Source organism: Haemaphysalis longicornis, unplaced genomic scaffold, assembly GCF_048455015.1.
Source record: "Haemaphysalis longicornis isolate Haplotype H1 unplaced genomic scaffold, Haemaphysalis longicornis Haplotype H1 scaffold_11, whole genome shotgun sequence".
Classification (NCBI taxonomy): Eukaryota; Metazoa; Arthropoda; class Arachnida; order Ixodida; family Ixodidae; genus Haemaphysalis; species Haemaphysalis longicornis.
In genome coordinates, this window is record NW_027526214.1 from 46,189,035 (window position 1) to 46,333,213 (window position 144,179).

Below are 144,179 nucleotides of genomic sequence, written 5' to 3' on the forward strand. Positions count from 1 at the left end.
GACATCACGCTGTGGGTGTCCGGCGGCAGTGACGGCGAGATCGAGGCGTCCCTGCAAGAGGCCATCGACGCAGTCGAAGATCACCTAAAAGACAAGGGTCTGACGTGCTCCCCGACCAAGTCGGAGCTGCTGGTACTAACACCAAAGAGAAGAGGAAGCCACAAGAGAGGAGAAGAAGAAAGAAACAATAACATCCACCTGAAGACGCGGGACGGGACGGCCATTCCGAGGGTGAAGACGCTACGAGTCCTCGTACTACACATCGACGCCCACGGACACAACGGCTTCACCGTTGCCAAGTTGGAATCAAAAGTCTCAATGGCCTTGAGGTTGATCAAAAGAGTGGCGTCCAGACACGGAGGCATGAGAGAGGCGAATATCCTGAGGCTGGTCCAGTCGTTCGCCGTCAGCCACGTTGCATATGTAGCTGCATTCCACAATTCGACGGTGGTGGAGCGAGGGAAAGTGGACGCTCTGCTACGCAAAGCTTATAAGACGTCCCTGGGCCTATACGCACATACCAACACAGAAAGGCTTCTCGAACTGGGGGTGCACAACACCCTCAGCGAGATAGCCGAGGCCCAGGGCACCGCGCCTCGAGAACTGGTAGGACTATTCTACGTAGGGTAGGCTACCGGTCGGAATTACCGCGAGAAGGTGAAAGCGAGAGCGGCGGGTGCGGCGGCGGGAGCGGTGGCGGTGGCGGTGGTCGCGGTGGTAAAGGCGGAGGGTGGCCGGCGAGCCGGCCGCCGATGCCGAAGCCGGCGCGGTCGCGGCCGCGCGGGCTGCTCGCCCTCATGCCCGTGCCGCCGCTGCCGAAGCACATGGACCCAGAAGAGAACCGAGAGCGGCGAGCGGCCAGAGCGAAAGCCTTGACGGACGGGCACGCGGCGGACTCCAACGCCTTCTACGTGGACGCGGCGGAATACCCAGGCCGCCGGGGCAAGTACGCCGTGGCCGTGATTGCAGCGACCTCCGGGAAGCTGTGCTCGGCGGGCAGCGTAAGGGCCCGGGACTCAACGCAAGCGGAGGAGCTGGCGATCGCGCTGGCCCTAGTGGACCCACGTTGCGCGACAGTTATCAGTGACTCGCGAAACGCGATACTGAGCTACGCTCGGAACTCGGTGTCGGAGTGCGCGAACAGGGTGTGCGGGGCCCTGCCCCGACGCACGCTACCGGTGGTCCTCAAGTGGTTCCCGGCACACGTGGGACAGGTGGGGACCGGGACCAACCGCAACGAGGAGGCGGACCGAGCTGCGCGCGTGCTAACGAGACACGATGGCGCCGCCGTCGCTGCTGCGGCCGCTGCCGCGGCTGCTGCTTCTGCGCCCACGGAGGGTGCGGCGGCGGCTCGGGCGGCGGCTGCGGCCGAGGCGAGTCTGCCACCTCCTCCTACTCTATCGAACGCGGAAGACTACTACAGGGAAGAAGAGGAGGCAACCCCGGTCAGCTCCTACGAACATGTGCTTGCGTGGTACAGAGAGACTAGGCGCGCCTTCCCGCCGCCACACCGTACACTAACCAGGAGGGAAGGGGTGCTCGTGCGACAGCTCCAAACGCGGGCGGTATGGACACCCGTGGTCGCCAAGCACGTGTGCCCCGAACTATACCCAACGGACGAGTGTGCGCTGTGCGGGAGCGCTCGTGCGACCATGCAGCACATGCTGTGGGGTTGCCTCAATCAACCACCGACAACAACAACGGAGGAAGACGATGATCCGCTCTTACCAAGCGTGAGGGACGCGGTCACAAGCGTCAACTACGAACTCCAAAAGATGGCTGCCGAGCTCGCGCTCGCGGCCATCGAACGCCAGCGGCCGAAAGTGCGACTTTCCACCACCGCCTGCACGGGGTCCGGCGAGTAGCGCCAGTAGGTAAACCACCGGGTTTACGCAGGCCTGAATAAATGTTGTTTCTCTCTCTCTCTCTCTCTTATTTATGATATTTGCATTGTTTATGGGAATTGCTATTATAGCAGCGCATAGACGTGTGGTTAAAATTTTAAGAATCAACTTTTTCCTTCGCTTCTTCCGTCCAAAGATTGACCATTTTCTCTCCATGCTGCTGCTATTTTGTCCTTTGGCAATGTGTTTTGAAGCGTCGCAGAACAGTAATATAGCTTTTGTTGTGTGCGAGGTATACGGTTCTATACTTTTCATTCTTTCTCCAAATAGTTCCGCAGTCTTGGCAGTACGTGCCGTTTTCAATTCTCCCAAGTGACTCATCAATATGCATGTCAAATGGAGGAGCAGCAGCTACAGAATCTTCATCTGCTTTCCTATTTCCGACTACGCAACAGTCTCCTGGTAGCAAGGAGATATTGTGAAAGAGATATTGTGACTCCTGCTTGCGTGCTAAGCACAGTTGTATTCAGAGTTTAGAGCCTAGATGTTTCGTACCCTTTATCAAACACATTCTGGACTGATGAATATTACTGATGTTTCGATCATTGCTCTTAGTTTTCCGTTCTAAAGCAATGACGAGGCCATGGGTTTCGACACTGGAAGTTGAAGCAGCTTTAGATATTGAATTGGAAAAAACAAGGTTGAAACATGTGAAGCTTAGGATACACCAAAACTTGCTTGGATGCATTTGTGCAGAACTCAACCGGTCGGCATTCGTTTTGAAGGTACATTACATGCGGGATAATATTTTCCTGGAATATTTCCTTAGTGCACCTCAGTGTTCCACCTGGCTGATATGCATGCTATATTACGCCATTTTGTTATCTTCTTAGGATATCTTGAATGCCTTGCGAGAAACCGTGGTCCTAGGGGGCATTGTTTGGAACTAGCAAAAGCTGCAACACGCTCGTAAGGCGGGTGCCATAACGAAGAGGTCGGTTTTTATACGTGTCTGCTTGGGTGACCACGACACAAGAACTAGGCTGGATGTCGGAGTATTTATGCGTTTAAGGCGGAGCAGAAGCCCTAGTGCAAGCTGCGGTTCTCGCTTTGCCTTCAGGAGTATTGTACTAAAACAAGCTTCTTTTGTAGCAAGTGCTGTTTCTTTCACTTCTGGCACCGAGGGGGCGTGTGGTGGTACGGCTTCGTTGAGAGGGTGAGAAAGAGCACGCTATTCTAATGTATTATTGTCCCAGGTCATGCCACATCGACATGTCTTGTGCGTGTTAGAAAGAGCATTACACGTGCTAAAGAGTATGTAATATACTTGGTGATTTTCAGAGCAATATGAATGAATGAATGAATGAATGATTTTATTACTCGTAAAGTTTACAAAAACAGTACGACGGACGATTTGGGAAAAAGTTGCTCGCAGGCAACTTGACCAGCCCGAAAGCCCGGTAGACTCACAGGGCAGCAAGACAGCGAGACGAGAAAAAAAAAGAAGAGAAGAGAAGAGAAACTGAAATAATAATAATAATAATACAAAAATACAACCAAATACCACCCGTACCACGTAATCAGAAGAAATTGACATCTTTGTCATCAAAGAAATAAAATACAAACAAGAATCACCAGTGTAATATAGTTAAAAAAGTTACACTTTTGTCACCACATAGCGCAGGAAAAACTCGGGAGAACTAGGATTACAAAGTCAATAGGTACTCCATACTTTGTTACGAATTAGAGTTTGCGGAGTTTTCGTCTGTACTCTTGACACCACAGAGGACAACCTCACAGTTTTCTGAGGTGTCTTCGGGAAGCCTGCAATTTCTGCACGCCGCCTGGCCTTGGAACATTGAAAAGAGAAGACCAAATTTTTGCGGGTTATAACACAGGGGATGGTTTGGGATATATGGGCGTACTCGGATCTTGACTTCCCGCTTTGACAGTATAAAGCAATACGATGGGTTTAGGACTGACAATGACGTGCCTTGTTTCGACTTCATGCTTTACAATTTGACAGCACTTCAAAATTCTGTTTTCTCTAATTTTTTATACCCAATTTGACATACCCCTGCTGTATTAGGCTTTTGTATCAGCGATTGTCTGATCATTTTTATTGCACGCCCACCGCAAATCACATAAAACAAAGCCTAACCTCCGCGAAAAAAGCACCATTGTTGAAATTTTTGGCATAACGATAATGGGGCAGAATCGGGCTAGGGTATTTTGTTCCTAAAGATAAAAAATTGGTTGTACCAACAATTTATAAAAAATATAAACCAGGCTATTTTGAATCCTCCTGGATTAAAAAATGTGCGCACAATAAAAGGCGCGGCCCAAAATGATTCGCCCATACAGAAGGCACAAGAACCATGGATCACGAAAGAACTGCTACAAAAATTCCAACAAAAAAATACCAAAAGTTACCCAAATAAACTAAGTAAATTAGGAACGCTCCGAAAAAAGCGCTCCAAGACTACGAAAATATGATGAGGCAACTAATAATTGGAGGTTTTGTTGCTTCCAGTGTATAAACAAGTGAAGTCCTTGTGAAAAAACTAGTGAACTGTTTACTAGAGACACAATAGAAACTACCCCAGAAAGCCTCCAATTTCTGACTTTAAAATGTGCAGATGAAAATTCGTTAATGGTTTAAACGATTTTTCGGTTGAAGTGGCACGCATACATTTCTAACGTTGTTACAAGATTGGGCAACATTACAGTACTACAAATAACAGAGGGTGGACGTCGTTGATGTACAAATGAGGCCAAAAAAGTATGTGCTAGATATCTTTCCGCCGACACGTAAAAGTTTTTACATCGCTTTATTGACGCCGTATTTTCTACCATCACAAAGGCTCCCAAAATAGAAGTAATGGATGATTACGGTGAGAAAGCTTATTTAAAAGTCGCCTCATAATCTATACACTGTTTTTCTTTATTGGTTAACAAAAGGTATTTACCTCCTGTATTCAGACATTTCCGCAGAAATATATATATTGTTATCAGCTTACTTCGCTTTGACTGACACTCGAACTTGAGGGAACGTTGATTGACCGCACCGCATTGGAATGACGCCTCGTAGGCGACGGGACTAATAGTGCTCGACTGGATCAGTTTGAGCAGCCTGCCCTCCCTCATTCCATATCTTCTGTTCGCGACTTATTTTATCAGCTGGGTTGAGGGCGCTACCGTGCCTACCAGTCGGTTGACCGTGTCGTTGTTGCAGCGGTTCCACTGGGTCTGTAGCCCCAGCACTCTGATCCTGGCTACTTTCGGGATCATCTGCTCGTTGCTCGGCGACAGGCTTATGCCGCTTTCCTGCTTAGGTCTGCTTTCGGCAGGTAGCAGATCAGGCCCGTGCATCTCGAGTGGTCTTCTACGGCGTCCACCGCCGGTTGCAGGGAAGACTCAATGTGGCCGTCGCATTCGCCCGGCACATACAGCGTGTTGTCGTCCGCGTATATGGTCTAACAGACCTCGGGTATGGCTTCCAAGCGTCTTCCAATTCCGATCATGATTACGTTGAATAGCATGGCAGTATCACCGAGCCCCGGGCCGTGCGCACGTTTGCTATCTTCCGCTCGTCCAGAGGTCTCGCGCTTGGATCTTGTGTGTGCGTCTTGATAGGAAGTCGCGCACGTAGTTGCACTTGCGCTTCCCCATACGCAGGGCGGCGATTTTGGACAGTATTGCCGAGTGCTTCAGCATGACGATAGCACTCTCTGTTCAGTCCTACTATCGCCTGGTTGTCCATCAACGCGTTGTCTTGATCTATAAAATGGCGTCTTAGGGGTTCAGCTTGCCACTAAAGCAGATCATAGAGTAGGGTACAGATCGTTTTTCTCCAGGTACGCCTGCCACTGGTTCATGAAGTTGTGTTTCAGAACATTCCCCACGCCGACGTAAGGGAGATCGTGGGTAGATTCTTGATGCCCGGGGGCTTGCCCGGCTTGGGTATGAAGATCGTCTTCGCTGTCTTTCAGCACTGGGGTAGCTTGCCCTCCTACCAGCACCGCTTGAACAGGGTCATCAGGATGTCGAACCACGGTTGGTTCCACTGCTTGAGTGTATTTTACATCATGCGATCCAAGCCCGCTGCCGACCTGCAGTTCAGGTCCTGGAGCGCAGCGCGAACCTCCCAGAGTTCGATGGCTCTGTCCAGCCTCTTGTTGGCCGGACCCCGTAGCCGGGATGGCCTCCTCGGGTATGTCGTGTAGGTACTGGTCACCGATTTGTTAAAACGTCTCTTCGTGCCCGAGCTCTCGGATCGACTTGTTTACGATCTTAATAAGGTTATCGCACTGGAGGGACTTGGTCGTGGTCTCGTCCAGCAGGTGGCGTAGTAACAACCACGTCCTCCCACCGTGGAGATTGCCGTTGTCCGCGCTGCAAACCTGAGCCCATTGCTGGTTGCAGAGCGCACTGCAGTGTTTTTGATTATTTAGATCTGCGACCGTCTGCCGTAGCTTCCTGTTATGCCGCTGCTGCTTCCTTCGCATGTTGGTGGAACGCTTCGCCTCGAGCACTTGATCCCCTCTGCTGTCTACAGCTTCGACGTCGTGTTCGGCCTTCGTCTCCTTGGTGGCTGCTGCCACGCATTCCGCGATATTGGTCGTCCACGTCTATACGCCTTGGATGTCCCCCTCGTCCTAGGGTAACAGGGTGAGATACAAGTCCCTGTCCGTGAGCTTTTGGACTCGTTTCTGCAGCGGCTACACGTTCAGGGGCATATAAATTTCTAGGATGAAGTGCTAGCTGCCGAAGGTAATACCCGTGGTTGTCCACGTCGGGAGATTCCCGCGCGTTCTGACGAACGATGTACCTGGAGTGATATCTCGATCGTTCTTGGAGCCGGTGCGCTTGGTGAGTGCAGCGTACGTGATCAGGGTAAGATTTTGTTCCTGGGTGGGTTCCATTGGGGACTTTCTCTTGGCCAGATTCTCGGCGTACACCTACCTTTTGTGGTGAGCGTTGAAATTGCCGCACAACACTCTACCCGCCTTGTAAACTGCCGTCTTGCCGATATTGCCCATGAGCGTTTTGAAACGCGCTATTGGGTAGGTCATCCTGCCAGATGTTTGCCACGTAAACTCTTTGCTTCATTTTCTTGCGTATCACTAGTTTCGTGCTGGTGTGCTCGGCCATGGACTTCTTTAGGCCTTCAGTCTCCTCGTGATATATGACCTTTGCTAGGGTGGCTGGCCTCGGCTTTGTGACCCGGCAAACCAGCACTCCCGCTCACCGTTCCCTGTTGGAGGAGGTCATCCGCCTTCCTATTTGCTTTCTCGGCGAGGAATTAGAGTATGGCGTTTTTTCTGTGATAATCGTGACAGTTCCATTGCAAGATAACGACAGACTCGTCCTTACTGCTCTTCTGCGGTCTGGTTCATTGTGGTACGATCCGACTGAACTATCCGACTGAACTATGGCTGGCATGACAGTCTCTTGTATGCATGCCGCCAAGCTTTGTTGAATTATGGTTGCCATGTCCCGCGGATCTCGCCATTGAAACTGTTCAAGACATCTTCTAGTCGGTTCTACCCTTCCGACGAGCTTACGCTCCTTCAGATTTGCGATGGCCGTGCTCTTAGGTGACGGTTCGGATGTGGCCTCTCAGGGAGGCTGCACCGGCATGGCCTGGTTTTGAGCTCTTGTCCTATCCCATCGGCTCCACCTGTTGTTCGTCTCTCCGTGGCTGCAGCTGTTGCTGCTGCTGCTGTTGTGGCACCTGGCGAACCGTCGTCATCTGTCTCGTTGGCCCGCTCGTCTGTTGTGCTTCACAGTCCTGCAGCTGTTGGCACACTGCTTTCATATGCCCGGCCATTCTCTCTATCGCTTTCGGCAGCTGCATGTTCTCCCTGCGAGGCGTTTCCATCTGGCGGAAATTCCTTGTAGTGGCTCCCCTTGCTTTGCTCTACGTGGGGGAACTTGTTAAAGGCTCCTTCCTTCCTGCGCTCTCTTCTATGATCCAGTACAAGCTAACTCTCTCTCTGGATTTCATCTGCTTCTGCCCTGGTCAATCCTGTTACTCGCGCTGGGGCTGGGTCACCGGCTCCTCGTGGAGCGCGGTCGTCTTCCTTTGGTGCGATCCCGTCGTGCGTGCTCTAACTCCGGGAAGATGTCGTGCGCGAATTTCTCCCCCTCCAGTCTTCGCCGTTCCTTTTTCCACTTTCTTACTGGCCCACCTTCGCATGGTAACCAAATACGGGGTCTTAAATTTGTTACTGCAAACGTTGGCCCACTTGGAGTGGAGACCGTTGTAGAGCCCACATCTTGGTTTACAGAACTCATCCAACCACAGTCACCGCGCACGCGCACATTTGGCGTGGCGCACACGTCTCTTCTGTGACCGAACCCTGCGCATGTCTTGCAAATGTGGGACTGCTTCCTGTACAGGCTGCACTCCAGAATGCTAGAACCTTTGAACACTTGCCTGTGCACGTTGTTTCCTGAGAAGGCCAAGATGACGATGGTAGTGATGCCGATCCTCCGCGCACCGATGCCGTTCGATATCCTGGGCGTAATAACCCTGGCTATGATCGTTTCTTGCATATGTTCGCAGGCGTGTGTCAAATCACGCCATTCGCCGTTCCCTCCGGCACCTTCGCATAATCGCCCACTTTGTGTTTCCTGCCGTTGATGTGTAGCTCCTTGATCTTCCAGTGCCGGCGCTCCCGGTTAGCGTCGGGAGTTCTGATCACGATTATGTTTGCTCTCTGTTGGCCACGACCGTGTCGGTTGTCGCTCCCCTCAGTTGTATTCCTGCAGCCTTTGTGATGGCCGCGTCGAGTCGGGTCCTCAACACGCAGAGTCCTTCGCGCGGTCACACGAGAACCATGCTGCACTCGCTTGATAGCTGGTGTTCAGCCTTGCCGCCATGGTTGCCGCTTCTGCCGCTCGTCTCGCGAACGTCTTCGTTGCCTTTATCACTGGGAGTAAGAACCGCTGCGCGGGCTCTCCTCTCGCCCTCTTCTTTCGTTCGACCGTCATCCAGCAGTCATTTATTTCTGGTGCTATTGACGTCATTTCCTCTTCAAAACCTGCCATTTCTACTCACATTTGGCCTGTGTCGTCAGTCGTAAGGAGCCCTGACGCCACGAATTCTGTCTGCATGTTCCTTCAGCCACCACTAGGCTTAGCGGTAGGCCTGACGGCCTATACCCGCCACATATTTTGATTCCCGACGGCTACACTTAGGTTCGGACAGGAAGTCGGCTGAGAAAAATCCCCAAAAAGTTCCGAAAAAACATGAACATTTGGAAATATTTGGTATCTGCGTGTGCGCGATGCCCTTCCAAATACACTGGTAACAGTGCTCTTGGAAGGTCCTTAATATTACATTTAAAACTAATAATATAATTATCGCCTCGTTTAACTGCAATAAAGCCCGAGACGATAGTGACACGTCTTCCTTCTATTGGGAGCATTTTGAATATGACTAGAAAGCTGAAATCCACTGTAATGCCGGGAGAGCTCTTCTTGATTAAGTTAGGCCGCGCCAACTTGGCCACGTTAACCTCCTTTTGCATATGAACGTTACGCTACACTGGCAAAATAGTGGGAACCTGTCATTTTGGAAACTCGTAAGGTCAATAACATTTGCGCTTTGACAAGCTCACGACCCTCAATTTCCAGAGTGAAATGTGGTAGGGTATGACCTACGGCAGTTTCCAATGTTTTGGCAGGTGAATAAAGTCGACGATCTGGTTGGTTTCAGCGCCTGGCTGCATTTCGCAGCGGGTAAGGAAGGGAGAACTCCCACTGAGCTAACAGGTGTTGGAACACTGCTAAGTTGGACCGCTCAAAAAATAGTAGTGTGTTTCACATGAAGGTTCGCTGGTGCCAGTAGGGAAAAGAGAGCATTTGACTCGTGATGAACCTATTACATGGTGTTGAACATTTATTTTATTCATGAAAACGAATACGACAAATATTTTTAATGCGCAAAAGAGGTTATGCATTACGGGAGAGTTAGTTAAAATTGAAAACAGAAACATCGAGGGAACGTTAACCGGAAGCTGAAACCAGGCGAACACTAAAGGCACCCCACCAAGAAGATAGATTCATTGAAATCCGAACTGCGAAACTAAAACAGAACAACTGCAGTAATATGTAAGTGTGAGCGTGTGAACCGAGACAATCCTCATCGAAGAGCACTTCAAGATAGAAAGAGCCATATCAATAACTCCCCTTGCAATTCAGCCAACGAAATGTGGCCAGAGGACATCTTTCATGAATCGTGACAGAATATCGGCCTGCTACTCCTACGCCAAACAAAGGTGCAGAATCTAAGACATGACTTCAAAGGCGAGCCTGAGATTATTCAGTATTGTGATCAGCCCCCATACGCCGTATGGCATTGCGCAATAGAGCTAAGTTAATCAACAAAGCAAGCTACAGTACCACATGTAGTCTCGCTAGCATCAAGACGAGTACCGAGAACACAAATCTCTTTGCATCAGTAGCTAGGCTAACAGTGTGTGTGCTAGCCCCAGAAACAAAAACCTAACATCTACAAGGAAACAACACAATCAGCAATCCTTGACTCAGTCCCGAATTCAAGCAAGGGAGTAGGTGTAATCCAACACCACAAAATCTAATGGCTTCGAGGTAGCACAAACACTGGCAGTTCATGTAGTGGAGCAGGTAGAAGTGAATAGCACACGGCAGAAGTAGATTTCAGATGCAAAGTTGCAATGGAGTAGATATAGTAACCATCCCCACGAGAGCACCAGGAACTTGAATATGTATTTTATTTGTGAAGCAAATTTTATTTAATTCGGCTCATAAACTCAACACAACTGGAATAACTCATTTGATAGACACGGCAAGAAACAATACATCGAACACAGCGTTTGAGACAGGCAAAATCGAAATCGTGGACCGCGACATGGCGCTGATAATGCAGGGTGACATGGAAGGTGTCAGTCCTGCACCTTGGCGCCTCGGTAACGGTAGAACGTGTTTCTGGTTAGCTAGTTTCAGGTTAAGAGTAAATGGGGCATGGCGAAAAACAAAACAAATATTTCGCCACTCCACCACCCTGGTCAGGCAGACAGAATTTGATAAGTGCGAAACCGAAGAAGTTTTTGTTGTAAATTTTTTATTCCTAAAGGGGAAGCCAAGAGCCTTCGAGAGGGAGTCAGGATAGAGGATTCAAGGATTAAAGTGGTTTGTAATGAGCTCTTGCTGGCCAGGAGGTGGCATAATGTTTTCACCGGAGGCTTCTTCAGCTTTCAATTGCCTATTCACTCGTGTAGACTATCGGTATATAACTCGAGCAATAATATTCCTTTTGGCAATGTCAGAGTGAGGTTGAGTGTGGGTTCATCGAATAGGAGGGGATCGATACGAGTTGAGGGATGTAGGTGTGGGCGAAGTGAAATTCCGGTAGTTAGAGAAATCAGGCGCATTATTACCCGGTGGGGCAAATCAGTCGTGATGGCTTCCTGACAGTTTGCACATTTGAAGTTGATGTTGGGGTTGTACTGTTGGCGGCATTGTTTTGGTGAAAATGATGCACCTGCCTATAACTTGTTTTTACAAATTTCATGCGTTGTTGTGAGGGAAGATTCTTGAGAATCATGATTCCTCAGCGTACGTTTCTTGAGTCGGAGTTTATTTTCATGTTTCTACCTTGGGTTGATGAAAGGAAGTGTTGTTTGAAAATTTGATGCTTCCGCGTAAGTTGCTTGAGTCGGAGTTTCCTTTCATGTTTTGTCCTGTGTAGGCGGATGGCGGGTGGTATGGTAGAAATATTTTGATTGTTGAAGGAGTCAGGAAGGCCTGAAGCCTATGAGACTGCGGGGGCTCAGAGGAGACAAGAAAATCTCCTTGGGCTGTAAGTTTTCTGGCTGCCATTGTTTGATGGCCAGGAGTACAGTCTATGTGGTCTAAAAGGCCATAGAGTTGCAGGCCCATAGCTTGCGTGGTGATTGGGTTTACTGAAAGGTGCCTTGAACATGGTTGTCCAATTTCTTGACACCCTTCGTAGGAATCAGGTAATATTCAGTTCTTTTTGGAATGGGTTGATGGTGGTCAAACGTCAAGTAGTGAAGAGTGCGCCCATAGTTCTGCTTGTGCTCGTGTAAGAGTCTTTTGGTGTGCTGGGCTTCAATAATTGTCGGGTCATGTGCGGAAACTCAAGCACGTCCCACATTTTTTTGGTGTAAAGGTAGCATCAGTATAAGTATCAACTTTGTTGGATTCCTTTGCTATGAACCCCTATGACAATGTTTGTTAACTGAGGCGTTTGTTGCGCGGGCGATGCGGAGGGTAGTCGCTGGTTCGGTCAGGAGAAGTCGCTGCCAAGGAGTATAGGATGTCGGATAGTTAATGCGATCCTGGTTATGCAATTGTTCGACTGTTGCACCTTTTAGGTTCCATGTGAAATTATATGGATGAGATAGCTCTTCATAAACATTTTTCAACTGATAGAGGGGCAGCCGTAGATTGGAGTTTAGGTTTTTTGTATTGCGTGTAAAGGGACTAATTGTACGAGGTGTCCCAACATGAATAACATTACGATGGCGTCGTTCGGTTGTAACAGACCCCTCCCGCGGATAATTGCGTACGCTAGCAGAAAGCAAAGAACGGCGCGAGACAATAGTTATTTATTTGCAGGGCGCCCGGGTGCCCGGCCCGTCACTTTTCACGTGTGCCGAGATTGCTAGAGGTAACAAAAATAAAACGGAGATGCTCGACTACTTTTTAAGTATATGTGTTTACTGCACGAACAAGAGATTACAAGGCAACGCCCGACATAAGAAAAAGAAAAAAACCTTCACACTCACATCGGCCTTGCGCCCGACGGCACTAATATGCCATACAAAAGGCCAACGAGTGCTTTGGGCGGCTATCGCACGGCTCTAACTAGATAAGAAACACAACGAAGGAAAACCAAATACACAAGGTGGCCAATACGGAGACACTCTATCCGCCTTGGGTGGCGCCTTAGCCTTCGACCACAAAAACATCGAAACTGCAAAAAAATACTAACAAGTGCGCAACACGCAAATCACTGTTGGGGAGAAACATCGTTACCTCTGATACAGTACTTACTATATACCCCTAGCTTCTCTGCAGCTGTACACGACACGCGAAATGCCCTCAAACATAGTTATTCTTCACAACGACAATTAGTACATAGAAAAGAAACAAGAAAACTATCAATTCGTCAGCTACAAGTCACGCCGAAAGAAACCCGGAGAAGGCGGATATCTTAATCCCAGGCAACAAACAAATTACGAAAGCGGGGCGCTTAAAAAGAATGTCTCTACGAGGCAAGGAGAACCCGCAGGTTCAACGAAGGAAAGTCACGGCTAGGTTGAGACGGCCTCGGCGGGCATCCGCTTACGTGTTTCAGGGCTCCGGGGGGCGGAAGCTGGTCGGCCATTGGGCTCGCGGCGACGGGCAAGCTCGAGCGCGAAGCCGAGGCGTTGGTCGTTTCGTCGCGAGCCTGCTGACGTACTTCCGCTAAATCTTGTCACCCCTGAACCCTTTCCAGCGTCTTGCACATGGTTAAATCTCAAACTGACTGCCCCAAGATACCGCTTGCGCTCGCCTAAATAACCTCCGCCGGCAGGCGGCCGTCCCGTAGAGCCGTTACGACGTCTTCCCCTTGTTTCTCTGTTCCCCCTCCCGGGGCCATCGGCCACTATCGCCCGCGCGCGTCCGAGCTAGTTATTGTGACGTCACCCCTCGCACTTGACGCTCGAATGTCGCAGCCCACTTTTTTCCTGGTAGCAGGCACGGCGAAACAAAGGATGCGAGAACAAAGCCAAATGGGAGACCCCGGATACCGCAGCGCGATCAAAATGGCTGGCCCTCGTCCGGGAGACCGTAATGTCGGCTGCACGAATGTAAAAAATGGAGGGCATCGCAAACAGTTTGTGACACTTTCTTTCTACTAAAGAATATTCTCCCAGAATATTATAACCTGCATAAACCATAGGCCACCACGCATACACACTGCTCTAGACAGGCAATAATGGAAAGCAACAAAAAAATTCGTGACGTGTCAGTGCCTCTCCTGGTCGCAAAGCTCCGATGAATCGTTGAAAGGCGCACTCACGGACTAGAGCATGCTCGCACCTACGAGTATTTTCGGTAACTGCACTGCGCAAGTTTACGCGCCGCCACATCGCGCACGCAACTCTTCAAGTTTTTCGTGCACCGTGAGCGCTCTTCACTGGCGCAGTCTTGGTCCACTTACGCGAAAATATGCAAAACGGGAAACATCGCACACGTTGTTCTCATAAAAATAAAAAAACACTTCATATAATAAAGCACATTTAACGTACGCAGAAGACACATGTGCGGTACAATCTAAAAAGTCATCTCCGTACACACACAAAAAAACAATTTACCCTACACAGAAAATTCATTTTCGTGCTTCGAGGACGCAAGCAGAAGTACGCTGACAAAAAAAACCGACAGCATCACTAAACATGCACCACGTCTTCAACCATTCAAAACACTCAAGATACGGCAAGCCGCCCCGACAAGCCTAGGCAGAATACACACCGTCCCGGCGGCTCATGTAATCCGCCCCCATGCTACCGAAGCAGGCTGTCCCTTTCCTATAAGATCAAAATGGGAAATGGTCGCGTGGGAACAGTTTGGTACGAACTCCCTGTAGTACCATGGCAAATCGGAGAATATCTCTCTGAACTCCAGCATTGTGTTCTGTCTCACCCTGGCTGTCCTTCAGTAAGGACGGCACCAACCTCCACTTACCGAACAGACTGCGACTGGTGTGGTTGCGGGAGCTCCATATCACACGAGTCTCCATCTTCCCATGTAGTGGCCGTTCCTTCCCCTGCCACGCTGGCCTCTGCTTCCTTCACTTGCGGTTGACCACTTGACTGACGTGTTCATGCAGGTCCTCAAGATTTGATCCTGCACGACCTCGCTGCGACTAACTTTTGGAATGTAGCCAGTCATCTTCAGTTTTCGGAGCGCCGCTGATACGCTTATTTGGGCACGGGTTGTCACAGATTTTGCCGTCGCGTCGCCAGACTGCTGTGTATAGGCGGTGCCCCTCTCCGGTGGCTGCGGTCCCTTGGCCTATTTTTTAAAGTGCCTCTCAAGCTCGTTGCTGGTGCCGATGCTTGGAGTTTGGCCTCCTTGTCCCAGTGTGAATCCGGGCAATTTGCGGGTCGGGCACCCTCACCGTTCCCCTAAACCAAGTGGTACATCGAGTTTTCTAGGCACTTAGCCTTCAGGCGTGTGGAAAACTAGGGGGTGGCAACCGTTATGGAAGCCTCTGGTAGCATTGTCACAGAGCGGTCCAGAAGGCGGACAGGCGATCTTGCCCCGGTTAGGTTCTTGCCGAAACTGGGCACCGCTTCACGATGACCGTATTGCATCTCCTATCCTTAAGAACATGGACTTTCTTCTCGCCGACGAACCCCTGCACGAATGGCAGACCTCGGTTCTCGGCTGGAAACTCTACAACATACCCGCGCCGACGATTGGGTGCTGCGCTCGGTTCTTGAGCTCGTCCAACCCGTCCTCCACACCTGCTGAGGCGGATTCTTTCAGAGGTGCCGGCGGTTTCTGTGGCGCCTACACCTTGCACCTCCAGCCATGGTGGCCCGTTTTGCAACACTTGAAAATTTTCGTCTGATGGGCCCCCCGACCGGGCTAAATGCTGCGGCAATATTTCGCAAAGTGCCCCATGCGGGAGCGCAGGTAGCACTGCCTCGCCTCCGAACCCTTGCTCGTGAGAGACGCAAGGGAAGGGCCGGTTTTCCCGCCGGCCCCTGTCGCATCAGTGGCGCCCTTGTGCTTCGGTGTGGCGCGTCTCGCAAAATTGCTTCATTCGTGAAAGTCGATGCACTGCTCCGCCCTAGCCACAAGGTCCGCTAACACGGCATCCTTCTTCTCTTTCAAAAAGAGTTCCAGACCCGGGCCCCCACAGACAAATGCTGCTCCTTCCTGAACAACTCGTAAACGGCCTCATTGGTCTTTTCTGCTACCGCGAGGTCTATCCACCGATCCAGGAAGTTGCGCAGCCAAGTCAAAAACTGAGATCACGTTTCCTCGTTCAGGAGCGTGTTTCCCCGAAACCTTTCGTGGACACCCTCCTCGGTCAACCGAAATGTCGCCACCAGGGCGTACCGCAACTTACCATAATCCGCACACTCCGCTACGGGCACGCGCGCGAACAGACACAATGCCTCGCCACTCAGACAGAGGCTCAGGACGGTCGCATACTGATGCCTGGGCCAGTTCTGGCCCTCGGTCAGGCGTTCGAACCGTAAGAGGTACACGTATAAATCGTCGCGTTGTTCAATAAAGGGGAAAATAGATTTGTGCGGTCTTATCTAGCTCGTTCCCGAAACACAGCCTCATCGGACCCGGGACTGGACGTTTCGCTCTCACATTCGCGAAGCTGCAAAGCCAGCTCATGTTCTCTTTCCATTTCTTGTATTCGTAATTGGGGTTCATGCTTTTTCTTCCCGAGCTCCCCTTCAAACTCCTTTTGCCTTCTCTCCCCCTCACGTTCCTCCTCATCTTTCTTTCTCTGCAACTCACTACTTTCCTCCTCCTCCTTCTATCTATACCGGTCACATTCCTTCTCTGTCTGCTCGACATGCGTTCGCATTCCGCGCGTTCCGCCACCATTCCGTCTCCTTCTTCACATCCTACTGCAGGTCCTTTCCCTCAAGCCGAGGCCTCGTCCCAGTTCAATTACTTTGCAGTCTCCGCCCTTATTCCCATGAGATGCAGGCTACAATTACCTTAAAAACAAGCGCGCCAGCCAGCGGCTCGCTTTCCAACAAGTGAGCCTCTCCGATTCCAGCAACCACAACACGTGGCTGACCGGTCCTCCGTGGACGTCACTTATTGACACAGACCCCTCCCCCGGATAATTGGGTAGGTTACCACAACCAAAGAAGAAGAGCGCAAGACAATAGTTAATTATATTGTAGTAGGGTGGCCAGCTACTAAGTTTTCACGTGTGGCGAGATTGCAGGAGTGAATAAAATTATAGCGGAGGTGCTCGACTGAGTTTTTAACTATATAGGTTTATTGCACGAACGAAAGAATACAAGGCAACGCCCGACACGAGAAAAAAAAAGCCTTCACACTGACATCGGCCTTGTGCCCGCAGGCACTAATCTCCCAGCCCTAATCTCCCAGCACTAATCCCTATCGCACAGCGCTAACTACAGAAGAAACACAACAAAGGAAAACCAAACACACAAGGTGGCCAATACTGAGACACTCTATCTGCCTTTGCCTATGCCTTAACTTTCGACCACAAAAAAATCGTAACTACAAAAAAATTACACCATCTCCACGAAGGGAACTATGTGGTCATAAAAAGCAGAATTGTTGGTGTCCATTCAGCTTATCGGAATGCGCAGCGTGTCTCAACCGAAGCAGCAACTGAGGAAGCGGTGCGCGGTTCGTACTTTGTAGCGCTGTGGGAAGACCGCCGCGTACTTCCCGTTGTAACCAGAGAATCGTGAGATCAAAAATGGGCACCGCTAACTATTTGTTTCTCATACAGTGTAGGTGTGTCGGTGCGGGAAACGGACGGACGCCGCAAGAGATGCTTTGCATCTAAAAATACTAACAAGTGCGCCACACACAAACCAATCTAGGGGACAAACAAGTTTACCCCCGACAGAGCACTAACAATATACCCCTAGCAGCTCTGTAAGCTGTACACGACACACAAAATGCCCTGAAATATTGTTACCCTCCACAAAGACAATTACCACAGACAAAACAACCAACAAAACTCTGAACTCGTTAGCTACAAGTGACGCACGAAAAAAACCGGAGGAGGCGGATACCTTAATCCGAGGCAACAAACAAATAACGAAGGCGAAGCGCGGCAAAAGAGAGTCTCTTCGAGGCAAGGAGAACCCGCAGGTTCAGCGACGAAAAGTCACGGCGAGGTAGAGACGGCATCGCTGGAAGCTGCTTCCCGTTTCGAGGCTCCGGGGTGTGTAAGCTGGTCGACCATGGGACTCGCGGTGACGGGCGAATTCGAGCGCAAAGCAGAAGCGTTGGTCGTTCCGTCGTGAGCCTGCCGACGCACTTGCGCTCAAGCGAGTCACCCTGGACCCTTCCCAGCGTCTTCACCTGCTGAAATATCAAGCCGACTGCCCCCAGCGACCGCTTGCGCTCGCTTAAATTACCTCCGCCGGCCGGCAGCCATCCTGTAGAACTGGTGCGACGTCTTTCCAATTGTTCCCATGTTCCCCCCTCACGGGGCCCTCGGCCACTAACCGCGTGCGCGTCCAAGTTAGCAATAGTGACTTCGTCCCTCGCACCTGCACGCTGAAAGGTCGTGGCCACTTTTTTTCTCGTAGCAGGCACGGCGAAACAAAGAATCCGAGAACAAAGCCGAAGGGCGACCCATGATTCCGCAGCGCTACTCAAAATTGCTGACCCTCGTCCAGGAGGCTGTGTAGTCGGCCACCCCAATGTAAAAAAATTGTTGCGGGGAGTACTTTCACAGCACGCGCCCGGGTAACCATGAACGCACACCACGCCGGTAACGGGCAACTAACCCCAAGGCTTTATTCACCTTTGGATACATACAGATGGGCAACCGTGGAAGTGGTGCCCTCTCTCGATCGGTAGCACACACACCAATGGTCGCCGTGGTGCCATCTCTCTATACGAGAACACACTACATTCCCTCCTGTTTAGTGATGAACCCCACTGCACGCACAATAACACTTCACTACACTTCACCACACAATCACAAGTCCAGTCTTCTGGGCCTCCGGATCACTCTCCCAAGCCTAGACACACGAATAGACGAACTAGGAGACCGGGACCGGGGTGAAGTCACAGAAGGCTAACTCTGATCCTCATGCATTCGTGTCTCTGACGGATGGCTCAATCTCTGGTTGTTCATCGGAGGCAGGCTCGACTGGACCCTTCCGCACTGGGGTGCTGGACGCTGGGACGAGTTGTAGCCGATTACGTTGGATAACTTCCTTCGGGGTCTCCACGACGTAAGAATGGGGACGTTTCTATGGCCCCGAAACCAACGCAGGGCTGTTTATGTCTCGAACCCAGACTTGCTCACCAGACCTGAGAGAGCGTTGAGGGTGATCCCCATGCCTTCGGTTGAAGTCCTGGGCTTGCTTCCTTCGATTGGCTTGATCACCCAGGTTGAAGGACCGAGATGACGGCCACTGTGGCTCAAGCTGCTTCGAAGTCTTGGGAACTCTTGTTTGCAGACGTCTGCTCATGAGAAGTTGTGCAGGGCTTACCCCATTAACGCCTGGAGTGTCCCTGTAGGCGAGCAGTGTCAAGTAAGGATCATCCGACTTGAGCAGCAGGTCCTTGACGGTCCGCACCATCCTCTCCACTTCACCGTTGGACTGTGGGAACCGGGGGCTGCTGGTGACATGCTCGAAGCCGTAATCCTGTGTGAATGTAGAAAAGTATTTGGATGATAACTGTGGCCCGTTGTCGCTGCGGACCACCCGTGGGATGCCATGTCATGCAAACACGCTCTTGACGGCTGCAATGACAGCCGGTGCTGTGGTCGAGCACAGACTGATGACTTCAGGAAAGCGCGACCTGTAGTCGACAAGCAAAATATAATCTTGACCTTCCAGGTGGAAAAGGTCTACTCCAACCTCCTCCCAGGGAAGACTTGGAGTTTGAGAAGGCATCATTCGCTCTGCACGTTGAACGCGGATTTCAGCACATTTGGCACAGTTAGACACCCGTGTCTCGATTTGGGTGTTGACTCCCGGCCACCATAAAGACTCCCGAGCAATGGCTTTGCATCGGTTGATACCCTGGTGCCCGTCACGAATGAGATCAAGCATAAAACGCTATGAAGAGTTGACGGCACCACAATGCGGACACCTTTCAAAAGTAGCCCCTCACAAACACTGAAGTCTCCCCGATACTGCCAGTACTTCTTGACGTGAAGTGGCAGCTTCGACTGCCGTGGCCAGCCCTTGGTGCAGTACTCAAGCAAGAGATTGCACTCACCATCGCTGGCTTGGGCATGGCGCAGCTCGTCTTTCCATGAGGAGATGAAGTCTGGGAAGGAGCGAAGAAGCTCTCCAACAAAGAGCTCCACCTGATCAGTCTGCCGTGGTGGAGGACCATCCAGTGGTGCACGTGAGAATGTGTCCGCTATGGCTAGAAGCTTGCCAGGTACGTAGAGGACCTGGTACGTAAACCGCATCAGCTTCAGCCGGAACCGTTGAATCCGAGGAGGCAGCAAGTCGACATCCATGGTCCCCATGAGCGCTAGGAGTGGCTGGTGATCTGTTTCAACAAAAAGGTTCAGACCACGGACATACTCCTCAAAACGAAGCACAGCCCAGCATGCGGCCAAAGCCTCCTTCTCGGTCTGACTGTAACAAATTTCTGTTGGCGTGCGCGACCGCGATGCAAAGGTTTCTGGTAGACGCTCCCCGGAAGGCTTCTCCTGCAGCAGGACGGCACCAAGACCGAAGAGCTGGCATCCGCTGATACTGTCGTCTTGTATGCTGTGTTGTACCGAGCCATGCACATGTCACGGCAGAGCATAGCCTTGAGCTTGTCGAAAGCAGACTGTTGCACGTGACCCCAATTCCACTCAGACTCCTTCCTCAGCAATGCTCCTATCGGTGCTGTGGTTTCTGATACATGAGGCGGAAAGCGTCTGATGAGGTTGACAAGGCCCAGGAGGCGACGAACACCGGAGACGTCTTGCGGTGCTGGCATGTCTTTTAAGGCTGCTACCTTGTCTGGATCAGGAAAGATGCCATCTGTACCAACAATGACAACGAGGAACTTGACGCTGCTGGCTCCGAAAATGCACTTGTCACAGTTGAGCGTCACCCCTGCGTTCGTTAGCCTGGTAAGAACTTCTTGCTGGCGACGGTCGTGCTCAGCGCGTGTCTTGCCGAAGACTAGAATACCGTCGATCATGTTCACCACCCCCTCTTGACCTTCCAGGTTTCTGGAAATCTGTCGCTTGAAGTACTCCGGAGCTGTCGCGATCCTAAAGGGAAGTCTGGGGAAACAGTAACGACCGAACGGGGTTATGAACGTGGTGAATTCCTGTCATTTGGGCGAAAGCTTGACCTGGTGGAAGCTTGACGTGGCGTCTAATTTGGAGAAAACTGTGGCCTGCCCCAGCAGACCAAGGCATTGCTGAACTGTGGGTAACATGTGGCGTTCCCGCAAAATAACCTTGTTGAGGCGGATTAGATCCACACAAAGCCTGTAACCTCCCGAAGTCTTGCGGACTGCGACAATTCGTGCGCACCAGGGTGTTGGTGTGTCAACGCGACCAGTCACCCCGTCCCGTTCCGGCCTGTCCAACTCCGCCTTGATCGGATCTCGAAGCGGCAGCGGCAGGCGTCTGAGTACGCTTAACGAGAATGGAGTCGCATCTGGTACGAGGCGGATTGTGTATGCCTCGGGAAGAGTTCCAAGTTCTTGAAAAAGGGTTGGGTCGAGGCGTAGCTGACCGCAGGGTTCTGGTGCCTCAGAAACGTTGTCCAAAAACTTGCAGATGGCAAGGGCTTGAATGGCCGGAAAGCCAAGCAGAGGAACCGTATCAACTGCCAATACATACAGCTGCTGCTTGACAGACTTGCCATGCCACGTCAAAGTAGCATCGTACGTGCCTAGAACTGGTAGGACGTTATTTCTCGGCACCTGCAATTCACCCTCAGGATTCTGAAGCTTGGTCGGAATGCCAGGAATTGCAATCGGAACCACAGAGACCTAGGCGCCAGAGTCCACTTTGACAGACAATCTGCGTCCGTTTACGAATACTTCAATGAACTTCGCGTTCGGGCGACGCCCCCTCGCGACAGCGTGAAGTTCCACCGAATTGGCCGAAGGCTTCCATTTTTGCTTCCCGCCCACTTTTTTTTCTTCATGCATACCACCTCGAAGTGGCCACTCCTGCCACAAACGTTGCAGACGGCACGAGGGGCGGAACACTCCATCCGCAAATGCGATGCGCGCCCGCAGAACGAGCAAAGACGGGCCGGCCTATCGCTTGACGCTAGCTTCCCTTTGTGCACTCGCGTAGCGTCGACGGCGAGCAAAGACGATTCTTCAGAGTTCCGAATTTTACGTTCGTTATCTGCGTCTTCGTGCTGACGCGCCTGAGTCAAGGCATCTTGCAACGTTAACTTTGAGCTAAGGGATAGCTGATCTGATAGCTTGCGGTCGAGCAACCCAACTACGAAGCGATCCCGAACGAGCCTATCTTTAACAGCAGGCGATGCGTAGTTACAGCGCTTTACCATGGTACGAAGAGCATTGAAAAAAGCATCGACGGTCCCACCCGGTTGCTGTGTCTGCCGGTGGAAGCGAGCACACTCGTACAACTCGTTGACGGGGTGGACGAAAAGGTCCGTGAAGTCCTTTTTGACACCCGACAAGTCGTTTGTGTCGGCTTCTAAAAGCGTTGTCGACGCAAGAACCTTTCTTTCTTGCGGCCCCATGCAGTAAAGAATGGACCGCGTTTGCACTTCCTGCTCCGCTGTATGAAGTCCCGTTGCATAGCTAAAGTCCTCGAACTGCAGCAGCCACGCCGGCCAGGTACTTGGACTGTCGAAGTCGAACGGCGGCGGTGGGCGTAGCGCAGCCCCGAGCGAGGAATGAGTGACGGCGTTGGCGGCCGCGTCCATGGCGAAGAGCGACGGATAAGTGGCGTCACGATCACAATTATGACACTATGTTGCGGGGCGTACTTCCACAGCACGCGCCCGGCTAACCACGAATGCACACCACCCCGGTAACGGGCAACTGACCCTAAGGCTTTATTCACCTTTGAATATATACACATGGGCAACAATGGAAGTGGTCCCCTCTCTCGATCGGTAGCACACACACCGATAGTCGCCGTGGTGCATCTGTCTATATGAGCACACACTACAAAAATGGAGGGCCTGGCCGGTACTTTTTGACATCGGTACGGTAGAACGTGTAAGAGTGGGCTCTGTGTCAAAGAATACCGGATGCGACGGCTCGGGCAAGTGTCTGCACAGCTTTTTGCTTTGCTCCATTGTGCTTCTTGCACATTTTGAACAAAGTGAGTCGACAAGTCTTGCGAAAAACAGGAGCTTAGATTTACGTAGACCAACTCAACAGTGAGGTTATGCTTATAGGGGGACCCATAAGAAAAAGGTAATGATTCATTTTGGAGGCTTAACTAAGTAATATTTGTAATTGAATTATTAGTGGCTACAGTAGCCAGGCATGTTTTTATTGGGAAGTAACACGCAATCATGTTTTTCCGCAGTATCAAATGGCAGAATTGTTTTAGCGCATCGGTAGTCCAGAGTATCAAATGGGAAGTTTATTTGCCAATCGTATATTACGCATAAAAACAGTCTGGACCGACGCAAAGCGCGTCCCTTGTGTGAAGTGCCTGTTGTGTATGGCGTTGAGTTTACCAATGGCCTGGAGGCATAGGCAAAAGTGATTACTGGCACCCATTTATTCTTGACTGGCGTTCACACTCTGCAGTACTCGGAACTGTTATCGAAACACCGAACAAAAGGGAGGAGCTGTGCGCCCGTCTTCTCTTTCTTGTATGCGTAATAATGCGAGCGGCAAAATTCGCAGTGTGATATCTCGGAGTACGAGTGAACTAGAACAATTCTTCCAATTGAAAATGCGTAAAAACACGATTGCGTCTAGCTTTCAAATACAGACATGCCTGGTTACATAGCCACTAAAGCTTTCTTTAGTCATCATCGTCATCACCACCAGCCTATCTACGCCCACTGCAGGGCAAAGGCCTCTCCCATTATTCTAAAATTACCCGATCCTGTGCCAACTGTTACCAATTTATCCCCGCAAACTTCTTGATCTCATCTGCCCGTCTAACTTTCTGCCGCCCCATGCAACGCTTGCCTTCTCTAGAGATCCACCCTGTTACCCTTAATGAAAAACCGCTATCTTGCCTTTGCATTAAATGACCTGCCTACGTCCATTTCTTCTTCTTAATCTCTACTAATACATCCTTAACACGTGTTTGTTCCCTGACCCACTTCGCTCTCTTCTTGTCCCATAATGTTACCCCTATCATTTTCAGCTCCATTGCCCGCTGAGTTGTCCTCAATTTAAGTTGAACCCTCTTAGTGAGCCTCCAAGTTTCTGCCCTGTAGGTGAGTACCGGTAAGATTCAGGTGTCATACACTTTTTTCTTCAGCGATAATGGTAGGCTGCTATTCATTACCGGAGTATGTCTGCTGTATGCACTCCACCCCATTCTCATCTTTCTTATTGTCTCTGCCTCATGGTTGGGACTTGTGGTCACAACTTGGCTTTAGTAGATATATTCGTTTACCACTTCCACTGCCTCGCCCCGTATCCCAAACTGCTGTGTTGTCGCGAAGTTATTGATCAATACTTTGGTTTTCTGCATGGTAATTTTCAGGCCCCCTGTTCTACTCTATTCGTCCAGTGCAGAAATCATGTATTTCAATTCGTCCCCTGAGTAACTCAGCAAAGCAACATCTTCAGTAAATCTGAGGTTACTTAGAAATTCTCCATTAACCCTTACTCCCACGTGTTCCCAATCCAACGTTCTTAATACTTCTTGTAAACATGCTGTGAATAACATTTGACAGATTGTGTCTCCTTATCTGACGCCCTTTCTTATAGGTATTTTACTGCTCTCTATATTGAGGAATATGTAGCTGTGGACCCATTGTAGATATCTTTTAGTATTCTTACATAATGCTGATGTACCCTCTGGTTCATAATGCCTGAATGACTGCTAGGGTTTCGACCGAGTCAAATTATTTCTTATAATCTATGAAGGCTATATATAGGGGTTCCATATACTCAGCGCACTTCCCCATCACCTGATTGATGGTTCAAATATGGTCCATTGTTGAATAACTTTACGGAACCCTGCTTGTTCTTTAGTTTGACTGAAATCTAAGGTTCCAAAATTTCTGTTAGCGATTCTCTTGGTAGGTATCTTGTAGACTACTGACAGTAAGCTGTTCGCACTGTAATTTCTCAAGTCCTTCATTTCACCTTTCTTATAGATTAGGATGATATTCGCGTTCTTCCAAGATTTGTTTACACTTGCGGTCATTTGGAATTGTGTATACAGGTTTGCCAGCTTTTCAAGTACAATTTATTCGCCATCTTTCAAGAGGTCCGCTGTTATCTGATCCTCACCAGGTGCTTTGCCCCCTTTCATTTCCCTCAAGGCCTTCCTTACTTCTTCGGTAGTTACTGGTGGGATGTTTATCTGCTCTGATCTGCTTTGCCGTTCGGCATTATCCCGGAAGTCGCGGCTACTGTACAGATCCCTATAGAACTCCTCGGCCACTGCGACTATCTTATCCCTATTTGTGATGACACTGCCTTGCTTATCTTTAGGTGCATACATCTATTTTTTCCCCACGCCAAGAAGCCTCTTCACTGCTTTCAGGCTACCTCGAGTCTTTACAGCGTATTAACTCCTATCCATATTATACTTCCGTATGTCGACTGTCTTATGCCTATTGAGTAACTTCGAAAGCTCCACTGGTTCTATTCTGTTAGCTGGGGTGGAGATTGCCATGGTTTGCCGTTTTCTAATTAAATCTTTCGTCTCCTTCGAAAGTTTGCCAGTATCCTGTCTAGCTGTCGTGCCCCCGACTTCTACTGCACACTCCGTGATAATGCGTGTAAGGTTGTCGCTGGCTACCTGTGTCGTAAGCCCGGCTTCCTTGTTAAGAGCTGAATATCGGTTCTGCAGCGCGATCCGGTCATGCCGCGTCACGAACCCTTTGTTTAATTTTATTTATACGAGGATTTTTTTTAATCCGGATAGAATTGTCAGGCACCGGGATTCAAACCACGGTCCTTCTGCACGCCAGGCGGATGCTCTACCTCTACGCCACCGCCACAGAGGTAGAGCCACTTTAGTCAAATGTACGTAACTAGGCCTCATACATTAATATTTACGTCCTAATAGTGTGCCCCCTGGGCGCATAACGTCATTATGGATATGGGCTTCACGTAAATTTGGGCGCCAATTAAAAAAAATCTGTCGACTTAACTTTGCTCACCCTGCATAGTCTCCAAATGACCTGTTGAGTCGAGTACCATTTCTCTTTTAGTTCGTTGAGCCGTCTAGTCTGGCTACGTAGGTTTTTACCCAATGGGGAAGGGGGTGATCGGAGATGTGCTAACTGTGAGGCAAGGAGGATAAAAATAAGGAGTTTGATTGCGGCGTTAAAGTGTGTGAAATGATGTATTTCTGGGTACTAAAGAGAAGCTGACATCTGGTAGGATAGATTCAATGCTTTCCGCTGCATTTTGGAGGGCCATAATCAGAGTTTGTTGATTCGGTTAGTCTCTTGTCTCGGTCCATATTGTGATGTCGTCCGCGAATAGTAACTTTTCTGTAAAGCCTTGTTGAAGGTACCGGGTGACCAATTTATGCAAGGGTAAAGTAGGGCTAGTGACCGCCGAGATTGGCGAAACTCCTCTTTCGAGGTAGAATGTAGGAGAGGTCCAACAGGGGAATGTTTATTAAGAATTGATGGGTCGGGCTTCTAGGAACTTTTGCATTGTTGCCCATGTACGTTGGTTGGGAAAGACCATTCCAATTTAATTGAGGATGGCGCTCTGTCGTCACAGAATAAGGTGTTTCTCGGTCAAATGCCAGTACTTATTCTCGGAGTCTGGAATCAAATGAGCGAGTAATGACATGTCAAAGCAGCCTACACTTTCACTGGTGCCGAGTTCCATCCGGAAACCAGTTTACGTTGGCTAGAGATGGGGTTGAACATACTACAGGTGCTACACTATTCGGTTACCAATCAAGAGCTTGTCGAGTTTCTGTAATATGGGTGTGGGGGATGTTTGAGGAACATTTGAAAAAATCGTTTGGAGCGGTCTCTTTCCTGGTGGGATATAATATCTGCAGCTGAAAGAAAGCATGATATATAGATGTACCTACAGACATTCCCAAGAATTCTTTGTTCCATGAGTTTGTATGCTGCTCGTTCTGGGAAGTTGCGGAGAACGGTCCACGGTATTACGTCGCGTCCAGCGGCAAACTTCCGTGTGCGTTCAAGAAGAGCTGTAGGAAGTGCGGCTTTTAAAAAGGGCTTGCCACGTCCTGGCGCGGTTCCATGATTGTGAATTAAATAGATGGGAAGGAGGGTTATGGTAACGTGTTGGCAGACGCTTTTGAGCAGCAAGTATTCGGCATCCAGAAAATTGGTGCTGCTGGATACTTAGTGCTCGAAATTGGTGTTTTACGGCAATTTTCTAACCTAGGTGGGACACATTTTCTAGAAGAATCGTAACTTGGTGTTTTATTAAGGTTGTGAAAGCGATTTACTTGTCATTTGATAGTGCTTGCTGGTATTGATAACGGCCTCGAACTGATTTTGCATACGTCGGGGTGTGTTGTGCCTACTTCCTGTAGAGTGGTACATCCGTGCGAGATACCCCATTTGCTTCCAAATGGTGGCTCATACGCCAGGTGAATTTGCATCGCAAGTAATAGTGACTGAAGTAGCAGAGATGATGTTCCATGTAATTTTGGCCAGTGTTTTAAGGATGCCTTCCGGTGTTATTCTGAAGCAGATGGTTTCGAAAGGTAGCGGAATGCGAAGGGTGCAGTGTTGCCTGTTGCGCATGTCCTGATTTCTTCACCACACAATGTGATGAGAATAAATAGGTGATCACTGCTCCACGTTGTAGCATAGGCTACCCTTGCTTTTGTAAGACTTTGCGATGGCCACGTAAGGTCTGGTGTGGTATACCTTTGACATCGATGGACAGCGAACCAAGTAGAAAATCTGTTATAGTTAACTATTTGAAGATTAGTCACGTCGTACCTTAACTATTACTTATAGTTTGATTGAAAAGATTGAAGCACGGTTGTTCGTTTTATTGCACTAGATCGAAAACAACTAGAAAGAGGTGCACTTCAGGACACCGAGGCTAAACTTATATCTCTTAGAACAAGGCTTTCCTATAGAGAACATCGGGTTGTGGTTCTGGGTCCTGGAATCAAATGCTAATTTTTTTACTAGCCTCTCGCCGCTCCAACCCTTCTACAGACCTTCATTTTAGCTAGATAATGAGCGCATGGGGTTCACCCTGTTAATTACGCCTAAATGATCTATTGTGGCACCAAATTTGAGGTCCAAGACACAGAGTTTATAACAATAATTTCAAGTTTATATTTCTGCTTCCTAACGCTTGAAATGGTAATTGATGAATAATAATGGGTAAGTGCTGCATGAATTGTATTGAATTTTGGTTTCACTGCGCCTTTTTCCGAAATTATTGTATTTGATTCCCAAAACACTACAATCATGAATTCAGCCTTGGCCAATTCGCTCGAATAATTATGTGCCAGAACCATTAAGCACACTATTATCATCATCACTCGCAACCAGTGGTAACTTCCGCAACAGCTGGTACTGGCATTGGTATTGCTTTAATATATTAACTTTTACTGGTAACTTTCCCTTGCGATGTCCGAAACAAGAAATATAAAACAAATACAGATAATTCTAATTTCAGTGCCCTAAAATAGCGTGTGCAAAACAGAAGTATTCTATAAATTCGAAACTGTCAGGACCTTACCCTACATGACATCATGGGCAGCGAATATAGAAGTATCACCGCCACTCTTTCGTCAGTGGGCAAGTTATTAGCGAAGCTTCAGTGAGTCTAATTTACCGCATCGTTCCAGCGCAAATAAATTGCCTACCAATTATTTATTGGCTGAGTGAGTGATTTCTTGATACAGAAAGTGGAAAAGAAGCAGACTGGGTAAATTTGGAGTTCACCAGCATACAACCCAGTCCGGGGGAAGGAAAGAAGGGGAATGAAAGGGGATCGGTGAGAAAAAATAGGGACAGAGAAAGAGGTAGAGATAAAGAAAAAGGTACGAAGTGCGTAAGGCTCGCCGGCAGGCATTTGGCTACAGCAGTTGTATTAGGTTCGCCTCCTCGATGAAGACCAGAAGTCAGAATGCTTCCCGCCAGATGGAGTTGGGGCTTATCTGGAAAATGTGATCCATTAGGGTGTCGCTAGCGCCCCGAGACGCTGGAGGGCGGCCCGAATATCTGCTCGTGGGGCATCGTCCTGGCGGCAGGAGCAGAGTATGTGCTCGAGGATCTCGGGTTGTGGGCACTCAGCGCACGTGGGCGAGGACCAGCTGCCTTGTCAGTGCAAGCGAGCTGCAACGTTGCAGCAATCGAGCTGCATGCGGAGGAGTATGGAGCGGGCTTCCCCACTGCTGCGGATAAGCAAGATCCGTTGAGCTCGGCCACTGATGATTTCGGGCTCCGGGTGCATCATCTCCCCCACCCGCTCCAGAATAGCTTGTGCGGCGTCGAAGGAACTCTGGTCACTCGACGCAGGGACCCCATCCTCGCGATCAGCACCTCTGGCCAAGGCGTCAGCGACCTAATTGCCGGTGATCGCGACATGAGATGGCCACCAGTGCTGTCGCGGGTAACAAACGCGGGACTCCCCCAGGCAAAGTTTACCACCAGCGACTGCTCCACGTAGCCGCTGAAGCACCATGGCTGGTCCGCCGCTCGCCGTCACAAGAGAGCGAGCCGGGAGTCGATGAAGATGAGGGACTTCTGAACCTGGTTGTCCCCTTCTCTAGGTTCAGGTCTGCCGCAAGGTGCAGCCCGGCCAGCTCTGCATGGGTGAAGGACGCGGGGAAGGGCAGGCAGCACACACGACTTGTGCCAAGCTCCATTGCCGTGAAGGCGGCTCCAGCTCTTCCAGTGGACAGTTGCCCGGAGCCGTCTGTGTAGTAACGCAGGAGGCCGGCCATCTAGTCTGGCAGCAGGGCAGCAACATCCTCATGAATGGCCTGGGTTGGTTTTCGCCGCTCGCTTTGAATCCCTGGGAGCGTGGCGCAGATGTGAAGAGCTGCCTCGGTTCAAGGTGGTGGTGTGTCAAGTTGCGGACGTGGCAGCCATCTACGATTCTCGTAAATTGACGCCAGCATGCCCATCTGGGAGTAGGGTGGCCTGCGGTAGCGCTGCAAGAGAGCTGCCCCGTCCAATGTGCTATGGAGCCGATGAATGGGGTATAGGCGCTCCTGCACGGCTCGCATTTGTATGGTCGAGGTGTCAGCCTCTGTGCATGTGACCGCAGCCGGGGAAGCGCTCGTTAGGCTTACGCAGAGGTGTATGGACCGGAATCGGTCCATCTCCATCTCCTTCAACCGCAGTGGCTGTAGGTGCACCAGCGGCAGGGAATGGAGAACAGCCGAGTACGCCATTCCATAAAACACTCGAAGGGCCATGGAGTGCGATCAGCCCTAGCGTGGTACGCGGCTGGAGTGCCCTCGCCGCTGGTATACAGGTCAGCTGGGAGTCAATGACGAGCCTAAGGTATTTGACCCTGAGGCTCCACAGCAGCGCCTGGCCATTCAGGGTGAGTGGGGCTGTTTCCGTGTGTGCCTGCAAGCCACGTGGGTGGTACATCATGGCCTTTGTCTTGGCCTCGGACAGCTGAATGCCACGGCATCTCAGAAAGTCTGCCACCACCCCCAGTACCTGCTGAAGTCACGCCTTCACCTTGGACAGCTGTCTTGTTGGCCCGTGCGTCCAGATGGCGTTGTCGTCCGCGTAAACCGCCATTCCCACTGTATGCCGGAGCCCAGCGGGAATGCAGTCTGGAAGGGGAGCCAGCACCAAGATGAACAGGAACGGGCTCAGCACGCTCCTCTGGGGAACCCCGGTGCGGGCGGCTCGAGCATCTCTGAGGTAGCCTTGTGGAGCTGCTCGTCCATCAGTTTGCCACGGGGCCCACCTGCAGTAGCCGCTACAACACTCCGCGAAAGAATGCCGGCTGCCCCACATGACGAATCGGTCGTGGCTGTTTGCACAGTGGACATCACGCCACGAGACCTCCAGGCCACTCTGGACCGCTTCCCCTAGCGTCTCAGCGTCCCCAGCATCGCCTGGTTGACGTACCAGATGCTTCGAAGCCGGCACGTTACCTAGCGGATGCCACTCCTGTGCCTTTTCAACCACGTTTGGAGGGCGGGTGTCGTTTCGGCATCCTGGCTGGTGGGGTTGTTATCACCCATCCTGTAAGGCGGGCAAGCCACCCATGGAGACAGCATTTTACAGGCCCGTGTCTCTTACGTTGGCGGCCAGCAAGCTCATGGAATCTGCCGTCCTGGCCCACCTGCCGGGGAGAGCTGACCAGCGTGGCGCCTTCAGAGTGGCTTCAGGCGGCACCGCTGCACTGCTGACGCACTGGGGGACGTCGTCTCTATGCTGGAGCGGGTGCGCCACGACAAGGAGGTGGACTACGCCGTCTTCATCCACATCAGCTCAGCTATCGCCTCTCTCCCCCACGCCACCACCCTGGAATCCTTGGATGGCATGGGCGTCGTGGGGCACCCCAGAAGCTATGTACAGGCCTTTCTGGCTGGCCGGACCCTTCGAGTAAAGGCCGGCCGGGCGACCAGTAGCATATTTATATTTATTGCTAATATTATCATAATCATTTATGCTGTTGTTTGTTTGGCCCTGCAATGGTTCTGGTTGTCTTGCTATAAAGTGATTTTGTGTGTTTCCAGAACCAGTTTGTTACCACACTGCTTCTTAGCGCTAATATAAAATCAAATCCACGTCTTCGGAAACTTTAAAAATGTTGTTGGGAAAGTCTAATCTCTATCTAATCTTTGGGCAATGGTTAACAGTTGGCAGGTTGTAGTAACAGACACCCCGGTTGTCTTGAACTGCATGCTGGGTGAGGTACGGCCAATGATAGAAAAAAGGCAGATAACATGGCTAAAATGAATCAATTTTATCATTCGGTCAAATAAAGATAATGCGGCGTCAAATATCGGGTGGCTTATTTTGAATTGACTTCTTCAACAGCCGCTTATTGTGAGATGCCCCTTTCATTTTTCAATAACTATCCTCGCTCAACACAATAGAGGAACAAATAAACCCAGCTATGATGCTTTAAGAAGAAATCATGCAAAAATAACATATTATTTTATTGTTTTCTGAAAGGTCCCCGAAAAATCGGTCATCTCTGTTTTGAAAGGTCTCATACAATAGTTAGAGGATATTTAATTTAGTGATCACGAAATAAATAAACCCATCGTCTAACAAAAGTAGGCGAAAGTCACCCCCCTCTTATTACCCCCCAACATCTATATGTCGATGACACACCCACAAATAACCAGAAAAAACTCAAATGTTCACTTATGTTCACAAAACCTCGGAAAATCTGAACACACAAAAAAAATTGCAAACCAAAGTCTTTAGAACGTCCGCTGTGTCTACGGTCACTTATAGATTAACACTGTTCATTGCGACAGGGGTAACTCATCTAGCCATCTTACTTTGTCGAACATACTTGCAACAAAACGGCCTCGACTGCACCACCACTTCTCGGCTGGCAGTGACTACCTCAACCAACCCAAGCTTACTACACCTATGTAACAACAATGCAAGAAATATAGTAAACAAGTTACCCATGGACCTGAAGTATAGTAAACAAGATTATCATCATTCGTTTACGCATATGAAACCTGCCTTATGGGGTTCACAGAAACGTACCTGCATGAGGGAGGGTAATTTAGCAACTTCCTTTCACTGATATTGGCGTAGTTGCACCTGACAGGAAAGGTCGGTGAATAGGTGGAGCAGCACTTTTTGCTCTCACTTGTAGTTTTGTTCACTTGAAAGGCAACAGGAATTGACTTATTGTGTTGTCACTTCAGTTATGTTTTTATTTTATTCAATTGAGCCAAAGTAACAATGTAAGCAATTTGATTCGAAAATGTCACTTGAGTAAGGGGCGTTTTCTGTCGTTTCTTGCAACGTTAGCAGCGGCTTCGCCATATTGTCAAGCTTTATTAGAGAACGTACCTTCGGTATGGAGAATCTTATATTTATGCCAGACTTTACCGGCCATAAAATTTGATTGCCAGCTTTTCTAACCAAGGGTCAAGAGGCTTCTAAAATGTTGTCTCTTTTTGACCAAACAGAAGTGGCTCGAAAATTTACAAGAGCAGTTGTACTTATCCTTGTATGATTGTTTCAGTGTTTGCTAGAAAATAGGTTTACCTCAATTTTTTCTGAAGGCATTTCGGATCATCAGGGCGTTTATGTTTTTATTATTTTGTCGGCCGCACAGCCCGCGTATGAAGGGGTAAACAATTCCTTGAAAGTTTTCAACAGTGTAGCAAATATGTACACATTTAAAATCTGGTTTTGGTTTTGAAAATCTTTACAATTTTTTGTTACTGCTTCATTTCAAGAATAACTTGACCTAAAAAAAGGCTACCTGTATGACCAGAGAAATATTAAACCTGCCACGTCGCGTAAAAATCTTAGATATTTTGCAGAGACACTACAACTTCCTGGCACAAAGTCCGATCTGTTAACAGAAAGCCTAAATAAACCCACACGAGATGTCTATTAGCAAGTTATAGTGAACAAATATCTTGATAAGAAATTGAAGAAAATATCAGAGCTGTATCTGGCGAAGCAAGTTGGGCAAACACCGTAGATAATATTGGTGTTTATTTATTTTTACAAAGCGGTTTTCACCAAAATAATTTTATAACGCTTACCCCTTCACTCACAAAACATCTACCTCAAGTTGGTGATGTACGGTATTCTGAATAGGGAACGCCAAACTTGATACCACACTAATACGCTATAGGGTTCTGTGCATAATAAAATTAATAACACACTTTTAGTCGAACACGACTTTGGGGAAAATTTAGGCTTACGGTAATCATAAATGAAATCTCTAGCAAACAGAAGAGTCGTGTTATCCGGGAAACTTCCGAAACTGCTCCCATTTTTTAAGCTGCGGGGAAATCTTCTGTTCGTTTACAGGCACCTCTAGTTACATCTCTCTTTTAAAAATAATACTGCACGTCCTATATAACAGTGCACTGTAGATTTTTTAGAGTTTCAGCACGCGTACCAGGACGTTTGATGGAGTTTCTCAAAAGTAGAGGTATATTAAACGAGTTTGACCACATGTAAGAGGATGTAGGGTTTCATGTAGTACAATCACTGGTCATGCAGGATATTTTCATACATTATTAAAATCATTGATGTAGCTTGCCAGGTAGGTGCTTTTTATTGTCCTGTGGAAAGCTTTCGACGCAGTGCTCTATTCCAATGTTTCACTCAAATGCAACAACATTATCAAAAAACTGCTGCTAGTACGCTACATCGAGAGTTTTATTTTATATTGCTTACAATGCGTGCTTTTTATTTTTATTGGCAATTGACACTTGTTACATAACTGCATGGGTGCCATCGGGCGCATTGCGAAGGCGCCCTGTTTTTTTGCGGGCGGTTTCTTGCGGTCTGCAATGATTCAGAAATTTATCAAAAAACTGCTTCTGCTCAGGAGGAATCTAACAAGAACGAATATTTTTCAGTTTTCGTGAACGGTTCCAGACGTGGGAAGTCAGCGAACATTTAAAAGAAATACTGTTCATGGCCTTTTCTTTTTGGTCGTGGGCTAATTATTCCCCTAATAATTTAAGTCTTCTCCTTTACAAAGGAAAATGAATACAAGAACCTCGGCCTTCGTTCTACGTGTATTCTATTTTGGTAGAAGCACATCAATACTTCCGATAACCGGCTCTCAACTGTTTTCGATGGCTATTGCGCGTTTTCTGTGTAGAACGAAACAAAACCAAGGTTTGAACGATCACAACTCTTAAACGCTATTTACTTCAATAAAGTTTTCTCATGCGGAACCCACACAAAGCATCGAACATTTAAAAATAAACAAATTCAAATACCAACAAGGCGTTCAAACTGCACCATACCACACAGTTTGCGTCTTGCCAACTTAGTTTTAGGTTCAACTTCCTTATCTGCTCCACGCTAGCGAGAATGCCCTAAAATTCTGCATAGCCTAAATATTGTTACGTGGCGGCAGGACACAGATGAGACGAACGATGGGATGAGGTAATGCCCTTCCGAGATGGGTAATTCCGCAATGCCCTTCTTCTGGCTTGCCGGTCACTAACTTCACACCAAAAGCAACATCGTCTATACTAAAGCATTTATTCAAAAAATGGTTTGTGAAAAACAGTCTTTTTCTTGGTACTTTTAGCTCTGGAAGTGTGGAACATTTACGCTGAAAATCTCATGCTTTCAATAGACCAATTTCTATCTGGAAAATAAAGCTCATAATAATGCTGCTATTATGTCCCCTGCTTTGTTTATTGCTTTCTGTTCTTCATTGTACACCGGAATTGCCACATAATCCTCGTGAGAGATTTATGGTTTTATTACATAAAGAAATAAATAAATAAGGTGAATGACTTCATTGCTCAGAACGAGAACAAATATGTGTGTAGGAAAAGTGTACCACTAAATGGCACCAACTGTTGTTGGCGGTTGCAGAAGAAAACGTACGAATGGGCAGAGACAAGAGAGTTTCACTTACACAATCCTGATAAAAAAACACCATTTTCTCCATCAATAGGGTTAAGATAAAAAGAAAACCTAACATGACTTAGGCTTCTACACTACCTTAAGCAACAGAAGATGACACAGCAAAATTAAGGCGGTGATTAACGAAATCATTTCCGTAACACTATGTTCAGTATAGCACGAACTGCTTATTTTATGTTACAATCTGCCGCCATAGAAATTTCTTAACCACTAAGTAGAGCTGCCCGTAAGAAGGTTTGGCTCATTTTTTGGGCCTAACGTTTAGCTCATTTTCTGGGCCACAATGACATTTATTTCTAATATATAATTAGTATGTGGGTTTGTATTATATTTTGTTCTCGTGGACGCAGATATCTAAAAAAATGAAGACTCTTCAGCATCCTTTATAATTATCTAACTCCTAATGAAGAAATGCCAAACTGTAGAGTGCAAGCATTTGCCCTTAAGGTTAGCATCAACAAGTCTTTCTGTTTGTTTTTAAGGTAGTATGACTCAGGAGACACCAGGATTCGCATCGAAAAGCAATGTCGACAATTATTGGTGCACATTTTGCCACTTTTAAAGAGATAATTTTAACATTATCTTGCCCTTTGGGTATTAGTCACCTAATGTCTGGGTATTAGTCACGCACTGGTTATTACCGCGTACTGCGTCTCAGGAAGGCAACGCGTCAATGTCAAGCGGAGGATGGCACTCGGTGCATAGCCTCAATGTGATGTGTGTCGCCACCATCCGGCATGTCTGTCTGCTTTCCTCTCGCATTTCCCACGCGCAATAGCATCTCGCGCGCGTTCAACATTTTTCCCTTAAACTCACAGTTTCAATACACTCGTCTTCAGTTTTTTTTGGCTCCAGATCTCGGTTCATTTGCTGGGTAACGAGGGTAAAGCCGCAGTCAATCTTTAGTAGCGGGCGTGAGAATGCTCTGCACTAAAATATAGTTTGCACCCGCAATAGCTATAACTGCCATTTACAAAAACCCTTCCAGAGAATCGTCTTGTCCGTCTTAAAAATGTGTACATAAGTTCTTAGTGGGCATGGCTGTCCCTGTTTTTCTCACAATACTGCAATTGTTGTGTAGGAAGTACTGCTGGACGCAAGAAGTTACGACTACCTGAAAACTGCAGCTTTAAATGTATGATCGATATGGCTCTAATGGTGGGAATGATTTGATGAAGTTCTAACCTGCAACATTTTACGCCAGGATTTAAAAAAAATTATAATTGAAATACAAAAAATTTAGTGCCCTCCACTCTGTGAAGAAGGATGGCCAGAAGAGCTGCTGTGCCGAGCCTCAAAGAAAGTTCTGACCGGGTCGTAGTCCAAGGGGTGCACGAACCAAAACAAGTTTGCTTGTAGTTCGTGATTAAGCATTGTTTCTGGTTAATTACCTGAAAGAACTTTTGACGAAGGAGTTTTGTTCGCGTGGACAAGCATGAAGCTGTCCGTTTCCGTCACGTGGAATCCAGTATGTATTTACAGCAGACAAGAATTCGGCAATATTTACCACTTCACTTTGAACCATGCAATTTTGAGACGCAGTTCGCGGTCTCTTCCTGAGACGCACTTCCCGCCGCTGCCGCCGAGGCTCACCGTCGAGAGAACTCACAAATGAGTGCTGCCCCAGCGCACGGCAGCCATCAGGAGTGAGTACTGAACTGCGAGTGACGCAACCGGTCGTACGCTTCTGAAGCGGATGTTGTGGAACGGGCACATGCGATCTCAGCCAGTTCATACTGAGAATGAGCGACTCAACTGGGGGAACTGCGTCGTCTGCAGCGGCTGCTAAACGAGCTGGCGAAAAAGCTGCGCCCGAATATTGCCTTAAGGAGTGTCGTAATCACCAGCCCGTATTTTAAACGAGATATAAGCCGTCTTGTAATATATATTTAAACCCTAGGACCTTTTTAATTTTCGAAGATTTTTTCCACGCTCCGAGTGTGTGGCGCGCAGTTTTACGATTCCGGGGTTTCGAGTTGGCCCGGCAGCGTGGCGCTACGCTCGTTAGCGATTACTGTCTACATCGCTCAGGAACCGAAGACGATCTGCTGGATCCTACACATATACAGCTTTGCTGTAACAACAATATAAATGAAACAAAAATCTGCAAGTAAGTTTTGGCAGCGGCGAGGACAAGGTGAGCGCAGCACGTCACGCGACTCTGATACTATCTGCAGATCAACTCTGCACAGCTGCACAGATTTTAAGAGGCTCCGGTGCATCGACCTACATAATCGCCCAGCGATAATGCGTAATAGGCACCCCGGAAGTGATTTCTGTCATCGGCGTTGGGGGTCTCTAGGTCCTGCAGCGCTGACGCGCCAAAGCTCAGCTATCAAGAACCACTGCTGGCTGTCATCGGCATGTTGCAGAGGCGAAGACCAAGGACGAGGAGCACCTCACGTTTTTCTGTTCGTTTCTACCGGTTAGTATTACGCGCATGTGCATGGTTTAGAGTCGCTCCTTTTGTGGTCGCTGTGGCCCATCTTTGATTTCTTAATTCTTTATTCAAAAAAAACCTTACAGGCCCCAGAACAGGGCATTGGGTAAGGGGGGAAATCGGGAAAGTACAGGACAGATAACATACAGTTTACAGGCAGGGTAAGTGCGCAACAACAAAAAATATAAATGAAATCACATATATCGTGGTTCAGGGTGAGGTAAATCTGAAGATACACCATTTGCTGACCTGAACATGGCGAAAGAGGGATACATTTTCAACAAATAAGAGACAAGGAAAATATAAATCACCGTAATACGCAATGCACTCAGAATTAAGGAACATGGTCACATGGTGAAGAGAGTGAGGAGCCGACGGCGAAATGTATCGGGATTAGATATGGAGGCTACGCAATCAGGGAGATCATTCTAAAGACGAACGGCCCGAGGCAGTGGTGATGATTTGAATACATTAGTTGTACCGTATATGCGCATGAAGCTGAACTGATTATACAATCTGGGCGAAAAGGAGTGAGGTGTTTGAAGCTGAAGCCGCGATCGTTTATTAGAGGTAATATATTTCTGGAACAGACAGAGGAGAGCAATATCACGGCGGTTATCTAACGGCGGAAGTTGAAGGTCTAATTTAATTTGTGTTATGCTTGAGCTGATGTCGTAGTTACGTGATATGAAGCGGGCAGCTCTATTTTGAATCTTTTCTGCCATTATGATTAAGTAGTTTTGATGAGGGGACCAAATTGCTGAGGCGAATTCCAGTATTTGCAGAATAAAGGTAAGGAAGGCTAGTTTTCGAATGTTAGCAGGAGAATTTCGCATGTTGCGGCGTAGGTAGCCCAGTGAACGTGATGCTTTGGCACAGATAGACACGACGTGTGAGGCCCATGAAAGATTCTCTGTGAGAAGAACACCAAGGTATTTGTACGAAGAAGTGTGGCAAAGCATATTGTTGTTCAAGTAATAGGAAAATTCAGAGTTCACGTGTTTACGGCTGAAGGACATTACCTCGCATTTTGTAAAGTTCAATTTCATCAGCCATTTGTCACACAAGTTACAAATATGATTAAGATCTGCTTGAATGGTTAAGTGGTCATTACTGGAGTTTATAGAACGGTATATTATACAATCGTCGGCAAAAAGACGCATGCAAGAAGTAATCTCGGAGGGTAAGTCATTAATGTAGATTAAAAAGAGTAAGGGCCCAAGGACGCTGCCTTGCGGTACGCCCGAACTGACAGAAAAAAGAGGAGACGCGAAATTGTTAACCACAGTGAACTGTTGTCGAAAGGAAATGAAGTTACGAATCCAGGATAATGTTAAAGAGTGAACTCGTAGAGCAGATAACTTAGAGATTAGTCGGCAGTGGGGCACGCGATCGAAGGCTTTTGAAAAATCTACAAAAATACAGTCCGTTTGAAGGTTGCTGTTCATGTTAAAGTGTAAATCGGTGGTTAATTCAAACAATTGTGTGTCACACGAAAATCCCTTTCTGAAACCATGCTAAATTAGGAAAAAAGATATTGTTCGACTCGAGGTGATTGTACACGTGTGAACTGATTATGTGCTCAAGCATTTTGCAGCATATGCAAGTTAAAGATATGGGTCGATAGTTGTCGGGCGAGTGAATATCTCCAGTTTTGTGAATTGGTTTTATCTTTTCTATTAACCAGTCGTCGGGTAGCATGCCAGATGTTAGACATTGTTCAAAAATTTGGCATAATATTTTTCTTGATATGGGGAGGGTGTTCTTAAGTATCTTGGAATTAATGTTATCGATACCGGCTGATGTGGATAATTTTAGGTTACTAATGAGTGATTCAATGCCTCCAACTGTGATAGTAATGGGTTCCATATAGGCAGCGTCAAGTTCAGGAAAAGTAGGAACATTGGAATAATCCTCCTGGGTGAAAACAGATGAGAAGAACCTGTTAAAAACAGAGGGGCAATAAGCGCTACGAATGGGTTTGTTGTCAGTTCCATGTAAAGTGATAGTGTTAGTATCTCTGGCTGGTGATATAGTTTGCCAAAATTTTTTGGGATTAGACTGAAGCAGGGATGGTAGGTCTTGCGAATAATATTTATCTTTAGCTGAGTTTATTGCTGACCAGTAGGTTTTCAAACAGTGTTTGTATGCCTGCCAGGCGTCATCCGTGCCCAGGCGTTTAGCCCTATTGTACAAACGTTTCTTTTTATTTCGTAATTTGCCAAGGGACTTGTTGAACCAGGATCTTAATTTATCGTTGGTTATGGACAGTAAGGGAACATGCTGATCGACAAGCGCAGTTAATTTATCTCTATAAAGTACCCAGTTTTCATTTACGGATCGACAACTGAATGTAGGTAGTAACAGTTTCAAAAAAATTGTTCTAGTTCTGTGTTAATGGCAGCGTAATTTCCTGTATTGTAATCGCGAATTCGCTTTGTTGTTTTACCAGACACGGGCTTCGGAATGCTTAAAGTAAGTTGAAGTAGGTTATGGTCACTAAAACCGCTCACATTTGAAATTGAAAGTATTGTGTCAGGAGCGTTAGTGAATACCAAGTCAAGGATATTGGAAGCACGGGTGTGTTGTTTGACTACTTGGAAGAGGTTGAAATCTAACGTTAGATTTATTAGTTCCAGAGACGCGTGACATGAAGATGATATGTGTTCCCAGTCGATAAAAGGAAAATTAAAGTCACCAAGAAGATAAACATGGTTAGATGGACACAACTGAATGGCATGAGAGATGCTATCACGCAAGTCTTTCAAAAAGGAATGATCAGAATCTGGTGCACGGTAACAAGCCCCAATCAATACCACACTGGATGACAAAGACAAACCTGCCCAAACAATTTCAATGGAAGATTTCGAATCAATGAAATGCGAAGGGAGCGTTTTCTTAATGGCAAGAAGTACGCCGCCACCGCGCCTATTTATGCGGTCGTTCCTATATATTTTGTAAATGTCATTTTGTGGTAGTATTTCGTTATCGCCAACATCTCGATTCAACCATGTCTCCGTTAGCACAACTATGTCCGAATCGCTATCATCAAGAAATGAACAAAACTTGTCACGTTTGGGTAACAGGCTTGGGTAACAGATTTGAAGTTTATTTGAACCATATGTGGAAATGGCTAATGGTGCGGCACGTTTGGGTAACAGGCTTGGGTAACAGATTTGAAGTTTATTTGAACCATCTGTGGAAATGGCAAATGGTGCGGCAAAAATAAAGAAATAATTGAAAGCTGATATAAGCTTATTAGATGAACTGAAGCTATAATTATTATTTGGCGAGAACCATTTCACCGCTACCTTCGAAGAGATTTCAGGTAAGTGCGAAGCGAACACCAAGAAATGGCTCGAAACATATAGGACTCTCATAATTGTTTGTGGACCTACGAAAACCACCAAACTATGAGATCGCGCATAATTTTACGTTGGCTTGCGAAAACGAGGAATATCGAGCGAAATGCACTACTTCAGATTAAAGGGAGCAATAACTAGAGAAGCGCCTTAACCAGGAGCAACAGACGCGCTGTTTTAACCTTGTCAGAACTAAAATAGCTGTAACGTAAAGTGCCAGAAGGAAGATATGGCGTGCGTTCTTGCTCAGAAATACAATTTATGAAGCAATACCCCAAGGTACATTGAGGGCGGCGTACGCGTAACAGGCAGGCACCCGGTGAAGCCTAACATTGGTGTTCAGTTAAAGTTAGTTAAGAACGCACCCCACGACTTATGCAGAGATTGTGGGGTCGAATCCTGCTTCATATTACGGGATATTTTTTGTCAAGTTTCATTTTCTTTTTTCAGTTTTTCAAAAAAATTACAATTTTTTTATTCAGTGCAACGAAGCGCTCGAAAAGCCGAAGAGCACTGGAAACAAATGATTGCGTCTTTCACGTGTGTTCTTACGGAAACCGTCGTTCAAGATATTTCTGTTCTGGAAAAATAAATTACAAGGGTTGCGGCCACAGTAGTTCAGAAATATCAGTGGCTAACCAAGACAAGGTTTTACGTGGCGGCCGCTGGAAATACAAAAGTCACTCGGCGTCTATGGCGGGAGTCGACGGGGGCGCTAGTTTACCGGTCTCTGAACCTATCAATATGCCCAGCGCTGAAGCCGAGAGGGAATTTATTGCCGGGATAGTGCTATTTCCAGCCCACCGCAGACGTTATGCAGAGAATATAGGTTCCATTCTCGCTGCCGATAACAGCCGGTTTTTCCCCGACTTTGATTTCCTAATTGCTCTACCTCAAAAAATGACAATTACCGTATGCGGCGCTACAAAGCACTCGAGTGCACTCATAGACAAACGAGAGCAGCGGAGAGTGCCATTCATCCTTTGGGGGACTATGTCATAAAGTGACGAGAAGGAAGTCGACGCAAGGCACGCGCCGCCATAGTCATCAACACGAGCTACAGCACCGAGCCTCTCGACACCGGAGCACGAGCTGCGCTGGCCACCGGCCAATCGGAAGCATCCAGCAATAGAGGCCCGTGGCAGGAGCGTCACCGGGGCGTGCGGTAGTCGGGTGACCGGACCCGTGCCGTGCCCCAAGAAGTACTCCGCGAACGCAATCTCCAAGACATCTTCTCAACAGGCAATTCGCGTCTTCAGACAGCGGTAGAGGAATGCGACTCTCCAAGAGAGCTGTGCCTGCTACCCCGCGACGGGAGCTCGGAGCGCGATCTACAGCTGTGCCACGACACGTCGCCTGGACCGCGCAGCACCGCAACGCCACGGCACTGCTTCTCGGACGTGTGGCACAACCCCGTTTGAGCGGCGAACACGTATTATGACTTTATTCAAATTCCCGACTTTGACTGTTTACCGTTTGTTGAACTCTTGCCCGTTTGCTACGCCGCATTTGCGCTAGTTTCTGCCTTACTGTCTAGCTTTCTATTGTTCGCTACTATTTTTTTGTGTCTCTGTGTCGATTGTGTGATTTAGATTTGGGTTTCGGGTTGTATAAACAAAAGTCTCGTTTCTAAATTTTACCCTCAATTTATTATTGTCCATCGAATCTTACAATTATTGGCGTCCACGACAGGACGAGGCTGGTTTGTTTGGTATTCCCTGAAAAAATTCATAATGGACACGGCAGAGCTATACTAAGTAGGGAAGAGGCTAGGCTTGAGGGGCGACCAGCTTAAACAGTGAGTGCTCGAGGAGCAAAATATCTGGCTCGAGAAAGCAGTTCTAGAGCTCGGGGTGGCCAAACAGCTAGCCGAGGTAAAAAAGGAGATTGCCGCAAAATAGAAAGTGTGTGAAGAGCACGCGCGAGTGCGCATGGACATTAAAAAGGAAACGTTTCAGCGGGGGTTACGGCTAGCCGAGCTTGAGGTGACGAACAAAGACGTACTTCTAGCAGAGCGCGATGGAAAAACCCAAAATAGAACGCAGATGGAGACATCTCTTTTGATTATTCGCGAGTTCGTTGAACCTACGGGTAGTGACGACCTTAAAGAGTCCCTGCATGACATCCTGAATGAAGACTGCAGCTCAGTACGAAAACGTGTCCCCATCCGAGACAGTAGGGTCGTAGAACGCCAAACTTTTACCCAGAGTCCCCAGAAAGGGTCGAAAAGAAGCACCGGCTGCATAGGCTGAGTGGTAACTTCAATGGTTCAAAGGGGTGACATTTAACAACAACGAAAAAGATGTACAGGCTGACGGCTTCCAGATGGCTTCCAGATCGGACCGGAAGCGCAAATCCAAATCCCAACAGTTCATAAAAAAAGGCCACCGCCAGCTAGAAAGGTTCCCTTAAACTTTACTCAGAGAGCTTCCATGAGTTCCGTATAGTTAGGAGATATTGTATGAGTACAAAAACTCACAGCCATGGCACGCCCGTGTATCGGAATGGCAGAGGATGTCACCGGAGCCACTGTGGGGAAAGGAAAGAAATGTCCGCCTGACTGCCTGTTTGGGCGATTCAGGAATGTCTGTTGCACACGGACCTGGCGTATATATTCTATATTTTGGTCTGTCGGTTTTTGATATACTTTGATGTGCTTTTTGTGAGGTTGCGTGTTTTTGCAAGGAGGTTTCAAGTGCAGTGGTGAGGACTAAATAGAGTGTGACTATTCATCTATAGAATTATGTGCTTCGCAGGGGTGTAGGACTGTGAAGAGAAATTTTTCGTAGAAAAATGCTTAAGTGGGGGGAAATTGTCATTAAGTGACGAGAAAGACGTAGACGCAAGGAAGGCGCCGCCAAGGTCCTCGACATGAGCTACGGCACCGAGCCTCTCGAGACCGGAGCAAGTGCTGCGCCGGCCACCGGCCTATCGGAAGCATCCAGAAACAGAGCCCGGTGGCAGGAGCGTCACCGGGGCGCGCGGCGGTTGGGCGACCGGACCTGTGCCATGCCCAAGAAGACCTCCACGAACGCTATCTCCAAGACTGCTTCTCAACAAGCGAGTCGGGTCTTCAGACCGCGGTAGAGGAACGCGACGCTCCAAGAGAGCTGTGTCTGCTACCACGCGACGGGAGGTCGGAGCGCGAACTACCGCTGGGCCACGACATGTAGCCTGGACCGCGCAATACCGCAACACCACGGCGCTGCTTCTCGGACGTGTGGGACAACCCCGTTTGAGCAGCGAACAAGTATTGTGACTTTTTTCCAATTCCTGACCATGACTATTTCCCGTTTGTTGAACTATTGCCCGTTTCTTCTGCCGCAATCGCGCTAGTTTCTGCCTTACTGTCTAGGTTTCTATGGTTCGCTGCTATTTTTTGGTGTATCTATGTCCATTACGTGATTTAGATTTGGATTTGGGGTTGTATAAACAAAAGTCTCATTTGTATGCTTTCTCCCTCAATTTATTGTTGTCCATCGAACCTTACACCTAACAGCGCTGTCACAGCCATTGGACCTCCAGCAGAGTAAATGACATGGGGCGAATGGTTACTCCCCCAACCGTTCGTCCTACGTAGACGAGCGGTTGCTCTGTTCCGTTAGCCCATGAAAACAAGCTAAAAGCAGCGAAAAAAATTTCCTGCCGGGAATTAAATCAATGACGCCCTCGACACGAACGCGAAAGTATACCGACTAGACCCAAAGAGCAGATGAATAATTGGGTAAGATAGTGGGTAGTCGAGTGCAAAAATGTTTGATACTTTGCACTCGCCATCGTCGAATTCATTACAGGAATTGGAATTTCTAGCAATGCAACTGCTTGCATTTCCAGCTCTGCTAACTCATGCATTTATGGGTGATTTCGATCTACACGTATGCGCTCGGAAGCATAGTTTTTCCACGTAAAAGAAAAGAAAACCAATCGCCCTCGTAATGCCAGGACGTCGAGGCTCAGTGGTCGAATGACGCACGCGCTTCAGCAAAAAATAATAAATTTCGTAATATTTGCAACTTATTCCACAAGTATTTGGGGTCATAAGCGGGAGTTGAGGGTCGTCTGTACGAGCGAAATAGCATGAAAACAGGGCCTGTCCCTGCGTAAATAAAAACAAAGTTCTGGTTGGCTAACTTCGTCAACCAGTGTATGCAGATGGGACTGGAAATACAGACCTCCCTCACAGCTGTTGCGGCGTTTTAATAGGTTTTGTAGAAAAAGCGTTTACGTCTCGGTAATAAAAACTAACAGCAAAGCGCTTTCCTGCCGTACGTGCTATGATTCGACGTTGTTGTTATTGTTGCGGACTTTTGCAGTGAGATACGAACAATTGTATTCTCTACACATCATGAGCAATGTCTCCGATATTTAATTATCAGTTTGCTAACAGGTTAGTGTGCGCGAAGTCTTTTATTGACCCGTATTATCGCTCGCTAGATTTATCCTATATTTTCAGAGGATCGAAAACGCTGTAAAAAACGGAGGTAGCCTGAAAGCAGTGAAGAGGCGTCTTGGCGTGGGGATAAATCAGATGTATGCACTGAAAGATAAGCAAGGCAATATCGTCGCAAATACAGATAACATAGTCACAGAAGCCGAGTAGTTCTACAGGGATCTGTACTGTAGCTGGCACATCCAGGATAATGCCGAACGAGAAAGTAGTTCTGAGGAGATAGACATCCCACCAGTAACGACCATAGAAGTAAGGAAGGTTTTCAAAGTAATGAAGTGGGTCAAAGCCCCTGTTTAGGATGAGATAACAGCAGACCTCTTGAAGGATGGTGGAGGAATTGTACTTAAAAAACTTGCAAACATGTATACGCAATGCCGAATTACCGCAAGCGTACCCGAATCATGGTAGAACGCGAACATATTCTAATCCATACGAAAGGTGACATGAAGGACTTAAAAAATAACATGCCGATCAGCTTACTGTCAGTCGCCTGCAAGGTACCTACCAAGGTAATCGCTAACAAAATTTCTGCAAACTTGGATTTCAGTCAACATGAGGAACAAGCAGGGTTCCCTAAAGGATATTCAACAATGGACCATATTCACAAGATCAATCAGATTATAGAGAACTGCGCTTAGTATACTGAACCAATCTATAAAGCATTCATTTGATTATGAGAAAGCAGTTGACTCGGTTGGAAGCGTAGCAGTCATTCAGGCATAACGGGACCAGGGGGTAGATGAACATTATGTAAGAATACAAGAGGATATCTATAATGGGTCCACAGCTACCGTCATCCTTCTTAAGGAGAGCAGTAATATACATATAAGAAAGGGCGTCAGACAAGGAGACACAATCTCTCTAATGTTACTCACAGCATGTTTACAAGAAGTGTTTAGAACGTTGGATTGGTAACAGGTAGGAGTAAGGGTTAATGGAGAATACCTCCGTAACCCCAGATTTGCTGATGACGTTGCCTTGCTAAATAACTCGGGGGACGAAATTGCAAAGCATGCTTTCTGACTCTGACGAACAGAATAGAACCGTGGGCCTAAAAATTAATATTCAGAAAACCAAAATTATGATCAATATCCTGGGGACAGCACAGCAGTTTGGTATAGGGGGCGATGCAGTGGAAGTCGTAAGCCAATTTTTATACTTAGGCCAAGTTGTAACCCCGGATTCCAACCATGAGGGAGAGATAATTTTAATTATCAGAATGGGCTGGAGTGCATTCGGCAGACATACTCAGATAATGAAACGCAGCCTACCATTGTCCTTGAAGAAGAAAGTGTACGACAGCTGCATCTTACCGGTACTCACCTACGGGGGAGAAACTTGGAGGCTCACTAAGAGGATTCAACATAAATTAAGAACGACTCAGTGGGCAATGGAGCGGAAAATGATAGGTGTAAAATTTTCCGTTCCATTTTACGACTGCCAAAATTTTCTGTCTAACCCACTGCCTCTTGACGTAGCCAAGACAATTTTAATCATTTTTATACTACCATTTGCTTTTATGGCACTTTATAAAATATTCTGTGCTGGAAACTACGTTTCTTTTCAATTAAAAGTTGTAAACAGATATATGCTACGAAATTACATGGGGGAGTAAATGCTCGCCTTTTCGCCCACCGTTGCACTCTAGATAGGCGGGGACGACTATTTGGCCACGAATTAGGCACCTGATAAACAGGCTCCCACATTTACTCCACTTGAGGAGATATGGTCGCTCGCAAGGACTGACGGCTGTATGGGCTTCTTTTCTACCTTTTTTAGCTAAGACTGTATCCCGATTGCACTGGCAATGAAGGCCTGCATCGTTGATTTGTTTTTGCGAAATCTCTCATTCCATTTGTTTTTGTTCTGCAAACATAAATTACGGTTCTGGCTACAGCATCCCGGAAACGCCAGTGGTTTACCCCGAATAACTACGAAGTTTCACTGCTAGCCGCTGGGAACAGGAACGACGCTCGGGGTCTCCCGCGGGAATCGAGGGGTGGTGCTAGTTGACCGGTTTCTGAGCCTATCTAAAGTATAGGCTCCCATTGCAGTTATGAGAGAATTCGTCGTCCGGATAGGGCAGTTGGTAGCCCAACACTCGCGTTATAAGGAGGTCGTGAGTTCGATTCCCGCTTCCGATCACGGCAAAGTTTTTTCTCGTTTTTGATCTCTTTATCCCAGTACCACAAAATTGAAAATTACATTATACCGGGCTACAATGCACTCAAGAAGCCATAAACCACTTGAAATAAAAGAGAGCATCTGGTGTGTGGGTTTTACGTAATGCCTCGTCACATATATTTCTGTTCTCAAAAATGCAATACGTGGGTTCCAGCTGGAGCAGTAAAAAATTGTCATTGGAATGCTCCGAACGGCGACCATGTTTACCGTGGCAGCCACAGGAAAATAAAAGAAGCTCGTCTCCCGCAGTGGTTGAGGTGCGGCGGTAGTTGACCGGTGTCTTAAAATAACTAACATATAAGCCCCGCTGAACTCGAGACGAATTAAGTCACCGGGATAGTACAACAGGGCGCGTATAGCACGCGGGATGCGGAGGTGATGGGTTGGATTCCCGATCTGATCACAACAAATTTTTGTTCACGAGTACGAGTTGTTTATCCTTGCATCTCCAGAAATGAGAGTTACCTTATACGGCGCTGAAAAGCACTGCAGTAGCCGAATAACCGAGGCAACAAAGGACTGCAGGTGCATTGTACTTATATGTGCGCATATGTGTATAAACCTACACATATATCGAATCAGAAAATGAGAAATGACGGGCTCGGTGGAAATAAGACAGCAAATAAGGGTTGGCAGTAAGGGAAACGTCAGACAGAGAGGGGAGGTTGTGGTGGGTCACAGTAACAGACGAAGAACTTATTGAGTCAGAAAGAAAATGGTGAAAAAATGCCCGCCGGGTGGGATCTGAACCCACGACCTCCAAAAGAACACTCTGGTGCGATAACCGCTGGGCTACCAGCGGGGCTGTTTCCCCACCACCTTCTCGAGTATTTATGTTAAAGGAGTTTTTGTTTCCTGAACTTGGGGGTGGTAGCCAGCGCCACCCGGACTACTGGGGGTGAAGGGGACCTTTCTTAACCCCCGGATCGTTACTAGACTGCCTACGATATGTCGAGAGTGGTCGACCAGCGTTGAACCCACTTAAGCTACCTTGGCACCAAGATTGCCAGGAAAGAAGCCCTCGCTAAGAATTTAGCGAATCAGAAAATGGGAAATGACGGGCTCGGTGAATATTAGACAGAAAATAGGGGTTGGACGTCACGAAAACCTCGGAGAGCAAAGGGGAGAATGCGGTAGGTAAAAAAAAACAGATGAAGAATTTTTTGAGTCACAAAGAATGTGGTGAGAAAATGCCTGCCGGGTGGGATCCGAACCCACGACCTCCGGAAGACTGGTCTGGTGCGATGACCACTAGGCTACCGTTGGGGCTGTTTCCACACCACTTTCTCAGTTGTTTATGTGAAGATATTTTTTGTTTCTTGCACTTGGCAGGGTAGCCAGCGCCACTCGGACTACTTGTGGTGAAAGGGACCTTCTTTTTATTCCCGGGGCCATGCTCCAGTGTCTACGACATTTCGAGAGTAGTCGACCAGAGTAAATCCCTCTTAGGCTACCTATGGCTTCAAGACTAGCAATACAGAGGCCCTCGCTATGCATGTAGCGAATCAGAAATGCGAAAAGGTTTAGGACAAAATTTCTTCATCTGTTTTTATGAGCTAGTCTATTATCACGTTCCCTGTTTGAGGTTTTCTTGACTACCAACCCTTATTCGGTCTTAATTCACTGAGCCCCTATTTCCCATTTCTAGTTCGCTACATGCATAGCGAGGGCCTCTGTTATGGCAGTCTTGGTGCCTAAGGTAGCTTAAGAGGGTTCAACGCTGGTCGACCACTCGCGAGATATCGTAGACGCTCGAGACAGAGCCCGGGTGTTCAAAAGAAGATCCCTTTCACCCCGAGTAGACCGAGTGGCGCTTGCTACACCGCCAGGTGCAGGAAACAAAATATTACCGTAACATAAATACCACAGAAATTGGTCGGGAAATAGCCGCGCCGGTAGCGTAGTGGGCATCACACCACACCTATATTCTGGAGGTCGTGGGTTCGGATCCCACCCGGGGGCATTTTTTTACCACTTTCTTTCAGACTCAAAAAATTCTTTATCTGTGTTTATGACCTACAGCAATTCTGCCTTTCGCTGTTCGAGGTTTTCTTGACTACCAACCCTCATGCTGTCTCTATTCCCCGAGCACCTCATTTCCCTTTTCTGATTCGCTACATACATAGTGAGGGCGTCTGTTCTGGCAGTCTTGGTACCAAAGGTAGCTTAAGAGGGTCGACGCTGGTCGACCATTCATCTCGACATGTCGTAGCCCCTTGAGTCACGGCCCGGGGAATAAAAAGAAGATCTCCTTCACCCCAAGTAGTCCCCGAGTGGCTTCACCCCGAGTGGCTACCATCGCCATGTGCAGGAAACAAAAAATACCTTAACCTAAATACCTGTGAAAGTGGGGGTGGGGGGGGGAACAGCCCCACCGGTAGCATGGCGGTCATTGCACCAGGCCGGTATTTTGGAGGACTTAGTTTCGGATCCCACCTGGAGGGCATTTTTTCACCACTTTCTGACTCAAAAAATTCTTCATCTGTTTTTATGACCTACTACAATCTGCCTTTTGCTCTTCGAGGTTTTCTTGAGTGCCAACACTTATTCTGTCTCAATACACCAAGCCCCTCATTTCCCATTTCTGATTCTCGACATGTATTCCGAGGGCCTCTGTTGTGGCAGTCTTGGTTCCAAATGTAGCCTAAGAGGGTTCAATGCTGGTCGACCACTCTCGATATGTTGTAAACACTCCAGTCACAGTGGGGGGGGGGGGCTAAAACGAAGGTCCCCTTCACTCCGAGCAGTCCAAGTAGCGCTGGCTACAACCGCAAAGGGCAGAAAACAAAAAAAAAATACCTGAACATAAATACCCGAGAAAGTGGTGGGGAAATAGCGCCGCCGGTAGCGTAGTGGTCATCGCACCAGACCGGCATTCTGGAGGTCGTAGGTTCGGATCCCCACTGGAGGGCAGTTTTTCACCACTTTCCTTCTGACTCAAAAAATTATTCATCTTTTTTATGACACTCTGCATTCTGCCTTTTGCTCTCTGAGCTTTTCTTGGCTGCCAACACTTATCATGTTTCAATTCACCGAGCCCCTCATTTCCCATTTCTGATTTGTGACCTGCATAGCTAGGGCTTCTGTTATGGCAGTCTTGGTTCTAAAGGTAGCTTAAGAGGGTTCAACGCTGGTCGACCAATCTTGATATTTTGTAAACACTCGAGTCACGGCCTGAGGCTACAACGAAGGTCCCCTTCCCCCGAGCAGTCCGAGTAGCGCTGGCTACCACCCCAAATTAAGGAAACAAAAAATATTTTAAATATAAATACCCGAGAAAGTGTTGGGGAAACAGCCCCGCCGGTAGCGTAGTGGTCATCACGTAATACGGATATTCTGGAGGTCGTAAATTAGGATCCCCACTTGCGGGAAGTTTTTCACGACCTTTTTCTAACTAAAAATTCTTGATCTGTTTTTATGACCTACTGGAACTCTGCCTTTCGCTGTCCGAGTTTTTTTTTTTTGACAACCACTTTTGACAACCACTTTTTTGACAACACTTATTGTGTCTTAATGCACCTAGCCCCTGATATCCTATTTTTTTTTCGATACATGCATAACGAGGGTCATAGCGCCAGACCGGTATTCTGGAGGTCAGAGGTTCGCATCTCCACCGGCGGGCAGTTTCTTAACACTTTCTGTCTGACTCAAAAAATTTTCTGTCGACGGTAATTTGCTTCCAAAGTTATTTGCTCCTTTGTTTTTAAATACGTGGAGTGCGTAGCACATCTCCCCGCGCAGCTCTGTATCGTCGTGACATTGTTGACGGTCCAAACAAACCTTTGTATTCAGGCCAGCGAACGAAGCGGTTTGTGAGTGTGTGTGTTGTGGGCGTGTTCGCGATGAGATGCGACGTTGTGCTTCTGCGGTGAACAAAGCGCATGTGTTTATCTACTTATCGATCTGTCCCGCCTGTAACACCACCGCATTACTTCGAAGGCACGTCTCCCACAACGCCAGCAACAAAGTACAGCCCATATTCCTTTTCACAGATATGGTGGCAAAACTAATAAAGCGTGATATGTTATTACTAATGATGTTCAGATACACAATACTCAAGAGGGGAAGGCGATGAACAAGGTCGCAACCATAAGGGTATAAATAGCGTCGCACCGGTGACAACTGTCATCGCGCTTTTGACTCGCTGAGCTCTTGGAGAAGAATTGAGTTCACAACACAATTCACACGACTGCACACAGTCCTTATTCATTCACAGTAGTAACATTAGGCATTTGAGTAAAATTGAGGGCTCTCATCTTGTTACATGCTTAAACTGAACAGCGCAGCACGCGTCTGAGAGTCGTACTTGTCGAACGCCGAAGGTCGTGACCAGTAGATTGGATTGGCTTATATTTAATGGCTTTATTGCACCGTCGTTATTTTGCAGTCTCAAAACAACATATCAAACAATAAACTTTTCAACAGTACAAACTGTAGCGTTAGTAAACAATTTGTGTATTTTATGTACTTTTTACCTTAACGGCAGGAATTTATACGCCACTTGGGGTAGTGCGGGTATTGGCGGTCAGATGTTTGAGTGGCACCCCTGGATACGACGTCAGAAGGGGCCCGCTCCGCGGTCGTCTGCTATATTTGCGCCCCTGCAACACCACCGCCGTGGTCGTCTGGTTGTTACTGGCAGAAGTGCCTTTGCTAGAAATCGCCCACTTTGATGCTTTGGTGCTTTAAAAAAGCGTGTTTTCAATGAGATTCTGACAGCTCCGAATATATTCAGGCTTTATCTCGCACAAGTTTACAACATACGAGAAGCGAGGGAACGTCTTTTAGAGTGCACCGCTCAGACGATCGTGTGTAACTCGTCGTATCTAGCGTATTTGCGAGTTTCAGTGCTCAGAGCTCCTCGATAAGTATTGAAAAGGCGTAGGCTTCTCTTAACTATTTCTGAGAAGCTCTTATGAAGACTCAACCGTGAATTGCTACTCAGGAAGCAGCGGGGCGCACAGAAGGAAATAAAACGGGTATTTTCTATTTTTTTCGTTTTTGTTGACTTGTGTTAGATGAATGTTTTTTGCTGTGCCCAACGCTTTCATTTTTTGCACCGTCCTAAACGTCCTAGGAGGTTTGGGGATGTTTGCGAGGCTCACAAAGTTCGTGTGGATAAGTAATGCAATGAGATTTCAGCTACCGCGCAGATAACATTGCCCACAGTACTCGAAGGCGGATTTTGTGCACCCAATTTTTATCGAATCATCGTTATTGTAACGAACTTAATCTCAACCCGAACACGTATGACATGATTACGGTGTTGAAAACTTGGTATACTCGCTAACGAACGCAATAAATAGTACACATGCCCATTTTCAGTAAAACACAATTGCAAACAAATGAATATGTTCAGGCAGATCTTTATTGTTTTCCAAAACCTTCAGTCGCAAAGAACAAATCCTGGCCTACTCGTTGTGACGTTCGGTGAATTGAAGAATGAATATTACTCTCTCGTCTTGGACTGAGGAGCCTGTGCACTAACCAGCTTGATTTCACTGTTAAAGTTTTCTCCTCCTCCAGGTATCCTCCTCATGAGTGCAGTTTTACGCCCGTATGAATATTGGGATGATATGGCTGTGGCGAATGTACCGAAATATCCCTCCAAATCTGAACAAACATAGTCTTACTGTATCTTTGTCATACCGGTTACTCGTTTTGGTCATTGAGCCTGCATGTGGTTAGGATCCTGGCATAAAACGAGCACGCACCTACACACACAGCAGGTTATTTGGAAATCAACCTACAATATTTGTGCCCCATAGTGCATGTCGGCACACTGTCGTGCCATGACAACGTAAAGTGACTTCACACAATAGTTTCGAGCGTTAGGCAAAGTTGCCAAATCTGTGTTACCTTACTTACGATTAGATGGAATCGTAATGCCTTCTTCCAAAGCCGACAGCTTCGAAGGGCTGCAATTTGTTTTGGTATTCTATTTTCGCAGTTGTCGTTTGTCAGCCTCCGCCTAGTACCTTTGTTATAAAGACTGCCTAATACCGAGGCTGACGCCTAGCTCCGACACAGGCCCAGCTTCTCAGCAATGCATGGGCTACGCCGGCAATGTTTTTTCCGAAGGGGCATCAAAAACGATACTTAGAATCATGCATTGAGCAAGTTCACGCTATTTTCAGTCTTTTGTTACGAAGAAAAGTTTCGAATACACGTGATCTGCTGTGGACAAGCACAAAATCTCAACTGGGCGCAAGGAAACAGCAGAGAGAGCGAGCACAAGAACCAAGTAAAATGGTGGTTTGACTGAACAAAAACTCCTATGAGCATGAAATTTTTTGAGGCATATGTTCAGTCTTATTTATTTTTTATGTCCTCCACATTTATAAATTCGTAAAAGCAATACTGGTGGATTACAAAACTTGCACAAAAACCCTCCGTCCAAAACCCTTACAAAACACATACAAAACCTTTCGGTAACTCCAAAAGAGTACGCCTGTGGAGAGTTTGAAAAGAAAGTATAGCTGATATAGCTAAAATAAATGTAACTGCGATCGACATGTACGAAGTAAAAAGCGGACGTACCAGCAACATTTGAACAACGTCAGCAAAAAGTGTCAACATACCGTCCACAAATGAAGCAGCAGCAACATCGAGAGTACGTCTTCAGTAAAGTTGAATAACGTCCGACATTAAAGTACCAGAAACGATATCTCGAAATCCAAAAATTTTTATAAAAAAAATTCCCCCGCATTTCCCCGAAGGGGAGTATGAGGAAGTGCGAAGCACGGGGTGATGCTATGAGGGGGAGTTTGTTGAAGTTTGGTGGCATTTTGCCCGTTAGTTACATTTACACCCCCTCGTGATCACGTTCGGCATAACACGCCTCGTTTGTCCCTCTGCGGAAATCTTGGTGAATTAACGTGTATGTTCGAGAGGAGGAGCGCACCGCACCGCAGCGCACCGCAGCTGCGAAGCGCCGACCGGAGTGAAGGGAGAGGAGGCGCAGTCACGAGAGAGAATGCAGAACTAGCGGGTTTGTAGTATCACGTGTACACCACGCAGTTATCAAGCCGCTCTAACGCCGCTGAGTCGGCAACGCACGCCGCTGACGACGTAGTTTGAATGCGTTAAAGATATAAGGCGCGTTACTAACACTGATATCAACGTCGCGTCCGTGGCTTCAAAGTGTTGTCCAACAAATAGTAGGGCCACATCAGACGTGCGGAATTAAGGGTCGCAATATTTTTACAAATATCCATAAAGCAAGGTGTGTCCTTGAGGGCTGCGACGCCCTGCACACGGGAGTGGCAGTCCTGCAGATTGACTTGGAAAAAGCGTTTGATTGTGTGTCACACAAGATATTGTTTTGTATTTTGGACCATGTGAACGTTGGGTTTGTAATTAAAGAGGGCGTCGCCCTGGCGTACCGCAATTGCACTACGCGGCTGATCATGAACAAAAAGTTGGGAGCCCCAATTGAAGTGCAGTGCTCGGTGCGCCAGGGCTGCCCCCTCAGCCCCCTATTGTTTTGCATATACATCGAAGCCCTGTGTATGTGTATAATCAGAAATAGTGCCATCGAAGGCTTCCGACTGCACGAGTCGGAAGTTAAACTTTTGGCTTACGCAGACGACGTGGCCGTTTTTTGTATGAACGAAGAGAGCGTTCAGTTGGTAGTTGACACTGTCAAAAAGTTTGGCATGGTGGCGGGTAGTTTTGTGAACTGGGCAAAGTGCCTAGGATTTTGGCATGGGGAATGGTCATCAACACCAGCAACCTTCTCTAATATTAGTTGGGTCACCACTCCAGTGAAGTACTTGGGCGTTGAACTGGAATATTACAGGGATAGTGAACCATACTGGCGTAGCCAGACAACAGCGTTGAGGGAGAAGGCCGAGAAATGGAAGGGGGAAAGGTTGTCAATTTTTGCAAGGGCCACGGCATGTAACTTATTCTTTGTAGCGAAGATTTAGTATATCATGCAGGTACTGCATTGTTCGCGAATCAACGTCCAAAGGCTTCACCGGGTATTTGCGGTGTTCGTTTGGGGCTCAACATGGGAGAGGTGCAGCAGAAAAAACCTGTTTCGGAGAGTCTGAGATGGTGGCTTGGGGCTGGCGCACCTTAATGTGCGACAGCTGGTAAACCGGTTTTTGTTGTGGCGAGATGTTCGTGACCCGTTCTTGCAGAGTGTCATGCAAGTACGGCTGGCGCGTGCTATGCCGGAATATGTAGTATCAACATGGTGCATGCCAGGTGGCGTGTATGGGTATTTTAAGGAAATAGTTATGACGGCCCGTTTTCTGGCGAGTACCTGTCCTCTGTGACACGCAAAAAACTGTATAAAAATATTTGCGATGTTGTTTTCCCCGTCCCTATGTATAGATATAATTACCGTGCTGGGCCAGGCCAAAATGTGCTAAAGCGCGTCAAAAGAATGGAGGTTCACTCTGGTGTGAAAACCTTTTTCTTCAAATTACACACAGGCACCTTGTCTGTTGGAACCTGGATGCAGGATAGAGGGATATCTATGCCATGGGGAACTCAATGTTCAATTTGTAAACAACCAGAAACGATAGAGCACGTTTTTCTGCATTGTTGGGCTGCGGTATTTTTGCGGGATGTCCTCCAGAGGACCCTTCATAAAGATTTCCCGCTGAGTCCCCATGGCATACGCTATCTAGCGGTCGAAAACAAGGAGGGGGCGCCCTTGGACCTCGTTATGTTGGTGGCCTTGCACAGCATATGGCGCTCGCGCATGGCCTGGCTCCACGGTGATGTGGACGCCCGCCCTACGCGGCAATGTTTTCGTGAGTCTATATCACAGTACGTAGAAGTTCAGAAGCGCAAGGCATACACTCCTGAGTGGCTATCAAGGATAGAACCCTTGACTATGCTTAGGGAATTTTAGAGATACATCAGCCTTCGTATAGGTTGGTGGCTTGTCGCTCGAGTTGCTCATGTGAATAGTTTGTTTTGTGTTTCTGTGTTGTGTCGAAGACCGGCATTAAAGAAAAAAAAAGTCCGTGGCTTAGTCGGTAGAGCGTCGCGCTGCGGCCTCAAAGTCCGCAGATCGAAACCTGGCGCCGGATGCTTTTTTTTGTACAGTGTAGTGGCCTGGCTGGCGCGCCGAAAGAGGGTGTTGCGAGCTGGAGAGTAGTAAAGGGGCTTTAGGAGAGTAGGCGAGGGGGGAGAGGAGGCGCTATGCGAGCGCGACGGTTCAGGCTCGCTTAAGAAGTGCATTCGCACTTATTCCTGGCCAATCTCCCACGTGGGTATGTGCCATGTCAGCAGCCAGGCAGCGCGCGCCCATCTCCCCCCGTTGCTAAGGAAGACGAAAAGCGCGCGCACCCGCAGCTGTTGCTATGCGGACGGCGGAAGGTTCGGGGTCGCTTATAAAGTGCATTCGCACTTAATATCGCACGTTGTACGGATGTCTAATGGAGATACTGGTTCGACATAGACGTTCTGTTCTTTATTGGGAGGTCGCAGAGATGTTAGTGGTTTGCTCAGAAGTGTCGCTACCGCGCATTAACCATATATCTACTCAATCAACCTGCTGCTCATTCAGCAACTGTTTTGACACCATGGTCCAATAATTGTTCTCCCATGGCGAGGATAATTAGCATGGAGTGCAAAAAATCGACACCCCCAAAGAAAATTTAGAGTTTTCAGCAGTGTTTGCTCTCGCTAATAAATAATAAATTATAGTACATAAAGCTCTCTAAAATATGAAATTGAAGGGCACGTAGTCGGTGATGTAATACGACTCACAGCGGTAGTGAACACGAGCAATAACTGTGCGTTGGAGTAGCTTATTGCGGGTGGTGGAGGGAACTTTCTAATGTAATAACAAATCAAAACTCGATAGGCAGATTTCCAAGATACTAATGAATGTTTAGTTCCTCCTCAACACTAACTATATATATGGGAGAAATATATAGCACTGGTAGCTTTACTTCAAGTAGCTCTTACTATTGTAAAGTTCTCTACATAAACTAACTGCTGATGGGTGATGTATTTGCATCAGAATAGGGGATGATTCTGGGCTGGGAATTGAATAACGGACACTCGCTGTGTATTTTTTAAAAGTTTAGAGAACAATTTCTGCCTTCTTTTCAACGATCAATTATGGGCCAAAGTGAGAATTTTAAATTATCCCATTTGAAGAGCAGGTCAACTTTTGGCGGGTAATGCCGCATGTCATATTGAACACAGGTACGTGAACTGTATGCATTAAGTATTTCCACGTAAGTGTTGAGGGAGTGCGGCCGCGCGTTGCAATGTAGTTTGCTTTTGTTCAAAACGTTTTTTCACAACTGAACCACATTTACAAAATAGTAAACGCAATCTTTGAAAGAAATATTACTATTCTCTTCACCTGTCTAAACACCTCCACAGACTGGTCGTGAAAATTAGGTGAAGAATATAAAGTTTCGATACCAACAAAACAAGCCGATTGATTTTTCTCTTCAATTTTGCCTAATATTGTTTGTTTTCTTTTGTTTTCTTTTAACCGTACAAAATTTGTTGCTCATCTTTGTATGGTTGCGATGTGCTATTTTGTTTTCGATATCTTTTTTTCACGTTTTTTTTTGCTTTACATTCAGGCATCAGAGATATTTTTCGCGCTTTTACAATACAGTAGCGCTTACTTTTGCCCGCATCGAACCAGCTTTGTTTTTTCTAGAACAGCGGTAAACTGAGTATACACAAAAAGAACTCGTGCTTACTCCTCGCTGCAAAAAATACGCCGCTTAACAGGTTAGTGCTTCTGTTGACAAATTCATTACTCGCGACATATACACTGAAACCGATAAAAATACTTACTCGATTGTGTTACGTGTACACGCGTTTACCTTAGCGACGGGTGTGTCGGTGGCTGATGTCTGCAAGAAGGTGGGTGCTAGAGATAACTTCTTTTTCACTGTACCAATGTTTTGAAGCGTTGTGAAAGCAACGCTTTGAACTTTTTTGCTGTCTGTCAACGGTCTCTTTTTTGCGTCCCACCGATTGCTGTGCAAGCTATTGCAGATTCAATCAGATATGTGCAAAACTTTTTTTAACGTTTTGAAAAAGACGACCAATTTTTGTGTCACTGTAAAACACAATTACGGCCCAAAACAATAAAAAGCCTAATGTTGCTTCAGGCTTAACGCCTCCAGTACAGTTACTGAAATATTGCAGCGCACTTTAGGTTGCATTTGGCTGGGTAATTGCTGTATCTTTTCATCCACACTAATTTCTTTGGCACACAACTCTTGTCGTAGGACAAAAGTTGCGAAAATAAGCTTTGTTCTGAAGGCTATATTTAGGCATATATGTTAAAGATTGCCGCGCGCGTTCTGCAACTACCATCACCACAGTGCAGGTAGAATTACGTACAAAAGGTGTGGTAGAAATGAAAAAAAAACTTTTTACACGGTTTGCCAGTTGAAATTACACGCCGCTCTCAGAAACGAAACTAACGCGAGCAGATGCCATTATGTAGTTTTGTTAAGGCACAGTGGTTTGAGGAGAAAATACAGCGTCCTATTATATTCAGTGAATATTTTAAACTAATATTATAGGTGTGGCATCAGGGGCGAGATCTACTTATTGGCGTAGGTTAGAAGCGCACATTACGTAATCATCCAAATGTTCTAGATACGGGAATATTATGCATTCCCCATCGCTGTCACCCTTGGCTTGTTTTATGAAAATAGATGATGGGTGCCTTGACCATTATATACAATGGCAATTGGCGTGATACGTAAACTGCGTTTAATCACGGGTCCATTACATTGTGAAAAACAGAAACCCCTAATGATGTCGTCAGAGTTTTCATGTCTTCCAGCCAATGTGCCACTTCCCTGTGCACAATGTATGTAGCGCCTGTACACTGCTGACCATTGTGCTTCCCTGCCTATCTAGTACACAAAATGTTGTGAAAAAGTCTACACCCAGAACCATAAAAAGTGTTTTGCACCATATTTCCTCATTAACGACAAAACATACCGAACTCTCTTGAAACCTCTTTTTTGAAATGACACAGCGCTCCCGAACAATTAGTTTTCAGCTACAGCAACATTTTATGAACCAGCCAGTGTAACGAATTACAAGACAAGCAACTACAGATTCTGAAGCATCCTGACCGAATCGTTTGCTAAGCAGTTCTTGAAAAAATAATTTAGGCTGCCGAAAAACGATGAACGCCATATTGCCTTCTCTAGGCACCCTGCGTTCCACACTTCATAGAGAGTTTTAATAACAACGAGGCTGCAAAGAAAACTGCAAACAATTTTACGAAATAGTTTGGGCTCGCGCTGCGGAGCTCTTGTAAGCCAGCATATGCAGATGTCGCCGTGGTCTATACCTTCTGGCTTTTTTTGCTTATGTGTTATGTTACGCGCATTGCGCCACACCGAGAAGTCTTTATACAATCACAAGTGAAGCGCGCGTGTACATCGCGTTCTTCTGAATGCCTGGGAGGGTAACTCATTTTGACCATAAGGGCGTACCTTCCTGCCGTCACTAGATAAGATTGTTTTTTTTTGGGGGGGGGCGTCGCCGATGTACATCTGATTCCATGGTTTTCGAAGAATTAATACCGAAAAGAAAATGCCGTGAAGGAGCCCATCACGGCATCTCATTCCCCAACGCTTGCGAGCGTACCTTACTTTCTTCACTGCCCAATCTCAGCATTTGCTTTCTATTAGTCCATATCAAACAAAACGTTCCCTCATCTAAAAGTTCTTCTGTGAAGAAAGCAGAGCCGTCCTTCGCTGCTGGAGGAGTGGTCGAGACGCTTCATTCACAGCCGTTATGAAAAATACGCCCTCTAGAAGCCGCCTACACAGTCCAACTCGAGCCAGCCGCTGACTGCAAAGTTTGTAGACCGAGTGAGGTGATGATCGCAATCACTTAGCGCGGCTTCTAATCGTGGTACAACCGTGTAGAAAGAGCTCAGCAAGCGGCACCTTTCTTTGTAAAACAGCAGCCTGCTGCACCCCACGTGTATTTCTGAACCTACATCGGAAAGGTCTCCGTGACAGCCATGTCCTGCTCGTTTTTCATCAGGCTGTCGCTTCTCTCACAAAGTTGACCACTTTATCCTCGCTAGGATGGGCGGACGCCAGCTTTTCACATGAGGCGTGAACTGGCCAAGAAAATAGCACGTGAGAGATCACGCCCCCAACGAAGGGCAGAGTGTTCGCGTAGGTGCAGTTGTAAGATGCGGGTCCCTTCACGTTGAGAACGCTGGGGTGCACTCGGGATTTTTCTATTTTTTTGCTGGCGCCTCTCGGGGCGCTAGCCATTGTGGAAACCTAGATGACACCAGACGTTCCTAACGAGATACACTCTCACTTGCGCTTGGTAGTTCCTAATTTTGTCTGTTCATAGACGGTGCAACCAAGGGCCTAACCATCTCTGCTGTTAAACCCTACCACTTCAACCTAGCCCATTATGCAGAAGGCCACTTCAGCACTTCTACTGCACCAGCCCCGGAAACGGACCTTGCTCAGGAGTGCCACCGGTGAAGGCCCACAAATTTATTAGAGATGCTGGAGCGCTTCTGAATATTCAATAGGCGGGACGATGCAGAATATTTCCTGCATGTGTTGTTTTACTTTGAAACCGCAGCTCAAACTTGGTTGAGGAACCACGAGAGCTGTATTACGCACTACACTGAAACTCATTAAAAACCGAGTCGGTTATGAGATTTACTGCCTTCGTGAGAGACGAGCAAGCTTTGGGTTTGCTTGAAAGGCCAATACAACACCACAATTAGAATATAGTGATCATTTTTTCCGCCGACGAATAGGTAAGTTCACCGAGCTGACCCGGACATTCCAAAGAAATGAAGTACAGTTTTGATGCACAGTGGTAAAGGTATAGGTATTTGCTTGCCTTGCCGGTCATATCTCTAAAAGGGTGAATCTATTGACATCTGAAGCAACCGCGATGGATAAGGCGCCTGAATATTCACTACCAAAAAACGGCAGATCAGTGAATGGGCATATCTGCTATTATATCGGCGCCGGACCTAGAAACTCTGATACACTAAGCTCTTCAATAAGCACAGTAGTCGGGAGAGAGCGAAAACTTTGGCCAACGATGCCGCAAACAGAAGTCGGCTTTCTAATTGACGTGCTCTGTAATAATTGCAACAAGGCCAAAGCACGAGCCACTGAATGCGTTTTCTTCGTCGATACACCTTGTCTGCTTCCCGGACATTGTCTGAACGAGATCAACAATCATTGTTGGCTTATAACCCGATGCCTAGCACGTTGCAACCATTTGCCGTCGCTTTATTCATACGTATCCTCGAGACGTCTGTGCTAAGCTAATTTCTTCTTGCACGCGAATAATAAACTGAAAGCACCAAATTCTGTAGGCCAAAGGGCACTACGAAAAAATTCATAACACTGCAACGGCGCAATAATACGACCACAGCCCAACGGCCCGGTATAACTCTGACCCTATCTCCAACATAACCACAGCCACCATATGAGAAGCCTACTTAGGCTAACTGGTCATGCAATCACCGGTGACGACGCGTAGCAACCGACGTTTAACGCGGAAAAGCCGTGTTACGAAGCCCAGCAGGAACATGAGATCGAACACGGCTTCGTCTTACATACCGCTATATATGGAAGGGCATTAACAGCCACACTTTTTCAGAAAAAAACAAATATCACTTGAGAGAGGATCATGCCTGCTGAAACTGATAATATTACGACCAATTTAACGGCCCGCATAAATGCACTGCAAAAGGACATCTAGTCACGCTTAGGGGAACCTGTACGGAACGCGTCACTGAAAACTAAACTACTTACACAGCTGTAATATTTATACTCCCTCATTGCAGCCGCGATGTTATTGTAAAAATAAAATTTTAGCCGAGCACAGCGCCATTATAAATTTTAAGCACAAGTCAAACAGTTTCTCTGCAGATTGCGCCATGAAGCCTAAAGGAAAACGACAAACTAATATAACTGAAAGAACAGCCACTCACCTGCATATTCGTTAAACCCAGACAATCCCGCCTACGCCTAGAATTCTGCTCTTTACAACGGCGATATTGCGGCCAGTGACACAGCTTGCTCTACGACAGGGGTCACTCCGTTCCGAGAGGCATTGTTCACTTGAAACAAAAAAAATTCTGAGATTTCCCCACAAATTTTACCAACCGGTACCAGACCCACACAAAAGCGGGTCTGTAGAATTCCTCGAAGAAATCGAGAAAAAAAGTCCCGTCATCGATGTGGCGCACTTTAAGCTGACAACGAGCCATACCTTCACGTGTGCTCAGGTCTTCCATGTGAACCAGGTGCCTCGCGCAAAAAAAAAACAAATAACAAACCAAAGAAGGTGCCCGACCGACCCGACAGTGTGCTTAACGGGTGCCGGTCAATAATCGCTAAGCGATAAAGAAAAAAAATGTCGACATGCTCTGCGACATTATGTAAAGTGGTTATGTAAACTAAAAACAGCACTGTCGGTTTTTTCGTACCTTTCAAACTACTTAAGAAAAATAAAAAGTACGTTTTCTCTTTTCCACAATTTGACAGTACCGTCGAATGCCTTTGGAACGTGAAGTATTCCTAGTAATTGCACTTCAACACCGCGTAACAACAAACCGAAGTGTGCGAGACAAATTAAGAGAAGACTTGCATTAAAACAGCGGACGCACTGCACAAGTTCCCGGTGATGCCTATTGGCCTTTGCATGGCACCAGCGATGTTGTAACAAGTTATGAACACTGTTCGAACCGGCACAAAGTGGCAAACTTGCCTTGTCTACCTTGACGATATTGGGATCTGCGAAAGACGTTTAGACGATCAATTTGCAAGGTTCGAGTCCATACTCAAGTGACTGTCCGATACCCATTGCAAGAGAGGCATGCGAAGGTTTGTGCCTCTTGGCCCTTACTATAGCGCTTAGTCGAAAACTTCGCAAAAATCTCTAAAGCCCAAACGATTATGAATAAAGGGTACTGTCAATTAATGTTTAAGGAACCCCAGACGAATGGTTTAAGTGAGCACCAAAAACGCATCCAAATCCCGCTTTTGCTCGCTAATTTCGACAATAACGCCAAAAAAAATTGTACACAGGTGCCCGGAATGTCCCAAGTGCCGTCATTGCCTAGAAGCACCATGGTTCGTCAATTTTATCGTTTGCGCCGCCCATGGTAGGTCGATGAAATAAAGTATTTCCTGGTGAAAAACAGTGCCTTGTCATCATGCGGCCTATTTTGAAATTTGACTTCTACGTCTACGGTTTGACCATAAAGGTGGAAAGGAACCACCACGCTCTGTTGGCTCGCACTTTTGACGGGCTCGCATTGTGAATGTCGACGTTTCATGTTTGAAGTCAACATCGTTCCATAATACAGCATAAAGCATTCAGAAGCAAAATGCCTATCTCGCGCGAGTATCCGCCAGCCACCACAGGCCTCCAATGAAGAAACCTAGAACGACGCAGCATTCCCTGCCAAGGACATTGACGCGCAACTCACATGCGTTCTGCCTGAAGGCATATGTGCTAGTGGAAGAGAACTTGCACTCAACAAAAAGAATTGGGTACTGTCTCGAAATTTCGGCTCGACGCTGTGATGAAATTTTAGCAGCAGGCCCCGACAAAAAAAAAATCAGGGCGCCTCCGCACGGTGGCACCGCTTGGAAAGATAAAGACGAAGTGGACTCGCCCCGTCTTGCATAAGGTGCCTCCTACATGTTAAGGAGGTACAGGGACTCCTAATGGCGTGAACCGCCGTGAAGAAACGCACCCCACTCCCACATGCTATCGCCGTACCACCAAGTTCTTTCGAATACATCAAAATGGACATTCTTTGCCGACTCCCCTTGTCCTAATCACTGAAATAAATTGTTTATTTCGGCAACAAAAGGAGGTTGCCCTAAGGCTAAGGCAAAAGGCAACATTTAAATTTACCCGACTGGGCCCCTAGCCCCAGGCAGCACAAACACACAAACAGCAGTTTGTTACAAGACGCAAATGGCTTAAATATTGTCATTCAAACCTTACACAATTATATGTACAACTATAAAACAACTTTAGGCTAAGCATACACCGTTTCTGTTCATTTCTGGAGGCTGTAAAATATTTGCAATCTAAAATTCTAAGCATAAATATGCGTTATAAAATAGGTCTCGTTACATACCGAAAAAAAGTTTCTTACAGTGATTACAACACAAAAGCATTTTGCATAAAACACACGCACACAATAAAAGAACTACAAAAGAAAAGACAGAAGAACATGACAATATTGCTCGAGTAAAGCCGCTTAACGTTTTCCAAGAAGGCTATCAGAGAAGAACAGCTCTGCATCATATCAAGTAGAGAAGGATACATTTTTAAAAGATTTGGTATTTGCCATTGAAGCAGTTGCATGCCGTGCCCGGTCGTAGTCTGAAATTTTTTTAATGCAGCGTGCCTGAGGGTATTATGCGGATCAGTATTAGTGTATAATGATATGAATATTTCTGGGTCTGATTTCAAGTTAAGGAAGGCGATTTCTGCTAGCCGTTGATTATGTATCTCTTTAAATATGTACGTGCAATTAAAATACGAAGAGGCGTGTTTTCGACTTGATAAGTTGTGAATAAATCGTAAACCACGTTTTTGCAATAATTAAGAAGACCAATGTTCGCTTTGACGGATCACCTTAAAATAATAAACAATATTTTTTGCCTTGAGGGAACAGCGCAGTGGTAAAGTTGTTTTATGTTCTCGGGTAACAACTTACGAAGCTTGTAAGGCCGCCAAATGTTTGGGCTATACAGAGTTTTACCTAATTTACATTATAGGCTCAACGAAGAGTTTCGTAAAAATGCACGTCAAGAAACTTACATTCTGAAACTTGTTGTAACACTTCTGTTTTGAGCAATAGGCCTTTAAGATGTTGTACGGGTATTTATATAAGAAAAGAGAATATATTTAGTTTTTGAGTAAATATATTAGCTGATTAGCACTTAACCACTTCGATAAATTTTGGAGGTAGAAATTACCATCATGTACGAGCACTGCAAATCTTTTAAGGAAAAAAACATATTTCGGTCGTTAGGGTATAACAACAATTCAGGAGTCTCAGGAATGTTAACAATATCATTATATAAAAAAGAAATAGTACCGCTCCTAATATAGACCCTTGTTGGACACCAAAAGCGAGGTATCCCTCATCTGATAATACCTTATATATACAGCAAACTGTACTCTATTTAAGAGATAGCTCTGCATTAGCTTATACGCCATGCCACGTATTCCGTAATATGAGAGCTAATGGAAAAGAATACGTTGCTTGATTGAATTAAAAGCTTTTTTTAAAATCAACAATCCATAAATTTTATAAAGGCGGTTTTCTCTGTTTGAAATTTTTTTTTAAATGTTAAGCGAGACTGATTCTGTCGATTTCCCCATTTCAAAACCATATCGTATTGAAGATAACCGTTGATATTTTTCAGATCAATAGTTATTCGGGAGGTAATTACTTTTTCAGCGATCTGTGAAAACAGCGGGGGCATAAATATTGGCCTGTAATAAGAAATGTTGCTAACCGCACCACCTTTGCACAAGACACTAACATTGGCGATTTTCAGTTTGTCTGGGAACGTGCAAGTTTCTAAGATTAAGTGACGTAAATAACAGAGCCCATAACAAATAAATCAGAAACGGCCCTAATATGTACCACATTAATACATTCTGAACCACAAGCACAGTAACTTTTAGGCTCATATATCAAATCAAAGATTTTCATAGGAACTGTAGGGAAAAGAATCATTGATTGCTGCGGACTCGGAGGCATGTACCTTCCGACTTTATTGTTAGCGTTTGCATTGTTAGGTGCGGAGGTTAAAAAATATTTTCCTCTTAACGTGTGATCCCCATTTTTTTATTTCCGTTGGCAAAGTAATTGTTGTTTTGCGTAATAAATTCTTTACTGTTCGCCAGTCTCACTGGGATGGTAACATAAGTGGTAGAATTTGTCCGACTAGTATAGAATATGAGTTTTTTTTTTATTTCGCTGGAAAGTTTGTTCCGGAGAGATTTGTATTTTTAGTAGTGCTAATTCCAATGAAGTTTAAACTTGTTCAATAATTTCTTTCTGGCATTTATTTTGTGTAGTAGTTCTTTTGTTATCCAAGGATTTCTGATTTCTCTGCAGCTTCGCAAGATAACTTCTTAAAATCCGATATTGTACAACTCAATAATTTTGTTAATAAATCTATCATACAGCACATTCCTAGCCGTTTGTTTCAAGTACTGTGTCCAATTTGTAAAAGTTACCAGTTGCGGAAAATGGTCCGTATTGCCTCAGGTTACATTACGCATCAATGTTCTGTCAATGGTTTTAGTAGCAGCGCGCAACATTTTTTTGGAGCAAAACAGAAAACAGACAAATTATCACTCAAATCGCTCATTAAAACACCCACTCGAATATCATTTCGGTCAAAATTTGTTACGCAGAGATCAAAGAGAGTCTCACTTCATGGTGTGATACGATTACAAATATCGATTACGTTAGAAAAACCATTCACGGACAGCATATCCCAAAGCTCTCTATTTAAATCTGAAACGTGCAGAAGATTAATTAATAAAGAAGATTAATGAAGATTAATAAAGAAGTGCCCAAGAATAACAGCCGGTGTCTCAGAATTGGATATAAATTCTAACAGAGGATCATGAAACAGATAAAATTGGCGCAAAGATTCCGAAGGTACACGATAAATTGCACCCACCATAAAGGCACTTGTATTTTTGAAAAGTAATTCAAAGTTTGGAACAACAATACAGTAATCCCGAAGAACGTCATAAAAATATTTCTTCTGTGAATAAACGGCGATACCACCACCTTTCTTTTTCGCCCTAAATATTGCTTCGTAATGGTACCCGTCAATCACTGCTGTGTCACTGGTACTTGAAAACCATGTTTCAGTAAAGGCCAAGACGTCAAATAGTTTATCAAAGGAAGATAGCAACGAGCTCAAATCCTCTCTGTATTTTTACGGTTTTGCGCATTTAAATGAAAAAAAAAAGAAAAATTGTTGGATGGTTTGTGAAGAATAGAACCAAACGTACGGAAAGGATCTGTGTCAGGATAAGTGCAGTACCGGCTTTAGGTAGCCATTGAAGAAAGAAACGCTATTAGAATCTTTCGTTTCATGTTAGCGGAATACGTCATCCTAGCAAGATAACGTTCGTCACAAAAACGAAGGGGCTTCGAACCCGCGGGCTTCCGAACAAAGATGTGGCCGTTTTTTTCCCACGCGAAGGGGTAGTTCATTTCCTCCGCTTTTGTGCATGCAAGCCCCAGAAGTCGTTTGTTTTTTGCCGTTAAGCTATCCCAAAACCACAGCTTCAGATCTAGCGTCTTCAGAAGCGAGCGACTCTGGGCCCATTCTTTCTTTAGAGCTAGCGAAGAAAATTGTACTAATATCAGAGGCTCTTTTCGGAGGTGTTCTTGCAGGCGATTTGCGTTTTCAATATCGCTCTGTTTAGCTCAGGCAGGCCAGGTTTTAATTGCATGGAATTTAACTTCTCGAAAGAGTTCCCTTTTTTTTCTCGCACAAAACCACGGATATCTAGATTTTGACGCCAACTGTATGGTTTAAGTTCGGTGAGTTGTGTGTTCACTGTTTTTATGACAAGGGCGTTAGCTGACTAAGAGTTCCACCCTTTTATTTAGCGCCGAAACATCGCTCGACAGCTTGTCAACTTCTTCCGACACTGTGTCGTACAGTTCTGACATGTGCTCGATTGAAGACTCGTCACCGTCCACCTTTGCCACAAGGTTAGTTGGGGCTTACACTTTGGCTACAAGTTGCATGAGCAAAGACAGCTTTTCGTTTTTTTCAGTCAACATGTGCTATTTGTTGGAACTTCCTATTTCCCTAGAGGTCGAAGCGTTTTAAATGCAGAGCATTTCTTTAACTCACAGTGTCACCCGTCCGTTGGCGATCGGCTACCGCAGATTGCCAGCGCGTGCGCCCCTCCGCCGCCCCTCTTCGCTATCAACAACAGGTGCGGGCGCGCATGCGCGTGCTCCGGCGCTGAAAGAGGTGTTGCAACAGCAGGTGCTACATCCTCTGCCTCTACTGCGAACGCTACGAATATAAAGCGAGTGTCGGCGCGGCTCACTCCATTCTACTCCTGCGCTCTGTTCTGTATAAAGAAAAGAAAGAAAACAATAATAATAAAGATCCAACCGAGTGCCCCGCAGAGAGGGTGGGGTGCAAACGATGGCAATCAATAAGACGTTCCGTACTTACGTCTCTCGTCTCTCTCTCTCTCTCTCTCTCTCTCTCTCTCTCGTCTCGCAACCCATCTACCCAACCCCTACGACAACAACAACTACAACTACCACCGCCAACTACCACAACCTACGCCACGTGACCACCCCCAATGCTCTGCATTTACTCGTCTCCCTCACGCGGTGGCATGCGACGGAGGTATTTTTTTTGCTCCCTGTCTCAGAGGTAGTGCAGCACCATTTAGCTTAAAGAGCGTCACCTTCACTTTGAAAGGAAGAAGCACTGACACCCAAACATTTACCAAGATGGTACACTTAAACCAATGCTACACTTTATTGCAGTATAGGGAAATTTACGTGCATACTTTATTCTAATATAAAAAGGCCTTACTCTGCAACATTTGAAATACATTTGAACATAATTGAAAAATGAATACACATACATGAAACGTGTACACGCAAGCGAAGGCGTTCCAAGATGCATCACATTAATGAAAACGCAGTCAGAAGGCCTGGCCAGTCCTCGAAACCTTCCAGATCGAATGACCGAGAAACAAAAAAAATCTTACTTCACAACACTGAAACAAAATACGAAGGAAGCGCTTCTTTAGCAGTTTTCTTAGGTTCTACGCTCGCGTTTCGCAAAATTAAAAAAGAAGGGTGCGTCGCCTGAAGTCCCAGTTTATGAGGTCAGAGTCGCAAATTTGAAACTTCGCAAACATCTTGCGGTCTTGCGTCGTCCTAACCTTGCTTGAGACTTCTTCTGGTTCAAACACCCTGCGTCGGTGGACGTATTCAAGAAAAAGACGTGCTAGCCGTTCATCTGCAACTGTTGATTGTTTCGAAGCCATTTTTCGAACAGCACAGGAAAGTTTTTCTCCACAGCACCGCTTGTACTTGCGTGGTCCCATCAAATATTATTAGTGACCTAATGTTCAGATTGACAGTAATCTTGCCGGACTACGGTCAGCCGTCTACAAGGTATTTACCAAAATATACGCTAACTGAATTTCTGCAACCATACATTTCACTCAACCTAAAGGACGCGCAGGGTTCTGTAAAGGTAATTCAACGGACCATATGCACACGATCAATCGGGTGATTGAGAAGTGCGCTGAGTAGAGTCAACCCCTATAGATAGCCTTCATAGATTATAAGAAAGCATTTCACTCGGTCGAAACTCTAGCAGTCATTCGGGCATTACGCAACCAGGGGGTAGATTAGCATTATATAAAAATACCAGAATAATCTACAATGGGTCCACAGCTACCATCATCCTTCATAAGGAAAGCAATAATAAACCTATAAGGAATAGCGTCAGACAAGAAGACACAATCTCTCCAATGTTATTCACAGTATGTTTACAGGACGTATTAAGAAAGTCTGATTGGGAAGAGGTGGGAGTAAGGGTAATAGAGAATACCTCAGTAACCTCAGATTTGGTGATGACGTTGCCTTGCAAAGCAGCTCGGGGGACGAATTGCACAGCATGCTTTCCGCACTTACGAACAGAGTAGTACAGTGGGCCTGAAAATAATATGCAGAAAACCAATGTATACATCAATACATCGGGAGACTCAGGAGTTTGGGATAGGGGGTGATGTAGTGCAAGTGGTAAGCGAATATATCTAATTAGGCCAAGTTGTGACCCCGGGTCGCAACCATCAGGCAGACATAATGAGAATGATCAGAATGGGTTGGAGTGTATACGGCAGACATTCTCAGATAAGAAAAAGCAGCCTACCATTGTCTCTGAAGAAGAAAGGGTGTGACAGCTGCATCTTACCAGTACTCACCTACTGGGCAGAAACTTGGAGGCTCACTAAGAGGTTTCAACTTAAATTGAGAACGACTCAGCGGGCAATGAAGCGGAAATTGTGGAGTGTAACTTTAAGGGACAAGAAGAGAGTTGAGTGGGTCAGGGAACAAACGCTTGTTAAGGACATATTATAGAAATTAATAAGAAATGGACGTGGGCAGGTCGTGTAATGCGAGGGCAAGATAAGGGGTGGTCATTAGGAGTACCAGAGTTGATACCTGGAGAAGGCAAGCGTTGCAGGGGGCAGCAGAAAGTTAGATGAGCAGATGAGATCAAGAAGCTTGCAGGCATTATTTCGTTGCAGTTGGCACAGGACCAGGGTAATTGCAGAATAATGGGAGAGGCCTTTTCCGTGCACTACACGTAGATAGGCTGGTGATGATGATGTTGATGAATGTTCAGAAGCACATTTTTATCGATGTACTGCATTAATCTCTTGTTCAAAAGTACTGTCGCGACGGCGACAGAGAGATGAGAAGACACACGTCTGCACGCTACAGCGCCGTGGACCCCAAACTGGGGTCCCCGCTTTATTCCACGCTCGTGCCCAGCGCGCACCGCAAGCGCGTGGTCAGCACTCGCCACTCGTGGCTCAGCCCCAGCGTCATCGTTCCTGGAGCGTGCCCGTTTGCGGCAGCAGACGACGCAAGCTGCTGGGGTGCTGCCACATAGCCCCCCCTCTTCAGACGGAGTGTCAGCAAAACGGACAGTCTTTGTACTGGGATATTCACGGGTGGGGCTGCGAACGGAGGGGAGAGTGGTGGTGTTCAGGGTGGAGTGGTGGATGGTGGTGCCGAAGGCAGGCGGTTCGGCCTCGGTGAAAGCGGGCTTGAGGCGATCGATGGAAACGACAGTGTCGCGGCCGTTAACGCGAACTGCAAACGTCTTTTCGCCGCGTGAAATGATGAGATGAGGGCCGGTGTAGGGCGGTTGAAGTGGCCGGCGGGCACTGTTGACACGGATGAAAACGTATTGGCTGACAGAAAGACTTGGGTGAATAAAAGTGGGTTTTGTGGAACACGGCCGTGGCGGTTGGGGACGGATATAGCTGAAAAACCGGGTTAAATTGTTTACGTAGGTTGGCCCAGGAGAGGAAGGGTTATCTTGAGGCTGTGGAGGGACCAGGAAGTCTGCCGGTAATCGCAAAGACGTGCCGTAGGCCAAATGGGATGCGGCACAACCAAGATCATCTTTGATGACAGAGCGTAATCCTAGCAGCACAAGAGGAAGGTGAACTGCCCACTGCTCAGGTGATTCATGAGCCATCAGCGAGGCCTTGAGCTGACGATGAAACCTCTCGACCATGCCGTTGGCTTGAGGATGATAGGCCGTTGTTTTTAGGTGAGTAACACCGAGTAGGCATGTCAAGCGGCGAAAGAGTCTGGACTCAAATTGGCGGCCACGGTCTGTGATAATCTCCGACGGCACGCCAAAACGGGCGATCCACGTCGACATAAGCGTGGAAGCAACAGTCTCAGCCGTATTATCGTCGATTGGAAAAGCCTCCGGCCAGCGGGTAAAACGGTCGATCACTGTCAAGATGTAGCGGCAGCCCTTAGATGGTGGTAGTGGGCCAACAAGGTCCACGTGAATTGTGGAGAACCTTGAGTCCGGTAGTGGGAAAGCAGCCAGAGGCGATGTGGTATGATGAGAGACCTTGCATTGTTGGCAGGCGAGGCAGGAACGGGCCCAGGCGCGTAAGTCAGTATTCATGCCCGGCCAGACGTATCTCTCGGCAATCAAACGCCGAGAGGCACGAACTCCAGGATGAGAGAGACGGTGAATAGAGTTCAAGGCAATGCGCCTGAGAGACGCAGGAAGGTACGGCCGTCTGCGGCCTGAGACCGGGTCAATGTCGCAAACGATGCTGATTCCCGAATCAGGGCATAGAATGTCCTCAAGTTGCCGAGAGGAGCTGTTTGAAGAACGTAGAGTTCGGAGCTCCTCGTCATCGCGTAGGGCTTGGGCCAACTCTTGAGAACTGAAACCGGAGCGCTGTATGGCGGAAATACGGCTAAGGGCGTCGGCTGGAATGTTGTTAACTCCCTTGACATGCCGAATGTCCGTCGTAAACTCTGCAAGATAAGCCAAATGTCGCGTCTCTCGGGGAGAATATGTAGTCTTCGATGACTTTAAGGCGTTCGTAAGAGGCTTGTGATCGGTGAAGATCACGAAGCTGCGGCCTTCGAGGAAAAAGCGGAAACGCTTCACAGCGAGGTACGCCGCTAGAAGTTCCCGTCCGAAAGTGCTGTACCGTTGCTCAGTGGGAGAAAGCTTCTTCGAAAAGAAACCGAGCGGTTGCCAGCTGCCGCGGATGTGCTGCTGAAGTACACCTCCAATCACACAGTGGGAAGCATCTACCATCAGGCTTGTGGGAGCGTTGTGGCACGGGTGCACGAGAAGGGTAGAAGAGGCCAGGCGCTCCTTGGTGGTAGTGAATGCGCGATCAGCAGCTTCAGACCATTCAAGACTGCACTCGGGAGACTTGGAAGTTTGAAGGAAAGTTTCGAGAGGTTGAACAATGGCCGCACATGCCGGGATGAACCGTCGGTAATAATTCACCAGCCCTAGGAAACGGCGCAGTTGGCGCAAGGACTCAGGTCGGGGAAAGTCGATTATGGCCTTCACTTTGTCTGGCAGAGGGCGAATTCCATTGCAGTCAACGAAATGACCGAGAAACTCCAACGACGGCAACCCCAACGCACACTTTTCGCTATTAAGGATGAGGCCATGCTCTGCTAGGCGTTCAAAAACTATCCGCAGATGGTGCAGGTGCTCAGATAGCGATGAACTGGCGACAAGAACGTCATCTATGTAGGCGAAAACAAAAGGTAGACCACGGAGGACGACGTCTATGAAGCGCTGAAAAGTCTGAGCTGCGTTGCAAAACCCGAAAGGCATTCGAGTGAATTCGAAGAGGCCAAACGGTGTAATGATGGCAGTTTTGTTGACGTCATCCGCGGCTACTGGGATTTTGTGGTAGGCTTTTTGGTGGCCAAACTTTGAAAAGATGGTACAGCCACTGAGGTTATTGGTGAAGTCCTGTATATTAGGTAGGGGGTACCTGTCGGGTACAGTGGCCACGTTCAAGGAGCGGTAATCACCACAGGGTCGCCAGTCTCCTGATTTCTTCGGGACCATGTGTAACGACGAGGACCAGTTGCTCGATGACGGGCGAGCAATGCCGATTTCAACCATGTGGTGAAATTCCTGTTCCGCGATTTCATGTTTCTCTGGAGCCAGTCGACGAGCCACGGCGTGCGTAGGTGGACCGGTGGTGATGATCTGATGAACGACGTCATGCTTCACTGGCTTTGTCCAGTCTGGAGGGGCAGTCAGGGAAGGAAACTCGTTCAGCAATTCCCGGTACGGAGAAGGTAAGTCGCAAAGAAGCGTAAATGCGAACGGATGGACTGGAGACGATTTGCCGATGACAGAATAGCCGGTTGTGGCGTCCAGGATTCTTCTTCGGGCCATGTCAACCAGGAGGCCGAAGTGCGAAAGGAAATCGGCTCCTAGAATGGCGTGACTCACGTTGGCAACGAGGAAAATCCAACGGAACGCACGGCGTAGGCCGATGTTTACCATCAGGGATTTTTTTCGGTACACGGGATTGCTGGACTTGTTAATAGCTTGGAGATGGCACAGTGGTGCTTGAGTGCGGTCACAGGAATTAGCGGGGAGTACACTCACTTCAGCACTAGTGTCAACTAGGAAACGTTGACCACTGGTTGCATCTGTGATGTAGAAGAGGCGACTGTCGCTGGCTTGGGAATCGGTCGCCGCCGCTAACGACCCCTCGTCCCGTTTCCCGGCCAGCCGCAAGGACGGGTGCAACGTTGCGCCGCTGCACCGAAGCGGCGATGGTACCAGCACAATGAATCAGGGTGTTGAGGTGGCTGGCGCGTTGTGCCTTCCTGGCGAAATACTTGCGGAGACGGGGTACGGCGAGAAGGGCAAAACCGGCGAGCTCGAGGGTTGCGAGGCGGCGGCGAGCTGTAACCAGCCGAGGCGACAAGCTCCTCCGAGTTTTGCATGCGCTCTCAGAGAGCGGCGAGGTCGTCGGATAACGGTGAGGGCAAAGGAGTAGCAGGCGCCGCCACGGTGGTATGGTCGGAAGATTGAGCGGATGCCACCGTGGACAAAGGCGGATGCAACGTGGCGACTTCCATTATCTTGTCAGCATGCGCGGCCAACGCGGATAAGGGAAGGTCAGAAGCAGTCGCGAGGATCATCTGCACAGAAGAGGGGAGCCGTCGGAGGAAAAGTTCCTTCAACAAACGGGAGTCCATGGCAGAAGGTGCGTCGCCGAGCAGGGTTTGCAGTTCGTGAAGGAGCTGCGAAGGTCGACGGTCACCCAACTCCTCTGCAGAAAGCAGCCCCTGGAAACGCTGCCGTTCCGAAGGGCTCGTGCGGCTCAAGATGGCAGCCTTCAACGTGTCGTAAGGGTTCGTGGTAGGCGAGTTGGCAAGGATGTCACGAACCTCAACCGCGATCTCAATAGGCAGGGACTGTTGTAGATGGTTGAAGCGGGTCTCTTGCGACGTGATGTGCCTCACTCGGAAGCTTGCCTCGGCTTGAAGGAACCACACGTCGGGGTGCTTAGCGCTGAAGGGGGGCAAACGGCAAGCGACGGCGGAGATGCCAGGTGAAGAGGCAGCGGAGGACACAGAAAGACCGCTGGCGTCGCGGGGAGGGTCCATTCTGATTACGTGGCTCCGCTGCAACGTCCGGGTCACCAATGTCGCGACGGCGACAGAGAGATGAGAAGATACACGTCTGCACGCTAGAGCGCCGTGGACCCCAAACTGGGGTCCCCGCTTTATTCCACGGTCGTGCCCAGCGCGCACCGCAAGCGCGTGGTCAGCACTCGCCACTCGTGGCTCAGCCCCAGCGTCATCGTTCCTGGAGCGTGCCCGTTTGCGGCAGCAGACGACGCAAGCTGCTGGGGCGCTGCCACAGTACTAAAACTCCTTTCGCTTCATTACCGAAAATGGCGATCGCATATTTATACTTTACAGAATAGCAATTAGCCTCTCGGATTTCCTGAGTAGTTTTTGCCTATAGCAGAGGGCCAGAGCCCGAGCATCGCCAACGCCACTCGATCTGTTCTAGGGTGTGAGTGTTCGTCTGTCCGGCGACAAGATGAGAAACAAAATGGAAATGTTAGGTCGCTAGTACACGCTAACAATTAACGATGGCGTGTTAGCAGGGTTACGCTGAAAGCCCGCAATTTGGGGTTTCCTGAAAAAGCTTGTTGACAAAATTACTCAGCTCGTAGTCTACCGAAACCAGGTTCGGAACGCAGCGTCGACTTGTTCTTGCCCAAAATTTGACGAATGATGGTACGTCGATCATAATTTCGGCGTCCAGAGTTTTCTCGACCTTGCTTTTGAAAGTTAGTTAAAAATAGTCAAAGTCGAATACATTCCTCAGGCTTAAAAAACCAACGTTCGCCACCTGGAATTTAACCCCGGTGCTTTCGAAACGGGGCCTAAAGTAGAACTGCCAGATGTGTTCCCCAAGAGGTACCTGGTGTTGTCATTGCGTCAATGTAGTGCGCAAGGTCACACAAAGTGAACGGAATGTGGATGTGGTGGCCCGAAAAATGGCGCATACCCACTTAGCGGGAGTGGCCAAGAAGAGTTAGGTTTTCATTACAATCAATCTTGCTAGTCAAAATAACAGAGCAGAAGGAAGAATTTGGTTTAGGTTACTGAGAGAGAGAGAGAGAAAAACACGAAAAATGCAACAGAGAGAAGAGTAGGAAAATGAAAGGCTTCGAGAGAAGTGGAGTGCTTTGCACTTTTTTTTCAAGGCCCTCTAACACTCTCCTTTGTTACTTGGTTGCCCAAAAGGAACTGCAAAAAGGGCAACATCAAAGGCGAAGCGTCGAAAAACATGTTCACATCTCTGATACTGTCAAGGGAAGCACTGATGCATGAGTCGACACGCTGCTGCAAAACAAAAGAGTGGTCGTTGAGATTGACGCTGCATGTATAGTGCCGTAGGAGACCTCTCGAATACGCCCCTGCGCACCAAAGCGTTCGGAAAACATGGATGATGGTCCTTCGCATGATTGTTCGCGAACCAATGTAACAACAGCGGGCATACATTTATTTGGATTGCCTAGCACTGCTCTGAACACGTACTTGCTATATTGCATCTTTACGAGCTATACTGTCGTCAAAAGATTGGAGGGACCCTTCCTTTCCACCCACTTTGGAAGCCTGTGAAAGCGGTTTTAAAAAAATACTTGGCTGTCAAGGTGACAGCATGTTTATCCTGGAAATACAATGCATAGCTTGCACATTCGATCCCCTAAGTGTTAAGTAGAAATTACAAATATGCATACTTTGCATTCCCTCCCAAAAAGTAAACCAGGACCAAAAACCTGGGAAAATATTTCTGCAACTACAATTGAACAAAAATACCGGAGATAAGCCAACAGTGGAATTTCTTGCATTAAAAAAAACACAATTGGCTGAAGTTGCTTAGTTTATTGTTATAACAGCATACATTTTGAAGGAAAATATAAAAATAAAAAAACAAGAAAAAGGGACCCCAACACATAGGCTCGGATGACATGAAGGCTCATCTTGTTTGGGGGGAGGGGAGATATACGTAAATTGATGGTGGTCAGGGCATACCGACCCTTTCCTAGATCATCCAATTCGCTGTGATATCTGAGAACAAGCCGTATTTCTGACACTTACCTCATAAATTTATCCTCCATACTCACGAATGAAGTCCTTCTTGAATTTAACAATTTAACTAATTCAGATTTTCTTCTTGTACTTACTGCTGTTATTTGTATAGTTATCCCGTACTAAAGTAAAGCTTGATTATTTAAAATTTTCACGTTGATTTAACTGAAAGAAATTGCATTCCTTTTGCTTTACACAGTACTTAGAACAGGCATTTATTGAAGTCGAGTCAAAGCTGATATTCAACATGTGAATTCTGGTGAGTATTAAACCAGTACGTAAAGATAGGACGTGCTAGCATTGTCGTCCGCTGTCCTGCCCGATTGATGCTTTCGCGGTTCCCAAAGGCTAGCCTTGGATATTAAGGCAAGCTCTCAAGAACTATCATGTGGAGTTTGTACCTGCAAATAAAACATGCAGCCCCTCTGCTGTTGTCAAGCATTTTTTAACAGAGCGCCAGTTGATGAGATACAATTACTCTGAGTACTGTCGGCAGTCGGACTGACTGTTCCAGAGGAAGCTTCGTGTTGTGCAAATTGTTTTTACAGCGGGGACGCCGGCGCTCTGACGGCGGTTGCCCAGGGGGACAACCGGAGGGGACTAGACACTGTAGCCGGCTCAAAAAACAATCTTAAGTGCTCTAATGTTTTCAACATCCCAAAAAACCTCCCTCCCCTGCTGAGCGCAAGCACTCGCGTTCTAACGTTGTGAACATCTAAAGTGGGAGCTCTCTCCATCTGAAATCAAATTACTGTCAATGAGCCTAATCTTCTGTCCTTCATCGGGAAACGTAATGAATTCAAACTATATCAGGAACTCGACAATTTTTTCAAAATCCTGCGCCTATGGAAATACTTTATTCGGCGTCCCACTGAGAGAAACATTACTCCCTGCCCATTTAGACGAAATATTGACAGCAAACGAGCCACGGGATAAGCAATTGTATCTATACATTTCGGCCGTGCAAAACGGCACAATCACAAAGTTCGAGAAATGGTTTTCTTTCCGCGGCAATGTCGCTAGGGACGAGCATGAAGCATTGAAGTGCCTGAGTGACAATACTGCCACTGTAACACAACCTGCAGAAAACGGCGGGGCTGTTGTGATCATGGACAAGACTGACTATCTAAACAAATCACAGCGACAGCTAGCGAACGAGACTTTCTCTGGCAAGATCACAGATGACCCAACATTGCGATTTGAAGCTGAAATTTTGGATGCACTAAAGTCCAGGCAGCGCAAAGGGAAAATAACAGATTCGATGTATGAAGTGATGCTACCACCTAATAAATTGACCACCTAATTGGAGATATCCCCCAGACTTTACCTTCATACTTAAAATACAGACCCCTTTCTCCGCGAGATTTACGCCTCGAGGTCCCAACTGGCAGTTTTCTCCTCACCATGAATGTTATGTCCCTGTACACAAATATTACTCATTCTGATGTGACTACGGTGACTATAATTTTTGTTTCTATGTAACACCTGGCGCATTGCAAACCCTCCTTCTACCCGTACCTTAGTACAGTCACTTCCACTTTGACAATACGCACTATCTCCAAATTAACGGCACCGCCATGCGCAACAAAATGGCACTACATACGTCATTAGAAACATCGTTTATTAAAAATTGGTTTCCGAAACCTATCCTTTATGAACGATTTCTTGATGACGTCATTTTCATTTGAAATAAAGATGATGCAAGCTTAAAGAAATTTATGACAGAATTCAACTATCTCCATTGTCAATCAAGCTTAACTATCAGATATCAACTGAAACCATACATTTTTTCAATGTCACGTTCAGAATGAACCAAGGGAGAGTCTCAATAACATTGTACAGGAAGCCCACTGACCGCCAAAAATATCTTCACTTCTATACCGGACATCCTCGCCATTTTAAAACACGTATATTTTACCCACAAGCACACCGGTAGTGCCGGGTATGCTCTGGGCGGGACGATTTCAAAACAAAAACATGCTGAGGAGCTCAAGGCCGCCCGTATAGGTCAAAAATATTCCCCCAAAATTGTTGACGATGCGATTTAACAAACGTGCAATTTCCAAAGTGAAGACATTCTGACTGAAACCCAAAAAAACCCACTATGAATATGACATAGTTATGTACTCGTCCAAGACTTCTCAAGTGAACAATCATGAGGCGACATTTTAATATCAGAAGCCAAGTGAGCGCTTGTCGGCTGTTTTTCAGAGGCACCACGTGCTGTGTACTGACGGGCCGGAAACTTCAAGGACCAAGTTAGGCCGAAGAACGAACCATCTGAGTGAACTCTCAAAACATTGCCCCCAATGTAGACCACTAATGTCGCCTATGCCACCAGGCCAACCTTTATATATGAAATTTTAGAGAACCTCAACTGTGATACCCCTAATGTAATCTACAAACTCCGTCCTCTTCTGTACACCGTTGCACGCCGTTTCACGATGCACGTCGTTTTTCTGAAGACGTATATACGTTGAACTTTATGCGTCGGTTTTCTCTACAATAACGTCGTAACCGTGCCTCCTTCCCATTTCGAACTTTGCTCCCTCCTTTCCTTTTCTCTTTTCTATTTTATTCTTTTCCCGCAACTTTCTAAAAATTGCCACAAAAGGTTATTTTTACTCTGACCTTCTTTTACTATCCCCGGTGGTCCTCCTTGGTGAGGGTGAGAAAAAAGGGAAGCCCTCGGAAACAAAGTGAGTATGAGCATTTTTGGCCATTGTAAGATAAACCCGGAAGAAAAAAAAGTCCGTCTTTCGAAACTGTTGGGAACAATAAAAGTCTTGTGAAGTGTTCCCCGAGTGGGTGCGCCGAAGTTTTGACCTATTACTACGGTAGCCGGAATCTCCTTACCTGCTATATATATATTGCCGCGAACCATGTATGCATTTTTTATTTATTGTTTTTCTACAGCCGGGCCACGTCCGGCTGTGTTATCTGTGTTCCAGGCGAAGCCCGTCTTTCATTCTTTATTTTTGTGCCACACGGGCTATCACATTTAGATAAGCAGACTTATTCGCCCTAACGTCACTAGCCCAGAATATTTTTGTGTCAGCTACGATGTTCTGGATGTGAATCGACGGTTCCAGAAACACTTGCGCGGAAAGATAAAAGCCTGCAGAGCGGACGCCCTTGCACCCGACTCTCGACGCTCGACTACCCACGTCACCTTCTTGACTGCTGTCTCGCCGCCTTTGTATTGTTTGAGTTGTTAGGGGAGCACAAGTTTGGTCCCATAAACTCGTTTTCTTCGAAGACCACTGTGTCGTCTTCGACTTCATGCCGTCTGGTGAAAGGTGCTGGGTACATGCACCCTCAACTTTCGTCAAGTCGTCGCGCAAGCCCAACTCGTTCCAGCCGCCAACAGCAAGGCATAGAGCCGGCGTTTGGACTACTGCCAGATAAATTAAAGGCGGAAGACGTCACCGCCATTTCTATGAACAAAGCATCCACCATGACCAACGAATTGAGCCATTTTGTATTTCTGTAGCAACCCCGGGAACCACCAACATTTCAAGGGTCACCCAGGAAACATCCTGAGGACTGGTTGGAGAAAGTGGAGCGTGTTCGAATCTTTAACAGGTGGCATGACGAAGAAACGTTTCGGCAAGTCTTGTTCTTTGAGGATGCAGCTAGAAATGGGTTCGAGAACCATGAAAGCTCTTTGACTGATTGAATTCTCTTCAATAGCGAGTTCTTTAAAACTTCAGCCGCCGTCGTGCGAAAGAAACGAGCCGCCCGTTTGCTAGAAACGTGCAAGCAACAACCAAATGAAGGGGTAGTGATCTTTATTGAGTAGATGAAGAGGTTGTTTTGACGTGCGGATCAGGAGATGACAGAAGAAAATAAACTAACGTTTCTTATGGCAGGGGTGATGCAGGAGCTTTTTACTTGCTTTGTCCGCAACACTCCCATGACGGTGGCTGAATTTGCGTCGGAGGCGGCCACCATGGAGAAGATGGTGGAAGTTCGAACGAAGCGGTACGATCGCCCGGCACGGATCGTTTCCGAGACAATCCGTGCCGGGGCTACAAGCTCCGACACACTGCGGGAGACCATCCGAGCAGTTGTCAGAAAGTAGCTTCGGAAGCTTGTTACAACGACGCTGCAAACTCAAGTCAATGCCCTGACTGATTTCATCCGCGAAGATGTTCAACACGCTTTGGGCACTTCTATACCTTCTGAAGCACCCCGCGAGCCACAGGCGATGACCTACTCCGCGGCTGTTCGTCGACCCCGCCCTGCTTCAACACGACTACAAGAAGCTCTTCCATACCGCCGTCCACTGTCGCCGCAGTCCCCACTGTCGCCGGCGTCTACCATGCCGCCGTCCGCAGACCAAAACCAGACATCGAAAAAGACCGACGTTTGGCGAACTTCCGATAATCGTCCGCTGTGCTGCCACTGCGGAGAAGGCGATCACATATAGCGTCGTTACCCATACAAGAGACTCGGACGGCGTCGTTTCTCCATCGAAGCACCCCGCCCTCTCTTTGTGCAACGACCACGTGAGATCGACGACTACCTATCTAAAACCAGCCGTGGCACAACCCGTTTCAACAGCTCGCCGTCACCCTATCCATACCAATCGCCGAGCCGCCGTAACAAAGCTGACTTGTCACGTGGAAGGTCTTCCAGGCCACTCAGTGTAAACTAAAAGCAGCCACTTCGGTAAGTAAAGTTGCGCAACGGCGGAAAAATGAAAACGCTCCAACGACGCAGCGACACGCTGAAGATCATGATTCATGACATGCCCAGACCCCGACTACCCAATATTACCCTGACGTGACTCCCGACCACGACGACCGCAAAACGACGCGACACGTACCCAACGTGACCGAACCTGTCGATGAGAATACAACGAAGACCACGACGCACAGTGCCCGACCGTCAACACGCAGACGCCGAGATACGACGCCACGGCGCACCCGGAACTCGAAGCAGGCAGCGTCTGACGTTCAGCTGTCCATCGACGGCTTTGAACTAGTCTCCCTCATAGTTTGGGAGCCGACTACTCAATCATGAGAGGACCTTTTGCGTCTAAGCTGAAGACCGCAATGACCTGATGCTACGGACCACACATTCGCACAGGAGAAGGCCACCTCCTGACGCCAAGAGTAACGTGCACATCGCACGTCGCCCTAGACGGCCCAGCGTACACTGCGGTCTTCGTCATTTTGCCTAACTGCCCCCGCGATGTAATTCTTGGAATGGACGCTACGTAATTCTTACAATTCTTGATACCGTTGATAACTATCGTAGATAGTGACCAAAGGTTGCTTCTCGACCGTGGTATCTCCGTTGGAAGAGGCATTGCGGGATTCACGTAACGCCAATCCCAAGTTTTGGTCACTAATTTAAATGAATACCAGCATTTAAACAGGGGCGCGGAAATTGCGTTCCTGAATACACGCAAGAAGCAAGTGACGTGATCGCTGTTGCCGACTTAGAACCCGCACCCGAAGATACCTTCAAGCTTCCCAATCACTTCGGCGTGAAACTGGAGTTGCCGCAAGACGAAGGAAAGAAATTATGGGATTTGCTGCATCGCTGCAGAGAGTGTTTTTCGTAAAAAACAAAACTACATCAGACACCTCTAGCGAAGCATGGAATGACACCCGAAGATGGAGCCCGACCTACCCTATCGTCACCGTATCGCGTTTCTTCACACAAGCGGGACGCCATCCAGACTCAAGTTTACGACATGCTCAGCGTCGACATTATACAGCCATCAAAAAGCCCCTAGGCTGCGCCGGTCATACTCGTGAAGAAAAAAGACGGCATATTAAGGTTTTGCGTTGACTAACGGGGACGGAAAAAAATCACCAGAAAGGACGTGTACCCCCTCCCCGAATCGACGACGCCCTCGACCACCTCTACCACTCGAAGTACTTCTCATCGATTGATCTGAATACCGGCTACTGGCAAATAGAAGCCGACGAGAGACCGAGAGAAGACTGCATTCATAATCCAGGACTGCCTCTGCGAATTCAAGGTAATGCCGTTCAGGTTGTGCACGGTGCTAGCAACGTTTCAACGAGTCATGGACACGCAGGTAGCTGGCTTCAGTAGCACGCCTGCTTTGTATACCTCTACGATGTCGTGGTATATTCCAGGACCTAATACGAACAACATGCAAGGTTGCATGCTGTACTCGAGGAGATCCGTACGTCGAGGTTAACGTTGAAGCCTCTAAAGTGCTGCTTTGCGTCCAAGGAACTATAACTTTTGGGCCATGTCGTCAACGGCGCGGGAGTCCGGCCTGATCCTGCGAAATCTTCCGCCACAGCGAACTTCCCAAGACCGAAAGATAAGAAGGGCGTGTGGTGATTTCTCGAACTATGGGCATACTACAGGTGCTCTGTCGGAAAAATTCGCCCTCATTGCAAAGCCAGTCACCCGGTTGACGAAAAATAGCCCCCTTTTCAGCTGGGAAAATGCCCACGAAACTGCCTTCTGCGTGCTGGTACAATGCCTGCAAATCCTGCCGGTGCTCGCGCATTTAGAAGAAAACGCCGAAACGGAAATCCCCATTGACGCCAGTGATATAGGCTTGGGCGTCGTCCTCGTACAAACGCAAAGCGGGTGCGCGAAAGTAAACGCCTGCCCCAGCCCTGCTCGGTCCAGGGACGAAAAAACTACTCAGCCTCTGAGAAAGAGTGCCGGAATATTATATGGGCCATTTGAAAATTTCGCACATACGTTTATGGAAGACCATTCTAGGTTGCGACAGATCACCATGCGCTGTGTTGGCTTGCCAATTTGAAGGACCCCTCTGGCCGTCTTAGTAGGTGGAGCTTGCGCCAGCAAAAATTCCAATTTACAATAGTCTATAAATCCGGGAAGAAACACTGCGACGCCGACTGCCTATTCCGTGCCCCCGTCGACTCACCACCAGAAGGCTCCGATGAAGACAGCGCGTTCTTCGGAGCCGTGGCTGAGAGCGATATGGCTGCCCAGCAGCGTGCCGACCCCGATCCAAACGTCATGATCGACTATCTACAAGGATTCAACGTCGCCGTGCCCAGGGTCTTCAAACGCAACTTACCCTCATTCAACCTTAAAACTCCCTCTTCGTGAAGACTCAGCCCCGGAACAAGAGCTAATTATCTTCTTGACATCCCTGCACAGCTCGCAAAATTGGGAAAAACCAGATGAAGTACCGCTGGCCCCGCCTTGCATCCGCAATCACCTACTACGTTCGAAGCTGCCGTGAATGCCAGAGACGAAAAACGCCACCGACGAGACCCGCCGTACTTCTGCAGCCAATCGCTGTCACATCTAGGCCATTCCAAAAAATTGGAATGGACCGTCTGGGCCCGTTTCCTTCATCCCGATTCGAGAACAAGTAGATTCTTGAAGCGACAGGACTACAAGACGCGCTACGCAGAGACCGCCGCTCTTCCTAGGGGGACTGCACAAGAAGTCGCAAAGTTCTTCTTAAGCCATGTTGCGCTGCGACATGGATGCCCGGAAGTCCTAATCACGGACCGCGGAACGTCTTTTACTGCGGAGCTGATACAAGAGAAAATTACGCTACTTCAACACGGATCACCGAAGAACGACGGCGTACAACCCCCAAACGAACTTACTAACGGAATGCCTGAACAAGACAATCGCGGATATGTTGTCAATTTACGTCGACGTGGAACATAAGACTTGGGACGAAGTGCTCTCGTATGTCACCTTTGCGTACAACACGGCTATTCAGGAAACTGCGCAGATGACCCATTCCGAGCATGTCTACGGAAGACGGCCGACTACGATGCTCGCCCCCATGCTTCCGCAGGTAGAAGAAGACGACCTCAACAGCGACGTCCAAAGATACCTTCAGCGTGCGGAGAAGGCCCGCCAGCTGGATCGACTTCATACAACGGACCAGCAGCTGGTGGATGCCGGGCGCTACAACCCCCGACGCCAAAACGCTGAGTACAACCCTGGTAATCGTGTGTGGGTTTGGACTCCCATCAGTAGACGCGGACTAAGTAAGAAGCTTCTGCGACGGTATTTTGGACTCTACCAGATTCTACGACGCGTCGCCCAACTTACCCACGAGGCGATCGCCGAGGGTGATTCCGGAACATCACGACGACGCACGCGGCCCGAAGTCGGCCACGTGTTTCGCTTCAAACCCTACTATGCAAGATGACGGACTTTTTTTCTTGTTCTTTCGAACTTTTTTCATTTTAGCATCGGGTGGATGCACTCTTAGAGGGGGGCAATGCCGCGAACCATGTATGGGTTTGTTCATTCATTGTTTCTTTTTACTGCCTGGCCTGGGTTTTTTTACTGCCCGGCCTGTGTTATCTGCGTACCAGGCGAAGCGCGTCTTCCAATCTTTGATTTTATGCCACATGGGCTATCACATTCAAATAAGCAGACTGTTTCGCCCTAACGTCACTACCCTGGAATGTTCTTCTGTGATCTACAATGTTCTGGATGTAAATAGACGGTTCCAGAAACACTTTCACCGACAGATAAAAGCCTGCAGAGCAGACGCCACGGCATTCTACTCTTGACGCGTGCCTACCCACGTCAGTTTCTTGACTGCTGTATCGCAGCATGTGTATTCTTTAAGTTGTAAGGTGAGCACAAGTTCGATCAAATAACTCGTCTTTTTCGAAGACAAGTGTGTCGTCTTTGACTTCATGACAATGTGTATATATATATATATATATAAGGTTAGTAGAGACAGAGACAAACGAGAAAGACTTAGAAAATAAAAATAAGTTTACTGACGTTTCAGGGAGAGGACTCCCTACTCTGAAGAAAGGGAGTCCTCTCCCTGAAACGTCAGTAAACTTATTTTTATTTTCTAAGTATTTCTCGTTTGTCTCTGTCTCTACTAACCTTATTTTTTTCGCGCTCTGTGTGAGTTTTTATCTTTTCAGTCTATATATATATATATATATATATATATATATATATATAGGGAGTAGTAGAACTTTGATGATGGTAGAGAACACAAGAGAAGAAAAACTTCGAACAAGGTAAAAGCACGATCGTGGCCTACGTTTCAGCAAAGAGAACTTGCTCCTTCAATCTAGCCTAATTCGAGATCTTATTATACGGTGGTCACTACACCTTACCCTTCCGAGCACTCCCACATCCTGCACGACGCCAGTTATCGCATAATATGAAGTCGATTTCATTTTTGTGCTCCCCCTTCGGGCTCCTCCAGGTCCACTTCCGACTCTCCCGTTTACAGACCTGTGACGCAGAACTTGCCCCTGAGGAAACCAAGTTCTCTTTGCTGAAACGTAGGCCACAATCGTGCTTTTACCTTGTTCGAAGTTTTTCTTCTCCTATATATATACATACAAATATATATATATATATATATATATATATATATATATATATACGCCATTAATATGAATACGAATACGCCATATGAACCTCCCATGAATACGCCAATTAACCCTCGGCCCTCAGTTCCCAGCGGCTGCGAAGCAACTGACCACGGTGTCGGTCAGACCTGTGACGCAGCAGAGGGTGCTAAGAATCACTGGATCCGGACAGGCCGCCAATGGAATCTGAACCTGGCAACGTTTAACGCGCGAACCTTATCTAGCGAAGCAAGTCTCGAGGTGTTGTTCGAGGAACTAGAGGGCATTAAATGGGATGTAATAGGGCTTAGTGAGGTTAGGAGGGCAGGCGAAGCCTTCACGGTCCTGAAAAATGGACACGTCCTATGTTACCGCGGTCTAGAGGACAGAAGAGAACTGGGAGTGGGATTTCTAGTCAATATAAGCATAGCTGGCCACATAGACGAATACTATAGCATTAACGAAAGGGCAGCAGGTCTTGTAATTAGGCTCAATAGGAGGTACAAGCTCAAGGTGGTGCAGCGCTACGCGCCCACATCCAGCCACGACGACGAAGTAGTGGAACGCTTCTATGAAGATGTGGAATCGGCAATGGCAAAAGTAAGAACACAGTATACCGTAGTTATGGGGGACTTCAATGCTAAAGTAGGCAAGAATCAGGCTGGAGACAAGGCAGTTGGGAACTATGGTCTGGGCTGTAGAAATAGCGGGGGGACCCACTAGTTGAGTTTGCAGAACGGAATAACCTACGCATATTGAATACCTTCTTCTGTAAACGTGAGAGTCGGAAGTGGACCTGAAGGAGCCCGAATGGGGAGCACAAAAATGAAATAGACTTCTGATTATGCGATAACTGGCGTCGTGGAGGATGTGGAAGTGCTCGGAAGGATAAGGTGTAGTGACCACGGTATGGTAAGATCTCGAATTAGGCTAGATTTAAGGAGGGACCGCAACAAGCTAGTACGTGAGAAGCCGATAAATGAGCTAACAGTAAGACGTAAAGTTGAAGAATTCCGGATCGCGCTGCAGAATCGATATTCCGCCTTTAACGAGGAAGCCCAGCTTACGACACATGAAGCCAGTGACAACCTTACACGCATTCTCACGGAGTGTGCAGTAGAATTCGGGGGCACTATAGCTAGACAGGATACTGGTAAACTTTCTCAGGAGACGAAAGATTTAATCAGGAAACGGCAAACCATGAGAATCTGTACCGCAGCTGACAGAATAGAACTAGCCGAGCTCTCGAAGTTAATCAATAAGCGTAAGACAGTTGACATACGGAAGTATAATATGGAGAGGGTCGAATACGCTGTAAAGAACGGAGGTAGCCTGAAAGCAGTGAAGAGACGTCTTGGCGTGGGGAAAAATCAGATGTATGCACTTAAGGATAAGCAAGGCAATGTCATCACAAATAGGGATAAAATAGTCACAGTGGCCGAGGAGTTCAATAGGGATCTGTACAGTAGCCGGGACATACAGGATAATGCCGAACGAAACAGTAGTTCTGCGGAGATAGGCATCCCACCAGTAACGACCAAAGAAGTAAGGAAGGCTCTGAAAGAAATGAAAGGGGGCGAAGCACCTGGTGAGGATCAGATAACAGCAGACCTCTTGAAGGATGGCGGAGAAATTGTACTTGAAAAACTGGCAAACCTGTATACGCAATGCCTAATGACCGCAATGGTACCAGAAAATTGGAAGAACGCGAACATCATACTAATCCATAAGAAAGGTGACATGAAGTACTTGAAAAATTACAGGCCAATCAGCTTACTGTCAGTCGTCTACAAGGTATTTACCAAGGTAATCGCCAACCGAATCTCTGCAATCTTAGATTTCAGTCAACATAAAGAACAAGCAGGGTTCCGTAAAGGTTATTCAACAATGGACCATATTCACACGATTAGTCAGGTGATAGAGAAGTGCGCTGAGTATACTGAACACGTATATATAGCCCTCATAGATTATGAGAAAGAATTTGACTCGGTCGAAACCCTAGCAGTCATTCAGGCATTACGGAACCAGGGGGTAGATGAGCATTATGTAAGAATACTAGAGGATATCTATAATGGGTCTACAGCTACCATCATCCTCCATAGGGAGAGCTGTAAAATACCTATAAGGAAGGGTATCAGACAAGCACACACAATCTCTCCAATGTTATTCACAGCATGCTTGCAAGAAGTATTCAGAACGTTGGATTGGGAACAGGTGGGAGTAAGGGTTAATGGAGAATACCTCAGTAACCTCAGATTTGCTGATGACGTTGCCTTGCTAAGTAACTCGGGGGACGAATTGCAAAGCATGCTTTCCGCGCTGGGTGAACAGAGTAGAACTGTGGGCCTGAAAATATAATGCAGAAAAATAAAGTAATGATCAATAACCTCGGGACGGCACAGCAGTTTGAGATATATGGCGAGGCAGTGGAGGTGGTAAGCGAATATATATACTTAGGCCAAGTTGTGACCCCAGATCCCAACCATGAGGCAGAGATAATTAGAAGGATCAGAATGGGGTGGGGTGCATATGGCAGACATTCTCAGATAATGAATAGCAGCCTACCATTGTCGCTGAAGAAGAAAGTGTATGACAGCTGCATCTTACCGGTACTCACCTATGGGGCAGAAACTTGGAGGCTCACTAAGAGGGTTCAACTTAAATTGAGAACGACTCAGCGGGCAATGGAGCGGAAAATGATAGGTGTAACATTAATGGACAACAAGAGAGCGGAGTGGGTTAGGGAGCAAACTGGTGTTAAAGACATATTAGAAGAAATTAAGAAGAAGAAATGGACGTGGGCAGGGCATGTAATGCGAAGGCAAGATAACCGCTGGTCATTAAGGGTAACAGAGTGGATCCCTCGAGAAGGCAAGCGTTGCAGGGGGCGGCAGAAAGTTAGATGGGCAGATGAGATCAAGAAGTTTGCGGGGATAAATTGGTCACAGTTGGCACAGGACCGAGGTAATTGGACAATAATGGGAGAGGCCTTTGCCCTGCAGTGGGCGTAAATAGGCTGGTGATGATGATATATATATATATATATATATATATATATATATATATATATATATATATATATATATATATACATATATTTATATATATCTTTATGGAGCAGTGAAACTCTAACGATGGTAGAGGACACAAGAAATGAAAAACTTCAAACAAGGTGAAAGCACCTTGGTTGCCTACGTTTCAGCGAAGAGACTTTCTTTCCTCAGGGCAATCTCTCACCAGGCTGGCATGGTTTATATAGGGGTAGGTCCCCAGGTGGGAGAAGAGAAGGACAGAAGGAAGTAAAATTGAGAGATCGGATTGGTTTGGGATTATGTCGTGGAAGATATTGAGGGGGAAAGAAGGTTGTATAGTTTGAGCTTCGAGGTAGGTCACATGGATGTCAGGCGGGGGGGGGGGGTGATATTCCACGAATTTTTGGAGAGAAAGAATGAGAGGGGTTTGTTGACCCGCGGCACGGCATACCGAAATGTTCTCTGAACCGCTGGAAGCAGTCCAGGCGGTGAGAGTGGGGTCCTTGTCAGAAACTATCTGCAGGCTTCAGGTCAAAAGAGGAGGTAGAGAGGGTGGAGAATAACTAGTTCTAGGAAAAAGAGAAAGAAAAAGGAGAAAACAGGAGAAAAAACCCGGAGAGAAACCACCCAAACTCACACACAAAAGCAATAGCAATAACCCATCAATTGAAATGGCACCTATCGGCCACGGCAACATTCCTGAAAGAGGCCTGTCCTGAAACTCAAAAACGAAAACGTAGTTAGAGTGACGTAAAGGGCACGAGAAAAAGCGGAGCAAAAAAGGAGAAGTAAAATAAATGCAATGAAATTCCAAAAGTAAAGTTGGAAGGATGAAGGCGCGTATTAGCTCGAAGCTAAGGAAGGAAAACAAAAGTAGTCAGGTGACCAGGTAGAGAGCAGAGGGAGCCGTCATAGTCGTTGGATAGCATTGGGCAAGACAATGTCTAATGCTGTATACATGGTGAATATTGGAAGGATTCGAAGTTGCCGCTAGACGCAATAATTAGAGCAGGTTCCAAGAAGTTGAATTTGTGAATTAAATAGGATTCTCGCTATTTCCTGTCCCTAGGAGACTTAAAGTTTGACTGGAGTATAACAACGTAAGGCCATCCAAATTGTAGCCCGGTTTGTTGAAATGCTGCGCTACAGCTATAGAGGATTTGCTAAGAGTATCTTCCCGGTGACCGGGCAGATACTCATTCCTTAGCTTCCAGTTAATACGCGCCCGCATACCTCCAACCTTTACTTTTGGAATTCCATTGCATTTATTTTATTTCTTTTTTTTGCTCCGCTTTTTCTTGTGCCCACTACGTCAATGTAACTTTACCTTTTCGTTTTTGAGCTTCAGAACAGGCCTGTTAGAGGAATGTTGCTGTGGGCGACACGTGCAATTTCAATTGTGGGGTTATTGCTTTTCTTTTGGTCTGAGTTTGGGTGCTTTCCTTCCCTTTTTTTTTGTTTTCTGCTTTTTTTTCTATTTTTTCCTAGACCAGTTATTCTCCACCCTCTCTACCTTCTCTTTAGACCTGATGGTTTCAGATAGTTTCTAAAAAGGACCCCACTCTCACCGCCTGGTCTGCTTTCACCGGTTCTTAGAACGTTTCGGTATGCCGTGCGTAGGGTCAACAAACCCCCGCTCATTCTTTCCAAAAATTCCTGGAATATCACCTCCCGCCTGACTTCCCTGTGACCTACCTCGCAGCTCAAAATATACAACCTTCTTTCCCACTCACTATCTTCCCGACATACTCCCAAACCAATCCGCTCTCAATTTCAATTCCTTCTTTTCTTCTCTCCTCACACCGGGGACTTAACCCTAAATTAAAGCGTGCCAGCCAGGCGAGGGATTGCCAGAGGAAAGCAAGTCTCTTGGCTGAAACGTAGGCAACAATCGTGTTTTTACCTTGTTTGAAGTTTTTGTTTTCTTGTATATATATATATTTGTATAATTGAATTTTTTTTGTTTAAATGATACATACCAAGCAAGAAAATGTTGGGCCAATAGCCGAAGCTAGTGGAGGCTCATATAAAAATGCGCTCCACGCAAAACACATTACCACGAGATTTACGCTAGTAATTTTAAAACGAGTAAATACACATCAGCATCTATGTACAGATACCCATACGGACACATGAAATCATTCTCCAGAGATATATACACATACATATACATACACATCGATACATATACACATACATACACAACACATATAGACATATATGCACAACATGTATACACATATACTTAGTGCACTCTTATATTTAATCATACAGGCATATATTTACCCGTGCATACATGAAATTGTACATGAATATATGCCAGTATCTGTGTACATGCACGCATACATGACAGGCAGACACATAAACTACTAGATAAATGGTTCCCATGTACACATAAAATTGCATGTGAATATGCCGGTATATTTGTATACACACAAGCATGTTCTCTTCATGTGTATACACATCGCAAACTGGATGCAAGTACTGCATATTCACAAAAGAACAGCACTCAAGAGCAAGCCGCACACTGTAATGATAGGAAATACTTGGCATGACAGTTCGCCAAGGCACATATAGGAAACGCACCATTTTTATAGTTAACACTGAAAAAAATTTTTTACTCTAAACACAAAATTACGAGATACTTTACTTTCCTGTGGGATCGTGTTCCATACTTTTACTCGTGGTTATTTTGCGGTTATTTCTATTTATTGGTAGGTAAGGTTCCCATGGTTGGCATGGCGAGTATTTCTCGCGGTAACTGTGAACAGGTCGGCTGGAATCGGGTAGTTGTTGTGTATAACCTTATTTATTTTAATTGCAACTTTCATTTCAGCAGTCAGCGCCAAGGGAAGAATCTGTAGTTCGCGAAATAGCGGGGCACTTGGGGCGCAACACGGTGATGAAGTTATGGTGCATAAAACACGCTTCTGCAATCGAACCAGAGGTTCGAAATGTGTTCTGAATTTAAATGCCCATGATTCGAAACAGTAAGTGAGGTGACAGTTGAACAGGGTAAAATAAATTTCTTTTATTATAGTATCACTAAAATCGATTCTAGTTCATAGCAATACGAATCATATAAAGGCAGGTTTCGAACAAACACTTTCAATGTTTGCTTCATAATTCAATTGCGAATCTAGTGTGACACCAAGGTAATATTGCAGTCTACTTTTTACAGTTCGCAGTTGTCATTGAATATTTTGGTGGTTGTATCCATTGCAGACCTCGGTTTCGATTGAAAAACAAAATATTATCTGTTTTGGTTCCATTTATTTTTAGTGTATACCCTTATACCAATGAGAAATACGCGGTCATTCTACATTAGCAATAGCTTCTTCCGTAGCTGTTGCTTTCTCTGTTAATATTATCCCAGTATCGTCGGCGTAAGATACAGCCTGAGAACATGTTACTATGCTGGGAAATTTATTTGTGTAAAGAGAAAAAGAAATATGCCCCAGCACTGACCCTTGTGGCATTCAATATTATTAGCCGAGAAGGAAGATTTGTAGTTGTCAAGTGAAACGTATTGGTTTCTGCCAGACATGTAACTCGAAAATAGGTCATACGTGGAATTCTTGAACCCAAAGATTCGCAATTGTCTATTATTATAGCGTCATATGCAGTATCAAATGCCTTGTTTAGGTCCAAAAAAAACTACCAAGGCCGTGTCACCATTGTGCAAAGAGGTGTGTATTTTTGGGTTAATTCTATTACAGCGGTGGACGTCGACCTATTTGCCCTAATCCTATCATGGCTGCTCGTAATTATATAATTCTGAACAAAATATTATTGCAATTGAACAGCAATTAGTTTTTCAAATACAGTGTTTACGACACTGAACACTGAAATTGAACGATAACTTTCAGCGTCATTGACGTCTTCGGCTTTATATACAGGAACAACTTAGTGTTAAATGTTGGGGTGCAAAAGTTGGGGTGCAACACTCATATAGAACGCATGGTTAAAAATTTTAGTAGCACTGGAGCAAGGACGTCGATGCTATCTTTTAATGTCCTAACGGTTATCCCATCGTGTCCAGTAGCTTTTTCGTTTACCAAGCTTGTAACTACAGATATCAGTTCGCCATAGGTGACGTCACGCAGTGAAACGTGTGCTGCAATTGCGGTAAACTTATTTTAAATGAGGTAGGGGGTATGTCACGAACTAATTCCTTACCAATGTTTCAAAGAACATGTTAAATTCTTCTGCTTTGTCCGAGTTAACTATGTCCGGGTGATGTTTTTCTCAGCATGGCGTCCCATTACGTTGTTAATTACATTTTGTGGTTGTTTGGTGTGTCCGTTCGCAGGTTGCATCAGTGACATCTAGAATTGTTTTTTTTTTGCTTCCTGGTCATGCCAACCCCAAGGTTGCGGGAACCATGGAAACACTGAATATAGTCGGGGTTATTTTTGTGCTTTTTCTACCAATGGTACCAAGTATCCTTTTCAGTGATTGCCTCAAGTATCAAGTGGGTCATCCAGGGACAGAGCGGTTCAGTGTATTTGTTAGTACTATGCGTAGTACATTCGTCCATTGCGCGTTTTAGAAACTCGATCACCTTTGAGTGTTCTTTGTGGACGTCAGAATCAAATATATTAGTTGTGTTTATATCGGCCATTTTTCTTTGAAGCGTTGTGTAGTTAGTTTGTCATTTGCCAGTAGCATGATTTATGGTAACGGAGGACTGTTTTTGCTCAAACGCGCAAACACTGGTGAGTGGTCAGTATTGGCTACGTCATAAACACCAGTACAAATGTATCCTCATTGCTCAGGATATGGACGATGCACGTGGAGGAAGTGCCAGTAGTTGTCGTAAGTTTAGAAATTACGTATTTGTAATTGTACGACTGTAATAAACGGAGGTTGCCTATATTCTGGTTATGAGAAGTGTCTAGAATAAAGTCACCGCGAATTATAACCGGGCCTTTGTGAATCTGGCTTAAATTGCCTAAAATGGTTTCCATTAAACCTAAGATCTGCGCCACACTAGAATTTGGCGCCCGATACAGCGCGCCAACAACTATGCCATCGTCTATTCCGAAAAAAAGGATTCCAGTGCTTGATCGCTTATCACCACGTCATTCCAAACAGTGTACTGCAAGTATGACTTATTGTAAAGGGCAACGCCCCCTCCTGGTGAGCGGCTGTTTCTGGAACTGCAAATGGCGCTGTATCCAGTGATAGCAAACTTTTTACCTGCTTTAAACCAGGTTTCCCATAAGACACTACCATCGAACGTGAAACTGTGCTTGGCTAAAAATGCGCAAAGCAAGTCTTGATTTTTTCTGAACACTGTGTATGTTGCAATGAACCATAGAAAAACTCTGATTTTTTGTTGTGTGTCGTTCACTTGATTAATAGAGAACATTCTTGTGCAAAAAGTCGAAAGTACTAGCGGCTTTGTTTAACGAGTTGGAGCAACCTTTTTTGGAGATCCTCCTCGGATACTCTACATATGACTTGTGAATTTTTTGTTTTCCTCATGAGGATTTTCCCTTCAGCCACCTACGCAAACGTCGAGCTCTTGTCACATTTAGCCTAGAAGAACCTTGCTCTGTGCGCCAAGGTGATCGTTAACATATATTGAATTATTTGACTCCAGAACTATCACGGACATTCTGAGCCTTTGCTTTCGGCTTTGAGCATGAACTGGTACGGCCTCTCTCTCAAAATAAACTTGACAAGAATGTTCAGTTTTTTGTTGTCTTTTGTAGGGACACGGCGGATAGCGTAAATATTCTTAACGCTCATTTCGGTTTCCGAACAACCGGCGACTATCAGCATGATTTCCGGCAGCGGCTCCTCAGCGCTCGGCGGCACACCTTTGATTTCTATGTTGTTCCTGCGGCTGTACTGCTTCAATTGTATTTTCCCTTGCCTCATCTCTCTATGTTGTACTATAAGCTGCTTCCCGTCAGCACGGTCTTCTAGCTGCTTCTGTTTCACTGCCCAAACGTCGCGACACACACTTTCAACGTTAGTCCTAAGTTGTCCAAACTTCATGCTCATATCCCTCATAGGTTTCATGAAATCCTGTATTTCGTTGTGGGAAGCCCTATAGATGGCGGCAACAGACTGGATGTCTGCCCTTATACAAGTGGTCACCTGTTCAAGTCAAGAGGTCAAATCCACAATGTCTTTAAGCAGTTCTTTTACAGATCCAGCGGGCTTTTCCGCCATTAACACTGATCGCTGCGAGTGGATTTGCGTCACTGGCCATGATGAGTCATATTGTGTAAAAATTCTAATATGAACGCTTGGCAAGAAAACAGAAATCGCGTCACAAATTTGCGGAGCGACCAAGGAGCACATAGGCAACTCTGCGTGCAATCGAATCACAATTGTTTGCACGTACCTGGAATTAAAAAGAAAATTCAGCTTCGTGGTGTTGCTTTTGGCTGCCTAGACTGCTCTCGAATTTTTTTTATTTATATATATATATATATATATATATATATATATATATATATATATATATATATATATATTGCTGCCATGGGGAAGAGGAACTTTTAAAATTTATAACCACTTTCAACAACGCCCACGAGAACATTTCGTTCTCCCAATTATATTCCGCATCTGCCAATAATTTTCTCGGTGTTACATTAGGATATCGGACAAGAAGTTTGTGACTTCAGTTTACAGCAATCCAATGGACCGACACCAAAACTTGCATTCCAAAGGCAACAACGTTAAAAACTTTAAACTCGGCTTACCATACAGCCAATCTCTGCGGTTTAGAAGAATATGCTCTGACCTAGCTGGCTTTGCCTGTAACTGTCAAAAACTAACTAATGATATAACACGACAACAATACCCTCCGTCTGTCATCACTGATGCCATTAGAAAGTCTGAAAAACAGGACTGCTGCCGCCTGATAACTGACTCAAAAGCCAAATCTTTGAATACAACCCCCAACCTTATTCCAACATATGCCGCTTCATCCTCCAACGTTAGCTGCATACTCATAAAGCACCACAACATTTTACTTCAAAGCGAATGGTGGCGAAGTGTTTTCCTCGAGCCTCCCCGCATCGTGTACCAACGTGCGAGGCACATCAGAGGTATTGTAGCATCATCTGTCAACAGCCCCAGTTTCACAGACAGCAGACCGTGTAATAAGCCTAGGTGCAAAGTGCGCCCCATGATGGCTAAAGACTCTATCGCCACCAGCACTACGTCTTCATTCTCTTTCGAGATAAGACGAAACTTTGACTGCCACAGCGCCAACATTGTTCACCTTCTTTAATGCACCATATGCCACACCCAGTACATTGGTCAAACTGAGAATCCGTTAAGAATGAGAATCAACAACCACCTTTTACACATAAAGTCCCTGCCACGCCTTCACCTATGTAAACATGTAAATAATCTAGGCCACCCCTTCCACGCATTCACAGCCACGGGGATTCAGTCCAATTTCAAAAGGCATTATGACTGTGAAGCCCGTGAATCATGCCTTACAAGTTTAACACTGTCATGCTCGGCATAAATGAAAACACAGGCCGATTGTTTTACGCGCCCAATCAGGCAGCGGAGAAGGCTGATGCAGCGAACCACTGAGAGACTTTGTTCTCAACGAGAAGCGTGTTACCCTTTTTTCCCCTCTCTCTTTTTTAAATCTTTGTACAGGGTACTGTGTACGTAATGCAGTTTGCACTGTGGCTGTACTGCTTTGGTATTGTTGCCGTACCATATAGGCACGAATGTACATGGATTTCACCGTTGTGCCCCTTGCTTTATTTTATGTTATTTTTGGTTAATATTATAAGTTATAATATTTTGCGTATTTTTGCGCTGAACAGTTCCTATTGGGAGTATGATCTTGCATGAATGATCTTAGAGAACTTCATGGGGCACTGTATACCACCCTTTTTTATGTCTCATGTTGCCTTATGTCCACTTATTTTTTCTCTATTTCTGTAATCTGCTTAAATAAGCCTTACTTTGCATTTTATTGTCCTTACATTTCATGACCTCGCCTTTCTGCGTCCGCCTCATGGACGGCTGTCACGTTTTACGCTGGAAAAGGTTTCCGCGTTTTCACTTGATGTGAACACGCGTGCCATTAGGGGCTTTCTTGGAACCTCTTTCATCCCCGCATTTCCCTCTGCTGCAGTTCCCGTGCCCCTCCCGGGAAAAAACTTCCCTCTACTGTCTCAATCCCCTCTTCATCCCTTCCGCCTTTTTTGCGCGTGCACGTGTGTGTGTTAACACTTGCACCAGGCGTCCGGAATCAACACTGGGCTCTCCCAGCCTTTTTTCCTAACCAGTCAACTCGCAGTCAAAAAACGAGCAGGAAACCGGCCCCTCCTTGTCCCTCAGTTTCTTGCTTTCCAGCATAAACTTCAGTGCCATGCAACGCTTTCCTGCTATCCTGTAGCCTCGCTTGTTTTGATTACGCTCCCCTTCCCCTCTGTTCCCCGGCACCATTTCCACGCCTCATCGCCCCCCAGTTGTGGTTCTTCGTATCCTTCTGTGTAGCGTAGAACCTACGTTTTGCTTGATACATCTTGTTGCCCCGCACACAATAAAATGTACATACAGCCAACTGATCTACACTATCTGTATCTTTGAAAAGACCGGTCTCCGGTCTAAACAACGTAAGAATAAATATTTTTATGTTTTCAAATTGACTTTCATATCGCAAATATATAGGTATATATATACAGGGTGCCCAGCTATCATGCACCAAGGTTTAAAAAAAGATTAATGGCGTAACTCGAAGAAAACCTAGTGCATAATATTTGCAGTACTGTGGAGAAGCGGGCAGCATTTTTTTCGTTAATGAGACCTAACTAATTAATTGTAATTAATTATCTAACTCGAGAAGTACTGTCCTAATCACTAAAGTGTCAATGAGGCACTTGTAGGTACCCACGAGGGGCATCTAACTGCGGTATTTTCAGCGACGAACTAATTGCGTACTCATTTATTCTGACTGGTAAAGAAAACCCGCGAAATATGAAAAATACAAGGTGACGGCACCTCCGCGCGCATTAGCGCGCACCGTAAAGCAGTGCCCTCAAACAGGCTGCCTCTGAGTTAGCCAGAATGAAATAAACAAAAGAAAGAAAGAATAAATCGCGACCGAGTTGGTGCCTTATCTGCACACGCGCCCCGCGAATCTTGCTGCTGTTGCTCTTTCCATGCATGCGATTATCAAGGTGATGCGCTGTCTCTTCAGGCGGGTGACAGGCGAAGCAGTTGCTTTCAATCAGCTTATTTGGGGACGCTACTTTACAATGCGCGCGGAAGTGCGGTCACGTGGTATTTTTCATATTTCGCGGGTTTTCTTTATCAGTCAGAATAAATGAGTACGCAATTAGTTCGTCGCTGAAAATACCGCAGTTAGATGCCCATCGTGGGTACCTACAAGTGCCTCATTGACACTTCTGTGATTAGAACCGTACTTCTCGAGTTAGATAATTAATTACAATTAATTAGTGAAGTATCATTAACGAAAAAATTACTATCCGCTTCTCCACAGTACTGCAAACATTACGCACTAGGTTTTCTTCGCGTAACGCCATTGCTCTTTTTTTAAATCTTGGTGCATGATAGCTGGGACACCCTGTATATATATATATATATATATGTGTGTGTATATATATATATATATATATATATATATATACCAAAAGACTAACTTCGAACAAGATAAAAGCAGGATTATGGCCTACGTTTCAGCAAACAGACTTGAAGGAAAGAAGAAAGTGAAATTGAGCAAGCTGATTGGTTTGGGAGGATGTTGGAGGAGATATTGAGGGGGAAAGAAGGTTGTATATTTTGAGCTGCGAGGTAGGTCACTGGGAAGTCAGGCGGGGGGGGGGGTGTAATTCTGGCATTTTTTGCAAACAACGGTTGAGAGGGTGTTTGTTGACGCGCCGCAGGTGCATGCCGAAAGGGTATCAGAACCGCTGGAAGCAGACCAGGTGGTGAGAGTGGGGTCCTTATCATAAACTATCTGCAAGCCTCAGGACAAAAAAGAAAGTAGAGCAGGGTGGAAATGAAGAGGTCTAGATAAAGGAAAAAAAGAAAGAGAAAAAGAAAGACAAAAAAAAACAGGGAGGGAAAGTACACAAACCCACAAACAAAAGAAAGAGCGATAACCCGACAGTTGAGAAGGCAGGTGTCGCTTAGGGCAACATCCCTGGAGGAGGCTTGTCCTGAAACTTAAAAACAAAAAGATAAAGTTAGAGTGACGTCTGGGTGACAAGACAAAGGGGAGAAAAAATGGAGAAATAAAATAAATACAATGAAATTCCAAAAGCAAAGGTTTGGGGATGCGGGTGCGTATTATCAGGAAGCACGGGAAAGAAAACAAAAGTTATCAGGTGAGCAGGTACACAGCAGAGTGAACGGTGATAGGGTTTGAATAAAGTATATGCAAGACAATGCTTAATGCTGCATTCCCGGCGAATATCAGAAGGATTCCAAGTTGACCCTAGACGCATTTATTCCAGCAGGTTCTATGGAGTTGAATTTGTGAATTTGTGAGTTGAATTTGTGAGTTGAATTTGTCCCTTGGAGACTTAAAATTTGACTGAATATATAAAACTTGAGGTCATTAAAACTGTGGCCTGGTTGATTGAAATGCTAAGCTACAGCTATGGAGAATTTGCTAACAGTATCTGAGTATCTGCCCGGTGACTATTAAGCCGTAGGCTCATAGGTTGACTCGTTTCGCCTATATACTGTTCGTAGTTTTTCTTTGCACTTGTTCTCTACCATCTTCAAAATTCTCACTATATATATATATATATATATATATATATATATATATATATATATATATATATATATATATATATATATATATATATATATATATATATATATATACATACATATATACATATATATAGTTAAGAGAAAAGGTTCCTGGCTATAAGGTTAGCTGTACGATAGAGAAGTCAAACTGAAAAACATAACAACATTTATTCTAACGTTTCGACCGGGGGCCGGTCTTTTTCAAAGATACAGATAGTGCAGATCAGTTGGGTTTAAATACATTTCAGTTGTGGGCGGGGCAAGATGTATCAAGCAAAAAAACGTAGGCTCTACGCGACACAAAAAAGCATACGAAGCCGCAGAACGCAAAAGGTGGGGACGAGAAACTTCTAACATTTATCACCGCTTTCAACAACGCCCACGAGAGCATTTCATTCTCCCACTCGTATTCCGCATCTGCCATCAACTTTCTCGATGTATCAGTGAGGATATCGGACAACAAGCTTGTGACCTCAGTGTACAGGAAGCCAACGGACCGACACCAGTAATTGCATTTCAAAAGCAACCACGTCAAACAAAGTAAACTCGGCATACCATACAGTCAGTCTCTGCGTTTCAGAAGGATATGCTCAAACCCAGCTGATTTTGCCTCTAACTGTCAACAACTAACTCATGACGTAACACGACAACAATACTCACCGTTTGTCATCAGTGATGCTATAAGGAAGTTTGAGAAACAGGACCACCGCCACCTGATAACTAACTCAAAATCCAAATCTTTGAATACGACCCCCAACCTTATTCTAACATATGCCGCTTCGTCCTCCAGCGTAAATTTCATACTCAGACAGCACCACAACATTCTACTTTAAAGCGAAAGGTTGCGAAGGGTTTTCCCTCAGCCTCCCCGCGTCGTGTACCGACGTGCGAGAAACATCAGGGATATTGTAACGTCATCTAAGGTCAACACCCCCAGCTTCACAGGAAGCGGACCCTGCAATAAGCCTAGGCGCAAACTATGCCCCATGATGAATAAAGCCTCTGTCGCCACTAGCACCACGTCTTCATTCTCTTTCCAGATAAGAGGAAACTTTGACTGTGACAGCACAAACATTGTCTACCTTCTTGAATGCACCATATGCCACGCCCAGTACGTTGGTCAAACTGAGAATCCGTTTAGAATGAGAATCAACAACCACCGAGCCCACATAAAGTCCCTACCACACCACCCCTATCTAAACATGTAAATAACCTTGGCCACCCTTTCCACGCATTCACAGCCACAGTGCTTCAGTCCAATTTCAGAGCGCATTATGATCGTGAAGCCCGTGAATCGTACCTTATTTACAAGTTTAGCACAGTCTTGAGCGGCATAAATGAAAACACAGGCCGATTGTCTTGCCTGCCCAATCAGGCACCGGAGAAGGCTGGTGCAGCGAGCAACTGAGAAAATTTGTTCAGATTGAGAAACGTTCTTACTTTTTTTTGTGTACATATTGTACTTTGTACTGTGTCAGTGTATTGCTTGTGTGTAGTTGCCATACCACATGTACATAGATTTCACCATAGTACCCCTTGCTTTATATTTTTTTTCTTTATTTGTATGAATATTATTTTGTGTCCTTTTGCACTGAAAATTGCTATCGGGTAGATAAAACCGCTTGTCCTTTCTTCGGTGATATTCTGTTTATAGTTTTTTCTGTGTGCTGTATGCGGGTATGTAAAGAAATATGATCTTGCGTGAATGCTCTTCAAAAACTTCATGTGGCACTGTATATCTCCTTTTTTCTAAGTGTTTTTACCCTTATGTCCATTTATATTCGGTATTTTTGTGATCAAGCTTAAATTAACGTTACTTTGCATTGTATTGTCTTTGCATTGCATGAGCTCGTGGACGCCTCGTGGCCGGCTCCCACGTTTTTCGCAAGAAAACGTTTCCGCGATTTCACGCCATGTGAAACCACGTGTCGCTTGGTCTTTTCTTCGAACCTCTTTCATCCCCGCACCCCCCCCCCCCCCTCTGCGGTTTCCGCGCCCCTCCCGCTAATCCCAATCCCCCTCTTCCTTCCCTCGTTTTCTTTTTTCTTTTTTTCCTTTGTTTATGTGCGTTAACGCTTGCACTAGGCATCCGTAATTACCTCTGGACTCTCTCACCCTTTTCTCCTCACCAGTCAATCTCCTCTAATTCTTTGCATATTTTCTGTATTTTTGAAACTCTCACACCCTGCAGGTTGCCCTACCAGGCACCTGCCGCCAGAAACAAGTCAACAAACGAGCTAAAACGAGCCCCTCCTTAGTTCTCACCTTCTTGCTTTACCGTAATGACTTCAGTACCTTGCAATGCTTTCCTCTTATCCTATAGCTTCGCCTGCCTTCATTAGCCCCCTTTCCCCTCTGTTCCCCAGCAGCGCTCCAACAGCCGCTATTCCACCCCCCTTTTTTTCCACCTTTTGCGTTCTGCGGCTTCGTATGCTTTTTTGTGTCGCGTAGAGCCTACGTTTTTTTGCTTGATACATCTTGCCCCGCCCACAACTGAAATGTATTTAAACCCAACTGATCTGCACTCTCTGTATCTTTGAAAAAGACCGGCCCCCGGTCGAAACGTTATATCAAATGTTGTTATGTTTTTCAGTTTGACTTCTCTATCGTATATATATATATATATATATATATATATATATATATATATATGTATTATTATTTATATTTAAATATATATATATATATATTTCGGATCGTGGGTTCGGATCCCACCTGGCGGGCATTTTTTCTTCACTTTCTTTCTTTCTTTCCAAATTCTTAATCTGTTTCAATGATCTACCACATCCTCCCCTTTGCTTTCCGAGGTTTTCTCGACTGCCAACCCTTATTTCTGTGTTATATATATATATATATATATATATATATAATCAGAAAATGGCAAATGAGGGCCTCCGTGAAATAAGAGAGAAAATAAGGTTTGGCAGTAAAGAAAACCTCGGAAAGCAAAGGGGAGGTTGTGGTGTGTCATAGAAAGAGATGAAGAATTTTTTTAGCCGAAAAAAAAGTTGTGAAAAAATGCCCGCCACGTGGGATCCAAACCCCCGACTTACAGAATAGCGGTCCGGTGCTATAACCACTACGCTACCGGCGGGGCTGTTTCGTCAGCACTTTCTCGGTTTTTTATGTTAAGGTATTTTTGTTTCCTGCAATTGCGGGAGGTAGCCAGCGCCACTCGGACTACTCGGGGTGAAGGGGACCTTCTTTTTAACCCCCGGTTCGTGACTCGAGTGTCTACGACATGTCGAGAGTGGTCGACCACCGTTGAACCCTCTTAAGGTCCCTTTGGCACCAGGACTGCCAGAACAGAGGCCTTCGCTGATCATGGAGCGAATCATAAAATGGGAAATGAGGGGCTCCGTCAAATAAGACAGAAATTAAGGTTTGGCAGTCAAGAAAACCTCGGAAAGCGAAGGGGAGTTTGTGGTGGGTCATAGAAAGAGATGAAGAATTTTTTTAGTCAAAAAGAAAGTGGTGAAAATATGCCCGCCGGGTGGGATCCGAACCCACGACCTCAAGAATATATACATATATATATATATATATATATATATATATATATATATATATATATATATATATATATATATATCAGGTAAGAAGTTCCGGACTACCGTAGCAATAGGTCAAAACGTGGGTGTAGAGACTTGAAAAACACTGAACAAGGGTTTTATGGTTCTCAACAGTTCCGAAAGGAGAACCTTTCTTCTTCAGGGGTTATTTTAGAATAGACAGAAAAACGCTTATACAAACTTTGCTTCCGAGGGCTTCCCTTTCTCCTCACCCACGTCAATGAGAGGTCTCGGGGAGAGTAAAAGAGGGGGACAAAAAGAATAACAGGTTCCAACTATACTACAGAAGGTGGGAAAAAGCAAGAAAAGAGGAATGGAAAGAGGAAAGTTGTAAATGGGATGGAGGCAAAGTTGCGGTATTGATAGACAGAAAACATAAAGTTCAACCACTGTGCGTCTACACAGAAAACGGCGTGCTGTGTCTGCGTGCGGAAAGAAAGAGAGACATACATAAAATTTGGAGAGTCGAAGCTCGAAAGCGTGAACGAAAATTCTGTGGATGGCAGAGAAGCATGCCAACCTCTGCCTACATGAGATCAATGGTAAAAAAGAACGAAAAAGAGGCATTTGTTATGGCGGTGTGAGACCGTCGTTAGACAAAGACAGGAACCACATGGCCGCAGGTGCCCGAAGGAAGCTGATCGGGAAACGAAACATTCGTAAAAAAGGATCACTGAGTCCCAAATGCGCGGAGACTCGTACGGGTCCGTCTGAGTGAAATGGTTCGGAAAGTTTGAGTAGAAAACGATTTACGCCTTGGAAAGAACCACAGGCGGAGCCGCATTTATCACCTCACCGCCACCGGAGGGGCAGTCGCCACGCCAACCGTCCCGCACAGCCACACCCCCCCAACAACCCCCTCGTCTCAGAGATTCCGGCACAACGTGGTTCCCGTCAGGGGTGAAGGATGTGCTCTACGAGCTTAAAAGAGACAAAAAACAAGGGGAAGAAAAGAACAAAACAATTGGATGATTATTTGTTGCGCACTCCCTCATAACAACTCAGGGTGGTTACGCCAGTTTCGAAAGCAACTCAATCTCCTTTTGGTCTTATTTATTCCTTCGGCAAACGTGCGAAATTTATTTACTAAGAAGGATTCTTTTTCTTTCTGCTCGTATGTGCTGCGGAAGCCGGACTGAATTAGGACGGCCTGTATTTTTGCAAACGAGTGACACGGGAGTCGGAGATGCCTGGACAGCGGAAGGTCAAGGAGGCCCTTCACGTGTGATTTGTGATTATTAAACCTTTTGCGGAAAGATGTTTTTGTTTGGCCGATATATTCCTCCTCACAGACAAGGCAACGGAGTTTGTAGATTACATTAGGGGTGTCAGAGTGGAGGTAGTCTTTGATTTCATATTTAAAGGTTGACCTGGTGGCCTGGGCAACATGTGGGGACAAAGTGCCGCACGGTTTGCCGCATGGCCGGCAGCCTAGAGTTCGCTCAGGTACTTCTGTTTTTGCCCTAACCAAAAAGTCCTTCAAGTTTCTGGCCCGTCTGTACGCAGCATGGGGGGGCCCGTGAAAAACAGCCCACAAGCTCTCACTCTGCCTTGTGATATTAAAATGTTGTCTCAGGATGTTGCTTACTTGGGAAGTTTTGGACGAGTACGTAAGGACTAAATTAGTCTCATGGTAGGTTTCTTTTAGGGTTTCAGTCAGAATGTCTTCTCTTTGAAAATTGCGTGCTCGGCTAATCGCATCGTCAAAAATTTCTTCTGGATAATTTTGACCAATCAGGGCGGTCTTTATTCCTCAGCATGTTTTTGGGAATCGTCCCATCCAGAGCATATCCTGCGGTACCGGTGTGCTTGTCAGTAGGGTATACTAGTTTTACAATAGCGGGGATGGCTGCTGTAGAAGTGAATATATCGTTGGCGGTCAGAGGGTTTCTTGTACATTGTTGTTGAGAATCTCCCTTGGTCCAATATGAGCGTGACATCCAAAAAATTTATTTTTTCAGTTGATATCTGATAGGACCGTTTGATTGATCGATGCAGAGAGTTGATTTCTCAGATTTATTCCCTGAGACTTGCCTCATCATCATTCCAAATGAAGATGTCATCGAGGAATCGTTTATAAATGATAGGTTTTGGACGGCATTTTACAATAAACTCTGTGTCTAATGGCGCCATAAAGATATTGGTGTATGTAGGTGCCATTCTGGTACCCATGGCTGTGCCGTTAATTTGGAGGTAGTGGCTGTTGTCGAATTCAAAATGATTGTACTCAAGGATGAGGTGGAGGAGGGTTTTCAGTGTTCCAGGGGTTATGTCCAAGCAAAAAGTAGAGTCTGCCATCCACAGTTTATTCGTTCAGGCTTTCGAGCTTCGGCTCTCCAAATTTTATGCATCTCTCTCTCTTTCCGCACGCAGACGCAGCACGCCGTTTTCTCTGTAGACACACATTGGTTGAACTTCATGCGTCTGTTTTCTGTCTATCAATGCCGCAACTTTGCCTCCTTCACATTTACAACTTTCCTCTTTCCCTTCCTCTTTTCTTGCATTTTCCCACCTTCTGTAGTATAGTTTCCACATGTTATTTTTACTCTCCCCCTCTTTTACTCTCCCCGAGAGCTTTCATTGACGAGGGTGATGAGAAAGGGAAGCCTTTGGAGGCAAAGTTTGTATAAGCGTTTTTCTGTCTATTCTAAAATAACCCCTGAAGAAAGGTTCTTCTTTCGAGACTGTTGGGAACAATAAAACCCTTGTTCAGTGTTTTCCAAGTGTCTGCAACCAAGTTTTGATATATATATATATATATATATATATTGTTACGGTGATGCTCAGGCGTCGAGGGGTGAGCTGAGGGTTTATTTAAAAAAACCTGGGTGAGGACCGTTGCTGAGCGTCGAGTCCGAGCCCTGGATACGCGAAAAGCACCTCGTTCTCTTCGTCGTCCCGGCATTTTCGCTGGCGGGATTGGCCTGTGCCATAGTCAATGCCATCTACTCTGCACAACATTCAACAAGTTATGTAGCGTTACATTTCCCCCCTCCGCAGACGAAACCCGCCGGGTGAGTCACTCAGCAGCACGAGGGTGATAAGTCTTTAGCCGGGCGACGTGCACAAGTTGGGTCTTGCTGGACCGGCGACCATGTGTTGTGAGGCGCGAAATGACGTAGGTCACGTCGCTTACACGGTCGAGAATAACGAATGGACCAGTGTAACGCGACAAAAACTTGCTACACAGTCCACGTTTCCTAAAGGGAGTCCATAACCACACCAAATCACCTTTACAGAATGATACACTGCGGTGGCGAACGTCGTATCTCTGTTTAGACCGGGTCTGTGATGCAAGGGTGCGCAGGCGAGCTAATTGGCGGGACTCTTCGGCCAGGCACAGAGTCTTGGCAACTGAGTCCTCGTCGTGCAACGAGAATGGCAGGATGGTGTCCAGAGGAGTGCGAGGATTGCGTGCGTAGACGAGGTAGAAGAGACTGTAGCCGGTTGTTTCGTGCTTGGCCGTGTTGTACGCGTAAGTTATGAAAGGCAATATTTCATCCCAGTTTTTGTGGTCTGAGGCCACGTACATTGAAATCATGTTGAGAAGTGTTCGATTTGTGCGTTCAACAAGTCCGTTGGTCTGCGGATGATACGGTGTAGCATGGCGAAACTGTGAGGTGCAAAGGCGAAGTAGCTCCTCTACAACATCCGCAATAAATTGGCGGCCACGATCACTTATAAGCACGCGCGGAGCGCCATGCCTTAGAATCATAAAATTTAGCAGGAACATAGAAACCGAGGCTGCTGAAGCTGTTCGTACAGCCGCAGTTTCTGCGTAACGCGTCAGGTGGTCCACGCAGACGATAACCCAGCGGTTTCCAGCTGGCGCCCGTGGAAGTGGGCCAACGAAATCAATCCCGACTTTCTCAAATGGAGCAGTGGGTGGATTCACAGGATGGAGGAGGCCGGGCGGTGTGGTTGCAGGACGCTTGTAGCGCTGACACTCCACACAACTGGCGACGTATTTTTCAGTCGTGCGCCGCATGTTGGGCCAGTAAAAGCGTTCTTGTACGCGGTTTAATGTGCGAGCGAAGCCAAGGTGCCCAGACGTCATGTCATCATGCATAGCACGAAGCACGCAAGGGCGCAGCCGCTCGGGTACAACGAGAAGGAACCGCGCTCCAGTCGCATTGTAGTTTGCTTTGTAGAGCAGACCATCCCGAATAGAAAAGCGGTTGGGAGGGGTGGAGTCGCGAGCAGTGGCGAAGAAGGACGCTAGCTTGGGGTCACCTTCCTGTTCTCGCCGGAACGTTTCTATGTCAGGGAATGTCTCAACGACTGCTGCAAGATAGTCGTCGAAATTGTCAGCTTCGCAGGCGGTAGATGAAACTGGGAGCCGGGAAAGGCAGTCAGCGTCGGTGTGTCGGCGGCCGCTTTTGTAGGAAACAACGAAATCATATTCTTGGAGTCTGAGGGCCCAGCGGGCGAGCCGCCCAGATGGATCACGTAGTCCAACGAGCCAGCATAAGGAGTGGTGGTCCGTAACAATTGTAAAAGGCCGTCCATAGATGTAAGGGCGAAACCTATGCACAGCGAAGATGACAGCCAAACATTCTTGCTCAGTCACTGTATAATTTTTCTCAGGTTTGCTGAGCGTGCGGCTGGCGTAGGCAATCACATGCTCAGTGCCGCGAAGTCTCTGCACAAGGACTGCTCCGATTCCGGTGCCGCTGGCGTCCGTATGCACTTCTGTAGGAGCAGAAGGATCGAAATGGCGTAGTATTGGCCCCGACGTCAGAATAAATTTCAGTTGAGAAAAGGAGGCTTCGCACTCAGATGTCCAGTAGAAAGGAGCATTTTTGCGTAACAGAGAAGACAGAGGAGATGCGAGCTCTGCAAAGTTTGGTACAAACCGACGAAAGTAGGAGCATAGCCCCAGGAAACTTCGTAGGTCACGCACAGACTTTGGCTGCTTAAACTGACTCACGGCTTCAATCTTTTGTGGATCAGGTCTAACGCCATCTTTGTCGACTAGATGCCCCAACACTAAGGTCTGGCACTCGCCGAAGCGGCATTTTTTTGAATTTAGCACAAGGCCGGCTTTTTCTAGGCAGTTCAGGACCATGTCAAGGCGGGTGTTGTGCTCTTCAAAAGTGCGTCCAAAAATTACTACGTCGTCGAGGTAGCAGAGACAAATCTCCCACTTTAAACCACGCAAAATTGTGTCCATGAACCTTTCAAATGTAGCTGGGGCATTACAAAGGCCAAACGGCATGACGTTAAATTCAAATAGCCCGTCAGGAGTCACAAAAGCCGTCTTCTCTTTGTCGGCCGGATCCATCGGAATTTGCCAGTAACCAGATCTTAAGTCAACTGACGAAAAGTAGGAGGCGGAGTGCAGACAGTCAATAACATCATCTATGCGAGGAAGAGGGTACACGTCCTTCTTTGTAATTGCGTTCAGGCGTCTGTAGTCAACACAGAATCGCCAGGAACCATCCTTCTTCTTCACCAGGATTACTGGCGCTGCCCAAGGGCTAGCTGATTCCTGTACCACTCCCTTCTGTAGCATCTCGTTGACCTGGTCTGCGACGAACTTCCTCTCGCCAGGAGAAACCCGATACGGTTTTTGCCGGAGCGGGCGGGCGGTTCCGGTGTCTATGCTGTGGCGCGTGCGAGAAGGCGGGATTTCGGTCTTGTTGCCGGGGTTGGTGGAAAAGTCAAATACTGTCGCATGCCTTGAAAGGACATGGGCTAACGCCTCCCTCTCGGCAGAAGAAAGACCTTTGTTGATCATCTTCAAAAGCTGTTCGTCACGCGTAGCGCAGTCACCCTCGAAATCGCAAGTTTCGTCACTCACTGTTGCCAGGGGTACTCTGGTATCCTTTTCAAATAGTGCAAGCCTCATCCCTAGCGGTAGAACTGTACTAGCGGCTGAGCAGTTAACTGCGCATATGGAACTGCGCCCACCGTGTACGGAAATCAAACAGTGCGGCAACAAAACATCCTTCTTGACTCAGTTCGGCAGAATGGGCTCAACAATTGCACAAAAGGAAGGCTCCACAGCACCGCATACCATGACAGGTATAAAGGACGCCGATCGGGGAGGTAGAACCATGTCTTGCGAAACACCCAAAGCGTGTTCGCTCGAACGTGAAGGTTCTTCGGCAAGTGCAGAGTAAAGAACACTGCTTACACAGAGTTCGCCAGTCGCACAATCTAACTTAGCACCACATTCTTGCAAGAAGTCAATACCGAGAATAACTTCGTCTGTAGACTTCTGAAGTACCGCAAATTCTGCTTTGAAGCTTTTGCCCCCTAATGACACATCCACAGTACAAGTACCAAGGGGCCACAACGGTTCACCGCCAACGCCTCGAAATGTGGCACTGCGATCCCAGCTGAACATTACTTTAGTCCCAAGGCTGTCTTTAAATGCCTTACTCATCACAGAAACTGTTGCCCCAGTGTCAACCAAAGCCATCGTGGGCACACCATCAATTAAAACTTCAATCTTATTTTTGACCATGTAAACGGGCAGAGGTATATTTCGTAAAGGCTGTCCGGCGACCTCACCTCCATCGGCCGCGCCGGCTAGTTTCCCGGCGGTGGCGACATTGGACGGCGCCGAGGTGATGGAGACTGGCGCTGGCGTAGAGACGGTGGAGTTAAACTTCTGTCCGAAGCGGGGGAGCCATTGCGTGGACCGGTCGGCTGGTCGTTACGTGTTGACGACAGTGGTGGATACCATCGAGTGCCAGGGTTGAGGTTATTGGGCCGAGGAAACGTGTTCGTGGGATCGTCGTTGGGTCCTTGGCGCCGACGGCGACAAAACCGCGAAATGTGGCCGACTAGTCCACATCGATAGCAGGTGGGTGGTTCGCGACGAGGATACTGCTGACCAGGCCAGAATTGCCTTCTTGGAAAACTCGAGCGATGGTGCTCTTCCGGGTAGTAGACGTGCTGTGTACGATGGGAATCACGATGAAAATCTTCCCGTGGCTGGTAGTGGTGCTCCATAGTGTACACGCCCCTTCGCTGGTAGTCGTCCACGTCGGCAACGTTGACCGACGGCCGTGAGGAGCCAAAATGTGTTGTTGAATGGCAACAAGTAGGTGACGCATCGCGGAGGCAGCTTCCGTCGCGAGAGGGTGTCCAGCAACGAGTTACGTCTCCATGCCGCAGGAGCTCCTCGCGAACGATTTGTCGGATAGTCGCAGAGAGGTCGGCAGACGAGCTGACGTCCACGCTGGCCACCGTTGTGAAGTTGGCCAGTCGGCCAAACTTGGGCGTAATTCGCCGCGCCTTCATAGTTTCAAACGTACGGCAGTGGCGAATCACATCGGTGACCCTATTCAAGTTGTCCTAACCGATAAGGAAATTATATACGTCTTCCGCGATCCCCTTGAGGACATGCGCAACTCTGTCATCTTCTGGCATGCTGGCGTCAACGATCCGGCACAGCTTGAGGATTTCCTCAATGTAAGTTGTACATGTTTCCCCGGGCACTTGCGCTCTCTGGAGAAGCGTCTGCTCGGCCCTCCTCTTCTTCGCTATCGAGTCACCAAATCCCTTCCTAATTTCTTCAACAAACCGTTCCCATGTGGTCAACGCTGCCTCGTGGTTTTCAAACCACGTCAGTGCTGTCTTGTCCAAGTAGATTTCGACGTTCGCGCGTCGGGCCACAGCGTCCCAGCGGTTATATTTACTCACTCTTTCATAATGAGCGAGCCATTCATCCACGTCTTCTCCGGCCTTCCCTGAAAATGACCGGGGTTCCCGATGGGGCTGCCAGCTGCCCGTCGGTGGTGTCTGGGAATTGCCTGCAGGCGGAGCCATCGTTTCTTGGATGGGCGGGAGGCCAGCAACGCGACGGCTTCGGCGCAGATCCAGGGACTCTGTTGTCCGCGGCGTCGTACCCCGCACCTCTCACCAAAAACTGTTACGGTGATGCTCAGGCGTCGAGGGGTGAGCTGAGGGTTTATTTAAAAAAACCTGGGTGAGGACCGTTGCTGAGCGTCGAGTCCGAGCCCTGGATACGCGAAAAGCACCTCGTTCTCTTCGTCGTCCCGGCATTTTCGCTGGCGGGATTGGCCTGTGCCATAGTCAATGCCATCTACTGTGCACAACATTCGACAAGTTATGTAGCGTTACAATATATATATATATATATATATATATATATATATATATATATATATATATATATATATATATATATATATATATATATATATACTTGTGTTTCTTAGGATTCTCAAAAAATTTTGTCACTGATTGAGTTATCCAACTGATTTTTGCTATAATATGGTACTCATACAAATGCACAGAAGCGTTTTAAGGATTTCCCCCAGCGACGCCGCTAAAAGGGCCAAATTCTTTTTTACAAATGACACGGCTAACGAGCCAAAAAGGCCTAACAGATTTTGTACACATCTAGCCAAACGGCTTCTTCAAACGGCTACATATTTCAAGGGCACATTCTGATTACGGTGTTGGAAGTCAATATTGCTGAAAATTTTAGATATTCCACAATGTTGAGAGTGAAAAGCGGTTAAATAGTTTTTTAGATAATAATTTTTTTCCACCCGCCAATTGAGATATCGAACTGATTTTTGTATATATAGGCAACTTTCTCGGGTATCTAAACACTGTTCTACAACATTTTACAATGACGCCCTTTCAATCGAGGGAAGCGTGATTTCGGGAAAACACAGTGTTTTTACAAATTCGTAAATAAGCACCCAGCCAGTTGATACCTCCTATTTGTTTTTTCTTGAAAATGCTGCCCATTTAATTGCCATAATACAATTTCAGAATTTTTTCTAACATTCGGAACAGAAGGCCACAAAGGTTTTATAATTTCTGTCCCTATGGGCGTAAAATTAATTTGAGTTTTGTTGCATTCGCTTAGCGGTCGCCATCTGTTGACACCTTCGGCAACTACGCGTTTCCCGTAGCAGCCGGTGCCATATATCATAAACGGAAAATAGAAGATGTACCGGTAAAAAGTGAAACGGTTACCCTTTTGGGACTTCCTCAAATTCCGTGCCTCCCATGTTGAGCCCATGTTTCTTATGATAAAACTGTACCGATGAGCATCGTTCATATCTTCTGATATAGCATTTCCTCTGAGGAAGAATACCTCTTACCCAGCCGGCCTCCATCGTTTGTTCCCACGCAATCTGCTGCCGAATTCAAGTTGTGTTTACAACCTGGCACTCTTCCTCATATCATATTAGGAGTGCAAGCTAACCAAGCTCCTCCTTCTTTCATACACTTTTCCCACCCTTAAGCTGTGGGAGAACCCGGGGACTAAAAGCGATCTGTATGTCCAGGCAATACATCCTTCAGAGCGATTGTTGCCCGCTCATCACATGGCTTTCTGAAATTGGGAACCACTCCCACTTCGCCGGCTCAATAAAACGTTTTTCACTCACTGACTCAATCGCTCGTGCGCACTATGTTTGTGCAATTTCTTTAGCGAGAGTTTAATTAAAACACTAGTCCAGTGGTTTCACATTACAACGATGCGCCAGCCGTGGGAACCCATCTAGTGAGATCAGGCAAGAGCTTTAGAGTGTGTACCACTTCCCAATGAACAAGCCTAATATGACGACTAACAAATAAACGAACTTTTGTTATACCCATTGCTGTCCTTAATATAATGGCCCATCCGGGCACCGCCAGGCACTACCGATATTATATATATATATATGTTATAAATAAATAAAAAAAGAAATATATATATATATATATACATATATATATATATATATATATATATATATATATATATATATATATATATATATATATATATATATATATATATATAGAACAGAGACGTACGGGACGAGGGATTCCGTAAGGACACATATCAAAGTTGCAGTCCTTATTGCCAGTGCTGGTTGGCGTTTTAACAGTGTTTTATAGTACCGAATGAGGTATGATTGCATTTTTTTTTTTGCAGGAATAAATAATTGAAAATTCAGTCGAGAAAAAATGCGCCGTTTTTTCCGGAAGCGGGAATCGAACCCACAACCTCCGCATAACGCGTGCGGTGCTCTACCATTGAGCTAGTTCCGCGGCGACTCCCTTCTCGACTATACGGCGGGGTTTTGTATTTACGACTGCTCAGAGCCCGGTAAACTAGCGCCGCCCCTCGACTACGGCGGGAAGACGTAGAACGTCTTTTCCCAGCGGCCGCACGTAAGACGTAGTCGGAAGTCGGGGATAGCCAAAAGCATTTCAGACTGCTGAAGCCAGAACCCTCGTAATGCATTTTGTAGAACAGAGACGTACGGGACGAAGGATTCCGTAAGGACACATATCAAAGTTGCAGTCCTTATTGCCAGTGCTGGTTGGCGTTTTAACAGTGTTTTATAGTGCCGAATGAGGTATGATTGCATTTTTTTTGCAGGAATAAATAATTGAAAATTCAAGTCGAGAAAAAATGCGCCGTTTTTTCCGGAAGCGGGAATCGAACCCACAACCTCCGCATAACGCGTGCGGTGCTCTACCATTGAGCTAGTTCCGCGGCGACTCCCTTCTCGACTATAGGGCGGGGTTTTGTATTTACGACGAGTTAACCTTATAGCCAGGAACCTTTTTTCTTAACTATATACATATATATATATATATATATATATATATATATATATATATATATATATATATATATATATATATATATATATATATATATATATATATATATATATAAATGTATATATATATATATATATAAATGTATATATATATATATATATATATATAATATATATATATATATATATTGTAATGAACAATTGGAGCAGGGAACGGTATGTGCGGAACCATGGCCAATCTACGCGCGGGTATGTGCTGCGGACCTGCAACGGTCATCATCAGTGCCTGTCTGTGCGTCTTGCAAGGTTATCTCTGGCTTCGCCGTTTTTTGAAGAGACTGCTCTTCCTCGCCTCTCGCTTGGACAACTGATCGAATTAAACACCATTGGAAGTGGTGGAGGTGCGGTTTCAACGTCAACCAGCACGAATACTGGAGCTTCGAAGCCGCAGGCTCCCAATGCCCACTACCCCCGTTGACGCTGTTGATCAACAAGCCCCAGCGATGCCACAGATCGTCTGCGCTGGTTCCATCCGTCAGCCCGATCCCCCATTCTTCAATGGCGAGGGCGATCATGATGCTGAGGATTGGCTCTCGACATACGAGCGGGTGAGTGCTCACAACAAGTGGGATGATCCCGCCAAGTTAAGCAACGTCGAGTTCTATCTCACGCAATTGGCTCAGACGTGGTTTTTGAACAACGCACGTGACTTCAAAATATGGGGCGATTTTAAGACCCGCTTCCTTCAAGCATTTGGCAGCCCGGCCGTACGCAGACTACAAGCAGAACAACGCCTCCGCGGAAGAGCGCAGACGCAGGGGGAGAATTTCATCAGCTACATCGAAGACGTTGTAGATCTGTGCAGGCGCGTCGACGTGGCCATGTCTGAAGCAGATAGGGTGAAGCATATTTTAAAAGGCATCGATGATGATGCGTTCACTATGTTGCTTGCCAAGGACCCGAAGACCGTGACGGAGGTCGTGAGCCTCTGCCAAAGCTTTGATGAGCTGCGCAGGCAACGAGTGCTGGTCCGGCGATCTCTGGGGACAAATGCAGAACTCTCCGCTTTGACTTTCAATTCCGAGTACTCTTCACTTGAGACGAAGATAAAGGACTTCGTCCGCGAGGAAGTAGCACGCCAACTATCGATTGTGCCGTTCGTTCAAGAGCCACGCCAGCGGACGGAGGCACCGCCTTCATGCCTTCCTTCGTCTCTTCAGCGCACCATCCGGGAACAGGTCACCGAGGCCCTGCCAACTAATCGCCAAGTGGTAGCAGCTCCTGCTCCCCTTACTGTTCCCCAGGTAGCTACTGTTGCTCTTCCCCTGGCTTCACCGGCTGCATTAACCGGTCCCCTGACGTATGCTGAATGTGTCACACAGCCACCCCGACCGTTTACCCATTCGTTCGAACCAACCATCCCAGTGACTGTGCCGTTCAGCTATCAGCAAGTCTCCCAATTTCAACGTCCAGTGCAAGTGGTCGCGCAGCAATCCAATCCGTGGCGCACGCCGGACAATCGCCCTATATGCTACTCTTGTGGATACGCCGGACATGTCGCCCGTTACTGCCGCCGTGTGGTGCCGCATCCTGAGGTTTTCAACACTCCAGGATACACGCCTAGGCACGTTCAGCATCGCGTATCCTCGAGGCCTTCCCCAACGTCATTTGAGCCCGACCAGCCGACGTTCCCCAGTCGCCGGTCGCGTTCTCCCCGCCGCCGCTCCTTGTCGCCTATGCGCCGTCAGTCTGCTCCTCCGGAAGTGGGAAACTAATACCCGCAGTTCCAGAGGCACGAACTGCGTACTCAGCGAAAATTCAAAGTCCTCGTGCCTATCCACCGAACGTTATAGATGTAGTTGTTGAAGGAGTCCCTGCCCTCGCTCTAGTCGACACCGGTGCCGCCATATCTGTTATAAGTGCTACACTCTGCCGCTCGCTGAAAAAAGTAATGACGCCGCTTTCTGGACTTTCGCTTCGGACTGCGAGTGCAGCACACGTGTCCCCGATAGCAGCCTGTACTGCTCGAGTGAGTATTCAAGGCACCTGCTATCCCATTGAATTTGTTGTCTTATCTTCGTGCTCCCATGATGTCATCCTTGGCTGGGATTTCCTCTCATGTCATCACGCTGTTATCGACTGTGCCCGAGCTGAACTGGAACTTTTTCCACAGTGTGACGTCTCTGGTGACACAAAACTCGTACTTTCCGAAGACGTCGATATTCCGCCGCGAAGTTCAGTGTTAGTGGCTCTTTCTTGTGGTACCCTGCCGGATGGCCCTGTTCTATTTACGCCATCCGACCTTTTTGTTCGCCGAAAGCATTTATTTCTTCCGTTCGCCGTCCTTACGCTGCGTACTGAACACACCACGATGTTTATTACCAACCTCACAGACAACCCTGTCAGTCTGCTTCGCAGCGAGTCGATTGGCCAAATTGAACCTACCTCCTCCATTCTCAGCTTCGACATTTGCAATGATGCGCCTACCCTGCAGCTAACCGCCCTGACGTCATCCCGTCTCACCGACCAGCTTCTATCCGACGACGTGTTCACGAAGTCTCTCGACACCGCTTTGAATTCTACCCAGCGCAAGCAGCTACTGAACCTTTTGCACGCGTTCCGTTCTTCATTTGACTGTCAACAAGCTCCCCTGGGTAGAACGTCAACGGTCGTCCACCATATCGACACTGGGACGCACGCACCTTTGAGGCAGCGACCTTACAGAGTGTCGGCGTCAGAACGCGGGATTATTAATGAACACGTCGAAGACATGCTGCAACGCGACGTCATTCGTCCGTCACAAAGCCCCTGGTCGTCGCCAGTAGTTTTGGTTACAAAAAAAGATGGGTCCCTAAGGTTCTGTGTCGACTATCGACGCCTTAACAAGATTACCCGTAAAGACGTTTATCCCTTACCTCGGATTGATGACGCTCTCGATTGTCTTCACGGTGCTGAATTCTTTTCCTCCCTAGACTTGCGCTCCGGCTACTGGCAGGTGCCGGTGGCTGAGTGTGACCGGCCCAAAACGGCGTTTGTGACCCCCGATGGGCTTTTTGAATTCAACGTCATGCCCTTTGGGCTATGCAACGCGCCAGCCACCTTTGAGAGAATGATGGACAACATCTTGCGCGGCCTCAAATGGCATATTTGCCTCTGCTACTTAGATGATGTCGTTGTGTTCTCTCCTGACTTCGAAACACATCTTGCTCGTTTGCACCAAGTACTGAGCTGTCTCACTGCAGCTGGACTACAGCTCAATCTGAAGAAGTGCCGTTTTGGTGCACGTAAACTAACCATCCTGGGCCACGTTGTTTCGAGAGACGGCGTGTCACCCGATCCCGAAAAACTGCGTGCCGTTGCCAACTTTCCCAAGCCTAATTCAATGAAGACCCTCCGCAGCTTCATAGGGCTATGCTCTTATTTCCGGCGCTTCGTTCGCAATTTTGCTTCCATCGTCGCCCCACTCACGCGGCTGCTCAACGGCGACAACAGTCTATCCGCGTGGTCTTCTGAGTGTGACGACGCCTTCACATCCCTGCGACGTCTACTAACCTCACCACCTATTCTCCGCCACTACGATCCCAGCGCTCCTACTGCAGTGCACACGGACGCCAGCGGTGTTGGTATCGGTGCCGTGCTCGTTCAGCGCAAGCCCGACTGCGACGAAAATGCCGTTGCGTATGCGAGCAGAACTCTCAGCAAGGCTGAGCGCAACTATAGCGTCACTGAAAAAGAATGCCTGGCGATAATTTGGGCCCTTACAAAGTTTCGCCCCTACCTTTACGGCCGGCCCTTCGACGTTGTCACCGACCATCACGCCCTGTGTTGGTTGTCGTCCCTAAAGGATCCCACGGGACGACTGGCCCGTTGGGCCCTCCGCTTACAAGAATATGACATTCGTGTTATCTATCGGTCTGGACGCAAGCATTCTGATGCCGACGCGCTCTCGCGCTCCCCTGTGCCTGTTGATGCTACATGCATCGACGCCACGGATCCCCTATTGGCATCGCTGACCCTCACAGACATGGCCTCCCAACAAAGGAAGGATCCATGGATTGCTGAAATCGTTGACTTCTTGTCGCCAGCTTCAAAACGAATTCCGTCTAGGTCCATCCGTCGCCAAGCTGCCCACTTCTCTATTCGAGACAACCTCCTCTACCGCCGGAACTACATGTCAGACGGTCGGAAGTGGTTGCTAGTGGTGCCACGTAGCTTACGAAAGGAGGTGTGTTTCGCCCACCATGCGGATCCGCAGAGCGCCCATGCAGGAGTCCTGAAGACTTATACTAGGCTGCGCCACAGGTATTACTGGAGGGGAATGTACGCCTTCGTGCGCAAGTACGTTCGCGCATGCCCCGAGTGTCAACAACGCAAGACACCTGCTCCGAAGCCAGCTGGCACGCTGCAGCCCTTGCCGTGCCCCGTTCGTCCATTCGAGCGAGTCGGTATCGACCTCTACGGCCCTTTACCACACACCCCTTCTGGCAATCGCTGGATCATCGTGGCTGTAGATCACCTCACGCGCTACGCTGAAACAGCCGCGCTGCCCGCTGCCGCTGCGCGCGACGTCGGGGGATTTATCCTCCGTTCACTTGTTCTACGCCACGGTGCACCCCGGGAACTGCTCAGTGACCGGGGGCGAGTATTCCTCTCTGACGCTGTTAAAGCGCTTCTGACCGAATGCAACATTGTGCATCGCACTACGACCGCATATCATCCGCAAACGAACGGGCTCGCCGAAAGGTTCAACCGTACGTTGGGGGACATGCTTGCGATGTACATCGCTTCGGACCATTCGAACTGGGACGTGGTACTCCCCTTTGTGACGTACGCATACAACACGGCGGTACAGAGCACAACGCGTTTTTCACCTTTCTTTTTACTTTACGGCCGCAAACCTTCTTGTACCATGGACACTATCCTACCATACAGCCCTGACGCTTCCGAACGCCGCCATCTTTCCGAAGTGAGGCATCATGCCGAGGAATGCCGACAGCTTGCCCGTTCGTTCACGGCAAATGACCAGGGTCGTCAGAAGCAGCATCATGACCAGAGCCACTCCTCGCGCACTTTTCATGCTGGTGATCTAGTTTGGCTGTGGATACCTTCTACAACGCCAGGTCTTTCTACGAAGCTGCTTTGCAAATACCACGGCCCTTACCGTGTCATCAGTTCTCCATCACCTGTAAACTACGTGGTTGAACCGTTAACTCCGTCAGCCGATCTCCGCCGTCGTGGTCGCGAAACTGTTCATGTCAGCCGCTTAAAGCGATACTACGACCCTCTCGTCCTGGACTCGCCGTAAGTCACCAGGATGGCTCCTTCTTCGGTGGGGGGTGATTGTAATGAACAATTGGAGCAGGGAACGGTATGTGCAGAACCATGGCCAATCTACGCGCGGGTATGTGCTGCGGACCTGCAACGGTCATCATCAGTGCCTGTCTGTGCGTCTTGCAAGGTGATCTCTGGCTTCGCCGTTTTTTGAAGAGACTGCTCTTCCTCGCCTCTCGCTTGGACAACTGATCGAATTAAACACCATTGGAATATATATATAATATATATATATATATATATATATATATATATATATATATATATATATATATATATTTATATATATATATATATATATTTATATATATATATATATATATATATATATATATACAGGTCCACCTTTAAACCGTCACGTCGCCTAGCTAGGCCAGAGTCCAAGCGAGCGTAGAAAAACCGCGGCTGAGGTCCGCGATGTGCGAACACACACTTCGTATTTTTTCCGAAAGCGTTGCATAGAAGACAGTGTACCAACTGATATGCTGCGTTAGTTCAGAGCCACTAACAAAGTGCCGACTTTCTGCTGTTCATTTGCTTTGCTACAGTTACCTCCGGCGAGAAAAGGTAGCTATTCTGGTGGCTGATGGTGACAACAGCACCAGCGCATTATATTAGGGCGTGAGTTGCACATGCAGAGTCTCACGGACGCGACGTCGAAGATCCGATGAGGGCTCACCTGGCTCGACAAAATATTTCACATGCGAAGTGCTTTTGATAACGCCGTAGGTACCGTGGTATTTTTATGTAAGTTTAGGAAATAAAACTGGTGTGGGACATGGCAACCGAATCAAAATAAGACAACCAAGCGGAAACTAGCGTGGGGTAGTGGACGCGTAATGGTGACATTTCTGAAGCTGCTGGTGTTCAGAAGTAAATGAATGAGCGAGCTCGCGGTATTCCTGATGAAACCCGGAATCTGGGAAATACGTGCGCACTCTGAGCCATCAGGGCGGTAAGAAATTACCCTGTCCGAAATGCAAGTTGCCTCCCGTCGGAGGAAACTAAAACGGTGACGATCCAGTAGTCCTCAGCGTTGTGGTATTGTGCGCGTACTTGAGGAACGGAAGTACCTGATACCAGATTGAATGATCGGATGAACTAAACATATACAGTATGTTTCCAACAGTGTGGGGAAAGCTTCAGGTTAGGCGGTTGGTTCCGGGTGGTATGCTGTGGAACTGCAATGAATTATGCTGTGGTACTGCAATAAAATGAAGATCACATTCACAACTTGAGATAAAAAGACGAGACCTCTGTAGCACAGCAGCTCTCATGGCGCCCCGTGTAGAACAATTAAACTACGGAGAAGGAAAGATGCCACGTATCGCGCTGTGGCGCCTGATATTGCTGCTGTCTTGGTGTACCACGTGAGATGGTCTACCACTGCGATATTCTATCACATGTTCTCTAGATGGGTACGGTAGCGGCCGGTAGAGTTCAATGCGTACTCTATCGAAGTGGCGGGCAGGAGAGGGCCGAGGCTGGAGTTCGCTCATTGTTGGTCGTGGAGGAGACTTACTGCGCTGGAACGAACATATTTCGCGACGAAGGTGTACATTCCTCGCCAGTGTACATTCCTCACCAGGTCTACATTCCTCGCCAGTGTTTTCTGTTCACGCGATAGTATGGTTATTGTGTATAAATTTATGCCTTCTTTTTAATAAACTTTAAGTTGCGAGTTCAGCGCTGTGCGTCGTCCACTCTTCCTTTTTGTTACTGTTTTCCTTGCGCTGTTTTTCTCCATGAATCTTAATCTGCACCAACTAGCTCAACTTGCCATCTTGCCTTTAGGACCCCTCCGTTGGCCCACTGCGCGTAACAGTGAAAGCGCAAATGGCAAGCAATGTCAAGGAGGTATTTGCGACCTTCTGACAAATATTTTCGCTGTAGAAAAGTAGGTCAGGATCAGCGAAAGGCACAGCTTGACGGCAACAATAGTGGAGCTCGTCTGCTGGTTGCACTCGAGACAAATATTTCCCCAATGGAAGCCATCCCCGGATCGTGTTGCCGGTCAGCAGCCGTGTCGGTGATATCAAGGGGACCAGGATGCACTCCACCGAAAATAGATCGTTGGAAGCGGACGGTAGAGGATACCGAGAAAGGGCGTATTCGTCTGTGTGTTTTCGCGGCCAGACCAGTACAACACTCATATGTCATGTTCATGCTACCCTAGAGATAAGAAAAAGAGGCGGCCTGCAGAAATCTTTGCCGAAGAGAGCCATCAAATGGCGTGGTTGTCCGTCACTACATCGAATAGGCGTCCGTGGCGGTACGGGCGAACTTTCATAACAGCCCGAACGATCGCTAAACATTCCTTCTCGGTTACGGAATAGGTGAGTTCTGCTTCTGTAAGGGTTTGGCTGGCGTAAGCTACGACGTACTCCTCGAATCCCGTCTTGCGTTGTGCTTGTGCTGCTCCCAGGCCAGCACCACTGGCACTATGTTTGGTTACAACTCAAGAACGGCGCCACTTCATGTAGTGTATCACTCTGCCGAAGCGCCACACCCGTGACGTCAGTGCGCGCGCGTTTTGAAAGGGGTTTGCTATAAATGCGTGATATCGCCTGCCTTGTTTGTCGTCCCCGGAGTCGTTTATAAGCATCTTATGTACAAAAAATCACGGAAACGGCTCACGCCATGTTCAAAATATTCCCAGTAACGCCCTACTTGCACCGCGCGGAGAAACATCCGGCTACGGTGATAAGGCACAGCCGCAACTTTTGGTGCCTTTCTTATGTTGTAACCGAGTGTAGTGTGAATTTCAGTGAGAGCGCTTGGCTTGAAATGTAGTGCCGCTAGCGTGATAACCAGGTGGCAAAACAAATCAAAGGCTTTGTCGCACGCGGAAGAACAATCAGCGATCTCGTTGTTACCACTAAGCAGCTTCGTCAAAGGCGCCTTATCGTGGCGAAATTGCGGACAAAGCGTCCAAAGCAAGAGAAAAGTATGACAAAGCTGCCAAGACGTTTTATTGTCTTCGGTTTCTGTTCTGCTGCTGGTCTGCAGTTCTGCTGGCCTTGAGGACACTGTCTTTTGACACTACGTGGCCTAAAATAGTACGTTTTCCAGCTGCAAACCGGCATTTCTGAAAGGTTAACATCAGGCACGGTGTTGCAAGGCAGTTAGGCGAGAGCAAGACAGCGCGACTGTCAGGCGAGACCACGACTGTCAGGCGAGCGAGACCAAATCAGGCGAGAGCACTACTATGTCATCCAAGTAACACAAGCATGTTTTTTATTTCAGGCCATGCAATATGTTGTCCATCACTCCTTCCATCGTCGTTGGCGCAATACACAGACAAAAGGACACGAGCTTGAATTTGTAAAGCCCATCAGGTTTGCAAAGCTGCTTTGAGACGATCCGCTTCTGACATATGGACTTGCCTTTAGCCGGACATCAATACAATGAAGAGAAGAATTCAGCTCCTTGCATGCAATCGAGGCTGCCCTTGATGCGAGGAAGCGGATATATGGCTTTTGCATGCGATCTTATTGAGGCGCCGGTACTCACGCCGAAGCGAATTTAGCTATCCTTTTCTTACAAGTACTACGGAAGAGGCCCAGGGGCTTGAGGAAGGGCGTTCAACGTCGCGCTTGAGTATGTCCGCGACGTGCTCATCAATAACTCGGTGCTTACTGGACGATATACGGTATGACCGCTGTCTCAGCGGTGCGTAAAAACCGGTGTCCACAGTGCGAAATTCTGGATGGCCGACCCAAGGTGACATGTCCAGGCATGGAACGAGGTGGGATACCAGTGTAGAAGGGCGACAAGCTCGTCCCGTTGCGCAGGAGGTAATGCGTCATCGATGAAAGGTAGAAAAAAGTCGCACTCACAGTTCAGAGTTGCACCAAGCGCGTAGAGGTGCCGAAATAGAGTTATTGGATACGTGGGCGATGAGATGACCTTCAATTGAATTGACGTGGCTAAGAAATGCACTGCAAACCAATGGGGTGTGTCATAACGACCGGATAGAAACTAGTATATTACCGATACCACCGCAAATTTTAAGGACGGCGAAATGTAGAGGCATACATTTGCGGGCGTAAACAAAATCGTAGCGTCCGAGCGTCACACGACACGGAAAAGAGCGGATTTGTCGGGGGAATGTCGATATCATCGCTAGCCATCAATTTGGCTGTACGTTCGGGTGTAGCGCAGTCCCAAACGTGAAACAAGCAACCTGTGCGCCAGCACACCGAATGATAACGTGATCTGGTGACAAAAAGTCCCAACAGCGGATGTCGTGCGAAAAGGAAGGCAAATAATCAACGGGATGATATACTCGTTTTCATAAATTTTTAGTCGGGTGTTGCAGGTGAATAATGGTCAATTTACGTTCTTGTCAATGGCCAATTGAGAAATTACGTCTTAAACATTCGCGGCTCGGAAGGTGAGCCCAGCAGGCGCACTGGGAACGTTTCTTATTGAACGACAGAATTTCACGTAATAAAGAAACACTGGCACCAGTATTGATAACAATAAACGCATGAACACTTTCTACAGTAACGGCAATCACGGGGTTTGTGGAAAGCGGAGGACTTGAGAATGCAGACGCTGGCGCAGTTCTTGCCTCTGGAACTGCGGGCGCTAGTTTCGCGCAGCCCCTGTGTTGACATGTGGCCCCATCGGGGAAACTGAGGTGAGACGGGGAGAAAGGCAACCACGTGTTCTTTGTGTAATTCGACGGTTCGAAAGACATCCGCTCCCTAACATATGTGTCCGATGACAGAAGCCGCGCCACTCGACCGACAGACACACGCTTGCGCAAGTCACTTTGTTGACAGCTGCTTCACCACCTGTGTATTCTTTGAGTTGTTATGGGGGCACAGGTTCACTCCAATAAACTTGTTTTCCTTGAAGACAGGTGCTTCGGAATAAATTTTGTGAAATCTGGTGGCCGTGCAGTTTACATGCACCGAAAACCTTTTGCAAGACGCCAAGCAAGCCCCACTCGTGCCAGCCGCCGACAGCAAGGCCTCCCACCTGAGCTTGGTCTACTACCGGAGACACTGAAGAAGGAAGACCTCGCGACAAGCACCGTGCTCATACAGGCCAATACTCCCGTCGTTCTGCAGCAACCTCGGAAGCCCCCTTAATTCAGAAGACCCTGGGTGAAGACATGGAAGAGAGGCTGGGGAAGTTGGAACGCGTCCAAAGTTTCAACCGATGGGATTTAGCCGAACAGAGGGAAGTGATGTTCTCCTTAGAGCATCGGCTGAAGTCTGGTTTGAAAATCACGAGAGCTCGATAACATCACGGAGCATATTCAGAGATAAATTCTTGAAAACATTCACAACTGTCTTGCTGGAATAACGAGCTGAGCTATTTTTTCAAACCCGAATGCAGCACATAACGAATGCATAATGAAGGCAAAAGAGAAGAAGGAGTGCTCTCTCATGCGGGGAGTTAAACAAGAGCTGTTTGTTGGACTCATTCGTAATACCCCCACACCCGTCACTGAGTATGTGACCGAGGTTTTGATAATCGAGATGACCCTGTACATGCGTTCGAGGCAGTACGATTGCCCAATCTACGCGTTTTTGGCGAACCCCATCAACTCCACTGGCTTCGTGACAAAAGAATTACGGGAAACAATTACGGGAACTGAGGAAACTGACCAAACCACCCCTCAATGCCAATTCGCCTCACTACAAGCTATGAGTTACTCAATCTCACTTCATAAGCCTCGCGCTGCTCGAACTCATCGTCAAGAGGCCATGCAGTGCCGTCGTCCGCAGTTGGCCGCACGACCACCAGCAGTCCAAAACCAGATTTTGAAGAAGACGGACGTATGGCAAACCACCAATAATCGTCTGTTGTGCTACCACTGCGGGGAGCCAACCCCAAATATCGTTGCTGCCCACACAAAACACTCCTACTCCGTGGTATCTCCATCGACGCACATCGCCCTATCCCTGGCCAACGACCACGTGACATCGACGAGTACCAATCTCAAACCAGCCGTGGCCCTGCCTGTTTAAGCATTCGCCTTCGCCCTAACCATACCTGTCGCCCAACCACCGTAGCATTGCTGCCTTTGCACATGGAAGGTCCCCCAGCCCATGCAGCGGAAAATAAAAGCAGTTACTTCGGAAGATAAAGCTGCACAATGGGGAAATAAGGATAAAAGCAGTAACTTCGGAAGATAAAGCTCCACAATGGGTACATAAGGAAAACCCTCCAACGAAGGAGAGCTCACTGAAGACCATAATTCACATGCCCTCAGCTGGACGACCTGATCTAACCCTGACTCAACTCCCGAACACGAAGACAGCAAAACGGTGACATGTACCCGACATGACCAAACATGCCGCTAAAAAAACGATGCAGACGATGACGCATAGTGCCCCACTGTCAGCGCGCACAAGCCCAAATACTACTCCACGACGCACCCGCAACTCGAGGAAGCTGTGTCCGACGTTCAGCTGTGTATCGACGGCTTTGATGTAGTCGCCCTCCTAGAGACGGGAGCCCACTACTCCCTAATGATCAGACCGTTTGCGTCTAAGCTGAAAAAAACGTATAACCAGATACGGGACGCACCGAAGGAGGCCACATCGTGACTCGAAGTGGGACGTGGACATCAGGCGTCACCGTAGATATCACAGCCTGCCCTGCGGCGTTCGTCATTTTGCTTAATTGCTCCCCCAATGTATTTCTCCAAACACTTTTTGACGAACAATGAGGAAATATTTGATCCACAGACCGAGGCTTTATCTTTGTTCTATCATTACATGATGCCGGAACCCCGAACAACGTTCTACTGCTAAGATCGCCAAAGAATATGTCACCCTCCCACTCCACGCAACCTTGATGATCACCGTCTACTGGGAAGATGCTCTTCCGGACGTAGACGATATCATAGAGATTGACCAAAGTTTGCTTCTTGACCGCGGTATCTCTGTCGCACAGTCATTACACGCAATGAGCAGGACCAATTCTACGTTTTGGTCACTAATTTACCTAGTAGTACCAGCATCTAAACAAGGTCGCTGCAATGGCGTTCCTTGAACAAAAGGAAGAAGCAAGTGGCGTGATCGCTGTTTCCGACTTAGCACGCTGACCCGAAGATACCTTCAAGCTTTCAAGCTTTCGAATCCCTTTGACGTGAATCCGGCGTTACCGCAAGAAGAACAAACGAAATTATCGGCTTTGCTGCATCGCCGCAGAGAGTATGTTTCGTCGAGGTCAAAACTACATCACACACCTCTAGCGAAGCACCGAATAAAATTGAAGATGAAGCCCGACCTACCAAACATTCACCATAGCGTGTCTCTTAACACACGGCGAGAAGCCAATCGGACTCAAGTCGACCACAGGCTCAGCAACGACATTATACAGCCCTTATAAAACCCCTGGGCGGCGCCGGTCGTACTTGTGGCGAAAAAGGACGGTACGTTAAGGTCCATCGTTGACTACGGGTGACTGAACATAATCACCGAAGAGGACCTGTACCCCCTCCCTTGAATCGGCAATGTCCTCGGTCACCTTAGACACGCGAACAGCTTCTCATCAATGGATCTGAATACCGGCTACTAACAACATGAAGGTGCCGAGAGAGACCGAGAGAAGTCTGCATTTATAACCCAGGATAGCCTATAGTAGTCCAAGGTAATGCCGTTTGGTATGTGCATGGCGACAGCAACGTTTCAAAAGGTCACGGGCACTGCTAGCTGCGCTGCAGTGGCCCACTCTCCTCGTATACTTTGACGACGTTGTGGTATTAGTCCTGGATTTTTACGAACACCTTGCAAGGTTGGAGTCTGTACTCGAGGCCATCCATACGTCGGGATTAATGCTGAAGCCTGAAGAGTGCTGTTTTGTATACGAGGACTTCAAGATTCTGCGCCACCTCTTCAACGCCGTAGGAGTCCGGCCTGACCCAGAAAAACATCAGCCATAACTAACTTCCCAATAACCAAAGACAACGAGGGCGTGGGAAGATTTCTCTGGCTGTGCGCATACTACCGGCGCTTTCCCGCACACTTCGGACGATGCAGAGCCACTCATGGGCTTTAAGAAAGATAGCACTGCTTTTAGTTGGGAAAACGCCCAAGAAAACGCAATGTGCAAGTTGAAACAACGCCTGCAAAACCCCCGCGTGCTCGCTCATTTTGACGTAAACGCCGAAATGGGAATGCACATGGATGCCAGCGATGTAGTCTTGGGTACCGTAATCATCCAAATGCAAAAGAGTTTAGAGAAAGTACTTACCTATACCAGCCGTGGTGCGTCGAGGGATGAGATAAACTACTCAGCCTCTGGAAAAGAGTACCTCGCTATTCTAAGGGCGATTTCAAAATTTCGGCCATACGCGCATGGTAGGCCATTGAAGGTACTGACCTACCACCTTGTGGTGTGTTGGCTGGCCAATTTGAAGACCCCTCTGGCCGTCTCGGTAGGTGGAGCTTGCGCCTGCAAGAATCGGGGTTACACTCGTGAATAGATTCTGCAGGAAATACTCCGACACCCTCTGCCTAGGCTGCGCCACCATCGACCCACCATCACAAGACTCCGATGAGAAAACCGCATTCTTCGCAGTGATGATTATGAGCGACTCAGCCACCCGGCAGCGTGCCGACCCTGACTTACGTGCCATGATAGACTACCTCCAAGGACACAAGGTCATTTTGGCCGGGTATTTCAACCGCAACTTAGCAGCATTCAGCCTGAAAAACTCTGTCCTCGAGAAGAATAATTTCAGCCTTTCAAGGAGAATGAATTATCCTCTTGTCAAAACGGCAGATCTGCGTGACAAAGTTTTGGAAGTGAGCCAGCCACGATAACCCCCGTACGGAACATCTCGGCACAGTTCGCACTATTTAAAATATCAAGACGAAGCTCTACGGCTCCACGTTACACCCGATGTCACCCACCAGTTCTGTCGCTGAGATGAATGCCAGCGAAGAAAAACGCCGCCGACGAGAGCCGCCGGACTTCTGCAGCCGATCGCCGTTTATCGAGGCCCTTCCAGCAGATTGGCATAGACCTTCTGGGGCTGTTCCTTACGTCGCCATCCTCGAAAAAGTGGATTGTCGTAGCGACAGACTACATGATGCGTGAAGCAGAGACCGCGGCTCTTTTGAGGGAGACTGCACAAGAAGTCGCGACATTCTTCATAAACCAAATTGTGTGGTGACACGCCGCCCATAAAGTCCGAATTAAGGACCGTGGAACGGCGTTTACTGCGGAGCCTGTGCAATGAATCTTACACGACAGCGACACAGGTCCCCGAGAAACGATGGCGTACACTTTCCAAACAAACGAAATAACGGAACTTCTGAGCAAGACGATCAAGGATATGATGTTTATGTGCATCGACGGTGAACATTAGACATAGGACGAGGTCTATTCGTATGTCAAGTTACCGTACAACATGGCTATCTAGAAACTATGCAGATGACACCGCTCGAGCTTGTCTACGGAAGACGGCAGGTAACGATGCTTGAAGCGATATTTTCTCCCGTAGAATAACATGACCTCAATGGCGACGCCTACGGATACCTTCAGCGTGTGGAGCTAACCCATCAACAACTGGAGATCACACAACGAACTAGGAGCTCTTGAATACTGGGTGCTAACACCTCCGACACCGACACTCCGAATATCGCCCAGGGTATGGTGTGTGGGTTTGGACTCTCGTCCGACGACGTGGACTCAGTCAGATGCTTCTGCGACGGTATTTCGTAGCCTGCCAGAGTCTACGACGGGTTGGGCAAATTAACATCGAGGTGATCCCCGAAGGTCATTCCAGAACATCCCGACGACGCACGCGGCAATAAATCGTCCACGCGGTTCGCCTAAAACTGTACTAGCCAAGATGAGCATTTATTTTTTTTTGTTCGGAGTGTCGTTTTATTTTACCATCGGGTGCATGCAATCTCAGAGGGGGTAATGCCGCGAACCATTCACTATATTTGCCTATTTATGTTTTTGCTTGTTTCACCGGCTACACCGAGGCTGCATTATCTGTGAGCCAAGTGACGGACATGTTTCATTTTTTTCTTTTCGCAGGTGCATGGAATATGAAATTTGATAGACAGAATGTTTCGCCCTGACGCCACTGACCCAGAATATTCTTAGTTTGTTTACAGTGTTCTCGATGTTATTCGACAGTTTGAGAAACACCCCCTCTAGGAGATAAACGCCCCTTTTGCAGACGAGGGGTTTGTCCCAGCCGACGCTTGCCTGCGCACGTCACGTTGTTTACTGCTGCTTCGCCGCCTGTGTTATGGGAGCACAAGCTCGCCCAATAAACCTGTTTTCCTTGGAGACAACTGTGTCGTCTGTCGCTTCGTGATAATACTATGCTTTTTAAGTGAAGCTTTCTAACCATCTACCAATACATGAGGTGAAGGGGTTTGACGAGGGGGTATCTCCATGTCTTGTTCTCTTTCCGAACGCGAACTTATTGATTTGCTTGTTCAGTGTTATTGTGCACCTGCAGTCGTTATAGGCGCACTGGGGGATCTTTTTACTCAGAGAGCAGATAGCCCAGCTCCAGTAGAAGACTGAGCGTGAGCGTGAGCGCGGGGAGACTTTGGCAGCCGCCGAGACACAGAGAGGCATTGAAAAGTCTCTCCAGAGGAAATATTGTCGCTGCGAAGTGAGACGACGGGTCTGCTCGGTTCCCCGAAGCAGTCAGCTAGCCCCTTTCAGATAACCGCAATGAAGGGGATTCCATCGTAACTTTCGCCGCCCCCTTTCCAAGCTAACAATACGGAGAGTGAGCCCGTTTAGTCTGAAGCATAGGGGTGCTCGGCATCGGCAATGCTGAAGCAGCAACGTTTTGCTTCCGACATGAAAAGAAGGACCTGCCGGCGCACACGTTTGTGAGTTGTAACAGCGAGTGATTTTTTCGTTGCACCACGACTTCGGTGGCAGGCTCTTTTTCCTCGACGCTCTCGCCCGACCCTACACCGGGCAAACCCCGCTAGCAGTTTGCTGAATAGCACTCGACTGAATAGGCGCTATGACATATACCGGTCTTTCTATGCTTGGTTGGGTGAAGGGCTTTCCAGCGCCTTCCCGACAATGTCTAAAGACGTGTCTATACAAAGTGTCTATAAAACGTGTCTATACAAACTGTTCGAGGGCACCATACACGATCAATTGCTTTACCAATGGGAACCCAGCGACGCTAAAATTACAAATAATTAAGTTTGAAGTAATACTTTCAGGTAGAAAAAACGTCTACAATATTTTCCTGCTTTCCTGTAGCCTTTTCAACCTTAGGGATGCAGCGCTTGCTCTGTTTTGCATATCAATGATCCGAGATTTAAACAACACTGGGCATGCCTAGCCCTAATATTAAAGCTTAAAAAGACTGAATGTTTCTGTGCCCAATGATATAAATATCAGTAATGACCGGTACAGCACCTTCCGTCTGCAGCGGTACACCAAGAACTAAATCATACGCAAAATGAGCAGTGGTGGTGCCACAGCAGTGTTCGTTAGTCAACGAGTATTAGTTTCCAAAATGTATTGTTCTCGGCAGCAGATCTCAATCTTGAGGTGACGACAATATTATTTCCTTTATTTTGATCTATCAAACTCAAATATGCAAGCAAAAAACTTGAATTGCTCCACCCCCGAAAAAAACATGTCCATGACATGTACAAGTCTTAAGCATATTATATGGCAAAAACAGCATAACTAAAACAAATATACATTACCAAAAAGTACAAAACAAACAATCATAAGTTTTGCAATAACAGCCTCCGGTCAAGAGTACATTATCCACTAGTTTTGGTGCAGCGATCTCAATAACGGAAAGCGCTGCAAAGCCCCCAATTATACACATATTTTCACAGGTTAAAGAGAAAATCAAAATAAAAAACGATGAACAATTAAGCTAATACACCTAGACAACTTGCAATACATTAACTTCAGTTACCAATTTCTTGAGAGAGAGAGTAAATGTTTATTGAAAAAGGAGAAGAGGTCGGCCTGAGAAATTGATCTTGGGCCTGCTACTTCCCTCTGGGGGAAGGGTACTGGGGACAGAAAGAGAAAGGAATGAATATGGAAGGTATGGGGAATGAAAATGAAAGCGACAAATGAACTATGTTCAAGCAGTAAACCAATAAACGTCTCACGTACAACGGGGCAATGAATGAGATGACAACAGTTCACTTTTAAACACATGACTATCATCCATGGAAAAAAAAAACCTGCTCAGACATTATTTCGCAGTCTGTTCAATTTTGTCACAACCTAGAGGCGAGAATCCAAAGAGGAGTCACCAAGAAATGTTAACAGGGCTTTAACGGCTAGGCTTTGGTTCCTGTTGTCAGCCCACGTGCCCAAAATCTTTTGTTCGGACAGAGGGCGAGTGTCCAAGCGTAGTAAAGCTGTCTCAAGGTTCATTCGCTCACTCGAGCACTTTGGACAAGCACTAAGCAAATGTTCGATAGTCTCAGTAGAACCGCACAGAAGGCAGTCTGGGCTGTCCTCTCGCCCGATTGTGTGAAGATACTTCCGAGTCAATGCTACTCCAAGACGCAGCCTGTGTAGCAATGTCTCTTGACTTCGACGAAGACGAGGAGCATGACTGACCCAGAACGTCCGCTCTGGATCGAGCTTGTGAAGGCGTTCATGTCGATTTTGTGGGTCCGACGAATGCAAGGCTGCGGCTTGTTTACGCGCTCCGTAGAGTATCGCGTTAGCATCCTGCCTTGTGATGGGTATAGACAGGAGAGTTTCATTGTGGTGTGCCTGCTGTGTTTCTGCATCCGCCAACTCATTCCCAGCGATGCCACAGTGACTTGGTATCCACTGAAATACCACCGTGTGGCCCTTTTCATTCAACTCTTTAAACAGGATAGCGACATCAGTGGTCAGCTGATCGTACGCGGCTCTCTTCATTGGGTACCTTAGTACCTGCAGCGCTGGTTTGAAGTCGCAAAAGATAATCCACTGCTGTGGCCTTTGACAAGAAATGGTGCGGAGCGCTTCGCGTAAACCGACCAGTTCTGCTGCAGTAGACGACGTCCTGTAAGCAATCTTGAAACGTTTGGTCAGGTCCTTCCCAGGCATAACCACTGCCGCTGCCGACGAAGACGCCGTGACCGAGCCGTCAACAAAAACATGCGATGCCTCTCCGTACATTTCACTGATGTAAAATAGTGATAGTTGTCGTAGGACCGAAGACGCCATGTGGGATTTTTTACCGATTCCAGGAATCGACAACCGCACCTGTAGATCAGGTACAATCCATAGAGGCACTTCTGATATTTTGGCGACTGCAAATCTGAAGGGAATCAAATGTTGCTGCGCCGAAATACTTCGGGAGTAGTTTGAATTCGGCCGGTACCTGAAAACACTCGACAGTGAATGGCACTCATGTCTTGTCAGATGTCGGAGGTGCACACGAAGAGGTTCTTGCGCGAGGTAGACTTGAATCGGGCAGACTCGCGCTTCTGCGATCGTTCCACGTGTTGATGTGCATCGAGGCAACCCCAAACAGATTCGTAGGGCTTGTGCCTGTGCACTTTGAAGCACGCGTAATGACTATCGCCGAAGGTTACACAGTATGGGGGCGCTGTATTGCAAATAGCCAATAAAGAGCGCCTGGTAAAGGCGCAACAGCGATGAAACCGATGGGCCCCATGATTTCCCTGCCATATGTTGAAGGACGTGGGTGAAACTTTGTAATTTCCTTCTTAGTGCCGAGACATCTTTTGACCATGACAGATCTCTATCAATTGTCACGCCGAGAAATTTATGATGCGTGACACATGGAATAACAGCTCCTTCGATCTTTACCGGGTAGCATATCATGGGTTTTCAGGTAAATGCCAATGTTGCACTTTTTGACGTTGAAATTTCAAGTCCTTGGCGACGTAGGTACGTCAAAATGGCAGATACTGCTTTCTGAAGCCGTGCTTGCACGTGAAGTCGCGTTACACCTGATGTCCAAATGCAAATATCATCCGCATAGGCAGATACTGATACCGTTTTAGGGAGCACTTTAGTGATTCCTATGAGAGCCATGGTAAATAGCGTAGGGCTGAGGACTCCTCCTTGTGGCACGCCGCGCGTGACGGGGTGATCGGATGTCACTCCATCAAGTGTGGACATAAAAACCATCCGTCCGCGGAGATAGCTTGCTATCCACTGATGCAACCGTCCTCCAATACCAATGGACTCAAGGGCATCCAGAATGGCATCATGGGACACATTATCAAATGCTCCCTTAATGTCCAGGAACACGGCAGCTGTAAGACGACGGTGGTGTTTCTCGTTCTCGACGGTAGTCACAAGGTCAATAACGCTGTCTATTGAGGAACGTCCTTTGCGAAAGCCTGTCATGGCGTCTGGGTACAAGCCACGCTTCTCCAGAAACCATTCCAGACGAGCGAGCACCATACGCTCCATCACTTTGCTGACACAGCTAGCCAATGCCACTGGCCTGTAGGACGAAATGTCCTGTGGAGACTTGCCAGGCTTCAGGACAGCCACTAAACGACTTCTTTTCCAGTGGTTTGGGACAGACCCAGAACACCAATAGAAGTTGTAGAGGTGTAACAGAGCTTTGTTTCCTTGCGTGCCGAGATGGCAAAGTGCACGGTACGTTATTCCATCAGGCCCAGGAGCTGTAGAACGAGCCGAAGCAGAGAGCGCTACAATGAGCTCGTGGAGCGTAAAAGGCACGTCTAGGCGGCTATCCGCAGTTGGAGGAGCACATCGATGTAATGGAGCCATGCCTGCAGCATTGTCCCTTGCCACTTGAATGCAGAAGTCTTCGGTAACATCTGTGTCCATGCGGTTCTGGTATACGGCCAGAGCTCGAAATGGATGCTGCTGAGTGGTTGTAGATGGCAACGCCCGAACGATCTGCCATATCCTAGAAAGTGGCTTTCGTGGGTCTAATCTGGAGCAGAAGGATCTCCAGCGTTGTCGGCCAAGCTTCTCTAAATAACGCTGGACAAGTTTCTGAGCTTTGCGAGACGCTCTCAGGTCAGAGACAGCTTTTGTCCGTCTGTACCTCCTTTCAGTGCGACGCCTAACAGCGCGAAGCATCTGATACAAAGCGTCCCCCGGATTCCCTTGAGAGGAGCATGTGGCACTTCGTGATGCATCCCTGGTTGCCTGGACAATGCTCAGTTCAAAATCAGTCACGGAATCCAAGCTATTACACGACAATTCAACAGAATACCGAAAGGCCTGCCAGTCAGTATAATGTTGTACCCGTGTTCGTTGTGAACCTTGGTACCAAGTAAACTGAACATATGTGGGCACGTGGTCACTTCCGTAGGAGTCAACATCGGCGCACCACGCGGCTTTGGACACAAGTCGTCTAGATATAAGTGCGAGGTCTAGGCAGCTGCTGTAAGTTGCGCCCTGGAAAAATGTCGGCGAACCATCATTCAGAATGTCCAAATCATGAGTCTGAATAAAGTTCGCGAGACGTCGCCCTCTTGTGGTGTTCACAATGCTTCCCCAGATCTCATGGTGCGCATTGAAGTCACCTACAATGATGTGAGGTCCAGGGCAGCCGTCAATAATCGTGTCCAAGTGGTTATCATCGAATCGTGCACGGGGTGACACATATCCACCTATCACTGAAAATGTGTTGGTCTTACATTGCACCGTGACAGCAACATATTCATTGCTGCTGTGGGCCGGAACTTGGTGCCTAATATAGGTTAAGTCACGGCGAATGCAGACTAACACTTTGCTGGAACTTCCACTCGCATACGACGAAAATTGTTCATATCCAGATAGACGAAATGACGTGATATTTGGCTCACAGATCACAATAATAGGAAAGTGGTATTTCAACACCCTTTGCTTGAAATCTTCCAGGCGACCTTTCAGACCTCGAGCATTCCATTGGAGAATGAAGGACTGACAAATTCTTTCCTGCAGGGTCGGTTGTTGCGACATCAGGGCCATTGTGCTGGTTGTTGGTTAAACGAGGCCAAAAAGGGCTCCACAGCATCCAGGATTTGTACAGCTGTCTGCGCAACTGGTGTTTTGACGCCGGCCAATAACAAACGCAGGGCAGCTATCAGCTGCTTTAACATCGCCTTGATTTGCTCATCTGTAGTCGAGACTTGTCCCCTATCTTTGTACGTGTTCGGTTGCTCCTCTTTTTGATTGCGTTGAGTATGACGCTCCTTCAGGACTCGAGAGTATAGTTCTCCTTTACGCTGCTTTTCTTGCAAATGCCGAGATGGCTCTTTTGCGGATGAAGTCACGTTTGGAAGTGGCAACTCGGGTGCCGCTGAGCAGTTTGTTTCTCTTGGACGCTGCTTTACTTGTAATGGCTGTTGTGTGGACTCGGTCGTGTTTGGAGGACCTGGCAGCTCAGGTGACAATGAGCGTGGCGAAACGTGTGCACTGTCCTTCACATTTGCGGATTCCAAAGATGACAATGCTGGGAAGTGCTGTTCATCAGATGGCTTTGTAGCTTGTGGTGGAGACTCAGGCCCAGAAAGGAACGCCTTCCTTTGATGTAACGCACTCACGCGAAACGGGCATCCACTGTAGCTGGCTGGGTGATCACCACCACAATTTGCACAGGTAACGTCTCTCTTGCAATTCATAAAGTCATGTGGGCCTCCGCAACGTTTGCAGCGCTGCTCACCTCTGCAAGATTTCGCGACATGTCCGTAGCGTTGACACTTGAAACAGCGTGGAGGTGACTCCGTGTAGTCGGTGACGACGTGCCTTGTAAAGCCCAAATTGATCTTCTCCGGGCGTTCGGAGTTCGGCGGAAACGTCAGCACAACCGCGTCGGTCGGAACAACTTGCCACTTTTCTGGTGAAGAGGGATCTCGCCGCACAACGCGCCTGACGTGGGTAACCCCCTGCGGCTTGAGGTAGGTCAGGAGCTCCTCTTCTGTGTGCCACTTGGGGACGCCTCGGATGATGCGTGTGTTCTGCACATAGGAATACGGCAGTCGGGCACATACATGAGCACCACCCAGCCGGTTGCATCGCAAAAGTATGTCCACTTCTTCCTCTGTGGCCACGTCGAGGAGTAAGGCGCCTTGAGCTGTAAACCGACCATGGTTTGGTGCCTTGCCGAGCAAAGACGAGATCTCAGAAAAAAGCGCGATTGGGTTCTCCCGCCTCAAATCTTTGCCCTTTTCACTCGGAGACAACAATACGGGTATGCCAACAGTTCTCCGCTTGCGATGACTCACGACCTTGAATCCCTCCTGATCCATGTCGGCCATCTCCGTAGTATTATCTCCTTCTTCAGTAGCTGTAACGTTCTCACAAGACGGAGCACCGTCAGTGGAGTCATCGACGTCGCCTTGATTGGGTCGCTTACATGGTGGTTCCACCGTTGCTGTTTCGGATCTCTTTTCTTCTGTTGTACCGCTTCCCGCTGCAGTCAAGGCGGCAGCCATACCGCAACCACCGCTGACCTCGCTTGATTTCCGGGTGCTTCTCAAAAGGGTTGACTCAGATGAAGTCCCATGCGACGCATAAGGACTATACCTCCGTGAGGAGGCTGGCGTTCTGGCGGAAATATTGGCAGAAAGGACGAGAAAAAGCGAAAATTAACGGAGCTGAGGCGCACAGCAGCTTGTCAGCAATCGTCGTCGTCTTCTTTCTCCCCAATTTCTTGATTCAGTAGAATCGCTTGCGGGGTAAGTGTAGGTCTGAAATCAGTTTTTTGGTGTCATTTTTGAGAATAACGTGGCTTATGTTACAAATATTTAGCAATTACGAAAATGTTGGTTTCCGTAATTCGGTTAGTGACTTGTTCTGCAAACGCTACTTTCCAAAACTTCACTACTTGTTGGATCATACATATTAATTTTTGCTGAATGGGGACGCATCTGATAAATAATCTTTTTTGATGTGGCTCTTTTTATGACTCACGTATAAGTGACATGTATACAAGTCGTGTATTTTTATATTGTAATGTCTCAGAAAGAACTCGACGGATGAGGGATTGAAGGTACATTTCTTAATTTTTTTCTGTAAGGCACAGATTGCGTTCGGATTTGGTACAATTGTATTGCCCCACACAAGACAGCAATACTTATTGCGCGAGTAAACAAGCGAGATATAGAGAACTACATATTGAACTTATAACTCGTTCATCCTCTGTTTTTACTTCACCTCCCAACTATGCGCTCGGTTTTATAGAGTAATTGCAAGAGCCATATAAAAAATGTTCAGGTCAGGCAGCTTCTCCAGATACAGTATTTAAGTATCGACTTGCTTCAAAGTGGGTGGTCAGCTTTTATATATTACTTGAAGTCCATTTCCTAATTTGGCGATAAGCTACACGTAAAGAAACCCAAAAGGGGGAGTTGTGGAAAAATTGTCTCACCCATAGAAGTACTGATGATGTCAGCATTGAGCATACAAGCTTTACGGTACAGCCGGGGCTCTAATTATGCATGAACGAGAAGATAACTAATTCGCCATTAGTGAAGCAGCTAAGACAAAATCTACTATCGGATGATGCTCACACGTTCACAATCTTTGATAAGTATTTGCTTGCATAAGATATTGATTGCTTTGACTGGAACTCGTTCATTCACGATAAAAAACAGCACCATTGCATATGACAATTTTTTAACTGTAGTCCAGATGAAGGAGAAATGTAGTAAATTGGTAGTAACAAAAAAGTGACCTATCTCATTAAAAAGGGAGTCTTAAGATATACGGCCCGATTGCGCTGCTTCATGCCGAGTGTGTGTTTTGTTTAAAAATTGCTGCAGTTATAAGCTCTGCTTCATGAGCCCTGAAGATCAGAAACGAAAGAAAGAGTAACAGAAAAACGATTTATTCGCCATGGCAATGAAGAAACAGAGGCTGTCTGTGCTTTTACGGCCGAAGGTGTAAGCGTCAAAGTTGCCCCTTTCAGTGTATTCATCAGTTCGAGCGAGAACGTGGCAGTGTCAGTGTTCGAAAGTATTTTTTCTTGTGATGGCTAAGCAGGAATGAACATTTTTGGTTTCTTGCGAATATAGAGCGAAAGTGAAGACTTTTGTTCAGGAAGAAATCATTTTGTTTTAGGAGAAGGGGCGAAAGGGAAGTGTTAGAGAGCTTGGAGGTGCTATTTGAACCCTAGCCCATGAGAGGAAGCTGTTTTTTGCCCTTCCAATTATCTTCTGTTTATGTTAAGGTACCGAGCTTGTCAAACCTCTTTCGAATGCTTCAATGAAAAGGTATTAAGTTGTGTTTTTTATTCTTTCCTCATTATAAGCGTTACTATGGCAGGCTGGGTGAAAGAGGGCCGATATTTTCCGAATTTAGGACAGCTTTAATTTATTGTGTGGTGTTCTCAACAAAGATGCTCCCACGCATTTATTTCTAGATACTTTTATTGGTTTACGCCTCACAAAGTTATCTATACTTCGGGGTTCAGACCTGCTTTTACATTGGGGAGACCTTGTTCCTAGGCGTATAATAACAAGTTGATAATATACTTTGGGGAGCTGAATTCTCAAAGGTTCTTCTTGGTAGGTGTCTTGTGCCCAAGCGAACCCGAGTGTCCGAGTGTCTACGGGCTGTGGTTAACACTATTCTTTGTGCATTGGTGCACCTAATCGAAGCCAGAATTCTGTAATGGTTTTTGAGCTACTTTCCATTCCTACTACGGCTAGTTTGATTGCCAAGTGATGATGGTGATGGTTGGGTTTTTATGATGCAAGGCCTTCTAAGGGCTAAGAGCGCCAGAAAAAGTTTATTTAATCAAGTGAACTGGTGACCACAAAAAGGTAGGTAGTAAAATCAGTTAAAGATAATCAGTTAAAGAATGGGTGCGAGTTTCACTTATTCGTTCCGGTGTGTGCGTTTGTCAAAGAGTCGCAAAGAGTGCCAGATCCGTCTACTGCGAAACTTGCTGCCCTGTACTTTCGTACACAACTCAGTCGGTGTACTATTTTATCCTGAAGATACTGAATTTTTCTCCAAATGAAAATCATCTTGTCATATTGCCTTCTGGCGTCTAGAATGGGACCCATGTTTTTTTAGTGGTATAGTTATTTATCCAGGGTTGCAGCATCTATGACATCTCCGTGATGGCGTACATTCAAATTTCTTGGGTGGGAGGGGTGCGTGTCCACATGCCGTGGCTCATCCCGATTTTCAATACAGAGACATACAATCGTTGCCAGTAAAGCTATTTTTCACATTTCTTCAAATTCGTTTTAGATGCACAATTTCATGACGTTTTCTTTATAATATTATAAATAGCAAGTTAAGTCCACTGGCGTACCAAGGACTCCCATTATTCTTCACATCTGTTGAGCTGCTGAGCCTAGGTTTATTTTGTTCTCCGATATTTTATTTCGTTCCTCCATAGAAATTTTCTTGCCCTTCTTCTAATCCCCTTTTTGGGCGTGCGTTTTTTCCCTCATGGTCGACCACTACTCATTTTTTCTCAGGGAAAAATCTGGGAGTTGGAGGTGGCCTTGCGTGCTGTAATGAATGTGGTGTTGATTTGGTATTCGATGCTACGGATAAATTTGTACTACGCAAGGGTCGGTAATATGCGGCTGCTGTTAACGTGCATAAACCTTATGCTTTTTCTTATTCCTGCTCTCCTCATAGTTATGAATTGGATATTGTGAGAAACTGGTTACAGATTTTCTCTTTTTGGAAATCCTACGTTCTGCCCGGCCTTTTGCCTATAAAGCCACGCCGAGCGTTTTAGTTTAGACAGTACTTTTAGAAAGATTTATGCCTAAGCAGGGTAACACACATGATTGTTCTTTGGGAAGACTTCTGTACCAATTTTACGGTGCCTTTCTTTCTTCCTTGCCACATGGCGCAAGCCGCCGTTCACCAAAGAAAGCTTTCAGTGATAACAGAACCCGGAGCAGATGGAACGATCGAGCTAGAACGTATGCAACTAAACCAATATACGCGGTTTTATATTCCTTAGTGTGCATGATAGATGCATTTAGAGTTGTATGAGTGACTGAAATCAATCTATTTCTCGCTAGGAACCCAATGCTGTTGCCGGTGCGCATATCAAGCAGGGAAGACAGGACCCAGACAGCCGGTTATTGTGGAAGCATTGAAATCCTCAATCTCGTCACAAGACTGAGGAAAATATTCTTCTTTCATCGATCGTGCCAACATCCCCCGCCTACGCTTGTTTCACACTCTCATTCAAGCTTTTTTTTCTGCAGATTCTCTGGCCCACCAAGAAGTCTAACAAGTTCCCACCAACCGCACAACTATGGTTCCTTCTTACAGCTCAAGTTCTGAATTTTGTGACCCCCATTTGAGACATAATGGAGGGAGTGAAATGACGTCACACACTGCCTAAGAGCGATAGAATTGTCGGGGTATATCGTGTCTGCTATTCCGAAACGGAAAATGGGGCGCCTGATGCACGCAACAAACTTCGTCCTGTCAACCCCGTCGCTAAAAAGCGGTGCAGAGCCCATGTGACGCCGCTCGAGAATACGCCGACAGATGCTTTAACCTGGGCTGCGTAATATGTACGGCAGTAGACTGGACCACAGAAGTCGATGCCCCTACGAAGAGTGGACATGTTTTCGTTATGCTGTAACATGGCCACGGTCACATCCCAGCAAATCCAAATGACGCAGTAGGTGCTGGTGGATCTACGTGAGCATGGCTTCTGTTTTACCATGCAAAGGGTGCTCCTGTATTGTTAGAGTAGAGTAAACAGCCGGGATAAGTCGTGCATTCCGGCCAGAACTATTGGATGTCTGACATTGAAAGCAGACTGTGAGCATAGCAGTCATCCAACCACGCAAACCATGCCTATAGAGTCCAAAAAGGACAGTATCTGAAGCAGTCTGGAATTCTACCAACCAAACTGGATGTTGGGTACAGTTTCCCGATCTTGAGTGAATGCTTCCTGCTGTACATGGGGAGTCAAGTGCAGTTCAGCTTCCTGCTTTTCGTGAGAAGTGGCCAAATCGTCGACAGCCGATGTTGCAAAGTTTTATTTGTGACGCGTTGAATCCAGTCCATCACTCTAATTGGCCGGGAGTAGCGGTTATGATTCGAAATTTGGTATAGCGGTTCCTATGGCGAAGACCCTTCCAGGGTAATGACGCTAATGCTGGTGGTGGGTTGATGAAATCAGGGACTCCCAGTTGTGGTTCTAGCCACAGGTTTTCGGAATGGGCGATTTAAGAAGTTTTATGCCACCAAACGCTGTAGGTTCTTAGTACAGCGAGAGTTACACCGCGCGTGATGAGAGAACGGCCCTTGCTGCTCCATCTTCGATGCGACTCAGAACGAAGAGTGGCCACCGGCTAGGTTTCCCAGATATTGAGTGCATATTGATCTGTGCATCCGACCTGGTGAACTTACTTGTCACTAGTAGGCTAGGAAAACGCCTTAGGTAGTCATCATATGGTGCGGCGATGAGGCAGACAAAGAGCTCAAGACAAGACAACTTCGACGGCCTGATAAAGACAACACAACGCTTGCTGAGCAGAAGATTCGGTTTGAACGTTTCAGCAAGCGGGCTTGCTGAAAGACAACAGCGGCATATGCTTGCGGGCTGCCGTCCACAAACTTGTGGATGTCGGTCGACTGCTCCAGTTCACTTTGGTCGGGTGAACGTTTAGTCGCAAAAAAAGGCGCTGCAGCACAGTAACGGGCACGGTGTGTTCCAAGTGAATGGTTGTTAACTTGGTATTGAACTGTTTCATGGGTGCCTCAGCTCCCATAAATCTTACACTATAATCTTTGTCCCCGCAGTAAACGGTGCCAAGAAGACTACAGCAGATTTCGCTTTATGGTGGGCTTGGTGTTTATATATACAATGAGGTTTCTTGTTCTGGCTAGAAACGTATCCTCAATGCGATTTCAGCACACAGTGAAAACATTCCTTGCGCATACGTAAACAGCTTCATCCTCAAATGCAAGCTTATAGGCTATGAATGATTCCCGACCGAACAGTAGCTGCAAGCGCATTTCGTGAGCTCTATTTCGGCTTCGGCCATAAGGACCCTTGGCTTAGCATATATCTAATTTCCTCACTCGACGTCTTTTATGGCAAATATAATGTCGTAGACATAGGATTCCTGCAATATTGTGGCGGTATCTTGAAACCAGCTCTGTAAGACTCGGAGAAATGGCAAAGTGGCAGCAATCAAAAAGAGACTGGACCTCAAACAAAAAAAAAAGATATGGTGGTATACACCACTTTACTATAAAGAAAAGGGCCCCTTTCGGTGTAATATGATGCTCGCACCACCAAAAACGTACCACATCTCCATCTTGTTCCCGTAGAACCACCTGGAGATACTCCTTCATTATATCTGTGAAGGTCACCGCCCGATGCCATTTGTATTTTATGGTGAACCTCAGAAATTTCTCATTAAACTTGGACACCTTACAGAGAATGCTGTTTCACGAAGGGTGCCTCAAAACATTCGTGAAGGCACCAAAAACCATCCTCCGCCTGGTGGTTACAGGGTCACGACGAACTACAAAGTAATGCAGCTTTTAATACTTGGTTATTGAGCCTCACTCAACGTAATGCTCGTAAACTAGTTCGGAGTGGCAGCCATTAAAACACTTCTCGATAGCACTATCGTACTAAAATAGCAGCTGAGATCGAACCAGGCAAGTGTCAAATTGGCAAATGCAGCCTGTATTCTGCAAATGTATAATTGTCAGCACTAGCGTTCAGTACTCTTTCCTGAACAATATGTGAACTTCGCACAGTGCTAAGTTCTTCTTCACGCCACTCGACTTGCTCGACAGCCATGTGGTCCAGACCTGCCGCATCAGACATTTCTTTGACGCCCAGAGCGTCGATTAGCTACAGCGACCTATACTTCTTTTCTTCCACCACGATGTCGAACCAGGGATCTGCGAAGGCAAGGAAGAAGACACAGGATATCTCCGAGCACAGCTAGTTTCTTGGGAGCGTGCACCTTCAAGAATGCAGATGAATAGTGTTCGGACGTCGGTAAAGGGCAGAGTCCGCCGTGAGATTATAGCCGAGGGGACTTGCCGTATGTATTTTTATCCAATTAGCATGCGCATGTGATCATCCATGTGGAGTTTCGTATTTTATTCAGGGTTTAGGCACCAGCATGTTGCGAATAAAGCAGGGAAAGCAGGACACAGACGTTTGGTTCTCTTGGAAACAAAGGAACACTCAAGCTCGAGCACGCGAGCGTCGGCGATCTTTTTTTATCTATCGTACCAACGCTC

The 144,179-nt window shown here is 47.0% G+C and overlaps 1 pseudogene; it reads right to left on the minus strand.

Annotated features, from left to right (window-relative positions):
* Positions 1-29,328: 29,328 nt before the first annotated feature.
* LOC144160633 (uncharacterized) lies at positions 29,329-111,933 on the minus strand (annotated as a pseudogene).
* Positions 111,934-144,179: the final 32,246 nt, after the last annotated feature.